Source organism: Natator depressus, chromosome 12 (assembly GCF_965152275.1).
Source record: "Natator depressus isolate rNatDep1 chromosome 12, rNatDep2.hap1, whole genome shotgun sequence".
NCBI classification, from domain to species: Eukaryota; Metazoa; Chordata; order Testudines; family Cheloniidae; genus Natator; species Natator depressus.
Window position 1 is genome coordinate 3,647,581 of NC_134245.1, and position 106,596 is coordinate 3,754,176.

The following is a 106,596-nucleotide window of genomic DNA, read 5'->3' on the forward strand; positions in this document are numbered from 1 at the left end:
GACAGCGGGCCAAAGCCAGACACGAGGCACTTTTGAATGGACCCTGAAATCGTATTTACTTGTTGGTTTTTATTATTTTCTTTGAACCTTGATTGAAACTTGATCAGGAACTTTGGACCTTGACAAAAGATACTTGACTGCCCCTGACCTAGTGGTTGCGGCTGTAGGCTTCCCACTCCCGGCCTCGCAAGAGGTGGCTGAATACAAGAAACTACAGGGCTTAGCAGATCCCCTGCGCTTGGCCAGGAGCCGGGGGCCCGGTGCAATCAGCCCCTTTCTGGGGCTAGGGAACACGTCGTTGATCCTTCAGTCACCCCCAGGCCCTGCAGCTCCGACTGGCTTCCCACCATGGGGCACGCCCCTGGCTCCAGCTCCACGTGGAATAAAATACCCCGAATGCGCTTCCCTTCCGCCCCCCCCCCCCCCAATGTGATCTAAAGTGTAAAGAATAACCTGGGCCCCTCCCCCCGCCGCACCTCGTCGGGAACAGCAATTACCAGCTAATGAAGGCCCGTGCGATGAAATGGCCCCGTCACAGCCCTTGCCGGGGGGGGGGGGGTTACCCTGGCGGTTCCCTGAGCCCCAGCCCCGCTCGGCTCGCACAGCCCCGGCCAGGGGCATCTCCCCCCGCTTTTAATTTCCCACCGCCCCCCCGGCCCCTCCCCCCGGCCATGTGACAGCGGCGCCTCTCGGGTTACGGCGCGCGGCGGCTTGCCCCCAGAGCCAAGCCCGGCGCAGCGCACGGCGCAGCGGATCCATTTTGCCTCGCTGCGCGCCGGCTCCGGGCAGGCTGGGCTGGCGGCGGGGGCTGTGCACGGTCCTGCGGGGCGAGCGCGGATCCCTTGCACGCCCCCCGCCATGGCCGCGGAAGGCGGGCTCGCGTGGGCGCTGGGGCGAGCAGCCGCTGCGCGCTGGTGAAGCTGCCCCGGGCATCCCGAAGCCGCCGGAGCGAACCTGACAAAAGGACGGGGCGTGAGACTGCTCCGCTCCGGGCTCGCGTGGCAGCGCAGCGCCCTGGCTGCGGCGCGGCGCGGGGCTTTGTGTTCGGCTCTGACCCCAAACTGGAGCCCAAGCGGAGGAGCTGGAAGCTGAAACGCTGCTGAGATTTGCCCTGGTTTCTGGTCGTTTCCTGGTGGATTTCCCCCCTCTCCCCCCCGGATTGCAACATCGCTCTCGGCTTCCCCTCTGGCTCGGCCGCGCGGGGATTTGCTGACTATGGAGACAGTCGAAAAGGAGTGCGGAGCCCTGGGGGGCCTTTTTCAAGCCATCGTCAACGACATGAAGGTAAGACACCCCCCCCCCCCCCAGTCAAAAATATCCAGCGTGACAACTGCCCTGCCGCGGAGCTCCCCGGCGGGGAAGATGGAGGCGGGCGGGTCTGCGGTGCTGGGAGCCCAGGAAACAATATTGAGTGAAAAACAGAATCGGCGGCCGCGGGCCGAGCGCGCTCTTCCCTCTGGCGCACTCGGCACCTCCGGGCTTTGCTCGCTCGCAGAAAGCGCCACAGGGCAGCGCGGAACCGCTGCCAGCTGCGGCTTGCGCCCCGCTCCGCGCCCGCTCCGCCGCCACCGCCCGCCGGGCTCCCTTCGAGACGCGCCGAGCTCCCGCAGCGTGAGCGACCGGGGCGCGGGCTGCGGCCGCTCACTCACCTGAGCGCTCGTTCTGGGCCGTGGGCGCCAGAGGAAATCGGGGGGGCAGGTGACCTCGGGGTTTAGAGCCGGTTGGGGGTGAAAAGACCGAAAGGGCTGAATTTTCTCAAGGCGCGACATTTCTGGGTTTCCTTGGTCCTGCCTCAGCCGGGGGCTGGCCGGGTGGATTCTCCAGGGCCTTCCAGCCCGACCTGGCTCCGATTTCCCTGCGAGGGGGCGGCCGATTGTGGCTCTGGGATCATCCACTTGGGGTGTTTGGAGGAGCGGCTCCCCTCCCGCCGCGCTGCAGCCCTGAGCCCAGCCGAGGCTGTCACTGCCAAGGCAGCGGGGATAAAGCTCTAAAGCCTGGCGGAGAAGGGGATTAACTGCTTCAGGACTGGCTGGAGTTTCCCTGCCCTGGGGGTGCAGGGCGCCGGAGGCTGAAGGCATCGCCCTGGGGCACCAGAGAGCAGCTAGCTGGGAGAGCCCCACTCAGGCCTGCAATGCTGAGGGCTGCAGCCCCCCACGCCTCCTCCCATGGCTTGTGCTGGGCACAGAGAGCCCCGGGCGAGGGCACCGTCACCTGGCCAGGAGTGGTGGCGAAGGGGGATGTTAACCAAGTGGTGGTTAATTCCCACACTGAGAACAGGGGGCTTTCAGAAGCCAGACAGTCACGTCCGCCTATAAAATTCTCAAGCACTGAGGGACTGGCTGGGTCTCAACCGTTCCCATGCCCAGCCGCTGCCCCCAGGGCAGGCCAGCCTGGGATCCAGCCACTTTCAAACCTAGGCAGGCAGAATGGCTAGCCTGGCTCAGAACACAGTCCAGCTGGTGTAGTCTCCTGCCTCAGTGGCCACAAGTAGCTGACTGAGGATGGGGCAGGGCACAGCACTGGTTGTCTCCATCCCTTTCCCCTGCTTGCTTTGCTATGGGCTCCTGTGGGCAGGGGGTGGATGGGCTAAGCAAGTGGCTGGCATATTTTCCCACTGCATTTATGGGACAGAGGTTCTGCAGGCATGGACTGTGTTCTCTCTTCCTTCTCGCACACCCTCCACCCCCACCCAGGCGCTGTCAGGGCTCCTCTGTCCCGCTAGCCTGGTGCGCGGTACGGCTGGCCAGCTGCCACCTTGGCCCCCTGCCCCACATGCCTGTCCCCTGCTGGGCAGAGTTCTGGGCCGCCTGGACAGAGGCAGCTATTGGTTCAGAGGCACCTTGTTACCAAGTGCTGCTGGATCTGGAGAGGCCTGACAAGTCATCCTTGGTGTCTGCCCAGGGCTGCCTCTAGCTGCTGGAGGGATTCTGGGCTCTTGAGAGAGAGAGAGAGGTGCCAGCTGGGGAGCTGGAGCCTGCTGGTTCCTGTGCAGCCTCCCTGCCAGCTTTTGAGATGCTCCCTGGCCTTGAGAGTCCATCTCTCTTTCCCCTGGCAGTCCCTAACCCGGGTGTATTTTATCTGCCTCTGGGCCTCATAGCCCCACTGGGCTCCCTGCTCTCCAGCAGGGGATGGATGAATTGCAATGCCACAGGCGGGCTCAGCTGCCCGGCAGGGATCAGGAATTGGCTGCACCCCTCGGTCAGTTCACTGTGGAAGAGCTCCGGGTTTAGACCCATAAGGCTGGTCTCTTCTGTACCTACCTAGTAGGCTAAGATCTGCGTTGGGCCAGCCACTGTCTGCTTCTCCCTCCCACTCCACTGGGCCTTTCCCCATGCAGGCCATGGGGCTGGGCGTTGGAGCAGCCCATGCTCCATAGGAAGCTCGAGCTCAGTTGTGGGGTGGGTGTGAGGGGCACCAGGCTTGTTCCAATGCTGCAAGTGCAGCTCTGCCCTGAGGACCGGCCACGTAGCACTGGCTGTCTCTAGTGGGCCCCGTGCAGTGGGGATCGCTTTGCTGAGTGCCAGTGTGTGACTCCAGCCAGCCCCGCAGCGGGCGGGGAGCTGGGTTCCAGGCTGGACTGCAGCAGCGCCAGAGCTGTCTGCTGAGTGTTGTTCGGTTACACCTGGGTACCCGTCTGCACAGCCCTGAGCTGGCCTGGCTGGCCCAGAGGGGATAACAGGTCTGCAGGTGCTCCTGGGTGAGCAGGAAAAGTCCCAGGGTGAGCTGGCAGGGCTGGTCACTGGGAGAGCCAGCGTCGTCCAGGCAGCCAGAGGCAATGAACGTGGAACCCTGGGAGCTGTTCACACCTCTCCTTGCAGAACAGACTAGCCCGGCCCCGAGCCAGGGCAGGCCAGCACGGTACCTGCACCCAGGAGCTATACGCTCCGGGAGAGCAGAGGGAAGGCTTTCCAAAGGTAGATGGAGCCTACGAGTGCAGGGAAGTGAGGTGGGACCCCTGGAGCCAGCCAGGCCAGCTCTCCTCCATCACCAGGGCCCCTGGGTATTTCTAGCTAGAATGGCTCCTGTGCAGTCCGTGAAGGGAGATGCCCCTGGAGTTCTTGTCCAGGCTAGTGCCAGAAAGGTGGCTGGTGGTGAATAGCTGGAAGGAGCCACCTTCCCAAGGGGATTTGAGGTAATGGAGCAGGGAATGCATCATTCCTGCACAGAGGGACTCACGCCCTTCTCTCTCTCCCGCCTGTCCTGGGCTCCGAGAGCCCCCGGAGGCCAGGGCAGGGAGAAAGATGGGCCAAAGCTGGTGCCCCTCCATTACGCTCTGTGGCCTGCTTGCACCGTGGCAGAATCTGGCCCCTCAAGAGCCAGCGTCCTCTGTGGGGAAATGACCTGGCTTCCCAGTGAACTGTTGGGGCCTGAAAGGCAGCTCGCCAGCCAGGGAGAGCCCATCAAGAGAGACCTACGGGGCTCAGAGCCCCCCAGCCTCCAGTGGAGCCCTGGCTGTGCTGGGACTCCGGGCGGGCAGAGGGAGGCCCTGATGGAGCACAGTGGCCAGGGAGAGAGGCCCAGGGGAGGTCTGAAGCAGGGCAGGGCGTGGGGAGAGCACTGTAGAGAGGGAGCTCTGCTGTGGGGCCTCCAGCTCCCAGCAGCCTAGATCTTGGCAGCCCAGCTGCTGGGCTCTGCTGGGCTTCACGCTGTCACAACCCATGAGTCGCGGCTGCCACCCGCTTCTCCAGCGCTGGCCCGGCCTCCTCACCCTGTCCCACCACCTGTGGGAGCATGGCCCAGCGTGCCCAGGGCCCACCCTGCCCATGTCTGGGAGAAGCAGCCATCTTCCAGCAGGGTCTGGCCACCCCTTTGTCTGGGTGCCCAAGCGGGGGACGGTGCCAGCCAAAAAGCAGGGATCGCATGGGGCTGCTGCTGGTAGCCCAGGGCGGGGCGGATGACAGGCCCTGGGGGGAGGGGTAGAGAGCGAGGGATCTGTGTGTGTGTGTGTGTGTGTGTGGTGGGGGGGTGTCGGCACAGCACTGCAGGTGCCCCTCCTCTCCCCTCCCCCCCCATGGCACCCAGGGCACTGACGGGTGGTCACTCACAGGTCAGCAGCAGCACTGCCATGGGGAGGAATTCAGCTGCTCTTCTGTCTCTCTCTGTCCGGGATCCACGTGGCCCCCAGGGCCCTGCCTCGCGCCACGGCCTCACTTTGTGTGCAGTCCCAGCAGAATGCTCAGTGTCCCCCGGAACAGCAGCCGCTGCCAGCCTCCCGTGGGCCCTGCCCCCCATCCTGCCCTCCTGTGGGCACCTGCTCCCCCTCTGGGCACTAACCCAGTGCCAGTGGTGGGGACGCATGGGGACCGTTCCCTGTGGGGAGGCGTGCCAAGTAGTTTGGCTGCAGGGCCCGGGGTGGCCAAGGTCCAGCTGTGGTGAATCCCCTCTCTGGGGGGTAATTCTCCCGACTCGAGGGCTGCTGCCCCCTGCTTATTTGGGGTGGCACAGGGGTGTACTGCTGGGGTGGGGCTGGCATCATGCTCTCAGAGGCTTGAAATAACATTTCCTGGGCAGGGCTTTCTGTGGCACGTGGTGAGCTTGGCACAGAGCTTGAACAGAGAGTCTCTCTCTTCTGTGGACCGGCCCAGCCCTGGACATCAGGTGCAGGGGGGCGCTCCTAGGTGTGGACTGACTAGAAGGAGCTCAGAGCACACCAGAGCTGGGGAAGGTGATTAGAAGAACTACCCAAGTGTATCTGGATTAAAGGCGTATCCATGCGGCTACCTGGCTGCTGTTCTCCCCAAGGAACAAGAGGACTTGACTGGGCTGGACCAAGGGATGTCACTCAGGACCCTGGGATGAGGTGGAGCACAGGAAAACTGGCTGAAGGTCTGGAAACAATGTTTGAGGAGCTTTGCCCAACAAAGCCCCTACTGTCTAGCAGAGCGTGCGACGGTCTGTCAGGGGAGTGGTGGAAGACTCCTTGCCTGAGTCACTTCAAGCCAGACAGGGCAGAGCACTGGATGCTAGGGACAGCAGTGCATTGGCTCAAAGGGAACAGACGCCCTGATTTAATGGCTGTTTCCCAGATCTAATTCCTGTAGTTGTGCAAGGCAGCTGCTCCTTGGAGCCTTTGGCTGACCGAAGGCTGTGACTGGCCGGTTGCTTTCGGGAGGCAGGTTCTTATGGCTTGTGAACAGACATGTACACACCCTGCCAGACTTTCCCCACACCTGGGAGGCAAACAGAATGCAAAGACTGCCCACTGTGGGTATTCGCACATGCACATCTGGTGCTTTGTGTGTGCAATAGCACAAACACATGTGCACCCCTCAGGTCCAGCATGGATGCTCTGTACGTACACACCCCATAGAGACCACATGGTAGCGTCCCTGCCACACCCAGCAGTGGTATCGGCTCCACCCAGAGAAAGCCAGACTGATCTCACGACCCGACTTGGCGTCTCTTGCTTAGCACATGTGTAAAGTGCCTCTCCCCGACCCTCTAGCGTGAGTGGCACGAGGGGCTGTGGAGATGGCACTGGAGGATAAGGGCTGCGTTACCCCATGCCGGCACTGCTGTTGTTTTATACTTGCCTGAGGGGTAAGTCAGCTTTCCAGCTGCATGTGCACACCCCTAAATACCCTCTGCACCCCACCCCACCCCCGGAGGGATATATTTAGCTATGGGACACGCAGGCTGCATGTGAGACAATGGAAAATCCCCTCCTTGTCTGCGTATCCCAAAGCCAATGCAGCGCTGCTACCGTTCCTCAGCCCACTGCTCCTGCAGGCGAGTTCCCAGCCAGCCTTTGGAGCAGACACACGCACTAGCACAGACCGTGAGGGTTGGGATCTCCTCTGGGCCTTCCCACTCTAAGCCCTCGGCGGGAAGCACATAGGTTTCATGCCCAGCTCAGAGAGGTCCAGGCTCTTGTTAGGGTTGCTGTTATAATAGCTACTAGAGGCTCCCACTGAGACCAAGGCTGTGTTGTGCTAGGTGCTGCAGGCTCTTTGGGGCAGGGTCTGTCTCGTAATAGCTAAATGGACAGTCAAAGGCCGGGGAGGGAAACTGAGGTACCGAGCAGTGACCTGACTTGCCTGGAATAGAACCCAGGTCCTCACAGGCCACTCCAGTACCCTCTCCACTGGACCCTGCTGATGGTTCATGTATCATCAACCCCATGTCAACATCTCCGGTAGGCCTGCTAGGCAAAATTGATGCCACGTCCCTGGCTTTTGCATGGAGGCTGCAGGTATTATTGCTCCATGCGGGGGGAGAGTTTTAAAACAAGCTGTTCCCCTCTGAGCACCGCCCCCCTCACCGTGAAGTGTTCGGCTGCCGTCCTCATGAGAGGAGGGCAGGTCTGAAGCCAGAGAGCTGCACCAAGCGAGTGATAAGTGCAGGGAGCTTCCTGTTTGCAGCACGATAACTGAACTGGGGCTACGTGAACACCTGTAAACAGGATGGGCCCAGGAGACATTGCTCGTGGTGTTGCATCTCAGAAGGTCTCCGGGATTACATCGTTTCAAATGAGAGGTTCTCTCCGCTGTCAGCTGGATGGGATGAGGCATTACAGTGGCCATGTTTGTTGTGGGCATATGGGTGAAGGCAAGAGCGCCAGGATTTGCAAACTGCACAGATACTGCAATTAGTGCACTTAATAGCAAGTGCACTGGGATTTGCATATTATTCAATTGCTAACAGCATTCCAATTAACAACCATCTGAGATGCAAATCTCAGCACTCTGATGAGCTAGCTGCCAGCAATCACAGTGCAAGACTTTGCATCTCATACAGTCACCAAGAACGGATTCAAGCTGGGACAGCTGGATGAAAGTCAGTGAATGTCCAACTTTCCCTGGCTCTGATTCGCCGAGCCAGGCCATTTCTGCTTAGTATGTGGCTATTGACTTCTGTGGCGTTTAACATTGAGGTTCATTGGCCCTGGGAGGCAAATATTGACCCAAGCAAAACAGAGGTTAGGGACTGCTTCCACGGAAGCTCGATGTCCATCAAAACACGAAGCCAGCGTCCGCATTAGTATGGTTACAGACATTTGGACTGGGGTCTGTTGGGGTCCATTATGGCCATGACTGTCTCAGGAGGAAGAATCTTTGTTTTAAATTAATATCCTGAGCAGGAGATGAAGCCAATGGGGCTGCAAAACACTATTATTCACCTCTGATGGGCCAATCAGGAAGCTGAGATTTGCATGTGTGATCTGATTGGTCACCAGTGATGAACACTCATTATGATTGCTCTCGGCTGCTGCCATTCGGGATGTAGTCATCTCCATGTGCAGCTGGATTGGACCACAGTGTCTGAGGGCCCGGAGTGGTCACACACATGCTTTCAGCCAGCCTGGAGCCAGGCTGATGTGAAGCCATGTGTCAGACTCTGCTCAGATTGCTGCACTTGCCAGGGGGTCCTGAGTCCCCCGCGAGCCACAGCCCTGATCTTCTGCACAGTTCCCCTATCTTCCTCCTTTGTGCTCTTAGCTTTGGAGGGTGGGAAGGGTGCCTCAGAACAGTCCAGGGTTTGTCTTTACTGCCTAGTAAACCTCGGCTCAAGCCTCCCACAAATCTGTCAGACTCAGGTCAGCACACACTCAAGAACCAGGTCCCGGAACCCATCCAAGGGGGGATCTGAGGCCCCCTGTGACCTGGGGCCAAGCCCTGTCTGGGCACAGTCAGGTCTGCCTAGTGTAGTACAGACATGTTAGCAGGACTGGGAGATCCAGGTCCAGTAACTGTAAACCCCTGTTTGCAATGCAGTGTGGACACCCCCCCAGGGATAGGCCTGTTGTATGCCTCGTGCTGGAAGGTTATCACTGCCCTAGGCGCGTGACTCCTAGTCAAGGCAGAGTTTGAAGACTGTTAAGCTAAGGGGGCCTGCATAGTGCTGGCACCAAGCCAGCGAGGGGGAATGGAGATGGAGCCTTCGTGAGAGAGAGCGCCTGAGGTCAAGTGCATGGCCAAGAGTAAACCCCAGCCTGTGGCCATTGCCCTGGCTCCACCTGCATGCACCTACCCATGGTTCAGGAGAGACACACTTCAGTGTCTGTGGCCATGTCCAGCTCTGTTCCCTTTCCCATCCCCCACCTCTTTGTGGCTCTGAGCCCCACATGACCCAGCTTGCTTTACACCTTGGTTTGGCTCCTCTGGATCTGTCAGCTTCCCTCCAGATTGCTCCATTTTCTAGTGGGAACAAACTTCTCCCCTTGGCTCACTCCTTCAGCCCTAGATGGTGCCTGGCAGCAGGAAGGAAGGCACACATGGCTGCGGCCCTGAGCAGCAGTTTACAAGTTCCCCGCCACACTGCTCCAGCTCTTTTCCTGCTCACTCTTGCAACCCTACTTTCCTCCCCAGGCTTCACCTTGCGTGCATTTTCCCCACATTAAATTGCATCATTCAGGACTTACCCAGGTTCCTCCAGGCGCCTCTGTCTCCATTCTTCCTTCTTGCTAATAACACGTGTCCCTTCCTGTGCCAGCCCCTCCATTCCTATGGATGTGAATATTCTTGACAAGTGCTGTTACTGCTTCACCCCGGCAGGGTCCATCTCCGGTTCCTGACCTGGGCTTCCTGTACTTTGCTCTCAGTGATTGTTTGTCTGACACTAGCTCCTAGAGTCTCCAGCCCAAATCAGAACCCCTCTGTGCAAGGGGCTGTACAAACACAGTGAGAGCTAGGCCCTGCCTCAAAGAGAGAGATGAGAGGCAGGAGGGGAAGCAGAGATGCAAGGGACTTGCCCATAGTCACAAGCCAAACCAGGAACAGAGCGCATCTCTCCCGAACCCCAGTCCAGTGCCCAGCCCACCAGCCCACACTGCCTCCACAGATCTTGTTCCAGCTACCAATCTCACCGCTTTTTATGTTGGTTGGTAAATGGCATTATCCCTCTCCTGGAGATGGGGAAACTGAGTCATGGCACAGGGGGGCCATGAAAGGCCCACAGTAAGTCAGTGACAGCACTGCAAATTAACCCAGCCCCCCTGACTCCACTCCCTAGTCCCCGATTCCCTGGGCCATGCTGGTGGGAAAGCAGTGGGTGAGGCTCAGCAGGTCTGTGAAAGAGCCCCCCTGTAGCAAAGCAACAACTCACTGGTGCAGCACCTCCTGCTGGTCATCCTGGAAATTAGCTCTTTTTCAGCTCCGGAGCGCTGCCTTCTGGCCAGTGCCTTGCCTGCCTCAGGCCCCGTGTCCCTCGTAGACCTGGTGCCCCTTTACCTTGGGGTTCTGCCCCAGCAGTACCCCCACTCTCTGGGTCTCCCCTCCCAGGGAAACCCCCAACCCTCTAAGCCCACCTTGCTTCAGTGGTGATTGACAGTCATCTAGTCCCCTCTCCCTGGGGCAGACTGCAATGGCCACACATCACTGGCAAGGGGGTAGGACCTGTTGCCTTTGTCTGTCCCCGGCCTGCCCCTCTACAGCCCCAGTACCTCTGCAGGCCTTCAAGACCTGCAGCCTGGGGGTTTACCGGGCTGGAGCTCCGCAGCTCCCCTTGCCCTTGCCCTTGCCACCTGACTCCTAGGCAGCCAGGCCCTTCCCACTCCAGGGCTAGAGTGAGACTCCTCTGTCTCGTGGCCCCCAGCCCTTTTATCCAGGCCAGCTGTGGCCTGATTAAGCCAGCCTGACCTGGGGCCAACTACCTCGCCAGCCTCCCTCAGCTGCTCTTAATCCCTTTTAACTTGGAGTGGGGCAGCTGCCCCACTACACCCCCAAACTAGGCTGCTTCTCTGAATGTCTTCGCACTCCCTAGGGCTACCACTCAGGTCCTTGCTGCGTCCAGCCAGGTCAGCCATGCCCCAGGAACAGCCTGCCTGGCAGTGTGGTGGGCGTGGGCAATGGGACAGACCTATAAAAGGGGTTAAGGGATTAAAAGAAGGCAATATGCCCAGCTCAGCTGAGCACAGGCTCAGCAGGGGGACCTGCTCACCATGGTGTGTACTTGAGGCCTGGCAGCTCCACGGGGCGAGACAGGGACGGGAGCCCCATCGTTTGGGAGGTACAGCTCAGTTGGGGAGAGCATGAGGAGATCTCCTGCAGGGAGCAGCCCCGCCCTGGCCAAGGCTTTGTACAGCCCCACAACCTCCTATTCCCCCAGCCCTCTTTGAAATTCCCCACACGATGTCGCTCCCACCACTTCCTTTTGGAGACCTGGCTGCGTGGGCTAGATCCCCCGGTGGGGCATTTGGGGCCAGACCCGCACAGACTGTCATAGCTGTACATCTGCAATTCTCCTTGGCTTAATCTTGTCCCACTGCTCCTCACTTTACTCCCTCCCCCTTGCACAAGCAGCAGGGGGGAATGGAAAGCTGAGGAAATAAGCCAGGTGAGAACCTGCAGAGAGGTTCGGTCCAAGCTTTGGGAGAGGGCCCAGCGGGAGCTCGGCTGTGATGGCTCGTCTGTCCTTTGGAGCTCTGTGCTGGTTAAAGAGGTAAATGTTGTATTTTAAAGCTTCTGGTCTAGGGCCAGAGGAGGCAAAGCCCAGCCATGCATTCTGCAAGTAAACCCTTGAGGGACCCAGTGACCATTCCCCACCTCAGCCCCACAGAGAGTGCTGGAATGGCTCCAAACCTGACTGCTGTAGTAAGCCAAAGTCTTGCTTAATTTCATGCCTATTTATTGACACCACCCCCTCCCCCAGCATCCCTGCCCCTCTTGCCACTCTCTGTAGCGCACTCCCCTCCTGGGATTCCTCTCACGCACGGTGCCGTTAAATTCGCCCTTTAGTGCTTGTCTATCCAGCAGCCTCATGCACCCCTGGAGCCTCAAGTGCTGGACCATTCGGCTTTCTTCCATGGGCCTTCACACATTCACGTGGGGCCTTGCCCTGGCTTGGCATTGCTGACAGGCCATCGGCCACGATGGTGGCTCTAAGCTGCCTGTAGGTCTCCCCCAATCCTGGGGATGGCTGTGTGGCCAAACTATGCCACCCCCTCGCCCCGCTCCAGGCAAGTCAGAGCCACCTGTGGGCTGCTCTAACTTCCACTGGTGAGGTGCACCGGAGTGCTGTGCACGCTGGCCCTGCCACCAACATGCCTCCTTCATGGGATGGGATTTGCCCAGGAGGGGCTGGTCAGCTATGCCAGCAATGAGTCTCCACATACCAGGGAATCCTCGCCTGCTCTGTAGGGCAGTGTTAAGGTCACTTTGCACCACCCCACAAGTGTGGCAGGGTCTGGCCCATAGTGATTGGAGTTCCCTTTAGTGGAAGATTGAATTATGACACTTCTTAGTGGAGAAAGCAGCTTTGGGGGCGAGCAGGAAGGGGAATGGGAAAACACAGCAGAGCGGATTGTTTGTAGCAAACCTTGAGGCCTGTTCCCTTAGTAACAAGAAGATCCCAAATCCCCTGTACATGCAATGTCCCACGCTCATGGCTTGTATTCAGGAGCAATGTCTTTTGCAGGCTCTCTGGCATGCGTCGTCAGTCTCTGCATCATTCGCATCTTTGCTGCAGCCCCAGCCAGGCGAGCGGAGGGGGAGGGGCTTTGCTGTAGTTCTCCCGTTCTGGGGGGACGTGCTCTGTAGAGTGAATGCTGGCATGCAGCTTGGGCTCAGCGTCTGACCTGCCTCGAAGCTGTGAGGAATCTGGGGCAGAGCAATCGTCCTCCTGATTCTAAAAAAGGCCCCGAACCTCAGAGCACTTGCTGGGAAATTCCAAGCCTCTGAAGTGAAACGTTCTGCCCAGAACAGTGCTGGTGCGGGGGGTGATGCACAAAGGAGGGTGCGAAGGGACAGATCCGTGTTCTCCTCAGAGGCACGGGGGGAAATATCCAACCTGGCCAAAAGGCAGGGCGCAAGCCTGGCTTTGTGCTCAGGCTGCTCGCAGGCAGGGCGCTGTGAGCAGTGGAGAGTCGTGGGGCTGGGTGACTGCTGTCCTTGATCAGGCAGTTCAGGCTTGGCTCGTCCCTAGAGTGACCGAACTCGGTTGAGCAGGGCCCTTGGCTGATGTGAGTCAGGGAAGCTCCAGTAACCTTCCTATACAGCAGCTGAGGATCTGGCCTCGTCTCCGTTGTCGGCTCCGTGGGAGCTGGGGCGGGCTGAGCTTGCTGAGTCTCAGCCCAGCTTGTAGCGGTGTGCCCATCGCCTGTCCTGGTTAGCAGCCCTGCCGGAGGGTTTGTCAGAGGGGCTGAGGGGACCTGGAGGCTGAATCCCCTCTGACCTGAGTCAGGGATGCTGTCCAGGTTAACCCTTGCCATGCCGTTCCTTCTGCCTGTTCCCAGGGCCATGCGCAGCCTTGGCAGGATTTTTCTGAAGCGGGCTGTGCGCAGTCAGTGCTCACGGAAGGTGCCAGCTCGCAGCTCCGTCTCTCCAGGCGTAGCACAGGCAGGGCTGCAGCTTGCGTCCGACTCGCGTGCCTCGCAGTCCGTCACCATCCCTGCAGCTTGGCTGGATCCTCGCGCACCACGCTGGGAAGGAGGCAGGGTCTGTGGTGGCTTCTCCTGCTGCCAGGGGGCAGCGGTGTGGCCTGCGTGTCTCTTCTCCGTGCTGACCTGGCAGGGACAGGCAAGGGGGCTGTCCCCCCCAGACCCCAGCTCTGCAGAGAGACCACTAGGCCCCTCAGCACTCCCCAGACAGCATCCACCCTTTACCTTGCTGCACTAGCACCCCACAGCCAGCATCCATCCCCCAGATAGCACCCAACCATAGCAGCACCCATCCACCAGACAACACCCCTCTGCCTCCCAGGAACCTTCCTGACAGCCCCCATCTGCCCAAGCACCCCAGGTAGCACCCAGCAGCCCCTAGACATACAACACCCCTAGCCACCCAGCTAATCCTGCAGACACCCTCGCAACGCACCCCCAACCCAAGCACCCTCGGCACTGTTGCACCCCTCAGCTTGCCCAGCACCCAGCTCCCTTAGATACGCTCCAGGTCCCACGCAGCTGCTGCTGCCAAGTTCTGGGCAGCTCCGTGTCCCACCACGGCTCGGGGCAGGGTGCAGTGCCCCATATGGTTAAATACAAATTATCTGCAAGTCTGCAAAGCAGCTGCTCACTGAGTGAGCGCGGACTGTGGCCGCTCTGCACAGCTCTCCCCAGCGAGCCCCTCACCCTGGCACCAAGGGACCCCCTGCGAGAAGGGCTGCAGAGCTTCAGTCTTCATGGCCCATGGGTGCCTTCAAAGAGGTGGGGACACTTGTCCAACTAGAAACCGAACCAGCCTCCATTGTACAAGTCACTGACCAGCTGTCAGGGGGCAGCTGCCCTCAGTCCCTCGTGTGCTGACCCATGCTTTGGGTCCCAGAACACCCAGACCAGGCAGGTCCCCTGGGTCTGACCCTCGACCTGCCCCAGGGCAAGGGATTAGCTGCACAGCTGAGTGCTTCCCATTTTCACACTTACAGGATTAAGAGAGAAGGAGAAAACAAACTGAGCAGGACCTGCGTTGGGGGCCCGATCCTACATGCTCCTGAGCGTGCTCAGCTCCCAGGAGGGCGCCTGGCAGGATGGGGTTCATTGGCAGTCAGAGAAGGCTAACGAGTCTCAGCAAACCAGGCCCACGGCCTCTAATCCCTGGGCAGAGGAAAGAGTCCAACCCCCTGGTCTTAACTCACAGGCCTATTTCCCACCCTGCTGGGAGCTCTGACCTCCAGTCCTGGAGTGAAATCCCCCCTCCTCTGACCCCACATAGGCCGGGTCTCATCCTGCCACCCTGCTGGCCTTTCCTTGGCCTATGGCAGGTGCTGCGGCCCAGGGCCGCCAGCCTGCGGGGAGGGGTGAGCTCTGCATGACTCTCCACTCCCCGGGGGAGACGTTCACATGCTCCATCAGGCTGGCTCTGGATTCAAGACTCGCCAGGGGGCTGCGGATGAAAGAGTCCCTGTTTGCCCCTGGCAGCGAGGAAAGGACTGTGCAGAGAGATGTCTCTGTGCCCTGCACAGCTGCCTCATTCAGGAGGAGGCAGCTCAGTGTGCCCGCGGGCCCGGCGCAGGCTGGCTGAATGAGCCTTTGGAAAACCACAGCCTCTTGGAGCTGGGAAGGAGAGAGAACAAACCCCACTCCAGTGTATTGCCGGTCGGGGGGAGGGTGCCCCGAAGCCTGGGAATGCGCAAAGAAAAGGGGCTGTGGGAATGGGGAGAGCCCGCAGCCCTGCTCTGCCCTCCCCCCATCTGCTGACAGGAGGGTTACGAGCTAGCCAGGGAGGTGTCTTGGCATGAGGGCACCCTCCCCCCAAGGTGCATCCTCCTCTTTGAGTTCAATGGCAATAAAGGGCATTGGTGTGAGCCCTCCCCAGTGCCCTGCGATCTCTACCTCCGTGCAGTGGGGCTGCACCTGGCTGGGGTGGTGAGCAGCCCACCAACCCATTGCTCCATCTGGATTGGATTGGATTTCTTTTCTTTTAGTTTTTTCCTTATTTTGTTTTTTAAACCAGTCCTTTGGCATCTAGTGGTGGCAGCTGCCATGTGAGTGGCAGCATAGATCAGGCTCTGCACTGCGACTCAGGACACCTGGGTCCTTTTTCCAGCTCTCCCACTGGCTTCCTGTGCAACCTGGAGCACATCACGTCCCTGCTCCATGCCTCGATTTCCCCCTTGGTAAAACGGGAATGTGACTCTGTGAAAGGCTCTGAGTTGCAGAGACAAAGAGATCTAGTAATGCTATAATTAACAGCTCTTGTCAGACTCTGGCCTAGCTTCCTGAGCCCTTAAAACTGATAGAATTGCTTTCACACGTCTTAGTGCTTGAGGGTTTTGAACGTACTATTAGATGTTTCTTACAAAACCCAGCGTTTCAGCACAGCCCGGTTTCCTGGCTGGCACAAGCTCCCTTTTTCCGAATATTGCACAGACGGCCACCAGACGTCCGAGCTGGTCTCTGGTGCGTTCGCGTTCTGGCATGCCTCCGAGCTGCCCACGGTTCCATTTTCCAAGGAGAGCCGGCTTTGTGCTAGCCCATTGCTGAAGAGGACACTCGCTTGCTTTTCCCCGGCACCACTGCATTGCCAACCTTGTGGCTGTCGCTAGGGGAGAGAGTTGTTTATTTTTTGCTTTTACCTTAATTAGATTGATTTTAAAAACCCTAATAATCAGTGAATTGGTGGAATATTCCATGAGGCGCATAAAGAGCTGCTGACACTCCGTGGAAAGGCTTGGCAAATATTTCCATTGGCGGTGCTGCGGGCAAGAGAAAAATTCTCTGTATTCTTGCTTATTTTCCTTCCCTCTGTATTTTTAAATTAGACTGAGCCAAATCCTGTATTCAAGAAAATGATCCTATTGATGTCCCTTCAGCGGCTCTGGAAGTACTCAGGGACCCAGCTGGATAGATTGGGGAGCTTGGTCTGGGTACAGAAGACAGGCTGGATTTTGCTCCTGACATGTCTATCTCCATGGAAGGGCCATGTAGTATAATGCACTGGTGGTGTGTTTGTGTTTGCTTGGGCCCCCCCGCGAGATAAAGGATTCACTACCGCTGCCACCGGGGGGAGTTCTCCTTTAGCTCATGTGAGGAAGTTGAGGAGCTAGGACCCAGATTCTCAGAGGTATTGAGGCGGTGAACTCCCATGGAAATCCGGGGCAGTTACGCAAGAATATGTCCATGCTGCATGCCAAGCTCAGGCCCTGACTCAGGTTTGAGCCCAAGCCTCCCTTCTGTCCACGCACAAATCAGTCTGACTGGGATCAGCAATTACTCAGGACTCCGGTCCTAGGAGCCTGTTAGGGGGCTTGGGGCATATTTCCCAGCCTGCCGCTGCAGCCAGCAGGGCTACAAAACGAAAGCTGTGGTTCTCATGAACCCAGGAGCTGGGGATTTAAGAGCACAGCAACCATCAGGCAAGAGCTGGCAGCACTGGGCAGAACCACCTCTATTATTTGTAGTACAGTATCACAGTAACTACCCAGGACCCCACGGCACCAGGTGCTGTACGGACACAGAATAGAGATCGGCTTTGCCCTGAAGAGCATCCGTGCTCGGTAACAGCTCACACTGGAGCCTTAGGCCCTGATCCTCAAGGGCATTCGGCCTGCAGTGGGTTTACAACTGCGAAGCTGGGGACTCATCGCCACGCTGACACAGCCACACTGCACTGCACAGACTGACTTGGGTCTGCCGTCTGAGCTGTGTCCACACTGCAAAATGACAGGGCTTGGAAAGCTGGACCCAGCTCACAGCAGGGCCCGGCCTCTGCAGTGATCAGAGGAGGCGGGCTTCTGCACATGGCATCGCTGCGGGGCTTTAGTCCTGCCCAGGAGGGTCACTTCTTACAGTGGGAGAGAATGGTTCTGTCTCCATGGCCCATTCAACCCTTGGGCTTTCCAGAGAGACTGGCAACAAGGGTCCCAATTGGGGCCCACTGTGGCAGTGCTATCTATGATGTGTACCCTTGCCCACACGGATCTGGATCGAGACTCCCATGAGTGTTTCACAGAGGCCTTTCTGTGCGCCTCACTGCTAATCTAGACTAATCTAATCTAGATTAGATCCAGAGAGAGGGGGAAGGCCCCATGGCCTATCAGCAATCCTGTGTCTGAACCAGCCAGCCCCCTGGGTGGAAGATTTCTTAGGATTTTCAAACGAGCCTTTTCTCAGCTGGTATATTTGGGGCCAGATCATCAGCTGGTGTGAACAATAGTAGCTCCCTTGAAGTCAATGATGCTTACATCAACGTAGCATAGGGGGCGAGGCACCATGAGCAGAGTTGCCTGAGCCAGGAGGGTCCTGAGTTCTAATCCCAGCTCTGATAGTGACCACCTCTGTGCCACAGGGCTAGTGGCTTAACCCCTCTCTGCCTCAGTTTACTCAGCTGTAAAATGGGGCTAATGCCTGCCCCACAAGGGAGCCGTGGGACATAAAGTGCTTGTGAAGGTGACGAGAGCCAAGGAACTTTCCCTGATGCATATGCCATCCCTCTCACCATTGCCAAGTCATCGTGTGTCTTCGCTGCAGTTCAGTAACCTGCAGGCTTCTTCACAAGGGCTGGCCAGATGCCCGCTGCTCCTCCTAACTCTGCCCGCTTAACCATGGCATCGCTAGGGTTGCCAACTTTCGAATTTCAGAAAACTGGACACCCTTGCCCCACCCACTGCCTGAGACCCCGCCCCCGCTCACTCCACCCCCCCCCCCGCCCCTCCATCGCTTGCTCTCCCCCACCCTCTCTCACATGCTCATTTTCCCTGCAAGGCCCAAACAGCATCGTTCTTGTTTTGACAGGTGTATTCTGCTAAACTCAGGTTTTATTGGTTACAGGATGCTCGAGCTGGCGGCAAAATAGTCAAAAAGGGTAATTTTTAAAAAATGAAATTTCACAAAGGTTTTCATGATTCTTTCCCTCCCCGTTTCCCATTCTTCATAACCAGCTCCACGTTTTTTGTTCACTAAAGTTACTGTAATTTTATGTGTGGAATTAGGACCACACGTTATCACAGCTGCTATGGGTCCATTAAAGGCCCACTCCTGAAGCCCAAATACAAACCCAGAGAGCACAAGCACAGAAATGCACCTCTCCCGATACCTATATAAATAAATCTGTAGAAACTGACCCCCACACCTACGTGCAGATACACACGTGTATTCATGTGTACACATCCAACATGCACTAACACATAGACTTCCCCATGATTTATTATTACAATTCTTGTTTAGTGCCTAGAGACCCCACCTAAGATCAGGGCTCCAGGGTGGTAGGTGCTGGACATACACATAAAAAGAGAGAGTCTGCAACAAAGAGGTTATAATATAACTAGACAAAGGTGGGGAGAAATGTATGATCCATTGGCTCTTCTGCAATTACTAGTCAACAACATTCACTTTTTAAGAAATAATACATTGCTTTTAGAGTTCCCTTCTCTTTTAAAAACTTGCTATGAAATGAATACACACACATTTTATGTCATCCATTTTTGTGTGTGCAAGCCAGCGAAAGGAATAAAAGTCAGCACTAGGCATATACACACATGCGGCAATACACGCACCTCCGTACACAAAGACACACAGTCTCTTACACACGTACAGTGCATGCATGCACACACTTGCCTACACAGAGACACTTTTCCGTACACTAGGGGCAGCCTAAATCACCCAGCCAGCTGGAGGGGAAAAGGTGGGGCTGGGGGAGAGAGAGAGAATGGGGAGGAAAAGAGGCCAAGGATAAGAGCAGGGTGGGGGGTGAGAGGGAACAGTAAAGGAGAGAGGAGGGGGTCTGGAGGTGTATGTGGGGTGGATGGGGATGCAGGGGGAGGCAGAAGGCTACATGTGCATGAGGATGTGGGGGGCACAGGTGTATGGGGACATAATGGGAGTGCAGCAGTGTACGGAGGTGCAGGGGGTGAGGGACATGGGGGTGGAGAGGATGGGTGGGAGAGCGCTCTAAGGGTTACAGGGCTGGGATGGGTAGGTGTGGGGGGCAGGATGGGATGGGGATTGGGGTGCAGGGGGGCTGGGGCGGGCAGGGATGCAGTGACGGGGGACAGGGGTGCGGGGGGGTTGGGATGGGGAGGGATGCAGTGACGGGGGACACAGGGCGCAGGAGGGTTGGGGCGGGGAGGGTTGCAATGATGGGGATAGAGGTGCGGGGGGTTGGGACAGGGAGGGATACAGTGACGGGACACGGGTGCAGGGGGTTTGGGACGGGGAGGGATGCAGTGAGAGGGGATGGGTTTGGGGGGGTTGGGTCGGGAAGGATGCAGTGAGGGGGATAAGGGTGTGGGGGGGGTTGGACAGGGAGGGATGCAGTGATGAGGGTGCGGGGGGGTAGGGGCGGGGAGGGATGCAGTGAGGGGGGATGGGTTTGGCGGTGGTTGGGTCGGGAAGGATGCAGTGAGGGGGTGGGCCGCAGGGGGGTTGGGACGGGGAGGGATGCAGTGACGGGGCACACGGGTGCAGGGGGGTTGGGACGGGGAGGGATGCAGTGATGGCGGATGGGTTGGGGCGGGAAGGATGCAGTGAGGGGGACACAGGTGCAGAGGGCTTGGGACGGGGAGGGATGCAGTGATGGGGGATGGTTGGGGGGTTTGGGGCGGGAAGGATGCAGCAACGGGGACACGGGTGCAGAGGGGTTGGGACGGGGAGGGATGCAGTGAGGGGGGATGGGTTGGGGCGGGAAGGATGCAGTGAGGGGGACGGGGGGGGCAGCCCCATTCCCAGCACTGGGAGACGGGGAAACACACACCTCCCACTGCCGGGTGCCGGCGACGGGGCGGCAGGCAGACGGGGCACTGGAGCCCGGGCACACGAGGAGCGCCCGGAGAAGAGGCCGGGCAGCAGCGGGAGACCCCTCAACAGCTGCCTGCTCAGCACTGGCGAGCGGTGCTAGTTCCTCCCCTGCCCTGACCCAGCCGATGGGAGCTGCGCCTGGGGGCGGGGCAGCCTGCGGACCCCCCCCCCCGGCAGCCCCTAAGGCTACGAGCTGGACGTGCCGGCTGCTTCCAGACCTGGGAGCTGCGCGGGCCATGGCACGGCGCTAGCAGGGAGCCCTCCAGCCCCGCTGCGGCACCGGGAACAGGACACGCAACAGCCCGGGCAGTGGCGCTGGCTGGAGCCGTCCGGATTCCTTTTCGACCGGGTGTCCCTGGGCGTCACTCACCCAGACCCAAAGGCATCTCTGTCCCACGCTGACCCACCAGCTGGGCCCGGCTTGTTGCTGCCGATGGCTCAGGCTGGAACTGCTGAGCTGAAGTCAAGGAAACGAGCCTCCCGCCACCCCAGTCTTCCCTGGGCTTTTTGTTGTGTCCATCCGTGGCTGTAACCCCTACCTGGGTCAAGTGCCTGGGGCCAAGGAATGAACTCAGTCTCTGCTTGCGCCCTGCCCTGTTCCCAGGAGCTGCCCCTGCCGGCATGGTGCCAGTCCACTCCTTGCTTATGTTCTCCAGCCACGCTCTGATACACCAGCTCACGCTGAGTCATTCTGCTGCAGGAGGGGCCCCATGGGGCCCTAGGATCAGGCCTTCTGGGAACCCACCCACCCCTCATTCCTGACTGCAGAAGCTGGAGATCTGCCGGGACTGGGCCGGCTAGAATGGTTTGCATTACAGGTCCAGAGCAGGGGATCAGTACATCCCAACAGACAGGCTCCAAGCACAGAGACGATCGGCCAGGAGAGAGCCTGGCCCATTGGCATTGACATGGGCCAGATTGGACTCAGTGACCTGGAGACAAAAGGCCTTTCTCTGTCCCAGCCCTGCCTCTCCCTGCGGTGCATAGTGTGGCCTGGCTCTCAGAGGAACTGAGCCCACGCAGTGTCCGATGATTGCAATGGGAGCTGGGTGTGCTCAGCCCGGGGGAGGCACGACGGTCCCATGGATTGTGAGCCTGGGAAATGGTTCACCCAAAATGCCTTTTCACGGAGAACACCCGTTTGTAGACAGCGCACCGGTTTGCGGGAAAGGGTCGGTTTGGCCAAAGGTCTCAACTCGGAACCAAGTTCTGAAACGGTCAGCGTGTCCTTTGGACCCGTTCTGAATAAGGTTCCAGTTCCCAATGATTTTCCATGTCCAAACGTGCGTGAATGGGAGTAAAAATCACGTTTGAACATGATCATCACTGAAGCAAAATATTTCAATTCACCTGATCTAAAAAAAGTCTTTGGAGGGGGTTGGGGAGGCAAAAGTAGTGGGGGTGGGGGGGGGATATTCAGTGTCCAAGAAATGTTGAGATTTCACCTTTTCCTGCTGATTCAAAATGGGAAAAACGTTCAAACACGGGAAAACGTCTGGGCTGGGGAAAGGTTTTCCCACCCAGCTCTACCTGTGCTTAGTGCGCTGTAATCTGCCTGCAGCGTTAATCAGCCAGCTGCGCTTTTGTGCTGCATCAAGTGCATCTGCTTGGGTGAGTTGTTTTAAAACACCCCAGCCCCTCTCAGCTCCCTGTGCTCAAAGACCTGCCCCACACGGGGGCTGACTGGCCAGCTGCAGCCAGAGGAGGGGGTTTTGCTCTTATGAGGTCTGGGGAACCCGCTTGTAAATCACTGCTCCTGCTGTCCGCTTTCACCCTGCGCACCACCGCATTGGTGGAGCGACCCTGCAGCTGGCCCGGCTGCTCAGCTGGATTAGGCTGGGTTTGCTGGGCAGGTGGGGGGAAGTGAGAGGCTGGTTGCTTTGTCATACTCACTGCAGTAATTCAAACCCTGAGATGGACGGATCTACCCTTCCCGGATGGAAAATCATGGGTCATTCCAGTTTCAGGCCCTGTCTCTCCTGCATCCCTGCCCTTGGCTACCGTAAAACAGCCCCTGCTATGGTCTAGCCCTGAGCTCTCCTGTATGGTCTGTTTGGTTCTCTGGCCTCAGGGGGCTGTGCAGAAATCCTGAGCTTGTATGAGCTCTGCAGCACCCGGGAGTCGGGGCTCTTTGTGAAATCAAATTCTGGGATAAATGTCCTTCCTGGGGTAACTCCATGGAGTGCAGTGGGATGATTCTCGGGTGACAGGACCACCAGTGATATGGGGGTTACACTGCACAGAGGAGACCCTGGGATTCTGAACGGGGGTGGGGAAGGAAAATAGCCCCAGACTGGCCATCTTCGCCACAAATCTAGCTTGCTGTCCAGCTAACGAGAGGGCAGCCTGCCGGAGCCCCTTGGAGTGAATCCTGTGAGACAGATACCTGATGGGAGGTCAGCTCTCTGCCCTGGGGGTGGGGGTGGGAGGCTAGTGGTCAGGGCAAGAGCCTTGGCCTTGTGAGACCTGACTTCAGTTCCTCGCACTATCACAGATTTTTCATGTGACTGTGGGCAAGTCACTTGGTCTCTCTGTGCCTCGGCTCCCATGGGAGAACAGCCCTGCCCTGCTCCCAGGGATGTGCGAGCAGCTCTGCTCCTATGGGGCAGGGGGCCAGACGAGCGTCTCTCTCATATCACTCCTGCATTGCACTCTGCATGGCTAGGCTGGTGTGCGAGGGAGGAGCAGGCCACGCTGGGGCCAGGCTGGCTGGGGGATTTAAAAGTGCATTTAAAAGTGCCTGGGGTTGTATGGGACATCCCTGAGAAACCGTGTGAGAGGACACACGCTGTGATCTGAGAGCTCTCCTCTGGTTCTTCATCTCTCTCTGCTTTCTATTGTTTCAGAGCTCCTACCCCATCTGGGAAGATTTCAACTCCAAGGCAACTAAGCTGCACTCCCAGCTCAGGTGAGTCATCCCGGGATCTGCACCAGGCTCCTAGGGAGGTTTGAATGCTGCTGGGAAGGACCTTGCAGTCCCACAAAGCTGACTGAAGGAGGCCATGCAGAGCAGCTCTGCTCTCCAGCCAGGCCAGTGCCAACTGCTTGGGAATTCTATAGATGGCAAAATGGAGGCGCAGAGAAGATAAGGGAGCTGGCCAAGGATACAGAGCAAGGCAGTGGCAGCAGCAGGCTTAGAAGCCAAGGATTCCCCCCACTATGGCCCCTGAGCTGTACTGTGGCCATAAAGCCCCTTAGCTGACTGCCGGCCCAGCGCCAGGCTGGCACCACCAGCACAGACGCAGGTGCCATGAGCGTTGGTTGGGAGCTCCCCCTTTCTGATTAGCTGACCCATGTAGCAATTCTAGTGTAGACTAGCCCTTTGTCTTACAAGTCAGGAAGGCCTGCTGGGGCTTCAGCCTCCTGTGTCTCGCTGGGGTGCCGGAGCCATGTTAATTCCTTGTCGCTGGAGTTCAGGAACAGGATAACCCTCGCTGGTTTAGCGTGAGGGCTCTGTTTACTGCTAATAGGTAAATTGAGGTAAACCCCCATTCCTGTGTCTAGGACTGACCTGTTTATCACCTTTACCGAGGCTAGGCTGGCTGATCTTAAACATGTTCTAATCACATCATACAGAGGGATTCCATAACTTCACATATAACTTTAACATATGCATTTTACAATTATGTTAATAACCAACATGTTATAAGCTTTCATATGATATCTCACAAGGCGTATTTTGTTCAGATATTACCTCTGTTGTGCATAGGATGTGAATACAGGGGTGCTTAGGGTCACACCCATTCTCTTGACAAGCAATCTGTGGAACTCACTGCTGCATCAGAACATTGTGCTAAAGGTTGGGGCTGCGTAACGGCATGGCTGTTAGTAATAAAGGTAGCTACTGTGCTGGCTAGGGTAGGGATGAGCTAATCTCATGCTTCCGAGCAAAGGATGATCACAGCAGGGGTCAGGAAGGTATTTCCCCTATGTACAATACTGGACAACTTGTTAAGGGATGTTATTTATGCTTCCTTTGAAGCGTCAGATAATAGCCACTGCTGGAGACAGGATACAGTGGTATGGCCCGTTGTGATTTGAGTGTGAGGGCGTTCCTGTGTGTAGGGATCAGTAGAAGGTGCACTGCATTAGTCCTTTGGACTCCCAGCTGACTTATGTATCCATCTCTTTGTGCCTCAGGACTACAGTGCTGGCAGCAGTCGCCTTCCTGGATGCCTTCCAGAAAGTGGCAGACATGGCCACCAACACACGAGGTAGGACGACTACTCAGAACCCCCCTGCAGACAGCACACTCAAAGCCAGCAGGACTGGCACGCCCATAGCAGACTCCCTGCCCAGAGATTTGCTTTCACAGGGTTTTTCGATGTGTGTGTGGGGCGGTGGGGAGCAGTATTGTCCGTGGAAGACTGGTCGTGAAGCTGGTCCATCACCCGGTGTGTGTGTGAGTCCTCGGGGCACAGAACTCTGAAGGTGCTGTGTGAGGGGAGCCCAGACAGGGCAAGTTTGTACCTCAGGAGGGAGGGAAGAGAGAGGAGATCGGATGGAAAGGGTGGGCGAAGCGAAGAGTGGGAGTGGACGGACAGATGAGGGGAGAATGGGGACATGGGGTTGGGAGGATTGCAACAAACAGGAGGGTGGGAGAGGAAGGAGAGAGACCAAGACAGGAGCCAAAGGCAGGGCTGAAAAGAAGAGCCGGCAGAGGCAGGTGCGCCCGAAGTTCCGCAGGGCTCCTTCGCCCAGGCACTGAGCCTCGCCCGTGGCACCCGTCCGTTGTGAGCCCTGCCGGTGCTGGCTGCGCTGCACGGGCATGCGCTCGGCGCTCCCTGTGCACCTGAAGTCTGCTGTGCCAGCGGCTTGCTGCGAAGCTAGCCTGAATTCTCTCTGGCAGCCTCTCAGCGCCTCTTGCTCAGGAAGCTGGTGGGGCTGCCCCTGGGCGCTACTGTGGGGCGCCAGGGACCCGCCGGTTCAATGCCGAGGCGCTCCTTTGAGAGCTGGAGCGAGAACTTTGGGCGTTTTCCCCACAGGAATGTAGGGCCTGATTTTCAGACGTGCTGAACACCCACAGCAACCCCAGGAGCAGCGGATGCTCAGCACCCCTGAAACTCAGGCCCGTGACTGCATGGACCAGGTATCGTCCCACGTTCTGTGGTGACGCTGGGAGGCTTTTGTTCCCTCCAAATGAGCAATTTCAGTGCTTCCAGCACTGGTTCAGGGGGGCCCGTTGCTGACATCTGCCTTCAGCAGTGCGTCAATTTCCTAGTGTAGACAGAGCTTGAACACTGCAGTTTGGGTAAAGACCAGCTGCTGGGCAGTGGGTTTTTGTTGGTCGCTTGAATGACCACTTAGAACAGCACAAATACAATGCAGTGACCAGGGTGGGTGGACAAACTGCGCCTGGCTTTAAGTGAGTTTCTTTCTCTGTGTTGCTCCAGTTGCACATCCTAGAGCACGTCACTGAGGACGAGCGTGAACTTCAAACACCTGCTCCATCATTTCATGCCTAAAGGCTGCTGAAGGGAGAGGTGGGAGGAGCAACTGCATTAGGACATGCAAAGGATTCCCCACCTGTGTTTGAGAGAGCTAGTGCTGTATGCTTAGAGCAGGAGAGCCAGGACTCCTGCCTTCTCCTCCTGACTGATGGCTTCAGGACTGAGCATCACTGGGCTTCAGTTTCCCCAGCTGTAAAATGGGCACACTGGTGCCCGCCTGCAATGTGAATTTGTTCTTGTTTGCAAGGTGCTTTGGGATCCTCAGCCAGGAGAGGCTGGGGTTGGGCAGAGCGATGGCAGTGGTATTGCCTGGTGATAAGGGCAGCGGGGGCCGGAAGGGCAATGCCCTTCTGCTGATGAGATGTTTGCAGCATCCCCATTCTCCTGTCTCTCTCACCTGGGCACCCACTTCAACCTTAAGAAGCAAAGAGTGGAAGCCAGTGTCAGGATCTCGTTGGGCAGGGGGTTAGCCACCCCCTGTGAGTTACTGACCCACTCCCAGGAGCCCGGCTGGAAGCTGGGCCCAGCTTGCCTTGACCCCCACTGGCCCCACTCTTGATGCTCCTTCACATTTAGAAGCCCTGTACCAAGCCTGGCCTCTTGGCAGTGCTAACGAGGGTTGGGCTGCACTCCGCTGCAGATGGCCAGTACAGATGTGTTTGTGTGTCTTGTTCCCCCTTGCGTCACCTCACCGCCTCCTTCCCCCCATCCCCGGCTGCAGCCAAGGAGCAGGATCCCCTGCGAAGGGGCATGAAGGGAAGCCGTGGACAGATGTGCAGTGTGATTACTGGAGACTGGGGCACAGGAAATAGAAAAGTCAGCAAAGCAAGGCTGGGATTTACAAAGGAGGTCAGATGCCACTGAGGACTGGGGGGAGGGCTCAGGCCAAAGCTGCTGGCTCCAGCAGCTCCTAGCTGGACCCCGAGGTTTGGGTGGGGTCACAGACATGGGAACAACCCAAAACACAGCGACTGTTGTTTTCTTCACAGAGCGCGTGTTGTTCTGAGTTATCCCAGGGTTTCTCTCCTGGATAGCCTGGGTGCATGAGCTCATTGGCGCCTGATCCATGGGTTAATTTGGTTTTGGACCAGGAGGGGAGAGGCCAGTAGTAAGAGGACATCACTAATCTCCTGTGACATCCCTGTGTGTTTACCTCCTATGCATCCTCACACCCCACTGGCCTCCTGCTCACTGTGTCTCTGCCAAGTGATACCACTGAGGGTTAGTCAGTGGAAACCCTGAGGGAGCAGGAGCAGGCTGTGGGGAGGGGACCCTTACGAGTGACGTGCACTCCCTGACACACCTATCTGTGTGGTGGGAGTGGGCCTGGCAGAATGCATTATGGGTGATTATTTGCATGTGCAAATGAGATCTATCCTTTTTTTCCCCCAGTGGGGAAACTAGGTGGCTACAGCACTGGCCTCTCCAGATCTGATTGCATTTGATCTGTGTCTGGTGGCGCCTGGCCCAATGACAGCGGCTACCCTCAGTGTAGCCAGCAAACCCAGACTGAAGAGAGAGAATACAATCGGGGCTTTACCTACAATGCACCCAGCACTCTGCCCAGCTCAGGCACTGCGGTTTGGAGTGAGCTGAGGAGAACAGGACCCCTGGACATGGTGTGCTGAGAACTGGGATTGCCAGACCAGTTAAAAACCCTCGTTCGTAACCAGTCTGCAGACCCAAGTTGCCTCGCCTCCTTGGGGCCAGGGCCCGGTCTCTCAAGCATGATCGGGGAGCAGGGCTGGGGCCCGGGGCTGAGGCGTGGGTTCCAGACTGGGTCACCGGGGCTACAATGCAGTTCCATGCGGTGGGGCTGTCTCCCCGGCCCAGCCGAAGGGAAGCAGTGTGGACCGTGACTGCGTGGGGCAGCTTCTCCTCCCAGAGCGCTAGACTCGGTCGGGCAGGGCTGACGAGCAGCGTGGCCAGGCTGTGCTGGCAGCTGAGGCCAATAGTGTGTTTTTTCCCCGTAGTTTGCTAGCTTTCCTCCTGAACACAGCGGGACCCTTGTACACAGGCTCTCGGAGCACAGACGCTTCTCCGTGGGGCAGGGAAGAGCTGCAATGCCAGACGGAGACCGTAGGGAACAGGGCAGATTGCTTTCTGGGGACAGTGTGGTTCTGACACATTCGGACCTCACAAGCTGCCAGCTGCGGGGCACTGCGCCTCGGTTGGATTCAGGCTATGGGCCCAAGGCAGCCCTACACCAGGCCTGAATCTGGCCCCTGTCTTTGCCAACTAAGGCACAGAGGTGGCACTTGCAGCTCGGATTTGGTCTGCCAAGGAGCTCCGCAGTTGCAGCAGGGCTGGGTTTGGCCCGTTGTGTTGTCTGGATCTCACTGACCAGTGTGACATCTGGCTCCCTGGAGTCTCTTCTAAGAGGACAAGAAAATCCAGGCCAGGTTCACTTGTGAGAATCATCTGTGAAAGCAGTTCCCTAGTCAGTTCATGCGGGTGTCACTCCCGCACAATTGGAAAAAGATCCAGAAATGGGTTTGGACCTCCTCCTGGAATGAACTCTGGGTATTGCCATGAAGAGGAGCAGAACCTGAATGTCGGTGCTCAGTTGGAATGGGCTGCAGGGCAGCCTTTGAGAGGAGAAGACCATGAACTGGCTCACGGGGCTGGCATGTGATGGACTCTGCCTTTGCCCGATCCTCTGCAGTGATGGAGATCTCGAGCAGAAATCTCTGAGGCCAGACACTGGTGTTAGGTGGAAGACGGAGTCACCAGCCCAGGGAGCAAAGTCTCTCTCAGCACCAGTGTGTGAGTTAGGGATGAAGGAGACACGTTCCCCTGCACTATAACCAGAGGTGAAAGTAAGCCGGTCCGGTCCAGTACGGCCTACCGGCAAGAGTCAGTACGCTGTGCCAGGCCAGACCGGCTTCCCCAGGCTGGTGCTTTAAAGGGCCCCGGCCTCCCCACAGCGGAGCTCCAGGGCCTTTAAATCACCGCTGGAGCCCTGCCACCGCTACCCCGGGGCTCTGGCAGCGGGGCTCGGGGGGCGCTTTAAAGGGCCCCGAGTCCCACTCGGTAGCAGCAACCACAGCCCAGGGCCCTTTAAATCGCCCCGGAGCTCCCAGCTGTCTCCAGCCGCAGCCGGAGCCCAGGTATTAAAGGCCCCGCCTCTTCTGGTTGAAGCCACGCCCCCTGCTCAGGACTCCAGAGTACCGGTAAGTCCTTTAAATTACTTTCACCCCTGACTATAACCAGTGTAACACACTCTACACACGCCGGGCTGCCTGCCTCCCCTTCCTTCCTCTAAAGAGAGCAGTGTACGTTTATTCTGCTAAGCCCCCTTCTCCTCTCAGTGCCAAGCTAGTGAAACGTGCCAGCGTGGGAACCTGCACTCGCTTTTGACAGGGTGAGCTCCCCACGCTGGCCCTGCAAGAGCTGAATGGGGCCAGTTGGCTGCAATCTGGGCAAATCTGGCCTGGAGGAAAGCCCTGATTAGGGGAGCTCACCTGTGGGGAGCAGGCAGGGTTTGTCTAGACAGGAGAGTGGAAGCAGAGGGGGCTGCAGTCACTCCCTGGGGGAAGGGGGGTGAGTTGGGGGCTATAGAGACAAGAAGCCCACGGTTACTCTGGGGAGAAGGGAGGGGAGGAAGCGGCTCATGGAAAGGCGGCAGGGTTAAGGGACCCTGGCAGCACTGGTCAGCACTGCTGACCGGGCTATTAAAAGTCCAGTCAGCGGCGCAGGCAGGCTCCCTACCCAGCTCCCTACCCAGCTCCGCGTGGCTTCCAGGAAGCTGCCAGCATCTCCCTCTGGCTCCTAGGTTGGGGGGACAGCCACTGGGGCTGTGTGTGCTGCCCCCGTCCCCAGTGCCAGCTCAGCTGCTCCCATTGGCCAGGAACCGTGGCCAATGGGAGCCGAGGGGGCGGTGCCTGCAGGTGTGGGCAGTACAGCGAGCCATGTGGTCATGCCTCCGCTTAGGAGCCGGAGGGAAATGTCGGTAACTTCCCAGGAACCTCCTGAATAAGCACAGCCTGGAGCTCCTACCCAACACCCCATCCTGCACCCCAAACCGTGGCCCCACCCCAGAGCCTATGCCCCCAGGCGGAGCCCTCACCCCAGCCCGCATCCCTCTCCTGCACCCCAAACCTTCATCTCCGGCCCCACCCCAGAGCCTGCAGCCGGAGCCCTCACTTCCCCCTGCACCCCAACCTCCTGCCCCATCCTGGAGCCCATACCCCCTCCCACATCCTAACCCTGTGCCCCAGCCTGGAGCCCTCTCCTGCAGCCCAATCCTCCAAGCCCAAGCTGCTCATCACCAGCTCCACCCCAGCGCCTGTACCCCCAGCTGTAGCCCTCACCCCCCTCCCACACCCGAACCCCCTGCCCCAGGCTGGTGAAAGTGAGTGAGGGTGGGGGAGAGCAAGCGATGGAGGGAGGGGATGGAGCAAGCGGGGATGGGGCCTTGGAGAAGGGGCGGGGTATCAGGGAAGGGGCAGGGCAGGGCGTGGGACAGGGGTATTCGTTTTTGTGTCATTAGAAAGTTGACAACCCTAGGCAGGGTGCAGACCCCCACCTTGGCTGCTGTTTGGAGGATCACTGAGCTGGAACCCAGAGTAGAGGCCGGGCCCGGGTTCCCAGCCATCTGCTGAGAGGGCAGCACCTGGGGCAGCGCGTGGGACGGGAGGACTGCCAGCCTTCGATACACAGTGACCTGGCCGGAGGGCCGCGTCACAAAGAGGTGCTGCTGTTCCTGGAATGAGAGGGGCCACAGAGGGAGGAAGAGCTGGAGCACAACCGCTGGAAGGGGCGTTGGCCGTGCAGAAGCGTAGAATAGAATCATAGAAGGTTAGGGTTGAAAGAGATCTCAGGAGGTCATCTAGTCCAACCCCCTGCTCAAAGCAGGACCAACACCAACTAAATCATCCCAGCCAGGGCTTTGTCAAGCTGGGCCTTAAAAACCTCTAAGGATGGAGATTCCACCACCTCCCTAGGTAACCCATTCCAGTGCATCACCACCCTCCTAGTGAAATAGTGTTTCCTAATATCCAACCCTGACCTCCCACACTGCAACTTGAGACCCTTGCTGCTTGTTCTGTCATCTGCCACCACTGAGAACAGCCGAGCTCCATCCTCTTTGGAACCCCCTTCAGGTAGTTGAAGGCTGCTATCAAATCCTCCCTCACTCTTCTCTTCTGCAGACTAAATAACCCCAGTCCCCTCAGCCTTTCCTCATAAGTCATGTGCTCCAGCCCCCTAATCATTTTCGTTGTCCTCTGCTGGACTCTCTCCAATTTGTCCACATCATTTCTGTAGTGGGGGGCCCAAAACTGGACGCAATACTCCAGGTGTGGCCTCACAAGTGCCAAATAGAGGGGAATAATCACTTCCCTCGATCTGCTGGCAATGCTCCTACTAATACAGCCCAAAATGCCATTGGCCTTCTTGGCAACAAGGGCACACTGTTGACTCACATCCAGCTTCTCGTCCACTGTAACCCCTAGGTCCTTTTCTGAAGAACTGCTGCCTAGCCATTCGGTCCCTAGTCTGTAGCGGTGCATGGGGTTCTTCCGTCCTAAGTGCAGGACTCTGCACTTGTCCTTGTTGAACCTCATCAGATTTCTTTTGGCCCAATCTTCCAATTTATCTAGGTCACTCTGGACCCTATCCAGAGCTAAGCCCCAGAACGGCCAGGAGGAGGCGCTATCCTGCAGTGAGTAGAGCACCCAGTCACATAGCCACACAATAGGTGCAGCACACGCTGTCGCAGAAAGACGCCCCCACCACCCTGCTGAAGCCCTGCCCTGCTGCGTGGCCCATTCAGGCCTCTCTGCTGAGGCTGCTGCTTTGCGTCGGACACCCGGCCCCTGGAAGCAGGCTCCTGCTTGTTTCACACAGGCCACCAACCGTCAGAATGGTGACAGTGGGTGGCCAGGCCTATCCTGGATCTGAGCCAGCGCTCAGAGGGGAAAGGTCGCACAGCCCCGTTTCTGGCTCCCTAGCCACACAGAAAGCACCATCTGAAGTGTGACCCTCCATAGAGACCCATGACGAGGTGAGCCAGACCCAGGTCTGTGGCCCCTCGCAGGGCTCCCGCCTCTGATCACAGAGGGTTGGTGTAATGGAGTCGGCGTTCCTCCCGCCCAGCCCCAGCCCTGTGGAGCCGTAGGGCTCTGCTCCCTCCTACCCCGCGGGCGTGCAGTGGGCAGCACACAACCTCAGGAGCTGGGTTAGTGGCATGTGGCACAGCCCAGGAGATTTGACTGCGGATGCTGCTGACATGCCCCACATTACCAAACAGCTGGGCCTTGCTTCTCTCTATGCCCTGTGTCTCCTTGCACGGCTTCCCGTCACCTCAAGTGATCTGCCCGCAAGAGGCAGCAGCCGCTTCCCTGACTCTCTTATTTCCCAGCCCTGCTGGAGCTGCTGTCTTTTGCTCTCTTCCTCCCTCTCTCGTGTGGCTGTTCAAACCCATGGATGGCAGCGAGGCTCTGGCCTTCCCCGGCTTTAGCCTGCCGGCTGCCTGGAGGCTTGATGCTGAGAGTGCGAGCGTGTCCCGCTTCACTGGCACTGCGGGCGCTCTGCACCAGGCAGGATTAAGCCGTGGATTAGTAGCCGAGGATAGGGTGGTGGTTCTCCACCTCTGGCAACCTAGAACCCAAACCATCTGTGCTGGCTTGCCGAGGCCCAGCCGAATCCAGCAGTCCTTTGGGGACGCAAAGGATCAAGGGATGGGGGGTATGGGGAGAGCTGATGTTTGCCTTTGGAGGGCTCAGTGCTGGCTTGGGCCTGCTGTGGGGGTGCCAGACGGGAGGTGCTGGGCACGTGGACTAGGTGCTGCTACTACCTAATTAACACACGCTCCTGCCTTTGGCACGGGCAGGGCATGGAGATCCTGGTGAGGGGTAGAGGCTTGTAGTCTGGAGCAGAAGAACCAAGGTCCAAGGTCCGGCTTCCCAGCTGTGTGTGGTCTGTGTTGTGCAGGAGCTCAGACTGGATGATAATCACGGTCCCATAATAATCTGTCACTGGTCTCTATTGGTCAGTAGCTGATTGTCCTTATGAGCTTTTTGCCTCCTGGGGCCTGCCTGTGGGATCCAGCCTCCTTCTGGGACCTCCTTCGCCCAGGCACTGAAATGCTGTGAGGAGACCAGCTCTCAAATCAGTCCACCCCAGAAATGTCTCCTTCAGACAGTGAAACCCCTGAGAAAAGCATAAACCCCAGTGCTCCAAACTGCCCACTCCTCCCTCTGCTGTCAGCTGCCCAGCGCCCAGTTCCCTCTTTGGCAGCTCAGAGCCCCGCTCTCCACTGCTCGCCTTGTTCACAGCAGATGGTCCCAGCCTGCTTTCCAGACGTTCGGTATCCAGGCCATCTGGAGCTGTGCAGGCAGGCGGCAGCTTTAGGTGGAATCAGATTTGTCTACAGACACACTAGCCTACTGCACTGTTATGGATTAGATCGGTTAACTCCTCTCGGCGACATGAGCCTGGCCCTCTCTGAGCCTGCCGTAGCTCGGAATGCCCTGCAGGATGCCAGCTGCTGCCTGCTGCTCCCCGCAGACTGGCTGCCAGGGCACAGTCGGAAACCCAGGGCGCGCAGCATGGGAACATAGGCAGAGTCTAGGCGTGGAACCCGGCACCAGGTCCGAGCAAGTGACCCGCATGGCAGTGTGAGAGCAGAGAGACAGAAGGAGGAGTGTCAGGACAAGGGTGAGGAGAGCGAGGAGCAAGTGACCGAGGGTGGGGGGCCAAGGGATGGAGAAGAGACACCAGACGGACATCAGAACCAACAAGGCAGATTCGGGTACCATGGGAAGGGCTGGCCCCAGCTCAGACCTGCCACTCAGCAGCGGTGGGGGAGTGGGGGAGCTTTGCCTGACAGCCCATCAATCATTCCCCCACCACCTATCAGAGAGGCAGTGGGCTGCCCTTAACCAGCACCCTGCCATGGAGCCCCCGGCACAGCCCCGGGGAGAGGCAACAAGGGAGGGTGGCAGGGGCCGAGCTGCTCTGGAGAGGGAGCAGAGGTGGAGAGTGAAGTCATGGGAGGCTGGGCTGGGTGGGGAGGTCCCAGTGACAGGGATGAAGGGCGCAGAAGGTTGAGGGGGAAGGGGGCCTGTGCCCTGCGGAGCTGGCCCTGGAGGGCGTGGGGTAGTGATACCCTTGTGTGAACAGGGCAACTGGCTGGACATGGGGGCCGATGAGGACGAGCGTGTCATGCCTGCATGGGGCAGCCCATGAGGGGCAGGGTTCACACGGTGCTGCCTCACAGCCCCCAGAGCCAAGGGCTGAGAAGGGAGCCTGGTCACTGAGGGTAGGCTCTCCATTTTCACAGGAGCGGGGACGCCGACTCCACTTCCTCCCCCCTCTTCCCCCTGCAGCATCTGTCGGGGAGGGGGGAGGGAACCTCGCTGCAGACCCCGACCCGCCTCCCTGCCAGCCTGGGTGGGGAGGGGTTGGGATGGCAGGGGCCAGAGCAACATATTCAGCTGCCTTCAGAGGCTCAGCTGTGACAGCCGTTGCTGCATTCCTGCAGCCTTTGGAAGCTCTGAGAAAGAAGCTAGTTATGGGGTTAGCTATGGCTCAACCTCTCCTAAATGCACGTTACCGGTTCTTGGATGGTTGCGCATGGGGGTTATTGACCCCAAACTCCATTCCAACCCTGATCTTAATTCCCAGAGCTCCAGGGAAAGTGGGGACCAGGAGCCGTGGTTGTGATTCCCAGCTGGAATGGTGGGGGTGATGGGGCCTAGCTGGGGATGGCCACATTACTCATGATGACTGAGCTGGATGTTGCCTGGGTTCTAAGCCCTGAAAGGAAAAGAGGGGCTGCCACTTGTATTTACCCCCCAGAGGAGCTGTCCTGGTGAGTTCTCAGCCCAGTCAGAAGGCAGGTGGGAAGGGCAGTCTCTGCACATCAGCAACCCTGACTGAAACCAGGCTTTTATTCCTTGCCTCAGTTTGTCTGCTTTGCCAGGTATGCTGTCACTGTGCCTGCAGCTCCCCTCCGCTTCCAGCCCTCCCTGCCCACCATTAAGGCAACTGTCGCTCAGCTGGTTCTGTGCTGGGCCCAGCAGCAGGCCCGGGTTGGGGGAGAGACGTGGCTGTAGTCACAGTTTGGAGCAGAGCTCTGGCCAGCTGTGGGGCAGAGGCTGAGCACATGGTCCATGTGGCATCTACAGTGCAGCTCAGAAGCTCAAACGGATCCTGTACAAACAGGCTCATTCCTCGCCAAGCTGCTGAATGCTGGGGATGGTCAGGGTTCACCATGCAAAGCGTCTGCGGGCTGGCTGGCACCCAGAGGGCACAGACCCACCTTATGCAGCTGCGTTCGGGTGCTCTCTAGAGGATTTGCACACATACAGAGGCCCCGTCGCTTGTGTGTCCCCCTTCCCCCCCCCCCCCAATGACTTGCACATGGAGCTCCACCAAAGTTTGGGACATTTGCCCCGGTGCCATTATTGGAACATGGAGTCTGAGCATTGAGTCTGTAATTCCCAGTGCCCATCACCCTGTTGTCACACCACAAACTGCAGGTCAGCGCACCCTGTGCTTTCAGCAGGGTGCTCGAAGGCCAGTGTCCATTCTGTCCCTTTCCATTGACACACTGGCGCAGGCCTGATCCTGCCCAGTAGGGGGCAGCGGTCCAAATACTTGCTGGCTTGTTACCCTGTACACATGGGATCCCAGTTTTCCAGGGCCTGGTGTGTGGGGAGAGCTTGGACGGAGCTGGGGGCCCAAGCTGGGAGGCCAAGCTCAGCATGCTCTGTGCTGGGAGGGAGAAGAGCTGCTTAAGCTAAAGGACAGTGTTGGCACCAGAAAAACCAGGATAAACTGGCCAGGAATAAATGTAGACTGGAAAATAGAAGGTTTCTCACCGTCAGAGGAGTGAGGTGCTGGAGCAGCGTCCCAAACAGAGTAGTGGGGCTAAGAGTCCAACTAGTATAAAGATGGAGCTTGATAAACATATGAAGGGGATGAACTGATGGGTTGCCTGTGACAGCAGGGGACTGGACTTCATGACCCAGGAGCTCCCTGACAGTCCTAAGTCCCTATACAATTCAAGTCCCAATTTCCTTTTCCTAGCACAGGGTCCTTTCTGTTGCTAGGGATCAGAAAGCACCTTTCACTCTTGGGCTATGATCCTGTAGGCTAAATGCACCAGCTGTATCTACACTTGTTATTCATGTTTTCATGCAGTTTTTGCTGGAATGGGTTAAATAGCATGACCCTGAAACCACGTCTGGGAAACCTAACTGGGGCTGGATGAATGGGAGGCTCTTGTGTACTAAAGCAAAACATACCAAGAAATAATCATAGTGAAAAATAATTGTACCACGTTCATTCTTGATTTGTGAGCTGTATTGGACTCCAGCAAAACAGAAACTGAAATCTGTACCAGAGATGAACAAATGTTGGGTTATCCCAGTGTTGGCAAGGTAGGAGCAGGGCTTGTACTTGGAAAAGCAAAGTCCAGCTAACTGGAGCAGGAATCTCCGATATGCCTTGGATGCCCATTTCAGTAAAGAAATATATTTAAAAAGTCTTAGGGGAGGCATGTCTCCCCAGCCCCACAGTGCCTGTGCCTAGATGTCTGGGGGTTTGTAACAGTGTTTGCATTTTTCACTGTCTGGTTTTAATGCCAAATGGATGTAGCTGGATTAATGTGAGATCTGGTCTCCTCGGGGTATTTCGGTTCCTCAGGGGTGGAAAATATGATAAACCCTTTTCCCCCCTTCCCTGGTTCATGTTCTTCCCCTCACCCCTGTAGTCTGTGTGCTCCTGCCTGGGACCCCCACCGCTCAGTCCTCCAGCCACTCCATCAAACAGAAAGCCAGCCAGGGAGCTAGGCTGTGCTGAGTTATGGAAACCATTCCCTATGCAGTCCTGCTGCTGCATGGCACAATGGATCCCAATGCCCCATTATTAGGTCACTGGGAGAGCGGCACAGGGCTCTACCGACGGCATCTGCAGAGTCTGGGCTGGCTCAGAAATAAGGAGCACAAGCGAAAAGACTCGCAGAGCAGGAGGGGAGATGCAGAAACAATGCTGTCTCCATACATGGGTTTATTTCTTGGCTTTGCATGTGTCTGAAATATGTAACTGCATGTAAAATGTACTTAAAACAGTGCAGATCCAGCCAGTGTGCTTGACATTTGTAACACATGCTCTGAGGCTTTGCAGGGCATGATTGTGTGGTGTGCATATCCGAGATCCTGCAGCACTGTCTGTAAAGGAGGGACTTGCCCAAGCATGCTTGACCAATACCCTTATTCCCCCAATGTTGTGCACTGTTCTGCCTGGGTGGCTGCTGTCCTCCTCCCCAGAGGTGACTGCGTTTCAGTGGTGCTGTATGCACATTCAAAAGCACTTTGCGCTGAAAGATGCTATGGAAATTAAGGGCCTGATCTAATTTCCATGGAAGTCAAGGGGGGATGCCTCATCCCCTATGATTGATGCAGGAGTTTGTTACTTTTGTGCTTTGTAACTCTCACGAGGCTCAGGTGCACTCGTTGTTGCTGTGTCCGCCCGGGGGCGTCTTCACTCTGCCACAACCAGACCTCAGAGTCTTTGAGCTCTGTGCCATCAGGGCACTGAAGTTGGCAGCGCACAGGAGCCCCCACAGCAGCTGGGACTCCATTCCAAATCACAGGCTTTTGTCATCCACTGCGGGGAAATGGAGCCATGCAATCCTCACCATCCTGCCCTGGTGGTGGCCCTGTGTCTACTAGATTCAGTGCAAGTCGCTGGTGTGCCGCAGGGTATTGGATTGACGGCACACAGCTGTGCTGGGGAAGTTGTCGGGAAAGCTAGACTTGTTGGTAGCTGGAGCATTTGGTATCCGGAAGGGGTCAGCAGTCAGTTTGAGCTTTTGGTACCAAGAAGATGCTGGGAGCTTTTGGTCCCTGGGGGAATGTGATGGATCTCTGTCCTTCCCAAAAAGGCTCAGAGCCTGAAATTCCTAGCCCACTGCCTCAGCAGTCCTGGACAACAACCAGCCCCCCACTCAGTGCACCAGCTGGATATGTTTGCTAACTAATCGGGGGTGAAATAATGAACTATTTTGGCATGCTATGATCATCATTAGGTTTCAGAGACAACATCCATTAAGCTAATGGGAGCAGTTCATCTCTCTCTCTATGAGCTCTTGTTTCTGGCTGTATGTAGACTCAGGAAGACAACTTTGCATTGGTTACATTTGATTCAGGCTGTCAGGATTTGCTCAGCAACCGTTAGGGCTGCAACCTCTTTTTAGACCGAGTGGAGATTCTGGGTGTGAATTCTGTGGCAGCAGGTGAATGTGTGCAGCACTGCTTCCATAGCACTAGCTGTGCATGGGGCTGTATATGAGGGGACCTGATACAGTGCTGTGCATGGTGCTGCAAAGAGAGGGGACCTGACATGGGCCCTGAGCCCGCAGACAGCCACGTGTGCCCAGTTTCACACGTGTGACTAGGTCCCACTGAGACTGCTTCTATGAGGCAGGTTGCACAGGTGTTTGCTTAGTACCCCACCTGACCTCATTTAAGTCAATGACTCAGCTCTCATCAACTTCAGCATGCTACTGGCTGGGTTATCACCCATCCATAGCGCCTTCAGGTCCATCTCTCTGACCTAGACTCACCTTTTCTATCCATTGGCAGTATGGTGTGTCACGGAGTCACTGGGTGATGCTCTGGAACTGCTCCCTACGAAGCCAGGCAGGACTCTGGGGGAGCCTCCTCTCTCTGAGCAGACTGTCGCCAGGGCAAGAAGCTTCCACAGCTTCCACCTTCCTGGGTCTGACCTTGGAGCCTTCAGCATCCCCTTCAACACTGTGCGCTTCCTGGGCGGGGCTCCTGGGAAAGCCAGAGGGCCCTGCACCTCAACTCCACAGTCAGACGGGACTCTCAGCCAGCCGGTAAAACAGAAGGTTTATTAGTTGACAGGAACACAGCATAGAACAGAGCTTGCTATTACAGACATCAGTGAGTTTCAGCCAAGTCCATCTTGGGAGTCCTGGGCCAGACATCTTAGACTCTCCCTCTTCCAGTCCCCCCACACAGACTGCCTGCTTTGTCACATCTCTCCCCCCTCCGAGACTGAACTGAGCGGGGCCACTTTAGCCAGTGGCCTTGGGAAGTTCCGGCCCCCCTCTCCGGGACAAAGCATCGGCTCTCACATTGGCACTCCCCTTAACATGGACCACCTCCAGGTCATAATCCTGAAGCTGGAGACTCCACCTCAGGAGCTTGGCGTTGGCCCCTTTCATCTGGTGTGGCCACGTCAGGGGCGAAGGGTCGGTGTACACGCTGAAGCGCCGCCCAAGTAGATACAGCTGCAGCTTTTAAGGGCCCACACCATGGCCAGGCATTCCTTCTCTCTGGTCGCGTAGCCCTGCTCCCAGGGCAGCAGCTTCCTGCTCAGGTACACGATGGGGTTTCTCTCCCCCTTTCCGTCAACCTGCATTAGCACCGCATCCAGCTCTGTGTCTGAGGTGTTGGTGAACACCATAAAGGGCTTGTCAAAGTCTGGGTTTGCCAGCACCGGGCCCTTGACCAGAGCCTTCTTCAGGGCACAGAGAGCTCTCTGGAACTGCTCAGTACAGACCACCTTATCTGACTTACCCGCCCCATCACTGAGCTATGTAAGAAGGGTATGAAGCTAAAGTGGGGCACGAACCTCCGGTAGCAGCCGGCCATCCCAGTGAAAGCCTGGACCTGCTTCTTAGTCTGGGGAGGGGGCCAATCTCTGATCACCTCCACCTTGCCTGGCTCAGGCTTAAGGCAGCCGCTCCCCACCTTGTGGCCCAGGTATGACACCTCTGACATCCCAACTTTGTACTTCCCTGCTTTTATAGTCAGACCTGCATCCCAGAGCCGGTCCAGCACTTGTTTAACGTGGGACACATCGTCCTCCCAGGTCTGGCTAAAAACACATATATAATCAATATACGCCAGGGCAAAATTCTCCATCCCCTTGAGTAACTAGTCCACCAGGCTCTGGAAGGTGGCAGGTGCCCCCTTCAGGCCAGAAGGTAAGACCAGGAACTCATATAACCCCAGAGGGGTGATAAAAGCAGATTTCAGCCTGGCATTTGGATCCAAAGGTACTTGCCAGTAGCCCTTGGTGAGATCCATAGTAGTGAGATAACAAGCCCTCCCAACTTGTCTAGGAGCTCGTCAGGACTAGGCATGGGGTAAGCATCAAACTTGGTGATGGCATTAAGCCTTCGGTAATCCACACAAAACCAGATTGACCCGTCCTTCTTGGGGACCAACACCATGGGAGAGGCCCAAGGGCTGTAGGACGGCTGAATCACCCCTTAAGCCAGCATGTCCTTGACCTCTCTTCAGGTTCTGGGCTGTTTTCTCAGTGACCTGGAACAGGGAGCATCTTACGGGGGGTTGGCTCCTGTCTGCACCTGGTGGACAGCCAGGTTAGTGAGCCCAGGCCGGTTGGAGAACTGCTGCTGGTAGGAACCCAGCACCTCTGGGATCTCTGCTTGCTGGGCAGCGATTAGCTGGTCAGAGAGGGGAACTGATTCATAGGCGCTGACTCCGTGGGTGCTCCGGGGCTGGAGCACCCATGGGGAAAAATTAGTGGGTGCTCTGCACCCACCGGCATCCAAGCTCCCCCCTCCTTTTCCCCCACCACTGAGCACGTCGTGTCCCTGCTCCTCCCCTCCCAGTGCTTCCCCCCCACCACCACCACCACCACCACCCTGTTGCCTAACAGCGGTTTGGTGGCACTTAGGACTTTCTGGGAGGGAGTGGGAGGAGTGGGGACACAGCACACTCAGAGGAGAAGGTGGAGAAGAGGCGGGGGAGGGGTGGGGACTTGGGGGAAGAGGTTGGAATGGGGTGGGGGCGGGGCAGGGAGGCGGGGGGGGTGTCAGGCACCCACCGGGCAGAGGGGAAGTCCATGCCTATGAACTGATTCCGACCACGTCTCAAGGAATAGATCCACCAAGGGATCATCTCCCTGCTCCTCCCGCTGGCCACACATGGCCAGTACCAAATTCTTCCTGTCAAAGTACGGCTTCATCGTGTTGACATGGTTCACCCAGGCTGTGCACCTGCTTAGACAGTTCCACTACATAGTTCACTTCATTCAGCTGCTTGATGACCTTAAAGGGCCCGTCCCAGGCGGCCTGTAGTTTGTTCTTTCTCACGGGAATGAGAACCATCACCTGGTCCCCGGTGGCATAGGAGCAGGCCCGTGCTGAGCAGCCGTACCAGACCTTCTGCTTCCCTTGGGCCCGGGCTAGATTCTCCCTGGCCAAGTCCATGAGCTCAGTGAGCTTTTCCCGGAAAGTCAGTACATACTGCACCACTGATTCTCCGTCAGGGGAGGCCTTCCCCTCCCATTCGTCCCTCATCAAGTCCAAGGGTCCCTTCACTCTCCTCCCACACAGCAACTGCAAAGGAGAGAACCCGGTTGATTCTTGGAGCATGTCGGAGAAAAACACAGTTCTCACTCTCAGGTTGGGTGCAGCAAGTCTGATACACTTTATTATCTCAAGCAATTGCACAGAGGGAGAGAGTGCACTAGGACACAGGGTTTCCCCCACCTAGGCCAGTCTCTCCAAGATAAACAATTAGAGCAAGTATTTCTACCTTTATTACAGACAATAATAAGCAACAGCTGCATATTGGTTATACATATTCCTTCATGATCTCTTATTTTTCTTATAATTTCTCTTGTCCTCGGCATTCTCTTCTTATTTCATACAAGGCCACACCAGCCTCTTTCACAGTTGTTTCCCACTCGCTTTGCACTATCCCCGCTTCTACAAATCTCACGTCATTAAAGCTAGAGTTAGCCCAACTCCTGCTCAATATAGAGGCCTGCATCCAAATTCCCTTTATCTACTTCCACACGCACTTCCCGGTATGCGAACAACAGGTGGGGTAAATACCTGAGGGTGCTGGTCCATAAATGTTTTCAGCATCATCTTTAGGGTCCCATTGAACCTCTCCACCAGCCTGCTGGACTGAGGGTGATATGCTGAGGCCCAGGTGTGTCGGACCTCACACTTCTCCCACAAGCACTGGAGCAGAGTTAACATGAAATTGAAGCCCTGTTCTGTAAGGACCTCCTTGGGGAACACCACTGTGCTGAAAATGGTCAGCAGCATGTCTGCCACAGTGTCTGCCTCGATAGAGGACAAGGCCATTGCCTCAGGATAGCGAGTAGCGAAATCTACCACCACCAGAATGTATTTTTTCCCTGTCCGAGTTGCCTTGCTGAGGGGTCCCACTATGTCCACAGCCACCTTCTGGAAAGGCTCTTCTATGATGGGCGGGGGCCTCAAAGCTGCTTTCCCCTTGTCCAGGTCCTTCCCCACCCTCTGGCAGGGGTTACAGGCAGAGTGTCCTTCACTGGCCCTGGCTACAGGTGATGACTAGGGTGCTCTGGGGGTCACCAGACCAATACAGCAGGTCACTCCCCATCAGCACCTCTGTTGGCAACTGGTGGTGCACCCCCATGTCTTTGGGACCCTCCTTGGCCACCCATTTCAGATATACCCTTGCCATGGGTACCTTAAATGGGGGCCCGCACACACCAGTCAGAGTCAGGTAGTGTTGAGCACTACCCGGTCTGGGGCCACCACCTTGGGCCGGGCCAGCATCACCTCAGCGCCCATGTCCCAGTACCCAGTGACCTGCTTCCCATCCACTTCCAGGGGAATGAGGCACTCGCTCCTCAGGGGCTGCCCCACACCCACCGTGTGGACTGAGAAGTTTGAATCCAGAGTATCAAGCCCCCCCAGGAGCTGGCCTGGGAGACTCCTCCCTCTTGGGCCATTGCTAAACTGCCAGCCCCTTCTGCCTGGGGAGCTCCCACCCAGTTAACCCTTTGAGGGCTTGGATTGCTCATCCTGTCCCTGAGCTTTTGCACTGGGCCCATCTGTGGCCCCTCTGCCCACAGTAATTACACCTCAGGACCCCTTTGGTCCCCTGGGACCGGTTGATCAGCTCGGGTATTGGTTGTGCCTCTCAGAAGGGATTTATCCAAGACTCCCTTCTGGAAATCCCCTGGGTGACCCCCCTTCTGCACTGATGTGGGCCTGTCCACCTGGGATTCCATTCCATATCCTGACCTGCTGTCTACAAACTCGTCAGCCAGAAGCCCCACGTGGTGCAGGTCCTTCAGCCTCTTGTCCACCAGCCACATCATCAGTTCAATCGCGTCCTCCTTGGTCTGGGCCCTGGCCCCATTCACCCACTTGCGTGTGTATTCCCACATCAGCGTGACCAGTTCCAGATAGGTCATCCTCTGGGTCTTCTGCATACTCCGGAACGTTTTCCTGTACGCCTCGGGGTCAGCTCAAACTTGCGCAGCAGGGCTTGTTTGAACAGTTCCTAGTCCCCGGCTTCCACCCCATCCATCTGGCTGAACATCTCTATGGCTTTGGGACCCAGTAGGGGGGTGAGATGCCGAAGCCTGTCTGCAGGGTCAACCTGGTGCACATTGCAGGCCTTCTCAAAGGCAGTGAGGAAGGCATCTATCATCCCCTTCCTTAAACTGAGGCAGTACTTTGGTATCGGAGTTCCCTGTGGGCTTAGCCACCCTGGGACCATCCCCACTCAGCACGGTAGGGGTCTCTCTGCTTCTCAGCTCCGCCATCACCAGTTCATGCTGCCTCTGTCTCTCACGGTCCTCCTGCTCCTTCTGTTTCAGTTCCATTTCCAACTCCAACCGTCTCAGCTCCACCAACGGGGAACTCGGCCGTGAAGATCCACTGCTGGTCGGGAAGGTGGATCATGGGGCTGCCTAGCTGCTTTTAGCCCCTCCCGCGTCACCAGTTGGGTCAGTGGCTGGGGTGACCCCTGGGGCTTCCTGACTCTCCCAGCCTCTCTCGCGGCCCCAGCTGGGTCAGGAACCAGCTCCTTAGAGCAATCATTCTCTTCCAACCAAGCAATCAGCTGTGCCTTGGTGAATCTTCCAATGTGCAGCCCTCTCTCTCTGCACAGGTCTACAATGTCCTCCTTAAGGAGATGGTTATAGGCCATCTTCACGCTGTTCACAAGTGGTCACGGACTCACAGGCCTGTGCTCTCTCAGCTCCCCACAGTCCCTGGGAGGAACCCCTTCAGTGCCACAGCCCTTCTTGGGGGTCCCACCCTCTCTCGGGATTAAACCATAGGCTCCTCCACCTCGTGGAACCGCACCTCTCGGAGCCTTCAGCTAATCCCCTGCTCTTCCCCCTTTGTTCTGCTGCTCCCCAGTCACTTACTGCAGGCTGCACTGTCCACGGGGTGCAGTTGATCCCACCAGTTGTCACAGAGTCACCGGGGCGCTGCTCTGGAACTGCTCCATACGAAGCCAGTCAGGACTCTGGGGGAGCCTCCTCTCTCTGAGCAGACTGTCGCCAGGGCAAGAAGCTTCCCCAGCTTCCACCTTCCTAGGTCTGACCTCGGAGCATTCAGCATCCCCTTCCACACCATGTGCTTCCCGCAGCAAGTCCGCCTGGGCCGGGCTCCTGGGGAAGCCAGAGGGCCCTGCACCCCAGCTCTGCAGTCAGACGCGACTCTCAGCCAGCCAGTAAAACAGAAGGTTTATTAGTCGACAGGAACACAGTGAGGAACAGAGCTTGCTATTACAGACATCAGTGACTTTCAGCCAAGGCCATGTTGGGCGTCCTGGACCAGACATACTGGACTCCCCCTCTTCCAGTCCCCCCACGCACACTGCCTGCTTTGTCACATGGTGAAATCCCCAGCTACGTGGGGGAGAGAGAGGCTGCACAAAGGAGATCGTGTAGAGCCAATTGTAAAAGGAGCCCGTGTCCTGGCTGAAACCCAGGGAACCGAGATGCACCAGATCTCCACCCCAGGAAGGGCACCATGCTTCAGGACAGCATCGCTGCCTGCTGTGGTGTCTCTAGGACTGGGGACCTCTCCAACATCCATAGAGAAGCCAACTCTGTGGGGATCTGATCTATTGATGGGCATTTCTGGGGCACCTGTCACTGTCGAATCAGTAGAGATACCATGGCTTAAGATGGCAACTTGCCTGGAAACAGAGCATTTAAGCTGGTCAGCCTGGAAGGGGCTGGGTGCATGGCTGCAGGGGTTGGCTTCCTAGATGGCTAGGGGAATGTGGGAAGCAGGAGGCAGTGTTGCAAATCCCTCCGTGCTTTCAGTGCAAAGGGAGGCGAGCCTGTTTGGCGATCTGTCCGGTGCCAGCAGGACACTTCCCAGTAATAACCCCAGCACCTTTCAGCCCCGGATCTCAAAGCCCTTTTGGAACATTTGTTAACCAACAGGAGCCTGGATATGGGTTTGTGCAAATGAGCTTTTGCCCTTTTGCTTGCTCCTTTATAATGAAGAAGAAAAGCCTGACCAGGCTTGGTAGGAAAATAAAATCAGTCCTGCTTGTTTTTCTACCTTCAGGATCTCAGGAATTCCAGTCTGGCTTTGCTCGACCCCCCTGAATGTCCCACAGCCTGGGCTCCCTCCAAGAGCTGTGTTTTAGCAAAGACATCCTTCCTCCCAAGTGTGCACTAGGCATTGGAGTTAATTGTATTTTAACAAAAACAAAACTGAAAGCAAAGGCCCTGAGTATCTTCTCACTGACACCAGTTTTACCCTGTGTAACTCCACTGAATTCAATGCAGTTACTCCTGATTTACACCAGCGTGAGTCAGAGGAGAACCAGGTCTGGAGAGTTTTAAATAGTCCGATGGAAAATAGTTTCTCCATTCAGCTTCTCACCTTCTCTCTTGGCTCTTCACGAGTTCTCATGTCACTGGGGAAGCTCCCAGCCTAGACAGACCCTGAATTTCCAAGGGTTAAAAAAACAAGCGCTTTTCTGTTGGACAAAACCCTTTCTTCAGGCCTGCTTTCTCCGCCAGAAGGAGGCAAGCCCGGTTGTTTTCCCCTGTAAGGCTCTCAGTCGCCCCGAGGTCGGTATTTAGCTGTTATACAGGTAGGGAAGCTGGCCCGCAGAGCGGTTAAAGTGACAGGGGAGGGATAGCTCATTGGTTTGAGCATTGGCCTGCTAAACCCAGGGTTGTGAGTTCAATCCTTGAGGGGGCCATTTAGGGATCTGGGGCAAAAACTGGGGATTGGTCCTGCTTTGAGCAGGGGGTTGGACTAGATACCTCCTGAGGTCCCTTTCAACCCTGAGATTCTATGATTCTATGACTAGCCTACGGTTATGCAGCGAGTCGGGAGTCCGGGCCAGGATTGGACACAGGAGTTCCTACCTCCCCTAAGCCGAGCTGTGATGAATTCTCCCTTTGTAGCGTATGCGCTGTGTAGAGCAGCATCCGGCAGGGACAAAGATCCATTTGTGCCTGGCTGCCTCCTGAAGTTACAGCCCAGGCTGTCCTTTCCACCCAGCCCTCGCTTATCTGGACTTCAGGAAAGCAGACTTCGACTCCCTCAGGGAACGGATGGGTAGGATCCCCTGGGGGACTATCATGAAGGGGAAGGGAGTCCAGGAGAGCTGGCTGTATTTCAAGGAATCCCTGTTGAGGTTACAGGGACAAACCATCCTGATGAGTCGAAAGAATAGTAAACATGGCAAGCGACCAGCTTGGCTTAATGGTGAAATCCTAGCGGATCTTAAACATAAAAAAGAAGCTTACAAGAAGTGGAAGGTTGGACATATGACCAGGGAAGAGTATAAAAATATTGCTCGGGCATGTAGGAAAGATATCAGGAGGGCCAAATCGCACCTGGAGCTGCAGCTAGCAAGAGATGTCAAGAGTAACAAGAAGGGTTTCTTCAGGTATGTTGGCAACAAGAAGAAAGCCAAGGAAAGTGTGGGCCCCTTACTGAATGAGGGAGGCAACCTAGTGACAGAGGATGTGGAAAAAGCTAATGTACTCAATGCTTTTTTTGCCTCTGTTTTCACTAACAAGGTCAGCTCCCAGACTGCTGCGCTGGGCATCACAGAATGGGGAAGAGATGGCCAGCCCTCTGTGGAGATAGAGGTGGTTAGGGACTATTTAGAAAAGCTGGACGTGCACAAGTCCATGGGGCCGGACGAGTTGCATCCGAGAGTGCTGAAGGAATTGGCGGCTGTGATTGCAGAGCCCTTGGCCATTATCTTTGAAAACTCGTGGCGAACGGGGGAAGTCCCGGATGACTGGAAAAAGGCTAATGTAGTGCCAATCTTTAAAAAAGGGAAGAAGGAGGATCCTGGGAACTACAGGCCAGTCAGCCTCACCTCAGTCCCTGGAAAAATCATGGAGCAGGTCCTCAAAGAATCAATCCTGAAGCACTTACATGAGAGGAAAGTGATCAGGAACAGTCAGCATGGATTCACCAAGGGAAGGTCATGCCTGACTAATCTAATCGCCTTTTATGATGAGATTACTGGTTCTGTGGATGAAGGGAAAGCAGTGGATGTATTGTTTCTTGACTTTAGCAAAGCTTTTGACACTGTCTCCCACAGTATTCTTGTCAGCAAGTTAAGGAAGTATGGGCTAGATGAATGCACTATAAGGTGGGTAGAAAGCTGGCTAGATTGTCGGGCTCAACGGGTAGTGATAAATGGCTCCATGTCTAGTTGGCAGCCGGTGTCAAGTGGAGTGCCCCAGGGGTCGGTCCTGGGGCCGGTTTTGTTCAATATCTTCATAAATGATCTGGAGGATGGTGTGGATTGCACTCTCAGCAAATTTGCAGATGATACTAAACTGGGAGGAGTGGTAGATACGCTGGAGGGGAGGGATAGGATACAGAGGGACCTAGACAAATTGGAGGATTGGGCCAAAAGAAATCTGATGAGGTTCAATAAGGATAAGTGCAGGGTCCTGCACTTAGGATGGAAGAATCCAATGCACCGCTACAGACTAGGGACCGAATGGCTAGGCAGCAGTTCTGCGGAAAAGGACCTAGGGGTGACAGTGGACGAGAAGCTGGATATGAGTCAACAGTGTGCCCTTGTTGCCAAGAAGGCCAATGGCATTTTGGGATGTATAAGTAGGGGCATAGCGAGCAGATCGAGGGACGTGATCGTTCCCCTCTATTCGACATTGGTGAGGCCTCATCTGGAGTACTGTGTCCAGTTTTGGGCCCCACACTACAAGAAGGATGTGGATAAATTGGAGAGAGTCCAGCGAAGGGCAACAAAAATGATTAGGGGTCTAGAGCACATGACTTATGAGGAGAGGCTGAGGGAGCTGGGATTGTTTAGTCTGCGGAAGAGAAGAATGAGGGGGGGATTTGATAGCTGCTTTCAACTACCTGAAAGGGGGTTCCAAAGAGGATGGCTCTAGACTGTTCTCAATGGTAGCAGATGACAGAACGAGGAGTAATGGTCTCAAGTTGCAATGGGGGAGGTTTAGATTGGATATTAGGAAAAACTTTTTCACTAAGAGGGTGGTGAAACACTGGAATGCGTTACCTAGGGAGGTGGTAGAATCTCCTTCCTTAGAGGTTTTTAAGGTCAGGCTTGACAAAGCCCTGGCTGGGATGATTTAGTTGGGAATTGGTCCTGCTTCGAGCAGGGGGTTGGACTAGATGACCTTCTGGGGTCCCTTCCAACCCTGATATTCTATGATTCTATGATTCTATGATCTTGCACCAAGGCCGACCAGCTGGCGTTTCCCTCGGCTTTGGGGGAACTGAGCAGGCGTATATCCACAGTCCTCACTCCTCTCTCCCTGTCGCAGCAGCTAGGGCCCCGTGGAGGAGGGAATCCCATCTCTGGCATTTATGGATGGATCTGAGAACCACATGTCCCTTATTTCAAGGCCCATCTGTGCCCCGGCTCGCTGGTTATTGTACAGAAAAGAGGGTTTCACCCTGGCTGGCTGCAAAGCCCAGCAGCCTGGCCCCCCATGCAGGGGCCTCCAGTAGGTCAGCTGGTGCCACTGATAGTAGGCTGCATCAGAAGAAACCCCCAGGTTTCTGCCCAGGTGTGTGCCCAGAGTCTGGGCAGGTCTGGACTCAGGGGGGCTAGCCTGAGCTCTGCCTGTGCTGTCTCAGCTACCCTGCCATTTTTAGCATCCCAGCTTGAGCAGAGCTAGCGTGGGAACGTCTAAGTGAGCTGGGAATCGGCCCTCCTCTCTCAAATGGAGACGGCCCCATAGCACCAGATCCATGGGGAGGCTGCAGGTGACGAGTCTATGGCTAGCCACATGCAAGGGGCTATTGAGCAGGCCTGGAAGCTAGTGGTCTCCTTTCTTCTCCCCTCTCCTGCCCCAATGGATTGCGGCAGGGTGTTGGGTGGGAACTAGAAGGAAGCTAAGGACTGAGAGGGAATGCAGCCCTGGGTGGCTTTCTGCTTGCAGAGAGTCCCAGCATACGCAGGATCGGTGCCTAAGAGTGGGAGAGGATGGCAGGAAGGGCAGAGGAGAGAAGAGAAAGGGAGGCAAAGTAAAGAGAAAAGAGGAGAAAGGAATGATCAGCTTTCTCGCCTCTCGTCCTCCCTGCTGACAAACCTTGGTTCACCTCCCTGCCCTCTACTCCAGGGGTTCTCAAACTGTGGGGTTGGGAGTTGATTACATGGGGGGGTTGCAAGCTGTCAGCTTTGCCTCCAGCATTTATAACGGTGTTAAATATATGAAAAAGTGTTTTTAGTTTATAAGGGGGGTCGCAGTCAGAGGCTTGCTATGTGAAAGGGGTCACCAGGGCAAACGTTTGAGAGCCACTGCGCTACTCCAGCCACCCCCTACCAGCCCTCCTCCCATGGGAGAAGTGTCTCCCTGTAAACAAACCCTGCTTAGTTTTAAACAGGAAGACTGTCTCCAATGCTGGACAAGATTTGCAGCAGCACAGTGCATCCCAGGGACCTTTCTGGCTGGGCTTTGTGCGCGTGCAGTCGTCTCTCAGAGCACCCTGTGCTGTGGACAGCATTGCAAGTCCGAGTCTCTCTCGACTCATGGATGACCTCGGGCAAGTCTTCGTCAGGCTAAACTGCAGAAAGCGGCATGCTGCAGGGGCCACAGGGACAGGCAAGGGAAAGTGCAGCACGGCCGCCTGCTGCATTCGCTGCCCACCAAGGTTCTCTCGCAGTGAGGAGGTGTCGTCTGTCTTGTTTCTCATAGTTCCGCTCCTGGTCGGCAGAGCAGGCTGAGATCGGTTTGGCCGGAGCCAGCCTTGGCGGTGTTGTGTGGCCTTACAGAGCAGTTTTGTTCACTCCCCACAGCAGTACTGCCAACTTTGTCCGTTTTATCATGAGTCCTGTAAGATTTGGTGTTTTTCTGAAAGCCCCCCCGTGAGATGGGGAGAATTTGAGGGCTGGCCTCCACTGAAAAGAGACCAGGAAAATACCCCCTCCCCCCGAAGAGCAGTAGTTAAGCAGTGGTACCACTGTCTTGTTTTATGTGTAGCCATCACCTCAGCTTTCATTTCACAGAAAAAGGGAAGTTTTTCTAGTCCCGATGGTTTCAGAGAAAAGCTTGAAAACATATTTGGGGACGGGAAGGAATTTTCCCCCATGGCAGATTATCTGGGACCTTCAGGTGTTTTGCTTTTCCCTGCAGCATGAAGTGTGGGTTGTTTGCCGGGATCATCGGGGTCACGGTGTATCTCAGCTGATCTATTCCCAGGCATTACAGGGACCATGGGCACTGGTGCGCCTCTCTCCCTCCTGTTCTCTGCCTGTGGCAGGCAGCAGTTTAGTCTCCTGAGAGCTGTGGTACTTGGTTTACTTTCAGTTGTTGGGTCAGTGCATGAGTGCAGGGTGCTGCTGGTGGCCTGTGAGATACAGGAGGTCAGACTGATGACCTGATGCACCCATCTAGCCTTGAAATCTATGACGGGATCCCCTAAAGTCCCCAACAGCAGAAGGCTGATAGAGAACCCAACATTGATTGTATTTTGAAATCTCATGATTTCGAGCCCGATTTTGTGATTTTGGGGGACAGACCCATGATTGTTGAGTCCTTGGGATTGGTGATTCTGATCCAAGAAAGTCACTCCTGTGTGCCCCGGACCAGCTGGAGGACAGAGAGAGTCTGCAGGATGATTCTTTGGCATCCCCCCTTCTTAACTGACTCCATTTTTGTACAAGCGGGGTGGGAGAAAGAGGCTCTCTGAGTCTTGTCTCGCCTGCTGCAGGAGAGGTGCCCCCATGGGGTGGGGAGGTCTGGGCATAGGCTCGAGACATCCCAAAAAGCTTTCCAGGGAAGAGTTGTCCCAACAGGCTGGGGCGCAGAGGGCTGTGCGTGCTGGTGGGTTTTAGCACACCTGTAGCACTTCACAAACGCCAAGGTTGAAATCAGGGCTGCACCTCCAGTAGGTGCAGCCTCAAGGCAAGTCGCATTAAGCCACCTCTGTGCCCTCTCTCTTTGGGGCTGCTCTTTGTGGCCAGCAGCTCCTCTACAGCATGGCGGCCTGCCCCAGAGCTGCCTCGGAGAAGCTCTGCAACCTGAAGTTCTCCAGAATCCACAGAGCGATGTGTTATGGGAAGTCCTGGCTCTGCCCTCAGCAGCCCCTCTGGGATTCTCCTGCTACAACCCTCCTTCACTGTCCCTGCCCCTCTGGGAGGGAGAGATGGAGTGTTGTCCCCATTTTACAGATGGGGAAACTGAGGCACGGAGTGGCTAAAAGCAACATTTCCAGACTTGGTGCATAAAGTCAAGCTCCTTGATCCATATCTGGGAACATAAATAAATACAGGTGGGCTAATGTCCAGAACAGACGTGACCCTGCCTGGCCAACAGGGGCTTTGAGCTTGACCTTCAGTGCCAAGGCCATGAGCCTCCACTGCAGAGCAATGACAGGACGGGTGGAACTGGGAAATATCCTGCCCCAGGAGGCCTCTGGGAAATGTCCCTCCCTCCTGTGCCTGGATGGGGGAACTTCTGGGGTTGCTCCATCATGCCCGCAGTGAGACAGAGAGAATGCTGAGCTATCCCCTTCCCGCCTGGTGTGAACCAGGGGCCCCTCTCATCTGGTGTGGGGCAGAGGGGATTCTGGGATGGTGCCCTCCTGTCCGGTGTGGGGCAGAGGAGATTCTGGGATAGTGCCCTCCTGTCCGGTGTGGGGCAGTGGGGATTCTGGGATGGCGCCCGCCTGTCTGTTGTGGGGCAGCAGAGAACTGGGGGCTGGTGCCCTCCTGCGCCATGCAGGAGAGAGGAGTTGGGCGGTTACCCGTGGGAAGTTGAGTTAGGAGCAGCTGGGCAAGGTGATGCTCTTGGGCGTGGGGAGGGGGAGCCAGTGGAAATGAATTCTTTCTTGACATGGCTGTGGAGCTGAGGCTGCCGATGAGCTAAGGGGAGAGCAAAGGAAATGAGTTAACCCAGCCCTGCCCCCTCAGTGCAGCCCAGGGACCCTCCCCACCCCCAGCCATGGGCCACTGTGCCCCCTTTCCTTTTGCTGCAGGTCGTTACTGCCACAGTAACGACCTGCGGCAAAAGGAAAGGGGGCACAGTGGCCCCTGGCTGGGGGTGGGGAGGGTCCCTGGGCAGTTTCTCACAACAGAAGGCAAACCAGCCTGGTGGGGAGGAAGGGCAGGCAGTCTGCTTCCACAGCCACTGGGGCTGTACCCCACAGAGCTGTGGAGGGCGGAAAACAATGTTTTGTCCTTTACGCAGATCCCTGTGAAGTAGTGGCTATTACCCCCTTGGCAGGGGGAGGAAATTGAGCTGAGGTGACAGAGAGAACCCAGGAGTTCTGACTCCCTGTCCCCTGCTCTAACCACTAGACGAGACTACCCTCCAGGGGTGGGAACAGACCCCAGGAGTTCTGACACCTAGTCATCTGCTCTAGCTACTAGTCCATACTTCCTTGTTAAACTGGGGTATAACCCCAGAACTGTGATTCCCGATCCTTTGCTCCGACTCCTAGGCCACACTCCCTTGCCCAGGTGGGAACAGAACCGTGGGGCCTCTGTCCTGGGTGCCTGCTCTGGCATGGGGAGGAGTGGGGGCTGTGGGTTAAATTCAAGGAGCTGCCGTTCACGGTTCCCACTGCCTATGGTGACCAGGTGTCTGGTTTTTGACTGGAACACCCAGTCGAAAAGGGACCCTGGTGGCTCCAGTCAGCACCACCGACCAGGTCATTAAGAGTCCGGCTGGCGGTGCTGCAGGGCTAAGGCAAGCTAGTCCCTACCTGTCCTGGCACTGCGCTGTGTCACAGAGTCCCCGGGCAGTGCTCTGGAACTGCTCCCTACGAAGCCAGGCAGGACTCTGGGGAAGTCTCTCTGTGAGCAGCCTGTCTGCAGGGCAAAAAGCTCACACGGCTTCCACCTTCCTGGGTCTGACCGCGGAGCATTCAGCATCCTCTGCCCCTCCGTGCGCTTATCCTACCACCTAGAGACTTAAGAAATGCATAGGGGAAACTGAGGCACCCCTACAGTATTCAGAGGAAACATTAGGAACAGTTCCACTTCGTCACACACTGCACCCCAGAAGCAAAGCAGCCAACAGGTCCAGCTGCACCCCAAACCCCTCATCCCCAGCCCCACCCCAGAGCCCTCACCCCCTGCACTCCAAACCCCCTGCCCCAGCCCAGAGCCCCCTCCCACACCCCAACTCCCTGCCTCAACCCGCAGCCCCCTCCCATGTGTCGAATCTCTCAGCCCCAGCTTGGAGCCCCTTCCTGCACCCTAAACCCCTCATCCCACAGCCCAGAGCCTGTACCCCCTCCCACACCCCAACCCCCTGCCTTAACCCGCAGCCCCCTCCCACATTCCAAATCCCTAGGCCCCACCCCCAGCCTGGAGCCCTCTCCTACACCCCAAACCCCTCATCCTCAGCCCCACCCCAGAGCCCACACCCCCAGCCAGAGTCTTTACCCCCTCCCTCACCCCAAGCCCCTGCCCCAACCCAGTTAAAGTGAGTGGCGGGAGAGAGTGAGCCACCGAGGGAGGGAGAAATGTAGTGAGCAGGGGCGGGACAGGGGCAGGGACTCGGGGAAGGGGTAGGGTTAGGGTTTTCAGTTTTGTGTGATTAGAAAGTTGGCAACCTTATGCCTGCTGCTGAATTGATCGAGGATGGGGAGGAGCAGGAGGACCCATGCTGCCCACCCCACCCCACCCCTAGAGATGCCACACACAAGACATTGGCCCTTTGCAGGCCTAGGGGAACCCATGCCCTAGCTGTCCCATAGCAAGGAAAGGCCCACACTCCAAACTGTCTCTCCCCCCACCGATCTAAGCAGCTACGTTTCTCTCCTGTGCTTCTCTCTGCCTCTCTGAGGCCTGCCTGATCCTTTGCTAGATCTGTGTATTGCAACTCCTTGTTTAACCTCCCGCTGCAGCTGTGGGGTGAGTTCTTTGTGTGACTCTCGCCTGTCCCCGCCACACACACCTCCCCCCATGGCAGACTGTCAGGGATCACAGAATATCAGGGCTGGAAGGGATCTCAGGAGGTCATCTAGTCCAACCCCCGCTCAAAGCAGGACCAATCCCCAACTAAATCATCACAGCCAGGGCTCTAAGGCAGGAGATTCCACCACCACCCTAGGTAACCCATTCCAGTGCTTCTCCATCCTCCTAGTGAAAAAGTTTTTCCTAATATCCAACCTAAACCTCCCCCACTGAGACCATTACTCCTTGTTCTGTCATCAGCTACCACTGAGAACAGTCTAGATCCATCCTCTTTGGAACCCCCCCTTCAGGTAGTTGAAAGCAGCTATCAAATCCCCCCTCACTCTTCTCTTCTGCGGACTAAATAATCCCAGTTCCCTCAGCCTCTCCTCGTAAATCATGTGTTCCAGTCCCCTAATCATTTTTGTTGCCTCCGCTGGACTCTTCTCAATTTTTCCTCATCCTTCTTGTACTGTGAGGCCCAAAACTGGACACAGTACTCCAGATGAGGCCTCACCAATACCAAATAGATGGGAATGATCACATCCCTCGATCTGTTGGCAATGCCCCTACTTATACAGCCCAAAATGCCGTTAGCCTTCTTGGCAACAAGGGCACACTGTTGACTCCTATCCAGCTTCTCCTCCACTGTAAACCCTAGGTCCTTTTCTGCAGAACTGCTGCCGAGCCACTCGGTCCCTAGTCTGTAGCGGTGCATGGGATTCTTCCGTCTTAAGTGCAGGACTCTGCAGTTGTCCTTGTTGAACCTCATCAGATTTCTTTTGGCCCAATCCTTTAATTTGTTTAGGTCCCTCTGTATCCTATTCCTACCTTCCAGCGTATCTACCACTCCTCCCAGTTTAGTGTCATCTGCAAACTTGCTGAGGGTGCAATCCACGCCATCCTCCAGATCTTTAATGAAGATATTGAATAAAACCGGCCCCAGGACCAACCCTTGGGGCACTCTGCTTGATACCGGCTGCCAACTAGACATGGAGGATTGATTTAGTTGGGGATTTGGTCCTGCTTTGAGCAAGGGGTTGGACTAGATGACCTCCTGAGGTCCCTTCCAACCCTGTTATTCTATGGAGCCATTGATCACTACCCGTTGAGCCCGACGATCTAGCCAGCTTTCTATCCACCTTATAGTCCATTCATCCAGCCTATACTTCTTTAACTTGCTGGCAAAAATACTGTGGGATATATCTGTGGCCCTGAGCACATGTTGTGGGGACATTCCCAAAGTAAAAGGGCCAGGTTGAATGGCCCATAACCCCAGCTGGCCTTGGCTCGCAGGCAGCGGATTATTTCAGAGGCATTAACTGGGACAGGATTGGTGGCTCGGGCAATGGGAAGCAGAAGCCGGGAGTGTCTGGGGCTGGCAGAATGGTTATTTACGGAGTGCCAGGGGTGCTTTACACACAAGCCCGCAGTCTAGTTAGATGCAGGCCAGCGGGGGATGGCAAACTAAGACGGGGGGGGGGTTCTCCAGCTAAGGAAGGAGCATGCGCATGGTGTGCTTTGGGATGAACATGCCCTGGTGGGAGGTTTTGTTTAGAAAAGACAATGTGCTACAATGGGTGACGCTGCCCTGTACTGGAGACTGGTCAGCTGTGTGCCGTAGGCCTGATACTGCTCCTACCTGACGGTGCTTTTCCAGGAGCAGGAAGGGGGCTGTTTGGAGCATGAGTATCTGAGTTTGGTCTGCTGGAAAGGCCTGGGTAGATGTGGGGTGAAGCACAACAGTGGCTGAGAAATCCCTGGTGGCTAGGGATTGATGCCAGAATCATAGAAATGTCAGGCTGGAAGGGACCTGAGAGGCCAGCTAGTCCAATTCCCCTGTGCTGAGGCAGGGCCGTTAAACTTCGCTCGGAGGAGCAAAGGCCACCAGGAGGCAGAGTCTGGCTGGGGACAGTTAGGCGCTGGCCAGAAGAGGGAGTTCAAGGAGGAGACGCTGATTCCCTGGTGGGCGGAGGCCTCGGTGGGTCAGTGTAGCGGGAGGGGGTTCTCCTGATCTGGGAAGGGAGATGGGCCTTTCCCCTGTACAGCTGGACTTCGGGGCAGGCCTGAGGCTCAGGAGCACAGAGCAGCTGAGGAGGGACTTGGCTGCTGGCGGGAACCTGCTTCCCAGTTCATGAGCTCAGCCCGTGAGGGTCTCTAAAGCCTGTGTCAGACCCCAGCAGTGCCCTGGGTGTGAATGGGATTGGCCCCTCCCCCCTGCTGAGCGCAGGGTGGGCCAGAGAGACTTGGGGATGGGGAATCAAGCAGGGGTTTAACCCCCGATTGCTGGGGCACTTCAGCTCTCCCATCTGGGTGCACAAGGAGAAGTGGGAGCCCCTGGTGCCTGCTCTGTCCCTGAGGCTGAGCAGGGGAGCCCCTCCCCGCACACCCCTGGTTGCCGCAGTGGGATGGAGAGCAGCCTGGGATCCCATTGCCCCGTCCCAGCTCCTTCCCAAGCAGCCTCCCCTTCCCCCAGCAGTCTCTGCCAGTCAACCTGTGCGGCACTTTGGTCTCCCCTCGCCTGTTCTCACGGTCTCTCCCGAGCCTGGAGCTGGGGATGCTGGATGCTTGGGGGGGCTGCCAGCCATCTCCGGGCCTGGGCTGTCCCCTGGTGGCCATGGACAGGGCTCTCTGGTGAGGCAGGCTGAGATAAAGCAGGCGGAAGTAAGGCGCTTCTGTCTTGGCCCATAAGGTAGCCTCCCTGGGCCAAATCCATCCCTGGTGGAAGGCCATCCATCCCCATGACACCAGTGCCCCTGATGGGCTCAGCCCTGAGCTCGCCAAGGGTCTTGAGGCTCTGGAGACCTCCTACCTCAGTCAAGGGTTTGGCTCCAGACGTGGTTACGTGAGAGGATTTGCACAGGCTGGCTTACAGTAGGGCGCAATGAATGCTTAACAGGTGAGACTGCCCATCTGTCATGATCCTCCTCCGGTGCCCCCTGAATGCCAGGCCCTTTGTGACAGATTTCAGGGGCATTGCCAGCGAAGGCTACCGTGAGAATGGGATGGGCTCTGGACTCAAGTGCCAGGGTGCTCCCAGCCCAGCCCATGGCCTTAGTCACTGCAAAACCCCCAAAGCCAGAGCCTCCCTGCTGCTTTTTTATGATTCAGCAGAGCGGGGCTGCACCCAGAGAGCTCTGCAGCTGGACAGCGCAATCCAGGTCGGGGCTGAGGGGAAGTGCCTGCACCGAGTCCCTTCCAGCGGGAAAGGATAATCCAGCTCCGGTTCTTATATCCCCCCACCTTGATTCCCATCAGACTCCCGTGCCGTGGTCATGCCTCACTTGGGGCAGCCACATGGAAATCCTGCCGTGGACTCCGATGTCCCAACAGCAATGGACTGTGGCTGCAGCACTTTCCCCTGGGCGCTTGGTTCAGGTGCATGTTCTGCCCCAGGGCTTGCAGCCATAGTGCCAGGCTGGTGCCCGGGTTCAAGGGGCTGCGCTGTGGTTCAGTGAAGAGGCTCAGATGGTGTCACCTTCCAGTGACAAAGCTTTTCTCTCCCTGCAGGGGCCACAAGAGACATTGGCTCGGCACTGACCCGGATGTGCATGCGGCACCGCAGCATCGAGGCCAAGCTGAGGCAGTTCACCAAGTAAGTCTGATGGACACCGGTGACACGAGTTTGCCAGCCTCAGCCTCCCCACCCTAAGGATGAAGGAAGTGGCAATAAGTTTCTTCACACTGTGCCAGGCACCCACACAGCTTTGTCCCTCCCAGGACCAGATCCAGGGAGGTGCTGAGCCCCAGTGCAGTCCTTGGGTGCAGCTGGGAGCGCCGCATTTCTGAGATGACTTAGGCCTACATCTATAAACGTATTTAGGGGTTGCCCTGCTCAGTACTGCAAGGCCAACGCCCGGGTCTGCAAAGGTATTTTAGCCACCTCATTCCCACCGGCCTCTTTAACCGGGCTCCCTCTGGCCTCTCCTTGGTGCAGTGCCCTGATGGAGAGTCTCGTCAACCCCCTGCAGGACAGGATTGAGGATTGGAAGAAAACGGCCAACCAACTGGATAAGGACCATGCGAAAGGTAAAGCCCAGGTGACAGGCAGGGGGGATTTGCTATTCTCAGGGGAGATGCACTGTGCCCAGGGGGAAAGGGGGCATGCCATGTCAACAGGGGGGGATGCACTGTGCCCGGGGCGGGGAGGGGGACACACCGTATCCATTGGGGGGGGTGCACGGTGCCAGGGGGGTGCCATATCCACCAGGGAACCCTGTCCCTAGGAGATGAGGGAGAACGCGTGGTACCTGAGAGAGCGGAGGGGGCAGGATAGCCCTGAGCAGGAAAGGGGGGATGCCTGTTAGGGATGTAAAAGGTTAACCAGTTAACTGGTAAGAATTCGTCTTACCGGTTAACCCACCTTAACCATTAACCCTGGGCTGGCCAGCTGGCCAGCCCGCCAACCCCAGCAGCCGTGCGCCACCCGGGGCAGGCCCAGCTGTGCCAAGCGGCCCCATGCTGGAGCAGCCCCAGGCTGGAACACCCCCAGCCGCGCTGGCCTTGGGAGACCAGCCCCAGCTCCACCGGCTGCCGGGATTGGCCCCAGCCATTTAATCAGTTAGCCATTTAAAGGACATATTTTTAATCGTTTAAACGGTTAACTTTTTAAATGGTATTTACATCTCTAATGCCAGTACCCGGGGGAGGAGCATGCCATCCTGGGGGGAGGGGCTCACTGTGTATCTGAGGAGGACGGGTGAGGGGAGGAAGCTGCAGTAACAAGTGGGGGGGAATGTCCTGTGCTCATGGAGCTGGGGGCCGTGGGGCAACATGTCATACCCTCCAGTGAGCATAGTGCCTCCCTGCACAAGGCCGGCCATGGGAGGGGAGACAGACTGTACTCTGGGAGGAGGGGGCGTGGGGGGGACTATGCCATAACAGGGGGAGGGGCTCGAGCTGGGGACTGTATAGCAACAGGGTGAGGGGGGACCACGGTGCGCCTGGGAGAGGCGGGTTAGGGGGGCGTCCTGGGTCAGGGTAGGAGGAATCGTGCGCCAGCTGGGTGGAGGGGGCTGGTGTCCCCTCCTGGAGGCCATGACACGTCTCATGGTCTGTTCGATGTCCTCAGAATACAAGCGAGCCCGCCATGAGATAAAGAAGAAATCCTCTGATACGCTGAAGCTGCAGAAGAAGGCCCGCAAAGGTAAGAGCCCTGCCTGACCCTGCAGTGCCCACGCCAGGGAGGGCAGCCTGCCCCTCCATGAGCTATGGGCCTGCCCCCTTGTGGGGGGTCTCACCTGCTTTCACACCCAAGCAAGGCTGGGCTGGGTCAGGAGTGACTGGAGAGGCCCTGGTGCCCCTTGGCTCTAGGGATCACTGTGCTGCCTTCGACTTGAGACCTTCCCTGAGGCCGGGGACTCTGATGGGGGGAAGTAGTCGGGGCCCCAGTTCACGGTCTCTCCTCCAAGGCAGGACAGAGACCCCAGTGCCACCTGGGCATCCTGGCTCGGGGTTGAGCGTACAAGCGAGCTCCTCGTCCTGCTAACCATGTTCCAGCTCAGACTGTGACGCCTGCCTCCCTCGGTTCCCTCTGCAGCTTGAACTCTTCCCCCTCCTGCCCCCAGGGTTACGGTATGTGTGCTGTGAAGCAGCCAGTCTGCTCCACCCCAGAGTTGGCTGCATTCTGTTGTAGCTCACAGAGCAGTGGGGAGGTTTAATTAACAAATGCTGTCGCCATTAGCCATGCTGGGGCAGAGGGTAGCAGAGCAGCCTAGTTCTTCACCTCTAGGTGTTGGGAAGGTGGCTTTGATGCTGACAATGGGGATCCACCTTGGGGGGTTTGTGGGGCTCAGTGACAAGGTTCAGTGGGTGAACAAGCCTGCTGCATTCACCGCGCCCTGTGGCCGTGACCCCAGAACAATCTCTGCCCCTGGACCCCATCAGAGGAACCCTGCTGTGGAGATGGCACTGGGGAGCAGCTGGAAAGGAAATAGGATGCTGTTCTTGTGCCAAATCCGTGCTGGGGGGGTCCCAGGAGGGCCGGAAAGGGCAGGGAGCGAAGGCGGCTCCGGCACTGGGGAGTCCCAGCCGGGCGCTCGCAGGGCACTGCATGAGGACGTTGTCCGAAGAATTTTGCTGGGCTTGACAGAGCATTGCTCGGCACAGGGCTCAAGAGCAGCTCAGTGGTAGGCAGGCTCTTTGGAAACCGACCCCCAGCTGGGGCCTGTGGCGCTACTTCAATGATAAGAACAAACAGAGCCCTTAAAATGCTCTCTCCAGAGGCTCCCTGCAGGGAAAGATGGCCCAATTCGCTCCCTGCAGGGAACCCTCCCTTTGTCCAGTTTCCCTTATCCCCAGATCACACAGTCCAGCCACTCCCCCCAGCTCCCTTCGCTCCAACCCAACACACAAGGAGTTAACCCCCTCCCGCAGGGTAGGATGGGGGCATGCAGGGGGCCCACACGTGTCTGAGCCGTGTCTGGGAGCAGCCCCCAGGGTGAGTCAGGGCCTGGGGAAGAGGGTGACTGACCTGCCGGCCCTGAGGGGCGGGGGGGGGGGCGCGGAGGGTCCATACATCAGCCTGTCTTTCACACATTCTCTCTCTCTGTCTCTCTCTCTCCTCTTTCCTCCCTTCCACATCCTTCCTGTAGAGCTACTTGGTAAGTCAATCGCTGTCGAGCCAGCCCCATCCCGCTCCCCACAGCCCTCCCCTGTGACCTGTGCTTCATTTATCTCTGTCTCCCCTCTGGCTGAGCTCGAAATGAAACAAACCCGAGTCAGACTGCCCTGGCCCGGGCGGCTGCCACACCCGGCAAGGGACCATCCCAGGCCTTCCCTGCCTGCCTCTCTGGGCCGGTGCCCCCTCTCTGTGGGGTGGGCATGGAGCTCCAGGCCAGACTAGCTTCGCCCCAGTGGGGCCTCCATCTACGGGTGGCTGTAGCAAGGCACAGCAGGCTGCTTTGACACGTGCCGTGCGCTCGCTCCAGAGCCCAGTCCAGGGGTGGCCCAGGCATTCAGCTCTGGTTCCCGGGCTGTGGGTTGGCCCCTTCCTTCCTGTGGCACCTGCGCCGTGCTGAGCTCCTTCTGCCTCCCATGGGCTGTCTGCTGCAGTGGTGCCGTGATTGGGTTCCAGGGGAGAGCTGGGGGGTCTTGGGGAATCCCCATCTCCACATCCAGCCGCGCCACCCCCAAAGGCTGTGAGGAGGGAGTGCCCTGCTCGTGTGCAGGCAAGGAACAACACCCACAGATAGCGAGGTCCCCCTCATGCCCCAGCCTCTGGAGTCCTGCCCCCTGTGCTGGCTACAGCCCCATCCATGCATACGTCCCTCTGCCAGGTGATCAGGCCTAACCTCTCTGTGGCGCATTGGAAACGTGGAGGACATGGCAGCCCCTCTAGGGGGTCAGAGCCCCCATCTACACCGAGCAAGCCTGGGTTTCATTTCAAGCCCTCCCGCCCTGGCTTTCTCCTCCTCTCTCTCTCTCTCTCTCTCTCTCTCTGCCCTGTTCCTCCAGGGTTTGCATGCTGTAAGCCATGTGGTGAATGCTGAGATCTCCCTGCCGGAAGCCCGGCTCCCTCCTGGAGAGCAACATGGATTTCCAGCCCCAGTTGGGCCTGGGGGAAGCTATTTCCCCTTGTCCTGCACTCCAGCTCCCATCTGGCTCTCTCCCTGGTGCCTGCTGCCACGAGCAGGGTCTCTGATTGCAGCCTCTTCCCACCCTCGCTGGGCTTTTGATGTCAAGGAGGCAGGAGTTTTTGCCACGAGTAATCCTTCCAGTGACACCTGACCTGCATTGCCTGTACCAGCCAGACTGGCTTGTGAGTCCCTCCCACTGGCCTGGAAAAACAGGATGTCTCTAAACCGTTGTTTTATCAGATAACGCCCAACCCTCCCAGCCAGGGGCCTGTTCTGGGGATCCCCACTACAACAGCCCAGACTGGCTCTTCACTCCGGCCATTGTGCCCACGTTCCTGGGAAGTGGGTCGGGTCCACGCCGCACATCTTCCAATCTGGATTTGCTCACCCTGGTGGCTTGGCTCTGGGATTGGGGGCTGGCCAGATGGGAAATTCAGACTGGGATCCAGGTCCAGATTCCAGACTGCCACGGACTTGGCCAGGGGCTGATTCAGACTTGTCTCTCCTGTGCCAAGGCAGGCCCTCTCTGGCACTCTGCCTACCTGCCTGGTGCTCCCCTTTGTGCAGCACCGTCTCAGCACTCGCCCACCACAAGTTTGGGTGTCTCCACCTCCTGGCCTGATTAGCCTCTTGACTGTTTCATCCGGGGAACTCCTCGTGTCGCCATCTTTCTCCTCCGTTCCCCTGGTCTTTCCACCTGCCAAGCCTCTCAGTCGTCCGGCTTTACCTTCTGTGCATGGGGATCACTGGGCAGGGAGGGGGGGCTTTGTTGGGACTCCATGGAGTTCATGTCCTCATGTCCCCAACGCTGGGGGAACCCACCCACATCCAGTGGTCAGCCTGGTGTGCTTGAATCAAGCACTTTGAGCGCTGCATGCTGGGATTGGTCATCTCCAGAGTGAAGCTGGGGCAGATGCCATCTGCTCTGTTTCATGCAGGTGGCTCTGTGGCCCCTGAGCAGGGCAGTTGGGGGCCCCGCCAACCTAAAGCGCTCATTCCTCGGCTCCTCTTTGCTTTGCTTGCTCTGTCCATGCATGTGTGTTTCATCTTCCCACCCTGGACTAACACCTGGGCACTCCTGCGCCCACTGCATGGGTCACATTCTGCCTCCATTGGACGAACCGATTCACCCAAACCTCTCAGCTCTCCGTATTCCGCTGGCTTGTGCCTTCCTCCAGCCACAAGATGAGCAAATTCCTCCCCGGTGCAACTCCAGGGCTTTGGTGGGGCTGCCCCAAGGATGAATTTAGACCCATGTTGTTAAATGTGATGTTGAGGGGGATGGGGCGGGGTGGATCCAACAAGGGAAACTTCTGCAAGGTGAGTGTGAAACGGACATGGACTGGGGAGGCGGGGGTGGGACAGGGAGGAGGAGGGTAGTTGATCCATTTGCAGAGCCAGTGTGTGGGTTATGACACTGGTCCGGTTGCTCTGTCCAGCTGGACAAAGCAGGGCTCTGCACCTGCCATCCTGAAGCAAAACCCCTGGGTTGGTTGGGTAGGGCTGGAGCCTGAAGTGGGGGTCAGACCACCCAGGAGAGGATGGGGCTTTCTGCCACATGACCCAGCCTCTGGATCAGTTCGACCGACCCCTGCCGGGGCCCACGCAGAGAGAGGTTCAGAGCGCTGAGCTGGTGAAGGCAAGGCTGGGGTCATGCTGCAGCTGGGATACTAGTCAGCTGGTGCCTCCGCTGTGGAGTCCGCAACAGAAAGAAGCCACTGGAGGGGCCATGGAGATCTCTGAGCCCAGCAGATGGAGAGAGCACCTTTCCGTGTCCTGCAGTTCTTTTATAGCACTGTCGCTAGGAACAGGCTGAGCCACGTCCTTCCCTGGGGCAGCTCCACTGACTGGCCAGATGACACATGGCCCATTGTGTCTGTCATGGTGGATGATTAGCCCAGGAGCTAATCCTCAGCCTTGCTTCTCTGTCCTCGTGGTTTGAAGGCAGAAGGCCTCCTCCATAGGCCTCGGGAAGGACTCCAGGGCTGTATTGCCCCGTGGAGATCCTGAGCAAAGCCAGCCACTGGCTTTTTTCTGTGTTGATTCCCCCTTACGTGGACCGACGTGCATCCCTCAGTGAGCTCAGAGCATCCCAGCAGAGGGAGATTCTTACAGCACCCTATGTCTCAGGAGAGCCCTTGACATGCTGGCAGGAGGCTTGTTGGAGTTACATTACTTTCCCACCAGTGACCTGGCATTGGGTGTTCAGCGGTTTAGAGCCTATGGCCTGGGATTGCAGCGGGGGAGCTCGTGCTGCAGTTCGTAGGCTGTAATTGTCCGCAGTTCAGTAGCAGTCGTCCTAAACGCTCTGTGAGATGCTGTGCTGGTGGCTGCTCATGTGAAATTCTGCAGTGTCTTGTCCAGGGACTGACATCCCCCACTGCCTGCCTCAGTTTCACAGCAGCAGAGCGTGGAAGAGGGAAGATCTCTGGAAGGCAGCAGGTTCGGGACCGGTGAGTGGAGAGTGGATGATGTCTCCGTGTCCTTGTCTCCTTTCAGGGAAGGGGGACCTACAGCCCCAGCTGGACAGTGCTCTCCAAGACGTCAATGACATGTACCTCCTTCTGGAAGAGACTGAGAAGCAGGCTGTCCGCAAGGCCCTCATTGAGGAGCGGGGCCGCTTCTGCACCTTCATCACCTTCTTGCAGCCAGTGGTGGTAAGTGCTGCTCTCCCAGGCCCTTCTGGGGAGAGGTGTGTTAGAGCCCAGCGGGCTGGTTTTCAAACCCACCGGCCAAACAAGCCAGAAGCCAACCAGCTCCTGCTCTGGATCTCCCAACAGACACTTCCCCACTGCCTCCAACCATCTCCCCAGCAACAAACCCTCTCACAAGCGTGGAGGAACCTGCAGTCTCATCCTAGAGATTCGAGGAGGCAGGCTTCTGTGTCTCTAAGGTATCCCTCCCAACAGGACCTGGTGCCACTCAGGTTTGGCTCGTCCTGCCCTCCGTAGAGGGAGACAGAGAGGCAGCCAAGCCAGACCCTCTTCACCGCTCAGTTTAGGGGGGCCCCTTAAATGGGGGTCTCAGGAAAAACTGCTTTCAACCAGGACAGGGTCTTTGGGGGTCAAAGTGGGAGAGTCCCGTGAAAGCTGGGACTGTTGGGAGGTGAGCGCTACGGTCAGGGTGACCAGCTAGCATGTGTGAAAAATTGGGACAGGGGGGCATTAAAGATGCTAGGAGATGTTTCCCAAGAGCAGGGAAGTTAGTCCGTGTCCTGGCCCCTTCCAGCGGCCTTTCTCAGAGTCCCAGGAGCCGCTCATTGCAGTGGCTGATACCGATCAGTTTCCTTGTCCCATGTCATGGATTAGAACAGACAGTACCTTCTGGCTGCGTTGGATGTATGGTGATTGGTGGATAGAACTCTGTCCCCAGCTGCAGGGCTCTGAGGTCAAATTCCAAGGAGGTGAATGCTGGAGGGATTGACATTAGCACCTCCCGGAGGTGAAGGTCACAGGGAACCAGGTTGCGGATCTCCTGGAGCTGTGCTGCCAGGGAGGTTCTTGTGACGGGGGAAAGGACAGTTGCTCCATGGAATGGCTGGGAATTTGCCAATCACAGCCCTCGATGGTCCTGCTTCTCCCCAGGAGGCTAGCCAGTCCCACTTCACTCAGGGGATGGTGCAATGGCAGCTTCCAGTTACACTTCCAGAGCCAGATCCTCCACTGATGTAAATCAGCATCCCTCCCTTGGCTTTGCAGAGTGGGGCTGGGATCTGGATTCTCTTTACTTCGCTGGGGTTGTGCCAAGTAGGGGCTGATGAGCTACTCTGGCTGCCCCACCCCTCTGATGCTGACATGGCTTCAGGCAGGTTCTTGCAGGCGTTCTGCTGTCAGGGCCAGCTGGCTGGCAGGCAGAGCGAGTTTCACACGCCGCGTAAGACACTGCTGACTTGGAGGAAGCCAAGCAGGGCAGTAAGGGAAGGGGAAAGCCCTGGTTCCCACGGCACCAACTGCTGATGCTTCCTCCTCCTGCCGCTCAGACTGGCGAGATCACCATGCTGGGAGAGATCACTCACCTGCAGGGCATCATGGAGGACCTGGTGGTGCTGACTGCAGAGCCGCACAAGCTGCCCCCTGCCAGCGAGCAGGTGAGGAGCACAAGGACTGGTTGTGCAGGGGGAGGGAGGGCGTGCAAGGGGGGGATGGGAATGTTCGGGGGGGAATATTTCTGGGAGGAGAGACAGCAGCATGTGTCCACTGGCAGCAGAGAGCAGCTGGCCCCTACAGCGCTAACTCAGATGTCCATCGAGGTGTGACGAAGCGGGACTGTTCTTAATGTTTCCTCTGAATATTGTGGAGGTGCCTCAGTTTCCCCTAGGCAGTTCTTAAGTATCTAGGTTGTGGGATAAGGGTGTATGATCGTTGCAGAGCCCTAGAGGGCAGGTGTGTGCAGGGGTCTGGACACAGAGAATGGCCGATACCCTGTTTCCTGGCAACTGATGGCCTGAGCCCTTCCCCCCTGCAAGGTGAGAGCTAAAGGGTTGGAGAACAAAGGAATCAGGTGCCCTCCTGGCCCGGGAAAGGGACAAAGCCCAGAGCAGGGTGGGGGGCTGGAGAGAGTTTCAGTTTGGGGCTGGCTGGAGACCTGGAGTGAAGTGCAGACGGGGTTGTCTGGCTCACTGCCCCCGAAAATGGACCCAGCTGAGGGGTCCTGTTCTCTGCACCTACAAGCTCTGTGTTAGACCGTGTTCCTGACATCTAATAAACCTTCTGTTTTACTGGCTGGCTGAGAGTCACGTCTGACTGCGGAGTTGGGGTGCAGGACCCTCTGGCTTCCCCAGGACCCCGCCTGGGCGGACTCGCTGTGGGAAGCGCACAGAGGGGCAGAGAGGATGCTGAATGCTCCGAGGTCAGACCCAGGAAGGTGGAAGTTGTGTGAGCTGTGTCCCCTGCAGACAGTCTGCTCCCAGAAAGGAGACTTCCCCAGAGTCCTGCCTGGCTTCGTAGGGAGCAGTTCCAGAGCATCGCCCGGGGACTCTGTGACACGAGGGTCTTGCTGGAGGGAGGGAGAGAGGGAGGGGAGGGGAATGGAAGCACTTAGTTATAAATGAGCAGTTTCATCGATTTGGAGATGCCAAGGCCAGAAGGGACCATTGCAATCACCTAGCCTGACCTCCTGCATGGAAGGGGCCAGAGGCCGGCCCCACAACCATTCCCAGAGTGGAGCTTTGAGAGAAACAGCCCATCTGGACCGACAAGTGGCCAGTGATGGAGAATCCACGTGACCCTTGGGAAGTTGTTCCCGTGACTAATTACCCTCCCTATTAGACCTTTAATGCCATATTTCCAGGCTCAGTTTGTCTAGCTTCAACTTCCAGCCATTGGATTGTGTGAGTCCTTTCCCTGCTAGACGAAGAGCCCACTATTCCATATTTATTCCCCATGGAGGTACTTACAGACGGTGAGCAAGTCACCCCTTCGCCTGCTCTTTGATAAGCTGCATTGCTAACGTGGCCTGGCTCCTTCCTCCTGCAGGTGATCAAAGACCTGAAAGGCTCTGACTACAGCTGGTCCTATCAGACTCCTCCATCCTCCCCCAGCAGCTCTGGCTCCCGCAAGTCCAGTATGTGCAGGTAAGTTCAGACTGTAGCAGGGGACTTCACAAACATACTCGGGATGGGGGTGAAGGAGTTTCTGCTTTAATACTCACAACCTCATTGTGTAAGTGCTTGAGTGCTCAGCTGGTAACGCCAAATACCTGGCCTGAGCTCAGGTCCTCAGGCACAGGGAGAAGAATGCATGGTGAAATGTCGCCAAGACTCTGTGTGGATCAGATGCTAATTGATCATTAAAGCATTGCACTGAGGATTAGCATAGATCAGTATCTGTGGCATGGGGCTTAATCCTCCATCAGATGAACTCCTTTTCACAATCAGTGCTTTTCATGCCCAGACCATGTCTGTGTAACCCCAGAGGAGATGCTTACATGAGAATCTTAATACTCAGTAATACTTAATATGAAGGGCCTTTGGTGGAGGGAGGATTTGTGGAACACATGGGGTCAAAGAATGGTTACAAAGTTAATTGAACTGTCTGTCTCTTCTCTCCCTCCTGGAGTATGTGATTGGACCTGACTCACTTACACACCTGAAAAGTCCCTAGGCTTGGAGCCTTTATCAGAAGTATAAGGTCAGGCCCCATGTATTCCACCATTCTGTGGGCTAGGAATTTCCCTGGAATTCACCCTTTGCCACCAAATTGGGATCCAGAATCTCAGCTTTCTTAAAAATGAATATGTTTCTAGCCCTGGTGGTTGCAAAGAAAAGCTTGAAAACATGACCTGAGAGTCACCCATTCAGAGATGTTTGCTGACAGGCTGAAGCGATAGGTCTGCCAGGTATGAACCAGACCCATTGTCTGGCCCTGGAACCTAAAGATGGGCACCTGTGCCACGGGGAAAATGAAAATATGGGTGCAGCCTACGATAAATAGAACCGAATTCCCAATCAGCCTCCCCAGGGCTCCTGGACACCCAACGTCTTACTCATCTTAATACTGAATGCAGTGAAAACCTGCATTTTAAAAACGTGTCTGAAACGGCTGCAGGATTTCCCCGGTGGCACTGCAGAATGTAGAGGGGCGAGTGTGTGAGGGGCCTGCCAGCGGTGATCCCTGATCCTGCAGCTTTTGGGGCCAGTGCTGGTCAATACTCAAGTCTTTAGAATCACGTACTGGAATGGAGCCAGGCTGGGTACATCACAGATGCACCAGCTCTCCCAGGCACCAGCACACACTAAAGGAGTGCTCAAGGGTTGCTGAAGAGGAGATGAAGTCTCCTGGGTCCATAGCACCCCAGCCAGTTTGCACAGATTCTTTGCATGTGCTTTAAGAACATCTTCGGCCATGGGTGTGTCCCTCTTCCTCAGTTTCCCCATCTGTAAACATGGGGGTAACGATACCGACCCACCTTTTCATTCATAGATTCTAAGGCCAGAAGTGACCCTTGTGCTCACCTGGCCTGGCCTCCTTTAGAGCACAGTGCACAGAACTTCCCCAAAATAATTCCTAGGGCAGATCTAGGCTCCCCCAGGAAGGTGCTGGCATCTAGGGAAGAACAGCTCCCCGACTATTGTGGGTGCACGTCTGAACTGAACCTCTGGCCTTCCACAGCACCTGCACTGCTGTCTCTTCCCCTTCGCCCTGGAATGTGCTTCGGGGTGGACAGGGCTAGAGAGGGGCCAGTGGGACAGGGTGGGACCCACAGAATGAGTGTGTGCTGGAGGGTGCATGCTGCATGGGGGCAGACACTGAGCCTGCCCCAGAGACAGAAATGCAGGCGTGCGCCCTCCTTTCCGTCCCTCCCCCTCCCTCCCACCCCCCTGGTCTGTAACTCTAGTCCTGTCGTGTATAAATCTGTGTGGCGGACCTTTGTCTGAAACTGTCTTTTCCTTCCTTTGCCCTCCTCGTAACCCCTCTCACCCTGATAACATGCATCTCTCTCCTGATTGCCACCCCTCCTCCCTCTTCCCACTCCCCTCTCATCCCTCCTCCCCGCCGTCCCCCCAGCAGTGTTAACAGTACAAAGGGTGGTACCGCTTGGTCCAGCGGGTCCCAAACATACTCACCAGGTTCCACCTATCGCTACCGCAGCCTGGCGCAGCCGGTTAATGCCAACACCCGCCTGTCCAGCGTCTCCTCCCACGACTCTGGCTTCATCTCCCAGGATGCCACGTACTCCAAGCCGCCTTCTCCAATGCCATCTGACATCACCAGTCAGGTAAGGGGGCCATGGTGCGATCGCTAAGCTGACGTGAATGACTGCCCTCTGGATTCTACACACCCCTTTAAAAAGAAAGGGAAAGGCTCCACTTCAGTGATCCACATCAGATCACACGTGCTCATGCCTCCTGAGCGAAGCAGCGGGGTGTAGTGGGTAGAGCGCAGGGGCCCAGAGACTCCTGGCTTCTAATCCCGTCTCTGCCACTGATTTGTCTGAGGTTCCCCATCTGTCAGAGAGGGGCAACATTCACCAACCGCCTTGTGGGGCACAGCGAGGGTTAATGCAGATGAGGTGGGGACATGGCTTTAATTCACATTGACCCGGTTCCCACAGCATGGCAGTGAATCCATATGGGATAACTGGGCAGATTTCTGCACGGTCTCTTCACCCCGGCGCCTCTCTTGTCAGCTGGCCCAACAAGCCATTTTGAAGCCCCAGCAGTAAGATTTAGGTGGGAAACCACTGCCACACAATCTCAGGGGCCTTGGGAGGGGAAATAGACAGAATCGAACTTGCATTATGGTCAGAAAACGTGGCCCCTTCTTATTCCCTGCATGCCCCAGGCCGACCTGCTCACCTTAGTGACAGACCCGAGCCGTTGGTATTGGACCTGCAGAGCCAGCCCAGCTCTGAGAGAGCGGCTGGGTTTCTGCACCATCCCCAGAACATCCCCCAGCCATGGGCAGATTGTACTGCTGGGGACACCGCCGAGCTGTGTCCCAGCCCAGGGTGACTCGGCAAAGCAGGGCAATAGGCCACTTGGTATGATTTTAAACTGACGTAGGTGCCCAGGGCTGTGTGGACGCCCTTGTTTTGGTTGGAACCAGGCTTATCTCTAGTTAGCAGAAGTCACCCAGAAACAAGTTTAAGTCTAACCTAAATAAACCGCCATTAAACCAGAGTGAGAGTGTACACACGGGTTTGCACTGGTTTAACTACCCCAGTGCAAATTTGGGCATAGGCAAGAAACGTCTTTTGACTGTTAAGATGAGCACTTTCTGTCTGCATCAGGGAGAAACGGGAAGCCTGGAGCCCTGGAATGGCATTTTCTGGAGAGTATCCACACTTCACCGTGACATGCACTGAAATATTCAGAGTGACCCATGCCACAGGCATCCTGCCTTTAGCATGGAACTGCAAAGGACTCGCAAAAGCCAACAGCAGGGAGGGATGAGATGGCTTAGGCAACTGCCCTGCTGTGCCTTCAGGCTCCAGGCTCTCAGCATGGAATTCCAGTGGTGCACGGTATTCAGATACAGCATAGCTCCTGCTCTCTTCCCCACCCATCATCGGCTTCACACGGGGCTGCTGGCATCAGGAGCAGCCCCTGGGAAGCTGGGCTTGCCCTCCACTCATTTTATTTGCCAGTAGTTACCCTCCCTCTAATTTTTCAAGTCTGACGTGTGAAAGCCAGAAGCCCTCGGTCTGTAGCACCGACCAGCTGGCCCTAGCGCTTGGATTGCTTGGGCATGGTAGGTCTGGAAAGCACTGCTAAGGGCAGTGCACGTTGTCAGCAGCACGAGGCCCGCATTGCAGAGCTGTCCCTGCACCCCGTTTAGGGCAGCCAGGATCGGCGTTGTGATGAGTTTCCACATGTGGCGGTGGCTGGCCCGTTGGTTAGCTCGCTCTCTGACCTCCCTGGCTGTGGCAGGGACATGGCTCCCGCAGGGTGATCGGGACACTGTGGGCAAGGGGCAAAGCCTCCGCAGGCTGCATGCACGACTCAGACGGCTGCTCACACCCCTGGCTCTGGCTCTGGCTCTAACCCTAACCCAGCTTGGTGCGGCTGAGTTCATAACTGGATAATGTGGATACGCTAAGCCAATCTCACTAACACTGTGCAGCTTTCCTGCTGGTCTGGCTGGGGGTTGGACGCCGGCTGAGTGAACAAGACAGGGTAATGTCCAGGATCAGGGTCCACCCCGGGTTACTGTTGGGGTAGGGGACCTGGCCTTCATCCTTTCCAGGAGTCTGCTCTCAGCCAAGGCATGGCCATTGCGCCAGGCAGCGCTGTGGCTGGGGTGTGGCGTACTCAGCTGTCCCTTGGGAATCCTAGGCCAGCCCAGAGGGAAGGCAGCTGAAGCTGGGGAGAGGGGCTGAATGGAGGGGTAGTGCACAGCACCCCACACTCTATTTCTGTCCCCTGGAAGATGGGGCTGGGGGCCAGCCAGAGCTGGGTGTACTCCCCGGGGGCGGGGGGGGGGCGGTCTGGAGTGGCAGCAGGGCTGCTCTGTCCCTCCTTCCCGTGAGAAGGCAGCAGGAGAGGCTCTTTGGAAAGAGACTGCGGCCCCTGCACCATGCACACCCTTCAGCCAATGCTGTGACTGTGTCAGCATGCCTAGGTCTGGGGGTGACGCAGCGACAGGGTACAGGGTGGTGCGTATGGTGTGTTGTCTGTGTGTGTCAGGGATGGGGAGTGTGTACAGGGAATGTGTGTGTGAGTATGCTGTGTGCTGGGGGAGTGCATGCAGCGTGTGCAAGGCATGTGTGTATCCGGTGTGGTATTCGATGGGTAAATGTGGGGGTTATACTATATGTTTGTGTGGGGATGGCATGGGTGTGTCTGGATGGTACATGGAGGGTGTACCTGTCTGAGAAGTGTATATGGAGTGCAGCTGGGTACGTGTGCAGGAGTGTATTTATGGTGTTTATATCTCTGTGTGTTGGGTGTGTGACGTGGTGGGTGGAGGTTCATAAGCAGTGAGCACGTACATGTGTGCATCCACAGGGAGTGTGTGTGCGTGCATGTGTGTGTGTACGCAGGGAAGGAAAGCGTGTAGGTGTACGTACGTACAGGGAAGGAGGGCATGTGTACGTACGTACAGGGAAGGAGGGCGTGTGTATGTACGTACAGGGAAGAAGGGTGTGCGTGTGTGTACATATGTACAGGGAAGGAGGATAAATGTGTGTGTGTGTGTGTGTGTGTGTGTTGTGACGGAGTCAGACCAGAAGGATATAAGAGAGTGGTGGAAGGCAGATATATCAGCCTCAGGGTGAGCAGGTCCCTGCTCCCTGGATAGCCAAACAAAGCCGACTCCAGGCCAATCAAGACACCTGACACCAATTAACCAATTAAGGTCATTAGGCTAATTGAGACAGGTGGAACCAATCAAGGTCTCACTCAGACTGCTTAAAAGCTCTCCTTTCCAGTTCCCTAGAGAGAGCCCAGGTGAAAGGAGCTGGAGGAGGAGGAAGGATTGCTGTATCCTGAGGTAGGGGTGAAGCTAGGAAGAGGGGACTATGGGGGAAGTGGCCCAGGGAATCAAAGCAGTGTTTAGTGGTGGATGGAAACCCACCAACAGCTGCTATCCTTAAGGTCCCTGGGCTGGAACCCGGAGTAGAGGGTGGGCCCGGGTCCCCCCCCACCCCCATACTCTACAGAGATCCCCTTGAGAGGGGGCGCAGGACTCGGTCCATTCAGGAGGGCGAACTGTGCCTACGGAGCAACACAGATCGTGGGGTGTTTCCCCATCCCATCTCCCATACTGGCCTGTGATGAGAGTAACCCAAGAGGCTGTGACTCTGGCCACTACGCTGTGAAAGGAAGGTCACATTGGGGCCTTAGTGAGTTTCTGAGGCCCCTGGATCTGCCAGGAAGCGCGGGGCCCACAATTACAGGCTCGGAACTTTGTCACAGTATGTATGTGTAGTCAGGGAGTGTGTGTGTGTGTGGGTGTACACAGGGAAGGAGGGTGTTTGTGTGTATATGTATGTACAGGGAAGGAAGGAGTGTGTGTGTGTGCGCATGGGGTTGGTGGGTGGGTGTGCATACAGAGGGAAGGAGGGCGTGCATGTGTGTATGTGTACGTACGTGCAGGGAAGGAGGGGGTGTGTGTGCATACAGAGGGAAGGAGGGCGTGCATGTGTGTGTGTGTACGTACGTGCAGGGAAGGAGGGGGTGTGTGTGCATACAGAGGGAAGGAGGGGGTGTGTGTGCATGCCTGTAGGCTGTCTGTCTGTACCTAACATTCACCGGGGCACTCCAGCTGTGTCTGCACTGCTGGCTGTGGGGCTGGCCCAGATGCTCCCGGGCTTGGGGGGCGCGTTTCTCTCCTCTCCTGCTGCATGCCTTTGGCTTTGTAACCAGGTTTCTTGTCTTCCTTCTCTGTGTGTTTGTTTGACGCTCCCGCTGACGGACTCTGGGCATGGCAGAAGTCCTCCAGTTCCGCATCCTCCGAGGCCTCGGAAACCTGCCAGTCAGTTAGCGAATGCAGCTCCCCCACCTCGGTTAGTTCTAGCTCTACCGCAGGGGCGTGCTCAGGTGGTGAAAAGGTGAAGCCTTCATCAGCAACGTCCCCCTCTCTGTCCGTCTCTCTCGCTCCATTGGGGTTACGTTTCCCATGCAGATACCCCAGGGGCAGCACAATGCATGGCACCTGGGGGCCTCTTGGGAGACGCACCCCTCCCATCCCATTAATCTCCCCCTCCTCCCCCTCCATCTCCACTCCTGGGCTGCCCTGGCTCTCGACTGGCTTTGTGCTTTGTCACGGGCTCTGAAGCTCTGGTGTGCGTCTGGCTTCCCTTCCCCCTGCCTACCATGCTGCTCGGCTCCCAGGCTGCGGGGGGACATGGCACAGAAGTGAGTGCAGGGTTTTCTTCACCACCGGTTTCTTGCTGTGTTTCAGCTGAAACCTATGAATGTAGCTCATGTGGCCAGGACTGAAGGAAGCTCCCGAAGAAGCCTGAGCCTGGTGTGTATTTCCCAGCGTGTCTGTGGGCAAGGCCCTGTCAGAGGTCTGGAGATGGGAGACGTTGGGTCACGTCTCTCCTCCCCGCAGCGGGCTAGGGCAGGGCCCTCCCCTGCGGCTGCAGTAGACTCTCCGGTGCTTTGTGTAGGGAGGGGTGGCTCTTTGCCCCTGGGCTGGAACTGGGCTGTGCTATGCTGCCCGCACTGAGCCCAGCTGGGGTGAGCTGGCAGGCCAGGTGGTGGAGAAGCGGGACAGGTCCGTGCCGTGCCGGGGCAGCCCAGCACTACGTGACCTGCAGCCGAGAAGCTAGCCGGTGGGTCTAAAGCAAAGCAGGCTGCATGCAGCCATATCTCCAGTGCTGCTGGGGCTGCGTGGCTTCTGCGCTGGTGAGCCAGTAAGGGATGAGCAGAGCCACGGTAGGTGTTGATTATTGGCTTGACACACCGTGTCTGTCTCTCCCGCTTCCTGAGCTACCCCAGCATTTGCCAAGCAGCCTGGAGCTCCAGGCCGACAAACCCGCTGCCTGGCTCACTGGCCTGGGGGCTTCACCCGCTGTGCTCCTTGGCTGCGACAGCAGAGTTGGCCACCGCACGGCTTCCCGTATGACAGGGAGCAGGGCTGCATTCCCCTTGGGCCGCCTCCCAGCCCTTACCCTGGGATCCCCAGCCCAGGCCCTGTCACTCGGCTGCTCAGCACCCCTGGTGCCTGGGGGTCAGGCCATCCTCTGTGTGCACGTCTTCTTCCTCAGAGGGAAACAGAGACGGGGGGGGGGGGGCACCTGGGACGGCCCCGAAATGGGCCCAGCCTTGGCTTGAGTGTGATCCCAAGATGAGCGGAGTTGCGGGAGAGCCAGTCATTTTCCTGACTGCCAGGAGGCTGAAACGGAGGCTCTGTGGTGCCAAGGAAGGGGGCACATAGAATGGGGGCTAGCACAAGGGACTGAGCAGACATGTGGGTCAGATGGGACACAGGAAAGGGATGGGGGTGAAGAATGCGAAAGATGGATAGAAATGTGTCCAGGAGGGAGATAGATGGGGCGGGGGGGGAAGAAAACCAGGGAGGGGGATGGGTGGGGATAGGTGAGGAGGGAGATGGGGAAGGAATGGGTGGAGTTGGTATCTTGTCCAGATGATGGTGTGATTGTGGCTGGAGGTTATTACTAGGCATTGGGCTGAATGGTCCAGGCTAGATCCCCCTCGGGACTCCCTGTACACACGCATGCCCACACGTGCACACCTACATACATAGATGCGTGCACACACATGGCCTTCGTACTCTACATGTGGCCACGGACAGAGGCTTTGGTACACAAAGAAGCGAGAGCCTGGCATACCAGCCCATCCATCCAGGGTGGTGGCAGGATGGTTCACACAGCTGCTGCCTCTGCTAATTTGCAGCCAGTCATTTTTGTGTTACCACCAGGACCCTTCCTTCCCTCCCACCCCAGCACTCTCCCCTCTATTTCTTTCCATGCTCACTAATCCTTTGCTACGTTCCTGTCCCCCTGAGGCCAAGCCCCCTGTCTTACCAGGCCTGCCTTGCCTTTTGCAGGATTGGTCCAAGGCCAGTCCTTACGACCAGCCGGTGGTCACCACCCTGCAGCGGAGGAAGGACCGCGTGGAGCATCTGCGGGAGGCCGAGATGGGCTCCGCCAGCATGGGGTACCCAGGAATTAACCTGGAGGACGTGCCCAGGCCCAGGATGTCCCCAGCTACCATCGCTGCCAAGGTACAGCTTTTAAGGAGCGAGGGGAGGGCAACGGGGGACCATGGAGACTGTTTGCAGCACTGAGTGCTGGGTTCGAGCCCTGCTCCTGCGCAGTTCACTTCGTGGTTCCCTGGGAGTGCCTGGATGTCCAGATCCTGCCCTCCCGCCCTGGGGCTTGCTTGCTGCCCTCCCCCTCGCTGGGATGGCCGTGTGCTTACAAACCCATCTGAGTGCACAGACCTGCTGGCTGGGAATCGGTCCTGCCCCGTGCTGCTGGTGAACCCAGCCCGACTTGCAATATTCATGTCAGTTGCTCCTGACTCCCAGTCATGCCCAGAGACCAGGGTGAGAGGAGCAAACTCCTCTGACTGGAAGCTAAGGCAGATTGTGATGGGTCCCTCTGGTTCTCCAACAGCATGGTGAGGAGGTGTCCCCTGCTGCCAGCGACCTGGCCATGGTGCTCACCCGTGGCCTGAGCCTCGAACACCAGAAAAGCAGCCGGGACTCCCTGCAGTACTCCAGTGGCTACAGCACCCAGACCACTACACCATCCTGCTCAGAAGACACCATCCCGTCTCAAGGTAGCCTCCATGCAGCCGGGCTGGCAAGGGGGCTGGGTTTTCCAGGCCTTGGAGCGACGTGCTCAGCCAGGGCTGATGCCCAGGACTCACTGAGATCCACTGCTCGCATGGCAGGTCCTGCTGCAGGGATCTCAGGATGGAGCCACTGGGTTACTTCTGCCGAAGGGATCAAATGGGGCAGGATAAATCAGGAGCTGCTGTGGAGCTGCAGGATGGGGCCGAGCTGGTGGCTTGGAGGGAGCCGGGAGTTCCCATCATGCCGCAGGGCATTCTCTACATCCAGTTTTGCAAACAGTATTTTAGATTCATAGAACTGTGGGGCTGGAAGGGACCTCGAGAGTGCGTCCGTGCGTCCCCCCTGCGCGGAGGCAGGACCAGGCACACCGAGACCAGCCCGCACAGGGGTTTGTCCTACTTGCTCTTAAAACCTCCAGAGGTGGGGTTTCCTTGGTGACCTTGGTACTGAATAAATAAACGGTTCCTTGTCACAACCTGGAGGAGACAATGACGTCCGCTTTTTCAAATTCTGTTGCAAAATGTGGTTTTCCATTTGTCCACCAGCTTGTGTTTGCATGATGGTTTGTGGTGCGGTGGGTGGGCTTTGGTCACATTTGCACCCATGACTGTGGGGTGTGGTGGCTATGTTGTAAGTGGTGTGTGTGTTTTGTATGATTTTTGTGTTGCGTGTAATGTGATGGTGTGTGATGTTTTGATTGTGTGGTGTGTAGTCTGGTTGTTATGTTTGTGTTGTGTGGTTTTTTATAGTATGTTGTGGTTGTATTATGTGTGGTGTGTATTTTGGATCATGCTGATTATAGGCGCTAGCGTTTTGGCTCTGTGGTGTGGTTGAGTTGCTGGTGGTCATTGTGTGTGGAATGGTTTTGTTGCTGGTGGTTCTGTGTATGTAATGCGGTTGTGGTTGTCTTGCTGGTTCATGTTTTGTGGTTGTGTTGTGCATGCTGTGGCTGGTAGTTGTGTAGCTGGAGGTTGTGGTTTGTGTGTCATGCTGACATTGGTGATTGGTGCATGTATTATGGCTCTGGTTGTGTTGCTGCTGGTGTGGTTGTGGCATGTGTGTGGCATGCTGATACTATGTATTGATTGTGTTGGGGCTCTGGTTGTGTTCCTGGTGGTTGTGGGGGGCGGGGGGGTGTCATGCTGATGTTGTGTTGCACATGTGGTTGTGTTGTTGCTGGCGGTGTCGTTGTGGTGTGTGGGTGCCATGCTGATGATATGTGGTGGTGGTTGCGTTGCATGTGTTGGTTGTGGTGGTGTGTCGCACTGACACTGTGTGGTGTTGGTGATTGCGTTGCATGTGTTGGTTATGGTGGTTGGGCCTGTGTCGTGCTGACGCTGCATGTTGTTGGCGGTGGTGGTGGTGCGTGTGTCGTGCTGACGCTGCGTGGTGTTGGCGATTGCGGTGGTGGCGGTGGCTGAGCTGCATGTTGTTGGCGATTGCGTTGGTTGCGGTGGTGGTGCGTGTGTCGCGCTGACGCTGCGTGGTGTTGGTGATTGCGGTGGTGGTGGTTGTGCCTGTGTCGTGGTGTTGGCGATTGCGGTGGTGGCGGTGGCTGACGCTGCGTGTTGGTGGTTGTGCGTGTGTCGCGCTGACGCTGCGTGGTGTTGGCGATTGCGTTGCACGCGGTGGTGGCGGTGGCTGACGCTGTGTGTTGGTGGTTGTGCGTGTGTCGCGCTGACGCTGCGTGGTGTTGGCGATTGCGTTGCACACGGTGGTGGCGGTGGTGGTTGTGCCTGTGTCGTGGGGTTGGTGATTGCGGTGGTGGCGGTGGCTGACGCTGCGTGTTGCCCCCAGGCTCGGATTACGACTGCTACTCGGTGAACGGAGACGTGGAGTGCGACAGCCAGGGCGAGTTTGACAAATCCTCCACCATCCCGCGCAACAGCAACATCGCCCAGACCTACCGCCGCATGATCCAGACCAAGCGCCCCGCCTCCACTGCTGGGCTGCCCACCGGGACCCCCCTGCCGGCTAGTGCCCCCCCTGGCGTGGCCACCATCCGCCGCACGCCCTCCACCAAGCCCTCAGTGCGCCGCACCCTCTCCAACGCCGGGCCCATCCCCATCCGGCCCCCTATCGTCCCGGTGAAGACCCCCACGGTTCCAGACTCCCCGGGCTACACAGGGCCCACCCGGGTGGGCAGTGAAGAGTGTGTATTTTACGCCGACGACGCCTCGCCAAACGCCATGGACTTCGCCAAAGCCTCGCCCAAGAGGCTCAGCCTCCCCAACACAGCCTGGGGTAGCAACGCCATGGAGATCTCGGTGTACCCGGGTGCAGGGCAGCACCTCTCTGCGGAGGAAGAGGAGGACCAGCAGCTGGCCGCCAACCGGCACAGCCTGGTGGAGAAGATTGGCGAGCTGGTGGCCAGTGCCCATGCCCTGGGTGAGGGCCAATTCCCCTTCCCCACCGCTCTCTCTGTCCCTGGCCCTGGAGAGGAGATGCCCACTCTGCCCCCAGCTGCCTCCAGCGACCCCCCTGCAGAAGACATGCTGGTAGCCATCCGGCGCGGGGTGCGCCTGCGCAGGACCATCACCAACGACAGATCCGCCCCACGGATATTGTGATGACACTCCCCCCACCCGCCGCATCCCATGGGAAGAGAGCAAACACAGGGTCCGGACTGAGCACAGAAGAGAAATCAATCCAATAAAGAATCACAGAGGCAAAGCCACTTTATGGAGCTAGAGACGAGTTTAGTTTTAAATGGAAATTTAAGTCTTCGCTAACAAACTCGCAAGGCGCCGCCTAGGAGGCACTGAACTGGTTTTGGAGCCTATTTTATATTTCATTTCTCACGCCCTTCTGCTCCTCCTAGTTCCCCATCCCCTCCCCACACCTTGCTCCTGGCTGTTAGACTCCTTGCTGCCAGCAGGAGGCAGCGCTACAAGAGGGGGCCACCCCCACTGTGTGTTGCAGGGGGGAGGGGGAGCACGAACCTGGACTCAAATAAGCAGCTACGTAATAAGTATAAAGAACACACACAGACACACACACACAACGCCAAGGACCGCTGGCTGCTATTCCCCCACAAGCCACCTCCCTCCTCTTCCTCTGGATGCAAGATGCACTGTTAGTCCTGTGCTAAGCATCTGACCATCCCCCTCCTCTCTCCTCCCTCGTGGGCTGCAGTGAAATGGCTCACCAAAGCATCAGAGGAGTGGATAGAGGTCCTGGCACACGCGGCCCTATCCCCTGAGGTGCTTTGGGTGTCACTGCCTCCCCAATATGCCTTTGCTGGCGGAGCAGCTGCCCCTACATGTGTGCCCCCAGCAGTGGATTTGGGGGCTAGCACTTCATAGTCTCCTGTTGAAAACTTGGCACTGTACCAAAAGCCAGGTTCTCTTCCCCCTCCTGAGTAGCTGAGATGTGGAAGGACTTCCCCGGCTCTGCCCAGACCTCAGGCCAGGGGCCTTGGGTACATGTGTTTCTCAGGAGGTTAGACTGCTTGTGTGGGTCTCTAGCCGTATAGTGACAAGGCAGGGGTAGGGGTGCCCATCCACAGCTCTGCTAGCAACCAGCAGCATTGGTAGTTTAAAGGAACTGGCCTGCTCAAGAGTTACCTTTTCCCGCATCCAGCTTCACAGCCCGCATTTGCCCTGGGGCTGGTTACCGAAGTACAGGGTAAAGGGGTTGCCAGACAGCTAGGAATCCAGCAGGCTTCTGCGAGGTGTGCCTCGGAGTGTGCAGGGGGATCTGGGGTTGGGTGGCCTGGGGCTGTTCGTGCAGCATAGTCCCTAGCTGGGTGTTTGCATGAGTGTGTGTCAAGCTGGGGGGTTGCACTTGTGCCTGGCTGTGGATGGATGCAGGGTTTTGCAGCACGGGGGGGGGGTGCATCTGCCCACACTTACTCCTGCTCTCCCCTAACAGTCGTAGCCGCCAGATCAGCACGAACACGGAACGCTGACCTGGAACGGGACAGCCAGCACCGGGCCCCGGTGGATTTATCATGGTGAAGTGCCCTGGAGCTGGGAGGCCCATCCCTGGCATTACGCTACACAGGGCTGTGCCGCGGGGACTCAGTGCCCTGTGCCTTCCCTTTCCCAGTAAGATGCCATCCCATGAGGAATGGGAATCTCAGGTCTTGCTCAGTGGCCATTCTCCCCCTGCCCCTCCAGACTCACAGCCAGTCTCACTTACTCCACACACGGTCCCATTGAAAAGCATGGGGACTCCCCACACAGGAAGGTGTTACTCAGTGGGAGTAAAGGTGGCAGAGTCAGACCTGCCTCTTTTACAAAACAGCCGTTAGCCTCAGTGGCCACGGCCTGCGAAAGGACCAACTGGATACAAGGTGGGCAGAGCTGGCAGGCCAGAGCCCATAAGCCCCGCTGGAGTTCTCTCAGTGAGGACATGGTTCTCATAGGGACCCTAGATCACAGCTCCTTGTCACTGAGCTCTGATGGTAAATTTAACGCTGCTTAGCCCAAGGCCTCCGGGGGCTAATGATCATGAGCATCCCAATAATCACGGCCTCGTGGCATCTCCCAGCACCAGGTTACTGGGCACCTGCTTTCCCACGATTGCCAACCTGCTGAGGTGCTGCGTCCTTCCTCAGAAGTCAGTGGTGTGGCACAGTCACTGTCCCCGCATTAACTGGATTTTGAGTTAGAGGCAGTAGCGCCACCAAAGGGTTAATTTTGGAGGCGGGGGCGGGGGGGGACAGATTTAGGGATGACCGTCTGTGTTCTGTTCATAACCTGGTCTGATGGACACACCTCCCTCATTGCTTATAAGCTGGGCTTTGCCATGGTGGTTGGATAAATACAGTGAGAGAGCAGGAACGGGGAGCTGCTGCAGGCCAGTGCACTCCCCTAAAGACCTTGCAGCAGCCGTGCCAAAGGAAGGGCTCGCTGATTCAGCATGATCTGGATCGCTTGGTAAACTGGGTGCAAGCAAACAATACGCATTTTAATGAGGGTAAATATCCATGTACACATCTGGTAACAAAGAACATAGGCCATGCTTGCAGCCTGGGGGACTCTCTCCTGGCACACAGGGACTGAAAGAGGTTTGGGGGTGTGGGTGGATAATCAGTGAACGTGAGTTCCCAGTGCAACTCTGTGGCCAAAAGAGCTAATGCCATCCTGGGGTGCATCAATGGGAATGATGAGTAGGAGCAGAGAGGTTCTTTTGTCTCTGTATTTGGCACTGGTGCAACCACTGCTGGAATCCTGTGTCCAGGTCTGGTGCTCACCATTCCAGAAGGATGTGGGTAAATTGGAGAAGGGTCAGAGAAGAGCCACAAGACTGATCAAAGGCTTAGAAACCCTGCCTTGGAGTGACAGACTCAAGGAGCTCAGTCTATTTAGCTAACAAAGAAAAGGTTAAGGGGTGACTTGTAGATTCTTATAGATTGTGATCGTGGGGAGCAACCATTGAATAATGGGTGCTTCCGTCTAGCTGATGAAGGTCTAACACAAGCCAGTGGCTGACAGTTGAAGCTAGACCCATTCAGCCTGGAAAGGAGGTGTACATGTTTCATGGGTAGAGTAATTAGCCATTGGAGTGATTAAGCAAGGGTTGAGGTGGATTCTCCATCAGTGGCAATGTTAAAATCAGGACTGGCTGTTTCTTAAAAAGCTCTGCTCTAGGGATTACTGTGGGGATGCCATGCTGGGGGGTCAGACCAGGTGATCCCAGTGGGCCCTTCTGGCCTTGGAATCTGCATCTATGCCTGGCCTCCTCCATGCCATGCATGTTGAGCTGGTAGAGTGTGAGGGTGCTCAAGCTGTCTGCCTCTTGCCCTTCCCTGCCTTCCTCCCCCCCAAACCTACAACATCTGTACTGGCTGACAGAAGGTGACGTTGGGAAGGAGGAGGGATTTGTGATGAGTGAGTGCGTGACTGGAGGGGAGGAAGCTAGGGGCAGGGTGTCCTGGCTGAACGGCAGTGGCTATGTGGTCTTTAGGGTTTGGGTTTGGAAAGGGGAGAGCTGGTCTTTCCCTGCATCTGATTGGATAGGAATGAATAGTACTCAACCAGCTTGCTAGAGAAATGATGAGTTATGATTGGTTGAGAGCTGGTCTAATCCACCCCCCTCCCTTCCTCACCCCTTTACCTTAAGAAGCCAGAAGCACTGGCCTTACACCCAGGATCCCTCCGAAGGACCGATAGCTCAGAGGTACCATCGTCACCACATGGCCGACAGCAGTGGGATGGGGACAGAGAACCACCATTTGGTTATTACAGGAGAAGGGAGCCACACGAGGGCTACCCTTGGCCTGGTGTATTTTGCACTGAACAGTAGCTGAGCAGAGGAGATCCTGCAGCGATGGGAGCCATGTCAGACCCTGGATAAGCAGACTGAGCTACTATAGATAGAATGGCCCAGTGATTGGGGATCTCCATTGATTTTGGTGAGTTGCACTGGAGATAAGCAGGGCCCGTTGATTTTGGTGGAGTCGCACTGTAGTTGACTCCCATGGTTTTGATCTTACTGTTCATCTCTCCTGTAGCCTGCCAGGCTTTCAACAGCATGCTGGGGGTTGGCTCTCCTGTTCCTTGAGAAACATTTCAGCCAAGCAGAGCAGCCCCGTGCCTCTCTGAAGTAGATGTGTGATGGGCGGGGCTGGAGAGGGGGGATTGCATTAAGAATAAAGGCCAAGCTAGTAGCATGTACAATCCACCTCTGATGTGAAAAGCAAAGGTCTCTGAACTGCAGCCAAGGAGCCGCGTCCCTGGGCTCCGAAGGTCTTAGTCTTTGAAAATGGTTATTTTAAGGATCTGTAAAAGGCATTTAAGAAAGCGCAACCTCTCCTTCCTCCCTCCCTGGCCTTTTCTTTCGCCTTCTCTCTCCCGCTCCTCATGCAAAGCACAGCAGATCACCACGATGTACATAGCTCCAAAGGGGAGTTCCCAGCCCACCCCACCAGCCCAGGGGTGTGTGTGTGTGTATGTGTGTGTCGCATCTCAACCCTGTTACTCTTACACTGTGTAATAAAGATTAGTTATAACCTCTCTCCGTCCCATCTCTCCTGCCCCTCTTATTGTGACCAGAGCTGATGATGACGCGTGACAACTGTTTGTTTTTTGGTTTTATTTTTCATTTTGTACAGAGAAAAAAATTTCCTTTAAAAAAATGTCTTTCGACTGAAGTAACTTTTCTGGTGCTGTTGTTAACTTGTTCCTTTTTTTAATTTATTTCCCCCCCACCCCTGCTACCCTTTCCTCACCCTCTCTTTTTCTTTTGTTTTTTGGATAATTATCCTGTTTCCCCACCCCGCCCTTGATTTAAATAGTCACTGCTACAAGTAACGAATGCACTGTGAAGATTCCAGTATTAATAAAAGTTGTACTGTAATTAATACTTGGGACTCACGTTTGTTCTTGTGTCTCACCTGTTCTTTCACCTGTCCCACTTCCTTGCTCCACAACTCCTGACTGAGCTCGTAGAAGGAAGGTAATATGGATGGGGGATGCAGTGGACAAGGCTTTCTTCTGGCAACTCACGGAAGTTACTAGATCGCAGGCCCTGGTTCTCATGGGAGACTTCAATCACCCTGATATCTGCTGGGAGAACAATACAGCGGTGCACAGACAATCCAGGAAGTTTTTGGAAAGGGTAGGGGACAATTTCCTGGTGCAAGTGCTGGAGGAATGAACTAGGGGCAGAGCTCTTCTTGACCTGCTGCTCACAAACCGGGAAGAATTAGTAGGGGAAGCAAAAGTGGATGGGAACCTGGGAGGCAGCGACCATGAGATGGTCGAGTTCAGGATCCTGACACAGGGAAGAAAGGAGAGCAGCAGAATATGGACCCTGGACTTCAGAAAAGCAGACTTTGACTCCCTCAGGGAACTGATGGGCAGGATCCCCTGGGAGAATAACATGAGGGGGAAAGGAGTCCAGGAGAGCTGGCTGTATTTTAAAGAATCTTTATTGAGGTTACAGGGACAAACCATCCCGATGTGTAGAAAGAATAGTAAATATGGCAGGCGACCAGCTTGGCTTAACAGTGAAATCCTTGCTGATCTTCAACACAAAAAAGAAGCTTACAAGAAGTGGAAGATTGGACAAATGAACAGGGAAGAGTATAAAAATATTGCTCGGGGATGCAGGAGTGAAATCAGGAAGGCCAAATAACACCTGGAGTTGCAGCTAGCAAGAGATGTTAAGAGTAACAAGAAGGGTTTCTTCCGTTATGTAAGCAACAAGAAGAAAGTCAAGGAAAATATGGGCCCCTTACTGAATGATGGAGGCAACCTAGTGACAGAGGATGTGGAAAAAGATAATGTACTCAATGCTTTTTTTGCCTCTGTTTTCACGAACGAGGTCAGCTCCCAGACTACTGCACTGGGCAGCACAGCATGGGGAGGAGGTGACCAGCCCTCTGTGGAGAAAGAAGTGGTTCGGGACTATTTAGAAAAGCTGGATGAGCACAAGTCGATGGGGCCGGATGTGCTGCATCCGAGGGTGCTAAAGAAGTTGGCAGATGTGATTGCAGAGCCATAGGCCATTATTTTTGAAAACTCATGGCGATCAGGGGAAGTCCCGGACGACTGGAAAAAGGCTGATGTAGTGCCCATCTTTAAAAAAGGGAAGAAGGAGGATCCTGGGGACTACAGGCCAGTCAGCCTCACCTCAGTCCCTGGAAAAATCATGGAGCAGGTCCTCAAGGAATCAATTCTGAAGCACTTAGAGGAGAGGAAAGTGATCACTTAGAGGATCAGGAACAGTCAGCATGGATTCACAAAGGGCAAGTCATGCCTGACTAATCTAATTGCCTTCTATGACGAGATAACTGGCTCTGTGGATGAGGGGAAAGCGGTGGACATGTTCCTTGACTTTAGCAAAGCTTTTGACACCGTCTCCCACAGTATTCTTGCCAGCAAGTTAAAGAAGTATGGGCTGGATGAATGGACTATAAGGTGGCTAGAAAGCTGGCTAGATTGTCAGGCTCAAAGGGTAGTGATCAATGGCTCCATGTCTAGTTGGCAGCTGGTATCAAGTGGAGTGCCCCAAGGGTTGGTCCTCGGGCCGGTTTTGTTCAATATCTTCATAAATGATCTGGAGAATGGTGTAGATTGCACCCTCAGCAAGTTTGCAGATGACACTAAACTGGGAGGAGAGGTAGATACGCTGGAGGGTAGGGATAGGATACAGAGGGACCTAGACAAATTAGAGGATTGGGCCAAAAGAAATCTGATCAGGTTCAACAAGGACAAGTGCAGAGTCCTGCACTTAGGACGGAAGAATCCCTTGCACCGCTACAGACTACAGACCAAATGGCTCGGCAGCAGTTCTGCAGAAAAGGACCTAGGGGTTACAGTGGACGAGAAGCTGGATATGAGTCAACAGTGTGCCCTTGTTGCCAAGAAGGCCAATGGCATTTTGGGATGTATACATAGGGGCATTGCCAACAGATCGAGGGACGTGATCGTTCCCTCTATTCAACATTGGTGAGGCCTCATCTGGAGTACTGTGTCCAGTTTGGGGCCCCACACTACAAGAAGGATGTGGAAAAATTGGAAAGAGTCCAGCGGAGGGCAATAAAAATGATTAGGGGACTGGAACACATGACTTATGAGGAGAGGCTGAGGGAACTGGGATTATTTAGTCCGCAGAAGAGAAGAGTGAGGGGGGATTTGATAGCTGCTTTCAACTACCTGAAGGGGGGTTCCAAAGAGGATTGATCTAGACTGTTCTCAGTGGTAGCAGATGACAGGACAAGGAGTAATGGTCTCAGGTTGCAGTGGGGGAGGTTTAGGTTGGATATTAGGAAAAACTTTTTCACAAGGAGGGTGGTGAAACACTGGAATGCGTCACCTAGGGAGGTGGTGGAATCTCCTTCCTTAGATATTTTTAAGGCCAGGCTTGACAAAGCCCTGGCTGGGATGATTTAGTTGGGGATTGGTCCTGCTTTGAGCAGGGGGTTGGACTAGATGACCTCCTGAGGTCCCTTCCAACCCTGGTATTCTATGATTCCACGGAGAGGTGGCTGATTCTTGTTAGCAAACAGGAAACAATGTGTCACTTGATCTGGACATGCTTCATTGGGGTGACTGTTCTTTTTGAAGGCTTTACAGCAAATTGGTTCTAGCCTATGATAGTGCCTGAACCTTAGTTGGGATGGTATTACCAAACAAATCTCTCATTTTGCTAGTGCTGAGTGGTTAAGTCAGGGGTTAAGAAATTCTAAAATTCAATTATGGTCTATTCATGCAAGAGTTGCCTTTCAAACATTAAAAGATGTTAAATGACGTAATTAGCATTATTTTTAACTGCTGCAGTATTCTATTTTAAAACTTTTGAGGCCTTTTTTCTTTTTTAATTGGCTTCTTTTCTGAACTTGAGACACCAAAAATATTGTGGGACATAAAGTGGTTTGGATGCGTAACTAGTGGCAGACTTCCTCCTATGCATAGGAGAGGGGCAGCTCCCAATATCCTATCTGTATTGGCATGATCATTAAGACATAGTCCACACAATCCATAACTACTTATTCCTGGGCCTGCCCCTCTTCTAGTTCCATTATGGCACACCTTCCTTCTCCTCATTTCTCGCCCAGGGCCACTGGGCTCTTTGGGTCTCGCCTTCTCCTCGGCCTCACTTTTTTAATGTGATGATCTCAATGCCCAGGGGTGCTCAGCATCAAAACGGGGATGAAATACACCATGCTCATGCCATGGATATGGTCGAAACAGAGACAAGCAAGCCTATTGTGCGGAGTGGAGGATGACTGGCTAATCCCCATTGTCCCTAGCTGGTGTGGATGTTGCAGGCTGGGGCTAACACGCTGACCAGGTGGTGTGGGTGGCGGTCCCAGCACTGGGATAATAGGGTGATGCTGCGGATCAGGCTGTAGGAGAAGGGGTTGGCAGGCCTGTGGTGCACACTGGAGAACAGCAGCTCTGGCAGATGGGCAATGCTGACAGAACTGGGGATGAGGCAGGTCAGCAGTGAGATGCATGGGGAAAGCTGAGACCAGCACGCGCCTGCACCCCACAGCCACCTCTCAGAAGAGAAGCGCAGTTCCCAGAGGGAGTGCAAAGAACCCAGTCTGCTTGCCCCGTAGAGCCCCCTGGCCCGGTGCTCCCGCAGAGCCGGGTCTCTGCACAGAGCCAGCAGCAGCTTGCCATCATTGGCCTGGAAGGGGACAATGGACATGCAGCCTGTCGCAGCTTGTGACGGTTTCAGCTCAACAGCTCTGTGAATTTCAGGTCTGAAATGGGAGACTCTGGTCTCTTCCAGGGAAAATCCCCCTTCACATCTCCAGCCACACGGGCCAGGGCCTTGCGATGATTCCTCATGGGGCAGCGGCAGTAGCAGCTTTGACAGTGTCCTCACCAGGGGAGCAGGCCCCCCCGGGGAGAACCTGGACCCCGCTTCCTTAGGGAGGCCTCCAGGCTGTTGAATCGCCAAACACAATGGACCAAACAGCCCAGACCCAGGTGCTCAGTGAAAGGGGTGGGGGTGCAAACAGCTGAGTGCCCCCATCTTCGAGGAGGTTGGTATCTGTCTCTTGCGCCAGTCTGGCTGCAGGCTAAGCCAGGACTAGGGCAGAAGCGGGACGCTCCCCACACTTGCCCTGAAGGGGTAAATGTAGATTGAGAAAGGGGCTAATTAACCCAGCAGGGCACTGCTGGGGAAGCAGGTGGCTCAGCAATCCCCTGAGGGAGGGAGGGAGCCTGGCAGGAGGAGGCAGGAGCCTGGCAGCTGAAGAGGTTGCTGGGGAAGGGTTTGGAGGCTGCAGAGGCAGCCTGGAAAGAGGGCGTTAGGAGACTGGCAAGCCCAGAGTGCCAGGCATTAAGGAAAGGGCTCAGGGAAAGGCAGTGAGGGCCCAGAGGAAACAGACCTTGGCTGCTGCCTGAAGGGTCCCTGAGTCAGAGCCCAGAGCAGAGGGTGGGCCCGGGTTCCCTGCCCGTTGCTGAGGGGGTGGCACCTGGGGCAGTGAATGGGAGGCCTGCCGAGGGCTGCAGAAACAAGCCTTTCGTGGCACAGAAGGGGAAAGCATGGAGCGTGACCCGGCCAGGGAGCTGAGTCCTGGCAGGGAGCTGTAGACCCAGAGAAATGGCTGGAGAGCCAGCCTGCAACCACAGGAAGGGGCATGGACCTTGCGAAGCGAATCCCCAGAGCCGCCAGGAGGAGACGCCAGCCCAGAGGTGAGTTGAGCTCCCTGTTTCAAGCCCCAATGGGCACCTACATCTGCAGGCAGGCCTCTGAACTCCCCCAGTCATGCCTGGGATTCCATGAACCACAACAAACTTCCTGTCAGACCGCTGCCCTGTGCTCAGGCAGGCTGGACAGTTCACTGGTTTCTTAAAGAGGCGCAGCCTGGTCACTGGCCACGCCCGTCGCTGCTCCGGGAAAAGGCCAGCACCCCTTTGGGGATGGGAGGGTACAAAGACAGCCACTCAGCCCTCCAATATCAAACCAGGCTGGGCAGAGCCGGCGTTCGTGAGCAGCCCCACAGGAACAATGCAGGCTGTGTCGCCCCGCACTTACAAATGAGCCGATCATAGACTCATAGAATATCAGGGTTGGAAGGGACCTCTGGAGGTCATTTAGGCCAACCCCCTGCTCAAAGCAGGACCAACACCAACTAAATCATCCCAGCCAGGGCTTTGTCAAGCCTGACCTTAAAAACCTCAAAGGAAGGAGATTCCACCACCTCCCTAGGTAACTCGTTCCAGTGCTTCACCACCCTCCTAGAGAAAAAGTTTTTCCTAATATCCAACCTAAACCTCCTCCACTGCAACTTGACACCATTACTCCTTGTCCTGTCATCTGCTACCACTGAGAACAGTCTAGATCCATCCTCTTTGGAACCCCCTTTCAGGTAGTTAAAAGCAGCTATCAAATCCCCCCTCACTCTTCTCTTCTGCGGACTAAATAATCCCAGTTCCCGCAGCATCTCCCAATAAGTCATGTGTTCCAGTCCCCTAATCATTTTTGTCGCCCTCCGCTGGACTCTTTCCAATTTTTCCACATCCTTCTTGTAGTGTGGGGCCCAAAACTGGACACAGTACTCCAGCTGAGGCCTCACAAATGCCAAATAGAGGGGAACGATCACATCCCTCGATCTGCTGGCAATGTGCCTACTTATACAGACCAAAATGCCGTTAGCCTTCTTGGCAACAAGGGCACACTGTCGACTCATATCCAGCTTCTCGTCCACTGCAACCCCTAGGTCCTTTTCTGCAGAACTGCTGCCTAGCCACTCGGTCCCTAGTCTGTAGCATTGCATGGGATTCTTCCGTCCTAAGTGCAAGGACTCTGCACTTTTCCTTGTGGAACCTCATCAGATTTCTTTTGGCTCAGTCCTCTAATTTGTCTAGGTCCCTCTGTATCCTATCTCTACCCTCCAGTGTATCTACCTCTCCTCCCAGTTTAGTGTCATCTGCAAACTTGCTGAGGGTGCAATCCGCACCATCCTCCAGATAATTAATGAAAATATTGGACAAAACCGGCCTCAGGACTGACCCTTGGGGCATTCTGCTTGATATCGGCTGCCAACTAGACATGGACCCATTGATCACTATCTGTTGAGCCCGATGATCTAGCCAGCTTTCTAGCCACCTTATAGTCCATTCATCCAGCCCATACTTCTTTAACTTGCTGGCAAGAATACTGTGGGAGACCGTATCAAAAGCTTTGCTAAAGTCAAGGAATAACACATCCACTGCTTTCCCCTCATCCACAGAGCCAGTTATCTTGTCATAGAAGGCAATTAGATTAGTCAGGCATGACTTGCCCTTTGTGAATCCATGCTGACTGTTCCTGATCACTTTCCTCGAAGTGCTTCAGAATTGATTCCTTGAGGACCTGCTCCATGATTCTTCCAGGGACTGAGGTGAGACTGACCGGTTTGTAGTTCCCCGGATCCCCCTTCTTCCCTTTTTTAAAGATGGGCACTACATTAGCCTTTTTCCAGTCATCTGGGACCTCCCCTGATCGCTATGAGTTTTCAAAAATAATGGCCTATGGCTCTGCAATCACATCCGCCAACTCCTTTAGCACCCTTGGATGCAGCACATCCGGCCCCATGGACTTGTGCTCGTCCAGCTTTTCTAAATAGTCTCGAACCACTTCTTTCTCCACAGAGGGCTGGTCACCTCCTCCCCATGCTGTGCTGCCCAGTGCAGTAGTCTGAGAGCTGACCTTGTTTGTGAAGACAGAGGCCAAGAAAGCATTGAGTACATTAGCTTTTTCCACATCCTCTGTCACTAGGTTGCCTCCCTCATTCAGTAAGGGGCCCACACTTTCCTTGACCACCTTCTTGTCGCTAACATACCTGAAGAAACCCTTCTTGTTACTCTTAACATCCCTTGCTAGCTGCAACTCCAAGTGTGATTTGGCCTTCCTGATTTCATTTCTGCATGCCTGAGCAATATTTTTGTACCCCTCCCTAGTCATTTGTCCAATCTTCCAGTTCTTGTAAGCTTCTTTTTTGTGTTTAAGATCAGCAAGGATTTCACTGTTAAGTCAAGCTCGTCGCCTGCCATATTTATTATTCTTTCAACACATCGGTTTGTTCCTGCAACCTCAATAAGGATTCTTTAAAATACAACCAGTTCTCCTGGGCTCCTTTCCCCCTCATGTTATTCTCCCAGGGGATCCTGCCCATCAGTTCCCTGAGGGAGTCAAAGTCTGCTTTTCTGAAATCCAGGGTCCGTATTCTGCTGCTCTCCTTTCTTCCTTTTGTCAGGATCCTGAACTCAACCATCTCATGGTCACTGCCTCTCAGGTTCCCATCCACTTTTGCTTCCCCTACTAATTCTTGCTGGTTTGTGAGCAGCAGGTCAAGAAGAGCTCCGCCCCTAGTTGGTTCCTCCAGCACTTGCACCAGGAAATTGTCCCCTACACTCCCCAAAAACTTCCTGGATTGTCTGTGCACAACTGTATTACTCTCCGATACATAAGCCACAGCCCCATTCTCGAGAGGAACCAATGGGTGCATGTGGCAGGGCGGGGGAATAGAGTGCAGTAAAGAACCGGGTCTCAGTTCCAGGTGGACATTGCAAACCATAGAGAGCAAAACATTGAATTGTAAAATAGCTGTAAAAATAGAGAAACGACCTGCCCTAGTTCCTCTCTCTCTTTCACGCACCTTAATTCTTCATCCTGCTTTCGCTTCTTCCTTGTCCTTCACCGCTGCCCATGTGTGGCTGCAGCCCAGCCGGCTGCCATGCGCCACCTTTCAGGCCAGGCTCACCCGGGGGCGCAGGTGAGGTGAGGCGAGGCGGCTGTGTTCACGCATTCACAGTGGCTCTCAGCTCTCTATTGAAGTCAATGGTGCTATGACAATTCACGCCAGCTGTACCAGAGACCTCTGACCTTCTGCAGAACACAGCCCGGAGCACGTCACTCAGTGCCTAGTCCTGCCGCTAGCCCTTCACTTTGGGCTGAGCTGGAGCCAGCCTTTTGGAATCACAGCAATGTCGGGCTGGATGGGACCACAAAAGGGCATCTAGTCCAGCTCCCTGCGCAAAGGCAGGACCATTAAACCTAGACCAGCCCTGACAGGTGTTTGTCCAACCTGTTCTTCAAAACCTCCCGTGACGGGGATTCCACCACCATCCTTGGACACCTGTTCCAGAGCTTAGCCACCCTTAGAGTTAGAAAGTTTTTCTAATATCGAACCTCCATCTCCCTTGCTGCAGATTAAGCTCATTACTTTGTGTCCTATCTTCAATACACTTGGAGAACAATGGATCACTGTCCTCTTTGGTCCCCTCATCTCAAAAAAGATATACTGGCATTAGAAAAGGCTCAGAAAAGGGCAACTAAAATGATTAGGGGGTTGGAATGGGTCCCCTATGAGGAGAGATTAAAGAGGCCAGGACTTTTCAGCTTGGAAAAGAGGAGACTAAGGGGGGATGTGATAGAGGTCTATAAAATCATGAGTGGTGTGGAGAAAGTGAATAAGGAAAAGTTATTTACTTGTTCCCATAATATAAGAACTAGAGGCCACCAAATGAAATTAATGGGCAGCAGGTTTAAAACAAATAAAAGGAAGTTCTTCTTCACACAGCGCACAGCCAACCTGTGGAACTCCTTGCCTGAGGAGGTTGTGAAGGCTAGGACTATAACAGGGTTTAAAAGAGAACTGGATAAATTCATGGAGGTTAAGTCCATTAATGGCTATTAGCCAGGATGGGTAAGGAATGGTGTCCCTAGCCTCTGTTTGTCAGAGGGTGGAGATGGATGGCAGGAGAGAGATCACTGATCATTACCTGTTAGGTTCACTCCCTCTGGGGCACCTGGCACTGGCCACTGTCGGCAGACAGGATACTGGGCTGGATGGCCCTTTGGCCAGTCTTATATTTTTATGTTCTTTGTAACAGTTCTTACCATGCTTAAGAGCGTTACCCACCCCACCCCCACCCCGAGTTGTCTTTTCTCAACGCTAAACATGCCCAGGTCTTTTACCCTTTCCTCACAGTTCAGGGTTTCTAACCCTTTGATCATTGTTGTGGCTTCTTCTCTGAACACTCTCTAGTCTGGCCACCGCTTTCTTAAAATGTGTATCTGTTCTGCAACCTTGCCGTCCTTCCTTGCTGGCCTGGTCGAGCAAAGTTGGAGTCGTAATTCTCCACCAAGGCAGCAACACCACCGCTAGAAACTGCAGCCCAGAGAGCTCTCCGGCTGCTTTGTCACCGTGTCTCTACAGCTGCTCTGGGTAAGCTACACAGCATGGAGGTATAAGTACCCGGGCTCCATCCATGCTGCAGCTTCCACTGCTGCTAGCCCTGGGGGAGAATTACAGCAATTGTTCGCAAGAGCAGATACAGCCTGTGGTTAGGTAATATGGTCACTCAGTGTCAGGCCTCAGGGCCTGCAGCAGAACCATCTCTGGGCAACCTAAGGAGCACAGCTAGCCTACTGTAGGTTGCCTGATTGGCTATGCCATCTGATTGGTTGGAGGAGTCAGCAGACTGACTCTTAAACCAGCCGTTCAGCAGCTGGTCAAAGCATTTGGCCCAGCTAGGACCATGCTTGTGCCCACCTTGGTGCAACCTTCCCCTGCCTTGCCTCACTCCAGGTAACCGGCTCTGACCCTCGGGGCTGGCCTTGGACTCTGGCTCTGTCCCTGGGCCTCTATTCCTGGCCACTGAGTCCTGCTCCAGTCTTTAGACCTGACTCCTGCTCCAACCACCCGGCCCGGTCACGTGACAAGGAGTTACTGCTGGTTTTCACATGATGCTGAGGGAACTAAAGCCAGGGTTGGCCATTTGAGGGCTCTGTCAAGACCTGTTCAGTTGCTAGGAGACGCCATGGACTGCTTGTTCAAATGCCGGCTGTTGGGGGAGGCCCAGGGGGAGTTGAGGCTGGGTGACTAGAAGTGGGTTTTTCCAGGACCTGGCTGAAGATCCTGAGCTGGATGCTCAGGCCACCAGAAACTTGTCCATCAGGAAAAGCGGCACTGAGACCAGGGCTGGGGGCGTAGGACCCAGAAGCTTCTTAGGAGGCCGTCTGACCTGGGATCTGTTGTAAGGCTTTCCAGGACTTGAGAAGGTGAAGAGGGCACGTCTAGATGAACAATACAGGAGTTCATTTGTCGGGTTAGTTGTAACTAATACAGCCAGTGTGTAAGGCGAGCTGTGGTGACAGGGTTTTCCTGGGGTGGCCTTTGAGGAGCACTTTTCATATGCATCAGCAATCACTTGACTCTGGGGACCAGGTCCTTGCAAAAGGGAGCAGAGTGAGGGGGTGACACGAGATCAAGTTTCCAAGGGCAGAGTGTGGTGGCGGTAGCAGTTTTCCCCCAGTCCTGGGTACAGGAAACCTGTATCGTGACACAGACCAGGGAGGAAAACGTTCCTTGGCTCTGATAAACCCAGCTACACAAGAGCTGCCTTGAATATTGTTCTTTGTCTGCGTGAGCCCTGAAGGAACACCCGGAGGCGCGCAGGAGAGCTAAGGCAACAGCAGACAGGCTGCTAACTTGCAACCTCCAAGGTCCCTGGTTCGGTGCTCGGCGTTGGCAGCCCTGTGAACCTCCCTTAGCCAAAGGCAGGCTTGTGATGTGACAACAGCTGCACCCTTCCCCGGGGAGCTGCGGAGAGTAACTGCTTCTGAGTGGGTGTCACGCTTGTGGGGGCACGATCCAGGCCAGCAAACCTGGATGCCTAGCAATCCTCTGCTGCTGTAGCTCCTAGCCCAGCCTGCCGGGTGTCTGTGTGCTAGACAGCCCTGGATCAGCAGCCTGCCTACAGCTCCACTCTGGCTACCACCAGCAGGGTGTCCCCAACACGCTCCCAGGCCTGAATTGCTCCCAAACTGTGTGTAGTGTCTAGTCCTCACATGGACACTTGGAGAAATAATGGGGTTGGTTGCTCCTTAACAAGACAAACGCACATTACAGCTTGTTAACGTACCTGGGGTAAATACCCCCTTCCTTTCAAACCCAGCACTGAGCTGGTTTATAGTAAACATAAAACAAATGTAATACCAAAATATACTGAGCATAAAGTCAGTTCAAATATCAGGAAAGAAGCCAGAAAGTGTCACATATAAAACAAACCAAAATGCACTTTCTACTGACTAAGACTTAACAAGCTACAGACTTTGTTCAAGGCAGCTTTCTTATCAATCGTCCTTCTTCCCAGCCATGGCTGACTTTCCCTCAGTCAGGACCTTCCACAGAGGAACAAGTGGCTGGCTTCCCTTGGCTTGTTGGTGAACGATCTTGGCCTAGGCAGGTTTCTCACCTAGATTCAATATTCAGGAACCTCAGCCCTCCCGCTTAGTTGAAAGGCCCATCTTTCTCAGCTTGCGAGATCTCTGTTCCCTTGTGTCTGGCTAGTGAGGGGTGCCAAAGATGGCTTTGGTCTTTGCTTAGGTCTGCCAAAGTTCAATGACCTGGTTTCAATGGGCTTCCCATCCCCCTGTATGTAAATGGACTTCCATTGTTTTGATTCCACCAGGCAGGTGACTAGATGTGACATTCCCTTCTCTTTGGGAAACACCGTGTCACCCTTTGTGTGTAAAGCCGAATATCCCCAAGTAGCCATGAGTCCGTATGTGACATTCTTGACATGAACTGGGACGTATAGATCATTGTTGCAACCAAGGTCCTGTAGTTGTCACCAAATCTTGTATAAAGGGGGTCAAATAATGTGTCTAAGACAAAGTTATGGTTTGCTGGTTATGATTATGCTGTCTATATGTGTGTATCATTTTTGTATTTAAAATTATAAGTATTGGCTCTATAGAGTCTGTAGTTCGAACTTGTGCTATGCTTCTGGGTGACACCCCAGAAAAGTTGGTGTCAGCTCTGCCGAGCCTGCTTGATGGCCCATTAAGGACCATCAGCTATACGACTGACCCATTGAGAGAAGGCAGACAAGTCTTGGGACTCAGCCAGGTATGCAGGGAGGTGTCTATGGACAGAACTCTGAGGTTTTCCCAGGCCATGTGATGGGCAGCTTGTCTTTGGAACAAAGAAAGACAGACCACATGGCAAGAGAATATAAAAAACTGCTGCAGCTCCTCCATCTTGTCTTCAGTCCTGCTTCTTACCTCTGGAGGGACTTTGCTACAAACAGAAGCTCTAAACCAGGGGTCTCAAACTCGACCACGAGGGCCACATGAGGACTAGTACATTGGCCCGAGGGCCACACCACTGACCACCCCCCCGCACTGCCCAGGTCCCGCCCCCACTCCACCCCTTCCGTGAGGCTCCACCCCTGCCCCCATTCCAACCCCTTCCCTGAAATCCCCACCCCAACTCTGCCCCTCCCTGCCCCCAGGGGGTGCAGGAGGGGTGCAGGGTGCAACAGGGGCTCAGGGCAGGGGGTCGGGGTGCAGGGTGGGGCAGGCTGCTCAGGGCAGGGGGTTGGGGTGCAGGAGGAGTGTGGGGTGCAGCAGGGGGCTCAGGGCAGGGGGTTGGGGTGCAGGAGGTGTGTGGGGTGCAGCAGGGGGCTCAGGGCAGGGGGTTGTGGTGTAGGGTGCAGCAGGGGGCTCAGGGCAGGGGGTCGGGGTGCAGGAGGGGTGCAGCAGGGAGCTTAGGGCAGGGGGTTTGGCTGCAGGAGGTATTTGGGGGGGCGGGTCCAGCCCAGCAGGCACTGAGGGCAGGGCAGGCTCCCTGCCTGCCTGCCCTGCCCTGCCCCCGCGCCGCTCTGGGAAGCAGCTGGGACCTGGGGGGGCACAGAGACCCCTGTGTTGCCCTGGCCGCGCCTCCAGGTACCTCCCCCAAAGCTCCCATTGGCCGCGGTTCCCCATTCCTGGCCAATGGGAGCTTCGGGGGAGGTATCTGACTCTTCTCTTTCCTTGCAAGATGGCTGTCTGGGGAAGGGTACAAAAACCACGGACTCCTGTGAATTTAACATAGTTTAAGTTAGACACCAGTTGTGTTTTATCTTTATTTTTCTTGTAACCATGTCTGCCTCTTATGCCTCATTACTTTGACCCACTTAAAATCTCTCTCTTTCTAGTTAATAAACTTGTTTTATTGTTTTATCTAAGCCAGTGTGTTTGAATTGAAGTGGCTGGGAAACTCCATTTGGGTAACAAGATGTGTGCATATCATTTCTATTAATCAAACAGACTCTGTACAAGCTTGTATTGCCCAGGGGAGGGCTGGGCAGTACAGGACACTCATTTCGGGGGGAAGTGTAGGACTGGGGTCACCCTGCAGCATAACCCAGGTGGGTAGGAGCCAAGGGGTGGCGGGCTGGCTGCAGCACACCCAGGCGTAGCTGGGAGTGACTTACATGCTGGAGGCTGTTTGTGAGCAGTGGAGGCCGGAGGCCACAGCAGCAAGGGCACCCTGGGTTAGAGGGCAGGGCTGACACAGCTACTCATTGGTCTGGATTGTTGATGGTATGTCACACCGCACCACAGAGCTCTTCTGTTGCTGGACGCTGTGCTGAGAAAGGGGATGGGGCGATCTAGGAGGGGGGGAAGGTGAGGAACGGGGCAGTGAGAGCTGCCCACCATTTCCGTAGAGTAGCAGTTACCATGTCTGCCTCATGTGCAAAAGGTCCTGCCCAAGCACTGTAGCTGGCCCTGATCACCTCTGACCCTTTCATCTCATGGAGCATCTCTGTCACTGGCTGATGTAAGGCAGGCTGCTGGGTAGCTGTTTCTGACACTACGCCTTGATCCCTAGTGTGATTTGGTGTCAGTACAGACACCAGCTAGGCCCCATCCTTGTGCTTTATCAGTTAGGACATTGAGCCATAAGCATTGGAGGCGTCAGTCACTCAAATAAGTAATAAGAAAAAAGAAAAGGAGTACTTGTGGCACCTTAGAGACTAACCAGTTTATTTGAGCATGAGCTTTCGTGAGCTACAGCTCACTTCATCGGATGCATAGCATATCGTGGAAACTGCAGAAGACATTATATACACACACAGACCATGAAACAAAACTTCCTCCCACCCCACTGTCCTGCTGCTAACAGCTTATCTAAAGTGATCATCAAGGAAGGCCATTTCCAGCACAAATCCAGGTTTTCTCACCCTTCCCCCCCACCCCCCCCACACACACAGACACACATACAAACTCATTCTCCTGCTGGTAATAGCCCATCCCTCTTTGAAACCTCTCTTTATAATGCGCATGATAATCAAGGTGGGTCATTTCCAGCACTAATCCAGGTTTTCTCACCACCCCCCCACACACACACACACCCCCCTCCAAAAACCACACACACAAACTCACTCTCCTGCTGGCAATAGCTCATCTTACAATGTGCACAGCAATAATCCAAGTTTAACCAGAACGTCTTGGGGGGGGGGGTTTGTAGGAAAAAAACAAGGGGAGATAGGCTACCTTGCATAATGACTTAGCCACTCCCAGTCTCTATTCAAGCCCAAATTAATAGTATCCAATTTGCAAATGAATTCCAATTCAGCAGTTTCTCGCTGGAGTCTGGATTTGAAGTTTTTTTGCTTTAAGATAGCGACCCTCATGTCTGTGATTGCGTGACCAGAGAGATTGAAGTGTTCTCCGACTGGTTTATGAATGTTATAATTCTTAACATCTGATTTGTGTCCATTTATTCTTTTACGTAGAGACTGTCCAGTTTGACCAATGTACATGGCAGAGGGGCATTGCTGGCACATGATGGCATATATCACATTGGTGGATGTGCAGGTGAACGAGCCTCTGATAGTGTGGCTGATGTTGTTAGGCCCTGTGATGGTGTTCCCTGAATAGATATGTGGGCACAGTTGGCAACGGGCTTTGTTGCAAGGATAGGTTCCTGGGTTAGTGGTTCTGTTGTGTGGTATGTGGTTGTTGGTGAGTATTCGCTTCAGGTTGGGGGGCTGTCTGTAGGCAAGGACTGGCCTGTCTCCCAAGATTTGTGAGCGTGTTGGGTCATCCTTCAGGATAGGTTGTAGATCCTTAATAATGCGTTGGAGGGGTTTTAGTTGGGGGCTGAAGGTGACGGCTAGTGGCGTTCTGTTATTTTCTTTGTTAGGCCTGTCCTGTAGTAGGTGACTTCTGGGAACTCTTCTGGCTCTATCAATCTGTTTCTTCACTTCCGCAGGTGGGTATTGTAGTTGTAAGAATGCTTGATAGAGATCTTGTAGGTGTTTGTCTCTGTCTGAGGTGTTGGAGCAAATGCGGTTGTATCGCAGAGCTTGGCTGTAGACGATGGATCGTGTGGTGTGGTCAGGGTGAAAGCTGGAGGCATGTAGGTAGGAATAGCGGTCAGTAGGTTTCCGGTATAGGGTGGTGTTGATGTGACCATCGTTTATTAGCACTGTAGTGTCCAGGAAGTGGATCTCATGTGTGGACTGGACCAGGCTGAGGTTGATGGTGGGATGGAAATTGTTGAAATCATGGTGGAATTCCTCAAGGGCTTCTTTTCCATGGGTCCAGATGATGAAGATGTCATCAATATAGCGCAAGTAAAGTAGGGGCGTTAGGGGACGAGAGCTGAGGAAGCGTTGTTCTAAATCAGCCATAAAAATGTTGGCATACTGTGGAGCCATGCGGGTACCCATAGCAGTGCCGCTGATCTGAAGGTATACATTGTCCCCAAATGTAAAATAGTTATGGGTAAGGACAAAGTCACAAAGTTCAGCCACCAGGTTAGCCGTGACATTATCGGGGATAGTGTTCTTGACGGCTTGTAGTCCATCTTTGTGTGGAATGTTGGTGTAGAGGGCTTCTACATCCATAGTGGCCAGGATGGTGTTATCAGGAAGATCACCAATGGATTGTAGTTTCCTCAGGAAGTCAGTGGTGTCTCGAAGGTAGCTGGGAGTGCTGGTAGCGTAGGGCCTGAGGAGTGAGTCTACATAGCCGGACAATCCTGCTGTCAGGGTGCCAATGCCTGAGATGATGGGGCACCCAGGATTTCCAGGTTTATGGATCTTGGGTAGTAGATAGAATATCCCAGGTCGGGGTTCCAGGGGTGTGTCTGTGCGGATTTGATCTTGCGCTTTTTCAGGAAGTTTCTTGAGCAAATGCTGTAGTTTCTTTTGGTAACTCTCAGTGGGATCAGAGGGTAATAGCTTGTAGAAAGTGGTGTTGGAGAGCTGCCTAGCAGCCTCTTGTTCATATTCCGACCTATTCATGATGACAACAGCACCTCCTTTGTCAGCCTTTTTGATTATGATGTCAGAGTTGTTTCTGAGGCTGTGGATGGCATTGTGTTCTGCACGGCTGAGGTTGTGGGGCAAGTGATGCTGCTTTTCCACAATTTCAGCCCATGCACGTCGGCGGAAGCACTCCATGTAGAAGTCCAGCCTGCTGTCTCGACCTTCAGGAGGAGTCCACCTAGAATCCTTCTTTTTGTAGTGTTGGTAGGAAGGTCTCTGTGGATTAGTATGTTGTTCAGAGGTGTGTTGGAAATATTCCTTGAGTTGGAGACGTCGAAAATAGGATTCTAGGTCACCATAGAACTGTATCATGTTCGTGGGGGTGGAGGGGCAGAAGGAGAGGCCCCGAGATAGGACAGCTGCTTCTGCTGGGCTGAGAGTATAGTTGGATAGGTTAACAATATTGCTGGGTGGGTTGAGGGAACCATTGCTGTGGCCCCTTGTGGCATGTAGTAGTTTAGAAAGTTTAGTGTCCTTTTTCTTTTGTAGAGAAGTAAAGTGTGCGTTGTAAATGGCTTGTCTAGTTTTAGTAAAGTCCAGCCACGAGGAAGTTTGTGTGGAAGGTTGTTTTTTTTTTATGAGAGTATCCATTTTTGAGAGCTCATTCTTTATCTTTCCCTGTTTGCTGTAGAGGATGTTGATCAGGTGATTCCGCAGTTTCTTTAAGAGCATGTGGCACAAGCTGTCAGCATAGTCTGGGTGGTATGTAGATTGTAATGGATTTTGTACCTTCAGTCCTTTTGGTACGATGTCCATCCGTTTGCATTTGGAAAGGAAGATGATGTCTGTCTGTATCTGTACAAGTTTTTTCATGCAGTTGACAGATTTCCACTCCATACGGCTAAATGCAGTGCCACAAGTACTCCTTTTCTTTTTACGAATACAGACTAACACGGCTGTTACTCCGAAACCTGTCAAATAAGTAATGCCATTTTTGAGAGAGACTGTGATTTCCCCTCCCCTTTTGCCCATTCAGTCCTTCCTGAATAGGTTACAACTGCTGCTTTGTGGGGGGGAGGGTAGAGGACACGAAATACACTCCAAAAGGCTGGTTTTGCAATGGTTCCAGCATTTATTGTCAACAGTCAAACTAGACATTTTTAAAAAAATATTCCCCCTTTCCAGTTTGCAATGCAAACATTGCAGCACTGTGCTAGCCCCTAGAACATGCCTAAAAGCTGACTAGTCTGTTTTCACTGGGGAGGCCAAGAGAAATGGAACAAGGGAATTAACAGCCTCTCTAGTAAAAAATGAAACCAATTGTTAAATGTTTCCTTCTAATAATGGAAGGTGTCAACAATGGAGATCGGGGAACTTGCATTATTTGCATATATTAGGTGTTAGGTGACATAATTCCATTGACTGCGACTGAGCCAATCCTGAATGACACCTGTGCAATGAGGAGCAGGATTGGCCTGGTCTTTTTGAACCTGAGATGGTCTCTTTAAACTGTTGTACAGTTAACAACAGGTATTTCTAGCCACAGTTACATTATGGACTTTTCCAACAGCTTCTGCTGCCCAGCAGATGGCACCATGGAGCTCCAAACGCCACCCAAAGCGAGAGCTAGGAAATCCCCGGTCCCCAGCCCAGCCCCGCGGCACAGGTCGCAATGAGTTGTGGGCTCTGCAAAGGCCCAGGCTGGTGCCCAGGTAAACACCGTGGCTGGCAGAGCCCAGCCTAGTCAGGGATGTGCTAGGGCGTAAAGCAGCCACACACGAGCTAGGCGCGTGTCTCCTGGGCTTTGCCTTGGCCAGCCCCAGAGACCCACATTGCACAGCTGAAATGGGGCCTGGCTTCCCACAGTGAACCGGGAGAAGCTACTGTGGCAGTGCGGCCAGTGGGCTATGAGGTGCACAGGCAAACCCCTACACGGGCCGGGGGCAGCATGGCCTCCTGGGGCCGCAGCTGGCAGGCCCAGTTGTAGGAAAGAGATCAGAATGGAGTCCGCTGGGAGGCCAGGGCTATGCCAAACTAGGGCCCTTCTGAAACCTGAGACCCTCTTTCTCCTGCAGTGGCCAGGCACCGGCCTGGGGCTCCGAGAGTGCTGCGCCGTGGTTCCCATCTGTACAACGGGGATGATGCTACTGACCCACCTGCCCGGTGGGCTAAGCAGGTCCAGTCATTTATGCCAGTAAAGTGCTTTGAGATCCTCTGATGGGAGGAACTAGAGATGGGCGTACTATTGTCCCTTGTGTGGGACCCTGCGTCTGTCACCTGCAGCTTGGAGCCCCCAGCTCTAGAAGGGCTGGTGATACAGCATATGGCAGCTTCCAGTGCTGTGCATATGAAAGGGGACTGTTGGCCCCTTGCTAAAACTCAGTGGGGGGGTTTGGTTGCTAGCTCACAGTACCAAAAGAAAGGGGAAGGGTCGATGGGAAATCAGGACCTGGAGATTGACAGTCCCCAGGGTGATAGGGAGAGGCCAATGCTCCAGGTCAGCCTGACTGACAGGGCGGGCAGGCTAATGAGGGAGTCAGGAGGCCAGGGGGGTCTCATCCTCTGTATGAGCTATTGCCTGGGTCAGACAGAGTGGGGCTGAGCTAATGTAAGCGGGGGAATAGTCCCGCTATTGTGGGGAACTTTCTTGGCTTCTGCACTACCCCGGTGAAGTGGGCTAGCGAAAGGATCTGAGTCCTCGCTCCCACTTCCTTTACCCAGTGGCCTCCCTGCCCTTGAGGGCTCCCCTTCCACTCTCCTATCTGGCAGAGTCCTCGTAACCCCAACAAGGCTGGGCCCAGGATTCCTGGGGGGGCTCGACCCCCAACCCTGCTGTGGTCACCTAGGACAGGGGCTAGGGTGTCCCCACTCCAGGGTACTCTTGCTGCACTGGGCACTTCTCTGACCCACTGACCATTACATACAAGTTAAAGCAAATGCAAGTTATTTAATCAACAATTAATTGTAAAAAGAATAAGGAAACAAGGGAAAGGTTAAAGGAAACACATCACCCCGTTCTGTGGCAGGGAACATCACAAACAGTGTCTCTGGAATGTCAGGGCAGTTCACAGTCTGTTCCTTGTAAGTCCCAGGCCCCTTCTCAGGCCCTGGCCGTGCTGCAGGGATGCTGTGGGTTGGACACTCGCTCTGGTGGTGGCCACACGCTCTCAGGCTCTAAGTAGTAGGACCCTTCTTCCCAGTGTCGCCCCCGCCCTGTCGGGGTTACGATCCAAGCCTGGCCTGCAGAGCCCCTTGGCTGAGGCGTCTCCTTGTGCTGGGCCCACTGCCCAGGGTCCCCCTCGCTCTCCCCAGCTGCTCACCGCACCCAGCTCCAGACTGCTCCCGCCCCAGCTCCACCACTCGGTCTCTGCTGCTCTGCCCCCAGCTCCCTGGGCTGCTTCTCTGGCCCCTCTGGCTCTGGCTGCTGCAGCTCTGCTCCCAGGACGGGTCTGCTCTCTCTGGGCTGCTTCTCTGGTCCTTCTGGATCTGGCCCAGCTCTGCTCCCCATCTCAGCTCAGGGCCCTGCTTTCTCCTTAGCTCGGCCCCACTCTGTCTGACCCAGGCAAATCCAGCTCACACGGAGGACAGGACCTCCCCGGCTCCCTGACTCCCTGATTAGCCTGCCCGCCCTGTCATTCAGGCTGACCTGGAGCATTGGCCTCTCCCCATTGTTCCTGGGGGCTGTCAGTCTCAGGGTCCTGATTCCCCATTGACCCTCCCCCCTTTTAGTACTGGGAGCTAGCAACTAAAACACCCCCACTGAATGTTAGTAAGGGGGCAACAGTCCCCTTACACTAGGGAGAGAGCAGGGGCCCGAGCTGAGCCGGGGAGCAGAGCTGTGCTGGCCAGAGGGGCCAGAGAAGCAGCCCAGGGAGTGGATCTGTGCTGGGAGCAGTCACAGAAGCAGCCCACAGAGCAGACCTGTCCTGGGAGCAGAGCTGCAGCAACCAGAGCCAGAGGGGCCAGAGCAGCAGCCCAGGGAGCTGGAGGCAGGGCAGCAGCAGCACTGAGGCAGAGTGGTGGGGCTGGGGCTGGGGCTGGAGCTGTCCGGAGCCGGGTGCGGTGAGCAGCTGGGGAGAGCGAGGGGGATGCTGGGCAGCGGGCCCAGCACAGGCCAGACTTGGGGGATCAGAACCCTGACGGGGTGGGGGCGATGCCGAGAAGCAGGGCCCTGCCACCTAAAGCCTGAGGGTGTGTGGCCACCACCAGAGCGAGTGTCCGACCCGCAGCATCCCTGCAGCACAGCCAGGGCCGGAGAAGGGACCTGGGACGTGTGAGGAACAGACTGAACTGCCCTGACATCCCAGAGATGCTGGTTGTGACGTCCCCGGGCCGCAGAGCTGGGTGATGGGTTTTCCTTTCACCTTTGCCATTTTCTCCTTATTTTTTAATTAGTTGCTGTTTAATAAATTCTATTTGCTTTGAACTGTATGTAATGATCAGTGGGTCAGGGAAGTGTCCAGTGCGGAGAGAGCATCCCGGAGTGGGGACACCCTAGCCCCTGTCGTAAGTGACCACGACAAGGTTGGGGGTCGAGCCCCCCAGGAATCCTGGGCCCAGCCCTATTGGGGGTTACGAGGACTCTGCCACACAGGAGAGTGGAAGGGGAGCCCTCGAGTCAGGCAGGTCTCTGGGTAAAGGAAGTGGGAGCGAGGACTCAGATCCTTTCGCTAGCCCACTTCACCAGGGTCATGTATGAGCCAGGAAAGTTCCCCACAAGAGCGGGCCCATTCCCCCACTTACACATACAAGAGCTGGATCAAGCAGAAAGCGCCCCAGCCTGGCAGTGGGCAGCAGCACCGCACTGGCTAACTCTTGCTCTGCTACAGGGTTCTGATTCTCTTGCTGCGGATTCCTGTATTGCCCCCAAATAAAGGAACCTGGAGCAAAGCAACCAAAACCCCACAATGGACTGAGCCGTCTACCTAGAGTTGCCTGCAGCGGGGGTTAGAGCAGCAGGGCTGTGGCTTTTTGAACCCAGTGCTCAGGTGCCAGTTTATGAAGGCTGGCGAGAGGGTTCTAGGCCTGATCATGCCCAAAGCGCTCTCACTCAAGGCACAGTATTGCACACTCATGTGATTTGAGTGTAAGTCTCACACTAGTGATTTTTTTTAACCCTCAGCCCCTGGAGTCCTGTGGTTAACTGAGAAGTCTCTGCTTTCATTAGTAGCAAGGTACTTTTCTAACCCTCCCAGGTGCAGAGAAAACCAGAAAACATCAACCTTAGGGGTTCAAAACTCAGAAGGCAAATCAAAAGCACCTAATTATTTTTAAAACTCTCCTGGTTTTTAAGCCAATCCTGTGATTTTGGGGCGGCTGATGACAATACTGCCACGGTTCTCAAACTGGATCAGGAACCCAAAGTGGGTCACAATCTGGTTTTAATGGGGTCACCAGGGCTGGCGTTAGACTTGCTGGGGCCTGGGGCTGAAGCCAGAGGGCTTCAGCTCTGCGTGGCGGGGCTCAGGTTACAGGCCTCCTGACCGGGGCTGAAGCCCTTGGGCCACCTTACGTGGGGTATGGGGCTCAGGTGGGCTCAGGCTTCAGTCCGTCATCCTGGGGTCATGTAGTAATTTTTGTTGTCAGAAGGGGGTCACGGTGCAATGAAGTTTGAGAATGCCTGCAATACTGAATGCCTTGTTATTAAACCATCATGCATCAACTGCTTCCATCTCTCTCTTTAGGAGTGGGAATTTAATTCAATCTCAGGGGCAGGAAGTGAAACTGACTAGCAATGGGCCAGGCTAGTCTTGTGCCCTGGGTGTGAAGGAAAGGCTGCCTAACGGTCGTCTGTGTGTCTGTCAGCAGTGCCGCTCTTCCTGGAGCCAGGCCGCTCCCTGTCAGTCAATAAACTGTGCCACGTGCTGGAAGAGATGCCCTGTCCTTGGCTGGCCTGAAGCAAAGTGCTCTGTGTTATATAACAGGGTTCAGAGGAGCAGCTGTGTTAGCCTGTACCCGCTAAAAGAACAGGAGGACTTGTGGCACCTGAGAGACTAACAAATTTATTTGAGCATAAGCTTTCGTGAGCTTTTTTGCATCCGATGAAGTGAGCTGTAGCTCACGAAAGCTTATGCTTAAATAAATTTGTTAGCCTCTCAGGTGCCACAAGTCCTCCTGTTCTTTGTGTGTTATATAAGGAGACCTCTGTGGGCTGGTTTCTGTGCTCTCTGCACACAGGAGCAGCTTTGTGTGAGGGGTGCAGGAATGTGTTGGGTCAGACTGGTGTGAGCAGGGCTGCTAACCAGGCTGTCTGGGGGGAGACCGAGCCCCAGGGAGCCGCACAGGCAGAGAATGGGTGGCGTGTGCACAGGAGGAGGGAGCTGCATGGGGTGGAGTGTCACAGTGATTTTGGATTCTCCCTCCCGCCCTCTGTCCTGAGCCCTTTCTCACCCCGTCACCCTGGACCTGCCAGGAGCTCTACCCGCCCCAGAGTGTGAAGGGCGCCCCCCTCCCAGCCTGTGAGGTGGGGGAGGAGGGCTGTCCCCTCCACAGCATTGTGGAATTCCCCCTAAGTCTGCACATCACTCCCAGCCTCCTGGCTGAGCCAGTTCTGAGCAGGGCTCTGTTATGATTCCAGGGACTCTCTGGGGCGCCCTGCATCCTCCCCAAAGGCGAGTGATGCAAAGGGCAAGGTCAGTGTGGGAGCAGTGCGCCTGCCGCACTGCTGGGAAATATACTTTGCAGGCAAGGCAGTCACTGGTTTCCATAGATCTCTGCAGCCAGGTGCCCTGATCTGCAGCTGGGCACTGGACGGCTCTGGGCCTGGCAGGCCTGAGAACAGAGCCTGGCTTTCCTGCTGACCTGTTCAGAAAGGAGCAAAACAGGAGTGGCACACACTGCAGGCAATGCTGGACTGCGGCCCCAGACACCACGCTCTCGGCTAGCGTGACGCAGTAGTCAATTCTTACCCTTCAGAGCCCCAGGCGTTTGCCAGCAGGGAGTGTCGGCCCTTGCTCCATGTTCAGTGTTGCCCACCTGGCATGGGGCATTATTTGGGCAGGAGGGCAGTCATAGAATCATAGAATCATAGAATCACAGAATATCAGAGTTGAAAGGGACCTCTGGAGGTCATCTAGTCCAACTGCCTGCCCAGAGCAGGACCAATCCCAACTAAATCATCCCAGCCAGGGCTTTGTCAAGCCTGACCTTAAAAACTTCA

General features: G+C 55.7%; 2 protein-coding genes across 8 annotated transcripts; one reads left to right on the forward strand and one right to left on the reverse strand.

Annotated features, from left to right (window-relative positions):
* The first annotated feature begins 793 nt into the window (after positions 1-793).
* MTSS2 (MTSS I-BAR domain containing 2) lies at positions 794-81,218 on the forward strand. 7 transcript variants are annotated; one of them, XM_074968348.1, is made up of 14 exons: positions 794-1,284; positions 22,954-23,015; positions 24,248-24,321; positions 57,216-57,300; positions 57,643-57,734; positions 58,777-58,851; positions 63,782-63,939; positions 65,262-65,369; positions 66,757-66,854; positions 68,788-68,998; positions 73,154-73,273; positions 75,241-75,417; positions 75,812-75,977; positions 77,791-81,218. In XM_074968348.1, exons 1-14 carry the CDS (start codon positions 1,216-1,218, stop codon positions 78,561-78,563), a joined length of 2,268 nt encoding a protein of 755 aa, XP_074824449.1. In that variant the 5' UTR covers positions 794-1,215; the 3' UTR covers positions 78,564-81,218. The 7 variants fall into 7 exon arrangements, with proteins under 7 accessions (XP_074824449.1, XP_074824450.1, XP_074824451.1 ...); XM_074968349.1 differs by having other exon boundaries at positions 68,791-68,998; XM_074968350.1 differs by having other exon boundaries at positions 795-1,284; positions 73,154-73,228.
* Positions 81,219-86,694: 5,476 nt separating this feature from the next.
* LOC141996804 (uncharacterized) lies at positions 86,695-102,529 on the reverse strand. The gene is made up of 3 exons (XM_074969099.1): positions 102,449-102,529; positions 97,955-100,408; positions 86,695-86,846 (listed from the first exon to the last, which is right to left on the reverse strand). The coding sequence occupies exons 1-3, from the start codon at positions 102,468-102,470 to the stop codon at positions 86,695-86,697; spliced, it is 2,628 nt and encodes an 875-aa protein (XP_074825200.1). The 5' UTR covers positions 102,471-102,529.
* Between the last annotated feature and the right edge of the window lie 4,067 nt (positions 102,530-106,596).

Coding starts and splice junctions, on each gene's coding strand:
- LOC141996804 (XM_074969099.1), bottom strand. CDS start 102,470: ATGTTCCCTGCCACAGAACGGG. Junction 100,409..102,448: donor GTTCCCTGCCACAGAACGGG/GTGATGTGTTTC, acceptor CTTATTTGACAG/GTTTCGGAGTAACAGCCGTG. Junction 86,847..97,954: donor TCAAACTGGACAGTCTCTAC/GTAAAAGAATAA, acceptor CCCATCTGCCAG/AGCTGCTGTTCTCCAGTGTG.
- MTSS2 (XM_074968348.1), top strand. CDS start 1,216: ATGGAGACAGTCGAAAAGGAGTGCGGAGCCCTGGGGGGCCTTTTTCAA. Junction 1,285..22,953: donor CCATCGTCAACGACATGAAG/GTAAGACACCCC, acceptor CTATTGTTTCAG/AGCTCCTACCCCATCTGGGA. Junction 73,274..75,240: donor CGTGCTCAGGTGGTGAAAAG/GTGAAGCCTTCA, acceptor TGCCTTTTGCAG/GATTGGTCCAAGGCCAGTCC.